The 128,662-nt window shown below is 48.7% G+C and overlaps 2 protein-coding genes and 2 long non-coding RNA genes across 7 annotated transcripts; 2 read left to right on the forward strand and 2 right to left on the reverse strand.

Annotated features, from left to right (window-relative positions):
* Positions 1-4,469: 4,469 nt before the first annotated feature.
* On the reverse strand, positions 4,470-33,240 carry LOC145505954 (uncharacterized). 2 transcript variants are annotated; one of them, XR_014053402.1, is made up of 9 exons: positions 33,035-33,192; positions 32,700-32,850; positions 24,783-24,887; positions 24,155-24,435; positions 18,010-18,290; positions 16,954-17,049; positions 16,082-16,197; positions 7,636-7,947; positions 4,470-4,711 (listed from the first exon to the last, which is right to left on the reverse strand). It is a non-coding gene; the product is annotated as an uncharacterized LOC145505954 (long non-coding RNA). The 2 variants fall into 2 exon arrangements; XR_014053403.1 differs by lacking the exons at positions 4,470-4,711; positions 24,155-24,435; positions 24,783-24,887; positions 32,700-32,850 and having other exon boundaries at positions 5,497-7,947; positions 33,035-33,240.
* A 113-nt stretch (positions 33,241-33,353) lies between these two features.
* On the forward strand, positions 33,354-65,772 carry SLC25A33 (solute carrier family 25 member 33). 2 transcript variants are annotated; one of them, XM_081489344.1, is made up of 7 exons: positions 33,354-33,613; positions 47,329-47,508; positions 53,510-53,587; positions 55,555-55,655; positions 60,146-60,212; positions 63,519-63,799; positions 65,272-65,772. In XM_081489344.1, exons 1-7 carry the CDS (start codon positions 33,558-33,560, stop codon positions 65,472-65,474), a joined length of 966 nt encoding a protein of 321 aa, XP_081345470.1. In that variant the 5' UTR covers positions 33,354-33,557; the 3' UTR covers positions 65,475-65,772. The 2 variants fall into 2 exon arrangements, with proteins under 2 accessions (XP_081345470.1, XP_081345471.1); XM_081489345.1 differs by having other exon boundaries at positions 65,275-65,772.
* A 4,720-nt stretch (positions 65,773-70,492) lies between these two features.
* On the forward strand, positions 70,493-94,161 carry TMEM201 (transmembrane protein 201). Of its 2 annotated transcripts, none has more exons than XM_081489342.1 (11): positions 70,493-70,718; positions 77,356-77,476; positions 77,817-78,011; positions 79,188-79,364; positions 80,591-80,943; positions 81,374-81,577; positions 87,002-87,240; positions 89,232-89,303; positions 89,894-90,193; positions 90,942-91,076; positions 92,200-94,161. In XM_081489342.1, the coding sequence occupies exons 1-11, from the start codon at positions 70,606-70,608 to the stop codon at positions 92,295-92,297; spliced, it is 2,007 nt and encodes a 668-aa protein (XP_081345468.1). In that variant the 5' UTR covers positions 70,493-70,605; the 3' UTR covers positions 92,298-94,161. The 2 variants fall into 2 exon arrangements, with proteins under 2 accessions (XP_081345468.1, XP_081345469.1); XM_081489343.1 differs by having other exon boundaries at positions 89,948-90,193.
* Positions 94,162-109,339: 15,178 nt separating this feature from the next.
* LOC145505955 (uncharacterized) lies at positions 109,340-121,742 on the reverse strand. The gene is made up of 4 exons (XR_014053404.1): positions 121,570-121,742; positions 120,059-120,208; positions 116,716-116,836; positions 109,340-111,587 (listed from the first exon to the last, which is right to left on the reverse strand). It is a non-coding gene; the product is annotated as an uncharacterized LOC145505955 (long non-coding RNA).
* Positions 121,743-128,662: the final 6,920 nt, after the last annotated feature.

Here is a 128,662-nt window from a genome sequence, read left to right on the forward strand (position 1 = left end):
CCAGAGACTCAAACAAACCAGCCTGATCCAGGAGGGCTGGCAGCAGCCAGAGCTTATAAATAACTGCGCCGTGGCCCCAGCCCCGGAGGAGCCATTGCGTACAGCCCGTCCCGCCCGGGCCTCAGCTGGCACCCATGGCATCTGCAAGCTGCTATTTGCCACTGGAGGAAGAGGGAACAGCAGGAGGCAGCTTGGGTGACTTTCATGGGTGCACTTGTTCTGGCCAACAGGTGGATGAGCTCCCAGCCGGCCAGCGTGGGAAAGGTCACGGGGCTAATGTTACTTGCCTTGAACACGTGTCCTGCAGCCTGGGATGCAAAGTTGTTTACTTTATTGTGAAATGTGTTTTAACAACCCACACTGCCTTCTTCTGGGGCCAAAGGATGAGAGATGAGGGGTGCCTGTGGGTAGCCTCCCAGGTGCCATCGTGCTTAGAAGCTGTGGCTCTGGGAAGGGACAAGGGGTCCCCACCCTTGAGGGTCAGAGGTCTCAGTGAGTGCACCTGCCCTGTGCACTGTCTGTGACCCTGACTCTTCTCACAGGCCCTCTCTCTGCCCTGACAAGCTGTCAACATCTTGCCATGACTCCCACTTGTTGTTGTTGTTGCTCGGTTGCCAAGTTGTGTCCAACTCTCTGTGACCCCATGGACTGCAGCATGCCAGGCTTCCCTGTCCTTCAGTATCTCCCCGAGTTTGCTCAAATTCATGTTCATTGAGTCCATGATACTAGCTAACCATCTTATCCTGTCCCACCCCTTTCTCCTTTTGCCTTCAATCTTTCCCAGCATCAAAGTCTTTTCAATGAGTCAGCTCTTCACATCAGGTGCCCAAAGTATGGGAGCTTCAGCATCAGTCCCTCCAATAAATACTCAGGGTTGATTTCCTTTAGGATTGACTGGTTGGGTCTCCTTGCAGTCTGAGGGACTCTCAAGAGTTTTCTCCAGCACAATTTAAAAACATCCATTCTTTGGCGCCCAGCCTTCTTTATGGTCCAACTCTCACATCTGTACACGACTACTGGAAAAATCTTAGCTTTGACTTTTCAGACCTTTGTTGGCAAAGTGATGTCTCTGCTTTTTAATATGCTCTCTAAGTTTTTCATAACTTTCCTTCTAGGGAGCAAGCGTCTTTTCATCTCACGGCTGCAGTCATCATCCACACTAGCACCAAAACGAAGCAACAGACCAACCTGCCTGTCACCACCCAGGCTGGACTCAGTGTGTCTCTGGATGAGGAGAGGATGCTGTTTGGGAGCACCCAGCCTAAGCTTCCCTCTCCAAATCAGGGTACATTAAGGGTCGGCAGGGATGGGAAGAACTGCTAAGAGGACCTTCTGGGCAGGGCAATAGGAGAACCCAGGACCACTTTTTGCCTTTTCATGCTATTCATGGAGTTCTTGAGGCAAGAATGTTGAAGTGTTTTGCCATTCCCTTCTCCAGAGGAACACGTTTTATCAGAAGTCTCCACCATGACCCATCCATCTTGGGTGGCCCTACGCGTCATAGCTCATGGTTTCACTGAGTTACACAAGGCTGTGCTCTATGTGATCCATTTGGTTAGTTTTCTGTGACTGTGGTTTTCATTCTTCTGCTCTCTGATAGATGAGGATAAGAAGATTGTGCAAGCTTCCTGACAGGAGAGACTGGCTGTGGGGAAAACTGGGTCTTGCTCTGGTGAGCAGGACCATGTTCAGTAAATCTTTAATCCAATAATCCAATTTTCTGCTGATAGATGGGGCTGTGCTCCCTCCCTGTAGTTTGGAGAAATGGACAGAGGATGAGATGGTTGGATGGCATCACTGACTCAATGGACGTGAGTCTGAGCAAGTTCCGGGAGATAGTGAAGCACAGGGAAGCCTGCTGTGCTACAGTCCATGGGGTCACAAAGAGTTGGACATGACTCAGTGACTGAACAACCACAAGAGGACCACATCAGAGGCCTGGCCACTGAGGTTTGGGTTTAACCCTTTAATCCCCCAGTGGCCCCTCAAGTCCCTGCAGTGCTTGCTGATGCACAGAATGGAAGATCTCAGAAACAAGCCAGACCAGAGGCTATATGAGTGAGACCACCAGTGCCTGAGTGTTAGGGAGCCAAGGACAAGAGCCCTGGGGGAGCTGACCACACAGCTGCTCCTGCCTGTCCACAGCATAGTCACAACCTCCTGTTTCACCTCCCTCCAGCGTGGCAAAATGGGAATACCAGGAATTAGATGGCATAAGTAGGTTAAGGCTCAGCCTACATAATCCCTGGCACATGGTCCATGCTGCTTTATTTTAATACATCTTACAGATGAAGTTCAGAGACTCGGGGATGTATTCATTTCCTCGGGCAGCCATAAGAAATTCCCACCAATTTGGTAACATAATACAACAGAAATGTATTCTCTCGAAGTTCCAGGGGCCAAAAGTCCAAAATCAAGGTGTTGGCAGGACCCAGCTCCCTCCAAAGGCTCTCAAGGAGAAGGCTTCCTGGCTTTTAACAGCTTCTGGCAGCTCCAGGCCTTCCTCACCTTGAGGTGCACCACCTGAATCTCTGCCTTTGTTTCTCACGGCCTTCCCCTCTGTGTGGCTACTCCTCTTCTGTCTTTTATGAGAGTATCAGTCATTAGATTTAGGGCCAATGACAGATAATCCAGGATGATCTCAAGTAGAGATTCTTAACTTAATTACATCTGCATAGGACTTCCTGGGTGGTCCGGTGGCTAAGACTCTGTGCTCCCAGTGCAGGGGGCCTAGGTTCAACCCCCGGTCAGGGAATTAGATCCCACCTACCACAACTAAGAGTTACCCTGCTGGAACTAAAGCTCCCATGTGTTGCAACTAAGACCTAGTGCAGTCAAATACATAAATAAATATCTAATTACATTTGCAAAGACCCTTTTTTCCAGATAAGATCATGTTCACAGGTTCTGGATAGATCCATGGGGGCAAGGGGTTGGGAACCATTCAACCCACCACAGAGTCTAAGACCAGGTGAATCAGTGGTGGAAAGGAAGGCAAACCAGCTCCTTCAACGCCTGCCCTCCGGTGGTGGACAGGGAGACCGATCAGCAGGAAATACAGAGTGTCCAGATTTTCTACTGACGACCATGCTGAGAGGTTTCAAGCAAGACCAACAGGTCAGCAGGTACAGCTGGAACTGGAGAGAGAGCAAATTCTACGTAATTGCTCTGACAATCCACCTGATCTCCGTCCCCCAGGACAGGTCACTCCCATTGAGAACAAATGCGTATGACTCTACATGTGACGGTCCCTCTCAGATTAGATTCTGGAACGAGTTTCTTTGGCTGCTTTGTTGCGGTGTGATCAAGCTCCAAGAGGTGGGGAAGGACAGGGAAGCCTGGCGTGTTACAGTCCATGGGATCGCAAAGACTCAGACATGACTGAGCGACTTACACCCACCTAGCCCTACTGCTGTAATCACGTCCACATTTGATCTGGCGTCAGAAAGGGGTCCCCCAACCCCACCCCCACCCTGGAGGCATGGGCCACAGTCCTACAGACAGGGCTCAAATTCTGTCACTTGCAGAACTGTCCCAGGTCCCAATCCCAACTCAATCCTTAGAGTGGAGGGAAAGGAGGGTCCAGAGCTGAAATGACCCTGACAGTGTTTTCTTTGTTCACGGCCTGCTCCATCTCTGGGAACTCACAGCCAAAGAGACTTCACAGGTGTGTGTGGCCAGCTCCTGCATAAAGCAGTTCTGGGCACCTTTGAATAAGCTTCCTTGGCTGGTCCTGGGTCGATCTGAAGCCCAACTTGGGGCTGTCATGAAAATAACCCTGTAATCCTGAGTCATCCTGAGAATTCACACAGTGAGTATGACTCATCTCAATAGATATCGCCTTAGTACAATCAGTGAGGGAATTGTTTTGTGTTGTTTTGTAACAGCTTTATGAAGCTGTACACACATACCATACAATCCACCTATCTAAAGTGTACAATTTGATGGTGTTTAGTATAGTCACAGTCTTGTGCAATCATCAACACAATCAATTTTAAAACATGTTGATCACCCCTTAGCCATAGCCTCCTAATTCTCCCTCCCCTCAGCCCCTCGCAACTGCCAGTCTTCTTTTCTTCCTGTCTATGGATTTGGCTGTTCTGGACCTTTCATATAAATGGAATCATAGTAACATAAGACGAGGCCTTTTGTCTCTGGTTTCTTTCCCATAGTGCAATGTTTTCAAGGTTCATCTGTGCCGTAGCCTGTATCAGCACTTCTTTCCTGTTTCTGCTAAATAATAGTCCATTGTGAGGACAGACCACATTTGGTTTATCCATCCATCAGTTGATGGACATTTGTATTTTTATGCTATTTAATTCTCAAGGATATGCTGCTATGAATATTCGTGTAAGCAAGTTTTCAAATTGCTTTCCTTTTGGAATCACCAGCCAGCAGATGTACAAATGTCCTTAAGGGAACCACATGTACTGTCTAGCTGGCCAAAAAGTTCATTCAAATTCAGGGCAAATGTGGAGTTTGTCTATTAAAGGGAGACAACAGGTGATGTCATAGTAGGAGGTACCCAAAGTGATTAGAGAGAAGGATTTTCAAAGATGATAAATGCTGGTGGGCAGGAGTTCATGGAGAAAGTCAAGTACAGTTAAAATGCATTTGCAGCAACAGAGATGGACCTAGAGATTATCATTCCAAGTGAAGTAAGTCACACAGAGAAAAACAAGTAACATATGACATCACTCATAGGTGGAATCTGAAAAAAAGGAAAACAAAACAGAAATAGAGTTACAGATGTAGAAAAAAACTTATGGTCACTAGGGGGAAGTGGGGGAATGGATAAATTGGGAGATTGGAACTGACATATACATACTACTTTGTACAAGATACAGAGAAGGGAATGTAACCCACTCCCATGTTCTTGCCTGGAGAATCTCACGGATGAAGGAGCCTGGCGGGCCCCAACTCATGGGGTCACAAGGAGTCAGACACGACTGAGTGACTCACACATACACATACATATATAAGACAGATAACTAATGAGAACCCACTGTAGAGCCCTGGGGATTCTACTCAACACTCTGTAATGATTTGTAGGGAAAAAAGAATCTAAAAAGGAGTATGTGTATATATATATATATACTCAGGTGGCTCAGTGGTAAAGAATCCTCCTGCCAATGCAGGAGATATGGGAGATGCAGGTTCAATCCCTGGGTCGGGAAGATCCCCCAGACAAAGTGACAACCCACTCCAGTATCCTTCCCTGGGAAATCCCATAGACAAAGGAGTCTGGAGGGCTACAGTCCATAGGGTTGCAGAGTCAGACGTGACTGAGTGACTGAGCGTGGCATGGCACATGTATTAATGTGTGTGTGTGTATAACTGATTCACTTTACTGCACACCTGAAACTAACACAACATTGTAAACCAACTATACTCCAAAAAGAATTTTTTAAAAAGAAAATGAGCTGTAAAGCCATGAAAAGACAAAAATAATAAATAAAATGCAGGAGATAGAAATGGAAAATTGATCAGTGGTTGCCAAGGGTTGGGAGGAGGGCACAGGAGAATTGGGGGGACGGAGTGAAATGGTTCTATATAACACTGTGATGATGGATGCAGGACATTGTCCACTGTCAAATCCTCAGAGCTTTATAGCACAGAGCAAACCTTAATGGAGACAAATTTTTTAAAAAATCATTTAGGAGATAGTGAGGAAATCCCAGGATAGAGTGCAGACAGTGAAAAAAGAATGTAACTGTATTAGAAAAGTCATATAACCTCCCTGAAGGAAATGGAGGAGAAAAGGTGCTGATCTAAAGTTTCTTAAGCAACTGTGGGAATGATTGGCAGCCATAAGACTTTGTTGTTGTTGTTCAGTCATTCAGTCGTGTCCAACTCTTTGTGACCCCATGGACTGCAGCACGCCAGGTTCCCCTGTCCTTCACTGTCTCCTGGAGTCTGCCCAAACTCATGTCCACTGAGTCGATGATGCCATCCAATTATCTCATTCTCTGTTACCCCTTTCTCCTCCTGCCAAAGTCTGTTGACAAAGGGAGCTGTATGTAGCGCTGTACTCTTGCTGATAAATTTGTTGCTCATGGTGAGCAAGCTAACACTCCTGAATCACATGGATAAATAAATATAAGTAAAGGGATGACGGGTGGTGGGAGCTGAGTTTCTCCCAGTTGCAGACGGAAGTTATAGATAAGCAAGGGAAAGGCTGGAATGAACTATGTGGTACTGGTTTAGAGTTGGAGATATCAGCAGCAACTAGTTTAGCTTATAAAAATATAGATGGGTAAATACAGAAATGCTGTTGTTGTTGTTGGTCAGTCACTAAGTCATGTCCAACTCTTTGTGACCCCATGGACAGCAGCATGCCAGTCTCTCCTGTCCTCCACTATTTCCCAGAGTTTGCTCAAATTCATGTCAGGGATGATATCTAACCATCTCATCCTCTGCCACCCCCTTCTCCTCTTGCCCTCAATCTTTCCCAGCATCAGGGTCTTTTCCAATGATTTGGCTCTTTGCATCAGGTGGTCAAAATATTGGAGCTTCAGCTTCAGCATCAGTCCTTCCAGTGAATATTCAGGATTGATTTCCTTTAGAATTGACTGATTTGACCTCCTTGAAGTCCAAGGGACTCTCAAGAATCTTCTCCGGCACCACAATTCGAAAGAATCAATTATTTGGTGCTGAGTCTTCTTTATTATCCAACTCTTACATCCATACATGACTACTGGAAAAACCTTAGCTTTGACTAGATGGACCTTTGTCGGCGAAGTGGTATCTCTGCTTTCTAATATGCTGTCTAGGTTTGTCACAGCTTTTCTTATAGGGAGCAAGCATCTTTTAATTTCATGGCTTCGGTCACCATCTGTACTAATTTTGGAGCCCAAGAAAATAAAATCTGTCACTGCTTTAACTTTTTCCCCTTCTAATTGCCATGAAGTGAAGGGACTGGATGTCATGACCTTAGTTTTTTGAATGTTGACTTTCAAGTCAGCTATTTCACTCTCCTCTTTCACTTTCATCAAGAAACTCTTTAGTTCTTCTTCACTCTCTGCCATCAGAGTGGTATCATCTGCATATCTGAGGTAGTTGATATTTCTCCTAGCATCCTAGTCGTATGTATTATACACAAATTATCTATATTTCCACATAAATTTCCAATTTTGTTCCTTCGGAGGGCACACGGCATCCAGACCTAGGTTCCTAAGCCTGTTCTCCTTGATAGTAGACACCAGGGCTCCTGGAAGAAGTGTATGATTCTAGCCTGGGGGAGGAGACTGGAGCATCTTGAAAGCAGGGAAGGAAGGAAGAAGTGCTTCCAAAACAAAGGGATGGGGCCACATCAAAGGACCATAGAATCTACTAAAATTGAATCAACCCAGAGTCAAAGGTAGGAACAATTTGAACAAAAAAGAAATAACATATTTGATAACAACTCAAAGGATAAAATAAATATCTGTGAGTCTGTATTGATACAAATAAATGATTGAATAAGCAAATAAAAGAGGGAGAGAGAAAGTTTCTGTATGGGAAAATTGTCAATAATTGATGTAAATATTGGCCCCTCAAGGAAGTGAAGCTTGCCTCCCCACCCACTATAGCCCCGACTTCTACCAGGGAGCACAGTATGGAATGGGGGACAAAGAAGAACTTTACAGACACCACCTCATCCAGATGATCAAAGGCAACATCCACGGTGGTGAGTATGTTGACATCAGGCAGCCTTGAAATGACGTGATGAGGATGACCCTTCATTTCTGTGGTCTTCCTCCCAAGAGCCCTTAAACACCAGTCTAGTCATGAAAAAAACAAACAAACCACCACACAAACCCAAAATGAGGGACCGTCTACCGACAACGGTACTTCCCCAAACCATCAAGATTCTCAAAGACAAGGAAAGTCTGAGAAACTGTCCCAGCCAAGAGTAGCCCAAGGAGGCATGACAACAGAATGTCACGTGACATCTTGCGTGGCACCCTGAAACAGAAGAAAGACATTAGGTAAAAACTAAGGTAATTTGAATAAAGTGTAAACTTTAGTTAATAATAGTGTACAACTGGGTGAGAGGGTTGTGTACGAGAAGTCTCTGTATACTTTTCTGTAAATCATCAATGATTCTAAACATAAACAGTGCAGGAGACTCAGGTTCAATCCCTGGGTTAGGAAGATCCCCTGGAGAAGGAAATGGTGACCCACTCCAGTATTCTTGCCTGGAGAATCCCATGGACAGAGGAGCTTGGCAGGCTACAGTCCATGGGGTCGCAAGAGTTGGACAGGACTTAGAAACTAAACCACCACCAAACATAAAACTTTATTTAAAAAAAAAAACCTAAAATGTATAAGGAGGGGCCACTGATGGAGCTGGAGCAGGGTGGGGAGCACTTGACCTATGGCAGGAAGACCCCTTTCCACCTCCCAGGAAGCAGGGGAAAAGGGATGGTGCTATGTGCAAGGGTCCCTGGCAGGAAGTCAAGGGAGTTCAAGGAGGCAGACAAGCTGGCAACATTTAAGGTCAGTGGGGGAGGGGGGTGGGGAGGGGGTGACGGGGCAGGGGTGGTTCCGAGCACAATAGAGATTTGCAAAGGCCACTGCTGAGTAAGGGCACAGTGGAGGGCGGAGAGCCTGAATGTGCCAGCATCATCTACTAAACTATGGAATGTGAGCATTTGGTTTCCCTACCCTTGGAAAAAAGAACCCAGCTATTTGTCACTCCCTCCCTTCCTCCTTAAGACATACCAACTGGGTTTTGAGGCTGGACCCTTAGAATTCTCTGCTCTGAGGCCAAATTCAGAGTCTTCTTAGACTCAGAAAAGAATTGAATTGCCTGAGGCTGGGGGCTGAAGGAGGGGCGGGCAGGGAAGGGGTAAACTGAGGGCTAGTCTGTATCCTTAGGGACCCCAGGGGAACAAGCACCTGGAAGATGTGGGGGCAGGTGGGAGTGGGGCTCCCAGCTTCATCTGGAAGTGGGCAGCTAGGACGAGGGCAGATCAGCACCGACCAATGAGGTGGGAAGTTCCAAGGGTCCTGCCCCCTAAGATCTCAATGGCCTCTGGAGACCCTCAGCATCTCTGCAGGTGGGAAGGCAGGCAGGAGGCCAAAGCTGCAGTAATACCTGAGAGTGAATTTCCCTTCCATGCTGCCTGACGGTTCCAGAGCAGTTACACTTTTTTGTGTATAATTAAATTATAAGTTATAATTTTTAATAAATTATTTTTTAAATAAAATAATTTATTTGCTGGTGTTAAGACTTAGTTGGGGCTGGCAGCATCTTTTTTTTTTTAATATTTATTTATTTTTAATTTTTGGCTGTCCTGGGTCTTCTTGCTGTGCAGACATTTCTCTAGTTTCGAAGAGTGGGGCTACTCTCTAGTTGTGATGTACTGGCTTCTCATTGCTGTGGCTTCTCTTGTTGCAGAGCACAGGCTCTACAGCACACAGGCTTTAATAGTTATGGCTCTCAGGCTCTAGAGCACGGGCTCAATAGTTGTGGTGCACGAGCTTAGTTGCTCTGAGGCGTGTGGGTTCTTTCCGGATCAGGGACGGAACCCATGTCTCCTGCACTGGCAGGCAGATTCTTTACCACTGAGCCACCAGGAAAGCCCTGGGAGAATCTTTCATTGCAGCACATGGACTCTAGTTATGGTGCCCAGGCTTATTTGTTCCCAGGCAAGTAGGATCTCATTTCCCTAACCAGGGATTTAATTTGTGTCCCCTGCAATGCAAGGTAGATTTTTAACCACGGGACTACCAGGGAAGTCCCCAGATACACTCTGATTTAAACAAAATCAAGAAAATTAAGTGACATGGCTTGAATCCCGTCTCCCCCAAAATTCATGTTGAAATTGTCAAACCCAAGTCCATGTGCTTGCTGCACAGTTCAATTCAGTCGCTCAGTCATGTCCAACTCTTTGCAACCCCATGGACTGCAGCAGGCCAGGCTTCCCTGTCCATCACCAACTCCCGAAGCTTGTTCAAACTCATGGCCATCAAGTCAGTGATGCCATCCAACCGTCTCATTCTCTGTCATTCCCTTCTCCTCCTGCCTTTAATCTTTCACAGCATCAAGGTCTTTTCCAATGAGTCAGTTCTTTGGGTCAGGGGTTCAAAGTATTGGAGTTTCAGTTTCAGCTGCAGCATCAGTGCTACACAGTGGGGCCAAACAAAACAAAACACCTGAGTTTCTGGAGCAAAGAAAGATTTATTTGCAGAGCACCAAGGAGAATGGGTAGCTCATGATTAAAAGACTCAAACTCTCTGACGGCAAGGGTTTTTAAGGACAGTGGTGGTGGTGGTGTTCAGTCGCTAAGTTACGTCTGACTTCTTGCAACCCCAAGGACTGCAGTGCATCAGGCTTCCCTGTCCTTCACTATCTCCCAGAGTTTGCTCAAACTCATGTTCATTGAGTTGGTGATACCATCCAAACATCTCACCCTCTGTCACGCCCTTCTCCTCCTGCCCTCAAACTTTCCCAGCATCAGGGTCTTTTCCAATGAGTTAGCTCTTCCCATCAAGTGGCCAAAGTACTGGAACTTCAGGTTCAGCATCAATCCTTCCAATGAATATTCAGGGTTGACTTCTTTTAGCATTGACCTCCTTGCAGTCCAAGGGAGCCTCCAGGGTCTTCTCCAGTACCACAATTCAAAGGCATCAATTCTTTGGTGCTCAACCTTCTTTATGGTCCAACTCTAACATCTGTACATGACCACTGGAAAATCCATAGTTTTGACTACATGGACCTTTGTCAGCAAAGTGATGTCTCTGCTCCTTAATACACTGTCTAGGTTTGTCATGGCTTTCCTTCCAAGAAGGAAACATCTTTTAATTTCGTGGCTGCAATCACCATCCACAGTGATTTTGGAGCCCAGGAACATAAAATCTGTCACTGTTTCCACTTTTTCCCCTTCTATTTGCCATGAAGTGATGGGACTGGATATCATGATCTTAGTTTTTTTAATGCATGACACTAAAGACAGTGTTAGGGGGTAGGATGGCTGATCATGGACCTTCTTCTGATTGGTTGGTGGTGTGACAATAGGGTGATGAATGGGAATCTCAGTCTTCAACCTTCTGGTTCCAACCAGTCTGGGGTCTGGTGCTTGTGGTCAGCACGTCATCACCATCCTCCACTAGGTGGGGCCTAAGTTTATGCAGAACAACTCAAAGAGTTGGATCAGATTGTTATCTCTGTCCCTTCAGGAGGAACTAGGAGTCCTGGGACTTTATTGTCCTAATCATTAACTGCTGGATCTGCTCTTTGGAACTCAGGAAAAGCCTAGGAGACTAAAGTCTTTTTTCTACAAACAAAAAACAAGAGACAGTGGAGGTACTGTTGTTCCCAGCGGGATGCCGGAGAGTCCTGCTTAGTTTCAATTCCCCACTTTTCTTAGATACTCCTCAATCATGAGGGGAACGGGGAACAGACAAGAAAGAGAATAAAGTTTTGGAAAGAGAGGTTAATCATAAACTCGGCAGGAAAACTCGGTTTTTTCAGTTTTGAGGTAGACTCGGTTTCAGAAGCCATAACTGCTAGGACCTCAGCATGTGACTGTATTTGCAGTCAGGGCCTTTAAAGATGTGACTAAGGTTGAGTGAGGTCATACAGATGGGCTCAAATCCTAAGAGAGAGATACACCAGGGAGGGAAGACAAGCTGAGGACATAGGGAGACAGTGGCCATCTGCAGGCCTAGGAGAGAAGCCTCGGGAGAAACCAAACCTTCAGCATCTTGATCTCAGGTTCTCTTGATGATAGTTCTCTGCAGAACTATGAGAAAATCCATTTCTGTGGTTGCAGCCACCCAGTCTGGTACTTTGTTCAGGCAGCCCAAGCAGACCGAGACATTAGGTAATCTGACATTTGAGAATAAGGAGTGGCATTGACACCCACCAAGATGGGAGGGGTGAATTCCTGAGAAGGGTGGGTGGGTTCCTGGGTGACTGGCCAGGGAGCAGTTTCCTGACGCCGAGAATCTCATCACCCTGGTACAACCCTCATTGTCCAGAAGTGTGTGGGCTTCTGGAGGCCATGACCACCATGTCCCCCTTCAGGGTTTGATGTTGGTACAGCCTGGTTCTGGGGTGAGTGGGTCCAACTCAGTCGTGTCCGACTCTGTGACCCTATGAACTGTAGCCCACCAAGCTCCTCTGTCCAAGGAACTTCCCAGGCAAGAATACTGGAGGAGGTTGCCATTTCCTACTCCAGGGGATCTTCCTGAACCAGGGATCGAACCCATGTCTCCTGCGTCTTCTGCATTAGCAGGTAGATTCTTTATCACTGAGCCAGCTGGGGAGTGGGGGGCGGGGGGAACTTGAATCTGGTAACAAGAGCTTTGAAACCTCCATGTGAGACCAAGTGATCTTGCTCATTCACAGCATCCATTCCTTCCTTCCTTCAGTGTAAGTAATGCTTAGTGTCAGGGGCATTGTACGGGGTGCAGCAGTATCATTAATTCCTTTATCTCCAATATCACAACCCAAGGCTCAGTGAACTTTCTGCACCAAACAGTAGCTATTTTTAGCTTTGCAGCCATCCCATCTATGTCTCTACTACACAGTTCTGCCTACATAGGGAAAGCAGCAGCCATGAGCACTACATAAATGAATGGGCAGCGCTGTGTCCCAACAAAACTTGAAGGACACAGAAATTCAAATTTCTGTAGTTTTCACCTGTCATGAAATATTATTATCCTGGTGATTCTTTCCCAATTCTTTAAAAATGTAAAAACCAGGACTTCCTGATGGTCCAATGGTTAAGATTCTGTGCTCGCTATGCAGGGGACATGGGTTCAATCCCTAGTCAGGCAACTAGGGATTCCCAGAGAATCCTAGGGAACTTGAGATCCAGCAAGCCACATGATGTGGCCAAGAAAAAAATACAACTTAAAAAGAAATCCAAAAAAGTAAAAATAAAACGTCCCTGGTGGTCCAGCAGTTAAGAATCTGCCTGCCAATGCAGGGGACATGGATTCAATCTCCGGTCTGGGAAGATTCCACATGCCAGGGAGCAACTAAGCCCATGCTCCACAACTACTGAAGCCTGGGCACCAAAAGTCAATGCTCAGCAACAAGAAAGGCCTCCACAGTGAGAAGCTCAAGCACTGCAACTAGAGAAAGTCCTCTCACAGCAACAAAGACTCAGCACAGCCAAACAAATTAAAAGTATAAAAAGAATTTTTAGCTTCTGGGCTATACAAAAACAGGCCTTAAGGTTGTAGTTTGATGATCCTTATTTTAATTTTTCAAAAAATTCATCAAGCCAAATATGTAATAAAATGACTCAGAGTCTAACAGATTCATCAGGGTTCCTCTATTTCAATCCCTTGTTGATGGATATGAGTCTTTTTTTTTTTTTTTAAGATTTATTTGATTACATGTTTCTTCATTTATTTTTGGCTGAGCTTCCTGGGTCTTTCTTGCTGCAAGAGGGCTTTCTCTAGTGGTAATCAGGGGTTACTCTTTGTTGCAGTGCCCAGGCTTCTCTTTGTAGTAGCTTCTCTTGCTGTGGAGCATGGGCTCCAGGCAGCCGGGTCTCAGCAGTAGTGGACACAGGCTTAGTTGCCAAGTGGCATGTGGGAATCTTCCTGGACCAAGGGTCAAACCCATGTCGCCTGCATTTGCAAGCAGATTCTTAACCACTGGACCAACAGGGAAGCCAGATGGATATGATTCTTGATGTCATATCTGAGCTACAAAATTCGAAGTTAAGATGGGTTCCTTCCAATATTCACAATAGCCAAGATATGCAAACAACCTAAATGCCCACTAACAGATAAATGGATAAAGAACATGTGGCATACAGACACAATGGAAAACTACTCAGCCATGAGAAAGAATGAAATAATGCCACTTGCAGCAACACAGATGGACCTAGCGATTATCATACTAAGGGAAGTAAATCAGAAAGAGAAAAACAAATACAATATGATACCACTTAAAAGTGGAATCTAAAATATGACACAAATGAACTTGCCTGAGAAACGGAAACAGATTCACAGACTTAGAGAACAGACTTGCTGTACTTTTGTTGTCAAGAGGGACGGAGAAGGGTGGGAGGAATGGATTGGGAGTTCGGGCTTAACAGATCTGAACTATTATATATAGGATGGATAAACAACAAGGTCTTGCTGTATAGCATAAGGAACTATATTCAATATCCTCTGATAAACCATAATGGGACAGAATATTTTAAAAAGATTGTACCACAGAAACTAACACAACAGTAACATCTCTGGTGGTCCAGTGGTTAAGAATCCACCTTCCAATGCAGGGGACTCGGGTTCGATCCCTGGTTGGGGAACTCAGGTTCCACATGCCGCAGGGCAACTAAGCCCACTTGCCACAACTAGACATTACAGAAGCCTGATCCCTACAATGAAGACCCAGCACAGCCAAAAACAGAAGCAAAACAAACCAAAAAAAGAAAAAACACAACATTGTAAATCAACTATGGTGGTTGGTGGTTTAGTCATAAAGTCGTGTCCAACTCTTTGCAACCCCACGGACTGTGGCCCTCCAGGCTCCTCTATCCATGGGATTTCCCAGCCAAGAATACCGGAGTGGGTTGCCATTTCCTTCTCCAGGGGATCTTCCTGACCCAGGGATCAAACTCGGGTCTCCGGCATTGAAGGCAGATTCTTTACCAACTGAGCCACCATGGAAGCCGAAAATCAACTACATGTCAATTTTTTTTTAAATGATGGCAGGATTTCTCTAGCGGTCCAATGGTTAGGGCTCTGCATTTCCACTGCAGGGGATGCAGGTTCGTTCCATGGTCAGGGATCTAGGAACCCTCACACTGCACAGCATGGCCAAAAAAGAAAGAAAAAAATAAGATGGGCTTATTTCTGCAGGATGGGTATCTCCACCTCCACCCTGGAAAGTTGATTCTGGAATGAAAATATTCACTTAAATTCACTTTCCCAGTTTACTCATCACTCAAGACTTGTGACTTGTGACCCAATCTGCTTCTAAAGTTCTGGGAATGGAAATCTGATCCGTGACTGCGAGGCTGCCTATAAGGACACAGATGGGAGCCAAGTCCCGGTGTGGTGTCCCTAACAAGCAGGAGTGAAGTGCCAACTCTGCTCCTCCATTGGAAGCCTGGCTCATCCCTGTGGTTGCTAAAGCAGTGCTGGCAACCCCAGGTTTATCCTAGAGCATCAGATGAGCTCCTCTATGCTCCCCCAAGGGCAAGCCCTAGCAGTGAGAGGGCAGAGTTAGAGGAAGGAAACATCCCCAACCTCACAGTTCAGCAAGTTCCCGGGACCACTGCCAGGACCAGCTGGTCTCCCAGGGATGCACAAACAGAGAAAGAAAGGAAGCAGCATCAAGCCGGCCGGTGCCTGCCCCAAACCAAGAAGCACGTTTAAAACCTCCCTCTATGGATAAACAGGGGCTTCCCAGATAGCACTAGAGGTAAAGAACCCACCTGCCAATGAACGAATCCACCTGCCAATGCAGGAGACACAAGAGATGCGGGTTCAATCTTTGGGTCGGGAAGATCTCATGGAGAAGGAAATGGCAACCCACTCCAGGATTCTTGCTTAGAGAATTCCATGGACAGAGGAGCCTGGTGGGCTACAGTCCATCAGGTCGCAGAGAGTCGGACACGACTGAGCGACTGAGCACATGGATAAACAAGATCCTTCAGTATAGCACAGAGAACTATATTCAATACCCAGTGATAAACCATAATAGAAGAGAATATGAAAAAAAAATGTCTGTGTATGTATTGAATATGTATGTCGTGGATATAACTGAATCACTTTGCCGTACAGCAGAAATCAACACAACATTGTAAATCAACTATACGTCAATAAAATAAAAAACAAAAACCTCACTCTACACTAAACGAGAGGTGAATCTCACCTCAATTTAAAACAAAAACAAAACCACTTTAAAAGGAGATCTGGTCTAAAATTCATAGACTTTTTTTTTTTAATCTTATGGCGGCACAGAACAGCAGATGGGATCTTAGTTCCCTGACCAGGGATCAAACCAGGGAAGTCCCATAAAATTCACAGACTGTTTTAAAGAAGTAAGTGTTATTATTTTCATGGGTACAGAGTTACTTACTGAAACTAAGTTGACCAACTTTTCCATAGCAAGACTCACCCTTGTAGAGGCGATGGATGAGAAGGAGGTCGGGGCAGGTCAGTAACTTTCACATCTCTGTTATCTACTCATTTTACTTGTACTTCCTGGGCTGGGCGCAGGATGAGCTGTAAACACTATAGCAGGAAAAACAACTGTAAACAAATGCTTCTCCCTGGGATATCCGGCTGAAATGCCCTAGGGGTGCAGAGGGAGGAATCCTGAGGGGGTGGGGAGGACAGCAGCAGGGCTCCCCCAGGAGAGGAGGTGACATTTAAGGTTACTTTACATCAGGGAAAGGGGAAAGAATCCCAGGGAGAGGGTATGGCATGTACAAAAGCATGGGGACATGAAAGTCCCATGTCACATGGAAGAAGAATCCGGTGATACTCCCAGGGTAGCTTGTGTTTTTTTTTTTCTGCCACACCTCAAAGCATGTGGAAGGGCTTCCTAGGTGGCTCAAGTGGTAAAGAACCCACCTGCCAAAGCAGGAGGCACAGGAGACGTGGCTTTGATCCCTGGGTCAGGAAGATCCCCTGGAGGGAGAAATGGCAACCCACTCCAGTATTCTTGCCTGGGAAATCCCGTGGAGTGGGCTACAGTCCATGGGGTCACAAAAGAGTTGGACACAACTGAGCACACACACGCACCGCATGTGTGATCTTAGTTCCCCCACCAGAAATTGAGCCTCATGTTCCCTGCAATGGGAGCATGGGGTCTTAACCACTGGACTGCCAGGGAAGCCCGGGTGGATTTGGGCTCACATTCAGCTGGGCACCTTAGGATGGGAATTCTGCAGACTCAGGGTTGAGGGTGTGAGGCCTCTGCCAGACCTTCCAACACTGCTCCCAGGACAACTGAATTTAATGGATTAAACACTGTCCAGGATTCACCTGCATCTCCTCAACCAGCCCCACGTCATGGTGGACACTTCCCAGCAGGCCCCTGTGGCTTCTGGAATCCTCTGTGAGGATGAGAACATTTTCGAGCTGTGGGGACACACATTCAGAGTGAACCAGGAGCTGGTCCCCTGAGAGTCACTTTGATGGACAGATGCCCAGCCCCCACCCCCCTCAGGGACATTCTGAGCTTCATCCCACTTAGTCTCCCTGGGGTCCCCTCAGGGTCTGGCCCCACATCCCCACCTGGGTAACAGCTCCTTAGTACCCCATTATCCTTCTTCTCCCTGCTCACCTCTCTGCCCCACCTGTGAACACCTCTCACACCAACTGGCCCAACCCAGGGCATTCTCACAGGCCCTACTTTGAGGAAAAGCAAAGGTAAACATGTATGGATGTGAGAGTTAGACTATAAAGAAAGCTGAGCACTGAAGAATTGATGCTTTTGAACTGTGGTGTTGGAGAAGACTCTTGAGAGTCCCTTGGACTTCAAGGAGATCCAACTAGTCCGCTCTAAAGGAAATCAGTCCTGAATATTCATTGGAAGGACTGATGCTAAAGCTGAAACTCCAATACTTTGGCTACCTGATGCGAAGAACTGACTCATTTGAAAAGACCCTGATGCTGGGAAGGATTGAAGGCAGGAGGAGAAGGGGATGACAGAGGATGAGATGGTTGGATGGCGTCATGGACTCAACGGACATGAGTTTGAGTAAACTCCAAGAGTTGGTGATGGACAGGGAGGCCTGGCATGCTGCAGTCCATGGGGTCACAAAGAGTCAGACATGACTGAGCGAATGAACTGAACTGAACTGAAAGGCAAACATAAATTTCCCCCTTAGTTCTTTTTTTTCTTTCTTTCTTTCTTTTTTTTCAGCTGTGCCAGGTCTTAGTTGTGGCATGTGGGATCTAGTTCCCTGACCGGGGATCGAATCCAAGACTACATGCATTGGGATCACGGAGTCTTAACCACCGGACCACCAGGGAAGTTCCTCCCTTTTGGTTCTTTCTGGATCACAAAGGTGGTATAAATTCAAACTCAAAACTCACATGAAGGCAGGCCTGTGGACACAAGTTTTCAAAGGAGCTCTTTTCCTCTTCCTCCTTGAGTTCAGATGAACAGATAAGCTTCGTCCCCTGATTTTACTGGCAGTTATGTTAAAATCCGGGCTTCCCAGGTGGCTCTAGTGGTAAAGAATCCGCCTGCCAATGCAGGAGATGTAAAAGGTGCAGGTTCGATCCCTGTGTTGGGAAGATCCCTTGGAGAAGGGCACGGCAACCCATTCCGTATTTTTGCCTGGAGAATCCCATGGACGGAGGAGCCTGGAGGTCTGCAATCCATAAGGTCACAAAGAGTTGGACATGACTGAATTGACTCAACACACACGCATATGTTAAAATCTACCTTCACAGAGGCTCTGGGCCCTAGAGGGTCCCCTGCACCCTTATTTCTTCAACCTCCTCATGTCAAACATTCTGACTATAAAGTTTGGCCAAGTATTGAAGGGTAGCCATGATTCCTTCTTGATAGACCCCTGGAGATTTCTCAACATTTTATGGAAAACAATATGGCAGTTCCTCAAAGAATTAAAAATAGAACTGTATGATCCATCAATTTTACTTCTGTGGAATGCCCCAGAGAACTGAAAGTTGTCTGCATCTTAAATAGGCATTTATTTATACACCCACATTCAGAACAGTTTCATTCACAAAAGCCAAAAGGTAGAAGCAACTCAAGTAACCATCAGTGCATAAACGGGTAAACAGAATATGGTACCTACAAACAAAGGACTATCATTTAGCTTTCAAAAGGAAGGACCAACAAAAACAGCCAACCCTGAGGACATGATGCTGAGTGAAATACACCAGTCGGAAAAAGACAAATGCTGCACCATTTCATGTATACAAAGTACATGTGCTGTGCTGTGTTCAGTTGCTCAGTTGTGTCTGACTCCTTGCGACCCCATGGACTGTAGCCCGCCAGGCTCCTCTGTCCATGGGGATTCTCCAGACAAGAATAATGGAGTGGGTTGCCATGCCCTCATCCAGGGGATCATCCCAATCCAGGGATCAAACCCATGTCTCCTGCATTGCAGGTGGATTCTTTACCATCACAGCCACCAAGGAAGTCCATGAATACTGGACTGGGTAGCTTCTCCCTTCTCCAGAGGATCTTCCCGACACAGAAATTGAAATGCAGTGTCCTATACTGCAAGTGGATTCTTTATCAGCTGAGCTACCAGGGAAGTCCATACAAAGTACTTAAGAATAGTCAACTTCATAGGCAAAAAGTAGAATAGTGGTTACCAGAGGCTCTGGGGGTGAATGGAGAGTTAGTGTTTAGTGGGGACAAAATTTCTGTTTTGGCAGGACTTCCCTGGTTGTCCAGCGGCTGGGATTTTGTGCCCCCAATACAGGGGACCCAGGTGCAATCCCCAGTTGGGGAACTGGATTCCACATGGGGCAATTAAGAGTTCCCATGCCACAGCTCAACATCCTGCATGCCGCAACTAAGATTCAGCACAGCCAAATAAATAAATAAATACATAAAATATTTTGAGGGCTTCCCTGGTGGTACTGGTGGTATGGGCTTCCCTGGTGGCTCAGCTGGTAAAGAATTCGCCTGCAGGGCAGGAGACCTGGGTTCTCCCTGGGTTGGGAAGATCCCCTGGAGAAGGGAAAGGCTACCCACTCCAGTATTCTGGCCTGGGGAATTCCATGGACTGTATAGTCCATGGGGGTCACAAAGAGTCAGACAAGACTTAGTGACTTTCACTTTCCCTGGTGGTCCAGTGGTTAGAATCCACCTGTCAATGCAGGGGACATGGATTCAATCCCTGGTCTTGGAAGTTCTCACATGCCATGAAGCAACTAAGCCTGTGAGCCACAGCTACTGAAGCCCAAGTGCCTAATAGCCTGTGCTCTGCAACAAGAGAAACTACTGCAATGAGAAGCCCACATACTGCAATGAAGAGTAGCCACCGTACCTCACCGCAGCTAGAGAAAGCCCGTGCACAGCAATGAAGATCCAGTGCAGTCAAAAATAAATAAATATTGTCTCGCATATAGGGTTATCATTACCATCTTTCAAATTCCAGATGCGTAGAACAGTCTTATGGACTCTGAGGGAGAAGGTGAGGGTGGCACGTTCTGAGAGAATAGCACTGAAACATGTATATTATCATATGTGAAACAGAACACCATTCCAGGTTCGATGCATGAGACAAATGTTCAGGGCTGGGGCAATGGGATGACCCAGAGGGATGGGATGTGGAGGGAGGTGGGAGGGGGGCCCAGGACAGGGAACACATGTAAACCCATGGCTGATTGATGTCAATGTAAGGCAAAAACCACTACAATATTGTAAAGTAATTAGCTCCCAACTAAAATAAATAAATTTATTAATAAATAAATAAATAGGGACTTCCCTGGTGGTCCAGTGGCTAAGACTCCTGGCTCCCAAAGCAGGGGGACCGGGTTCAATCCCTGGTCAGGGAACTAGATCCCACATGCTGCAACTAAAGGTCCCACATGTTGCAACTAAGACCCAGTGCAGTCAAATAAGTTCATATTTTAAAAGTCTAAATAAATAAATAAAGTAAAAATGTGAGATAGTAAAAGTATTTTTTAAAAAGACCATACAAAAATATAAATATTTTTTAAAAGGGTATATTAAAATCTTTTTAAATAAATGAATCAGAGAATAACTGATTTTGTGTTTTAAAGGTTCTCCTTTGTGTTTCATCTTGATGTGGAGGAGTTTTGCAGCAAGGGGTGCTTTTCAGGATCTCAAATCAGTTGTATTTCCAGAAACACAGGCTCTGGGACCAAAGTGTGAAGGGCCTGCAAGATCCCTCCGCATCCTCATCAGCATCCCCTTCACAGTCTTGTAAATGCTGTCAGGGAGCCTGCTTCTCCCTGAGTGTGTGGTTCAGCCATGTCTGCACTGCTACAGACTCATGGGGCTTGAATTAGTGAAGTTCTAGGATGTATTCAGAGTGTAGGCTGCTGCAAGACAATCCCCAGACTAGGGGTGTGGGTGGGGTAAAACCAGATCCTGAAGTCCATGTCTGTGCACACAGCCTGTCTGGCCTGGTGCTGACCTGGCATCTCCCCTCCCTTTCTGACAAGGCTCCAGCCACCCAGACCTCCTTCTTCCAGTTTCTCACAAATCCAAGCTCACTCCCACCTCAGGGCCTTTGCACCTGCTGTGTCGCTGGTGGGGACACTCTCCCCAGGCTCTTACACATCTAGCTCCTTTGCATCCTCCACATCTAGCCTAATATCACTTCTGCAGACAGGCGTTCCCTGACCATTCTCTCTGAAATGAATGTTAGATACTTAAAACAATTTACCATCACAGCACCCCACTTACATCCTTCATGGAGTGGGACATGAGGTAATAATAACTTCACAGACCATTCGTTCCTTTGTTTATTGACAGTCACCTCTGCTGGAATTTGAGCTCCATGATGGGCAGGGTCCACTTCTTTTTCTTTACTTGAGTTCCTAGTGCCCAGATCAGAAGGAATTCAGGTAGAAGTTGTGTAAAAAAAAAATCACAATGACTCCATTAAGCCCTGAACCGATCTTAGACCTAGAAAACAACCTGTGGGTGACAATGTCCTTCTTTTTATTTATTTATTTTTGGCTGCACTGGGTCTTCGTTGCTGTATGCGGGCTTTCTCTAGTGGTAGGGAGCGGTGACTACTCTTCGTTGCGGTGCTCGGGTTGCGGTGCTCAGGTTTCTCATTGCAGTGGCTTCTCTGGTTGCAAAGCACAGGCTCTAGGAACTGTGGGCTCAGTAATAGTGGCTCCCAGGCTCTAGTCACAGGCTCAGTAGTTGTAGCGCACAGGCTTAGTTGCTCTGCGGCATGTGGGATCTTCCCAGATCAGGGATTGAACCTGTATCTCCTGCATGGACAGACAGACTCTTCACCACTGAGCCACCTGTGAGAGACAGTATGTGGGGGGAAGATTCTGAACAACTTAGTGAAGTAAGCACTATAAGCATCTTTTTATAAAAGAGGAAAGTCAGGTAACTCAACCCACGTTATACAGCCCATTAAGTAGCATAACACATAGTGATGTGCTCAGCTGTTATTAACTTTGATGGTCATGGCCATGGCAGCCAAAGTCCTTCTGGTAAGAACCCAGTCTGTCTTCCTTCCCTACCCCTGCGTTCCTCCCCCTTCGCTGGTAACAGATTTACCAGTCAGCACGAAGAGGAATGATCAGTGGGAAGGTGGCTTACAGGTCAGGGAGAAAGAATGGGGATGCATTCTGCTGAAAGTCCCTAAACCAGTCCTGAGAGGGCTGGAACATGGACTCTGGAGCTCAACTACCCTGGTTCAAAGTCTCTGCGTCTCCGTCTCCTCCTCTGTAAAATGGGGACAAGAATAGCAGGATCTGGGGACAGTTGAATGAGTTCACACAGGTACAGGTGCTCTATAAAGGTTAGCTAGGGGACTTCCCTGGAGGTCCAGTGGTGAAGACTCTGTACTCCCAATGCAGGGGGCCTAGGTTCGACCCGTGGTCAGGGAACTAGATCCCACATGCCACAGCTGAGACTTTGCATGCCACAACTAAATATCCCACATGCCACAACTAAGACCTGGGATAGCCAAATAAATTTTTTAAATACATATTTAAAAAAAATAAAGGTTAGCTAGGATCCTGGGTCGCTTTTTTAGAACTGCCACCTCCCCTTGACCTGGGCCCAGGGCAGCAGCCCAGCTCAGCCCCTGCTTAGACTGTGAGACTGCCAGGCTTACAACCAGAGCCAGCTCCCTGGGAGGACTGCAAACATGGGATAATTTCCAGGAGCTAATGAATCCTTCAAACCCTGGAATTGCTGGCACATCACCCCTTCGGCCCTGTGAAGCATGCCTTGGTTCCACCTCCCTGGGCAAGTAGGCCCAGGAAGGACAAAAGCCCATTGAGAAGTGACCATCAGAGCCTGAAGGATAATCCAAGGATACACAGGCACCTGTGCCCCCCTGCACATCTGCAGGGACCTGCTGAGACTCCCAGCCCTGCTCCCATATCCCCCATCTACCAACACCCTGAGGTCCCACAGGAAGCCAGAGAGAGCAGTTTTCCCCTCGATTTTGTCAATTACAACTGAACTGAAACTGCCCCGAGATAAAGAGCTCTTCTCTCAGCTTCTCCAAGGGGAGTTCTCAACGCATTTCTCCCCGTTTGCTTACACGGGAGAAGGATTTCTCAAAACGGTGATGGGGGTCCCCACTGGGCTCTGACATTTGTGGTCATCAGTGTTGATGTTGAGATGAGTCAAGCTCTAGGTCATCTACATTGGGTTCACACTTTTTTTTGGCCATGTCACGCAGTTTGTGGGAGTTTAGTTCCCCGACTTAGTTCATTACCTATTAATCGTCAGGTCTCCAAGAGACTGAAGCCCCAGGCGTGCAGGACCCTCTAAAGTTTAGCCCCTAAAGATGTCCTCTGCTATGCTCAGCTCTGCAACAGAGTAGGGGGCAAATCAGTATTAGTTGCATGAACGAATGAATGAATAGTGTCTGCCTTGTCTCTCCTTCCTGCTCAGCCCAACTCTTCAGTGATTGGAAGTTGCTTTGTGTTTAGACACTGTTGCCTCTCCCTGGGATGGCTGCATCCATGTTGATGCTCCTGGCCCAGCATCCCTCAGAGGTCAGCACAGTCAGCCTCAGGTACCCGGTTGAGGAGAACAAGGGCCTCTTCCCAGTTCAGAGCCCCACCCTGTGGACAAGAACCCAGACCCCTCTTCTCAAAGTCTCTCACCTAACAGCCTTGGCAACTGCCAGCCGCCCCCACCAATCAATGTAGCTTAAATCCTTATGGGTTTATAGTCTTACTCGTGGTTCAGACGGTAAAGAGTCTGCCTGCAATGCAGGAGACCCAGGTTCAATCCCTGGGTCAGGAAGATCCCCTGGAGAAGGAAATGGCAACCCACTCCAGTATTCTTGCCTGGAAAGTCCCATGGACAGAGGGGCCTGGCAGGCTACAGTCCAGGAGTTTGCAGAGTCAGACATGACTGAAGCGACTTAGCATGCACTCATGCTTGTTCACTGGCAGCTTCTCTGACCAAAGGACAATTAGCTTATGTAATCCTCACCACAACCCTGAAAGGCAAGCACTATCTTTTTTTTTTTTTTTTGGCTGCACCACTTGCCATGTGGGATCTTAGTTTCCTTACCAGGAATCGAACCTGTGTCCTCTGAAGTGGAAGCACGGAGTCTTAACCACTGGACGGCCAGGGAATTCCCAGCAGGCACTATTATTGTCCATCTCTTCTTTATAGTCGGGAAACAGATGCTCAGAGAGGTTAAGTGACTTGCTCAAGGTTCTGGCATTTGAACCCACATGGCCTGACTCCAGGGTGAGTATGGTTATCTTCTGCCCCCTCTTGGTGATAAAACATTCCCATTCTACAGGCAGGGTAGCTTGCTTAATCTCTCCTAAGCTCAGTTTGCTCAGCTGTAAAATGGGTATAAGAAGAAAACATAGCTTGATGGGAGGATTAAATGAGATAGCACTGGACCTGACTGGCATTCCAAAGAATAGCAAGGAGAGATAAGAAAGCCTTCCTCAGTGATCAATGCAAAGAAATAGAGGAAAACAATAGAACGGGAAAGACTAGAGATCTCAAGAAAATTAGAGATACCAAGGGACAATTTCATGCAAAGATGGGCACAGTAAAGGACAGAAATGGTAAGGACCTAACAGAAGTAGAAGAGATTAAGAAGAGGTGGACAGAATACACAGAAGACCTATACAAAAAAGATCTTGATGACCCAGATAATCATGATTTTGTGATCACTCACCTTGAACCAGACATCCTGGAGTGCGAAGTCAAGCGGGCCTTAGGAAGCATCACTACGAACAAAGCTAGTGGAGATGACGGAATTCCAGTTGAGCTATTTCAAATCCTAAAAGATGATGCTGTGAAAGTGCTGCACGCAATATGCCATCAAATCTGGAAAACTCAGCAGTGGCCACAGGACTGGAAAAGGTCAGTTTTCATTCCAATCCCAAAGAAAGGCAATGCCAAACAATGTTCAAACTACCACACAATTGCACTCATCTCACATGCTAGCAAAGTAACACTCAAAATTCTCCAAGTCAGGCTTTAACAGTACATGAACTGAGAACTTCCAGATGTTCAAGCTGGATTTAGAAAAGACAGAGGAACCAGAGATCAAATTGCCAACATCTGTTGGATCATAGAAAAAGCAAGTGAATTCCAGAAAAACATCTACTTCTGCTTTATTGACTATGCCAAAGCCTTTGACTGTGTGGATCACAACCAATTGGAAAATTCTTAAAGAGATGGGAATACCAGACCACGTTATCTGCCTCCTGGGAAATCTGTATGCAGGTGAGGAAGCAACAGTCAGAACTGGATATGGAACAACAGATTGGTTCCAAATTGGAAAGGAGTATGTCAAGGCTGTATATTGTCACCCTGATTATTTAAATTATATGCAGAGTACATCATGTGAAATGCCAGGCTGGATGAAGCACAAACTGGAATCAAGATTGCCGGGAGAAATATCAATAATCTCAGATATGCTGATGACACCACCCTTATGGCAGAAAGAGAAGAGGAACTAAAGAGCCTCTTCATGAAAGTGAAAGAAGGGAGTGATAAAGCTGGCTTAAAACTCAACATTCAAAAAACTAAGATCATGGCATCCGGTCCCATCACTTCATGGCAAATAGATGGGAAACAATGGAATTTACTGGGCTCCAAAATCACTGCAGATGGTGACTGCAGCCATGAAATTAAAAGATGCTTGTTCCTTGGAAGAAAAGCTATGACCAACCTAGACAGCATATTAAAAAGCAGAGACATTACTTTGTCAACAAAGGTCCGTCTAGTCAAAGCTATGGTTTTTCCAGTAGCCATATATGGATGTGAGAGTTGGACTATAAAGGAAGCTGAGGGCTGAAGAATTGATGCTTTGAGCTATGGTGTTGGAGAAGACTCTTGAGAGTCCCTTGGACTGCAAGGAGATCAAACCGGTCAATCCAAAAGGAAATCAGTCCTGAATATTCATTGGAAGGACTGATGCTGAAGCTGAAACTCCAATACTTTGGCCCACCTGATGCAAAGAGCTGACTCATTTGAAAAGACCCTGATGCTGGGAAAGATTGAAGGCAGGAGGAGAACGGTATGACAGAGGATGAGATGGCTGGATGGCATCATCAACTCGATGGACATGAGTTTGAGCAAGCTCCGGGAATTGGTGATGGACAGGGAAGCCTGGCATGCTGCAGTTCATGGGGTCGCAAAGAATCACGACACGACTGAGCAACTGAACTGAACTGAACTGAACTGGTGTAAATGATCTTGCCATTGTCGCACTCAGGACTCTGTGACTGCAAGGCGAAGTCCTCAGCCTGGCCACTCGGGTGGAAGAATACCCACGTCCCAGCCTTGATGGGAAGATGAAGTGAAACACTACTCCACTATCCCTCAACCACCATTCTTAATTCCAAAATACCCTGAAAATCGGAGGCTAACTCCCTTGGCAGCAGAACCTGACCTGGATCTGGATCTGCCTCATTTGGTGGCAGATTCTGACCTTGCTGGAACATGAGGCTATTTACACAATGTTTTTTTTTTCTTTTTTTAGTAAACTTTATTAAAGTATAATTTAAAATAAAATGTACATATCTAAAGTGTATATTTTGATGAGATTTAATCAAAGCATGTACCAATATAATCACCATACATTCACAACAGAGAGCATTTCAGTCATCTCAGTTGTTTTAATATTTATTTATTTGACTGTGCCGGATCTTAGTTGTGGCATGTGGGATCCTTAGTTGGGGAACATGAGATCTAGTTCCCTGACCAGGAATCGAACCTGGGCCCCCTGTATTGGGAGCATGGAGTCTTAGCCACTGGATCTCTGGGGAAGTCCCTCCGCCATCTTAAAAAGTTCCATTTACACAGTGTTTTTTAATCCCACACAGTGTGGCTATTCAGAACTGTTATGTTCCTGCTGATGGACTGCTGCCCTGGGCCTGGAGTGTCATCTAGCATGCAGTGTATGGACTGTCTGATGTCTCTAAAATCATCAGAATAACTCAGACTTGTGAAACACACCCGAGGTTTTAGATAAGGAGTTGTGTTTATAGCATCCTCTGCACAAGGCTGGCATATAGCTGGTGATTAGCAAATAACCCTCCTCTCTTCTTCATGTCCTTAACCCCTCTTTCCAGCCCACTCTGCTCTTCTAAATCAGAAACAGGAGTTCTTGTGCATTTCAATGGATGCAAATAGATAGTGGTGCAAATTCTGGTAAAAACTACTGTGTTTTCAGTGCTGATCATGGGTAGAGCTCTAAGCCCATCATGTGTCCTACCTCTGACCATGCAACTGGGTGGTTAAGCACATCCTCTTTGTTCAGATTCCAGCTCTGTCAGTTACTAGCAAGGCATGCTGGTGACCGCTCTACCCCATGACACAGTAAATGGGGATACAAATCATAGCGCCAACCAAAAGGGTCCCAGAAAGACTCAGAACGATGTCTGGCACATAATAAGTGTTAGCAGAATTATTATTATTATCATTATTATTTTAATATTTATTTATCTGACCATGTCGTGCCTCAGTTTCTGCACTCGGCATCTTTGCTGCAGCACATAGGGTTCTCTAGTTGTGGCACAGGCTCAGTTGTTACAGTATGTGGGATCTTAGTTTCCAGACCAGAGATTGAACCTGAGTCTCCTGCGTTGGAAGGCAGATTTTCAACCACTGGACTACCAGGGAAACCCCCAGAATTATTGTGAACCCTCACTCTGAAGTATGTCCCTTAACTAGCCTTGTTAAATAGGTGGGGTGACATGGGGAGATTAAGTAACTTGGCAGTTGGGCAACACAGCTCTATGCTCTACTACCTCTCAGAATTCGGGACAAACGGAAGAGTGGGAGAGGGGGAGGAGTGAAGAAAAAGGGCATTATCCACCCCGGCAGTGCCTGCCCAGCCGGACAGACCGTCCAGTCAACTTCCAAGTTTTATTTCAAACAAATCAGGAACACAAGTCTGGGCCTCCCAGAACTGACCTTTTACTTAAGGTGCTTTCCTTCTAAGAAACCGTCAGGAAAACATGGGGGTAGGGACAAAGCTCACAAAACATTTGAAAAAACAGTTTCCAGCCTGGTGGACAATGAGGAAAGAGACTCACTGGCAGTGGTTTATTCTTGCCAGAGCCAGAACAACACAGCCTTTCATCAGCAAAGAAGGCTTGGCTTTGCAGAGCCTCATTAGGACTGTAACCGGAAACCCGACTCAGGCTGGGTGTAGTAAAGAGAAAGGAAAGGAGGGAGAGAGGCCTGCTGGGCGTGTGTCCTTTGCCCTTAATCTGATCACCTGCCCCTGTTTCCCTCCAGCCACCAGGCAGGCACAGGCCTTTCAGCATTTGTGGGGATTTGGGGCCTCCAGTGTTCTTGCCTGGAGAATCCCATGGAGAGAAAAATCTGGAAGGCTATAGTCCACGGGGTTGCACAGAGTCAGATACGACTGAAGCGACTTAGCATGCACGCACGGGGCCTATCCCAGCCTTAGGCTCTGCAAAACTGAAATGTTCCTTACAATTTCCTGCAAAGAAATGAAATCCCAGCCACAGCGACTGAGTCCGTGTGCTGCAACTACTGAAGCCCTTGCGCCTAGAGCCTGTGCTCTGCAACAAGAGAAGCCATGGCAATAAGAAGCCCTCGCACTGCATCTAGAGAAAAGCCTGCGCAACAACGAAGACCCAGCACCGCCATACATAAGTAAATAAATAAAAATGAAATCCCAGCCCCTGGAGGGTAGGGTGAATGGTGGAATGTTTTTCTAATGCTATCCCTTTTGCAGAAAAACAAGGATTAAAGAAGCAATTAGGGGTTTGACAGTCAGAGGAAGAAAACAAAAAGAAACTGGTTCATAAGTCAGCAGGAAGGTTCAGGCCCTTTAAAACCAAAACCTCAGGTTTGGTTACCAAAAACCCAAACAAGCCTCTCCTCCAGACCCCGCCAAGTCTGGAAGTAGTTCACATCTGAAATTCAGCAGTGTCTAAGTGGATCTCTCAGTGTAACCATCTGTTTGCCCTTTCTCATTTCTAAACTTGATATGATGGTCACATATGCATATATGTAGCCTGCCTTACTTTGTTTTTCTTTTTGATTAATATTATTCAGATATAATTTACATACAATAAAATGCACCCATTTTAAGTGTAATTGACTTTTTACAAGTGTATATACCCTGACCAGAATACGGAACATTTTCATCACCCCAAGAAGTTCCTCTGGCCTCTTTGTCATTAATCCCCTTCCCAGCCCCTGGTTCAGCCCTAGCCCCAGGCATGTACTGATCTGTTCTCTGTCACTAAAGGTTAATTTTGTTTTTTTCTACAATTTCTCATAAATATAGAATCTTGTGGCCTCCCCTGGTGGCTCAGAGGGTAAAGAATCTGCCTGCAATGCAGGAGACTCAGGTTTGATCCCTGGGTCGGGAAGATCTCCTGGAGAAGGGAATGGCTACCCACTCTGCTATTCTTGCCTGGAAAACTCCATGGACAGAGGAGCCTGGTGGGCTACAGTCCATGGGGTTGCAAAGAGTCAGACACGACTGAGAGACTAATGTTTTTACACTTTTCATAGAATCATGTACTCCTTTATGTCTGGTTCCTTTATTGTTGTTGGGGTTTTCTGATGCTATTGTAAGTAATTTTTTTAAAATTTCATATTCGGATTATTTGTAGCTAGCAAAAGAAGTATTTCTTTTTTGTGTATATTTATCTTGTCTCCTTTGATCTTGCTAAATTTACTGATTAGTTCTAGCCGTTGTTATATAGATCCTTTAGGATTTCCCAGTAAACTATTACATCATCTATGACTAAAGACAGTTATACGTCTTCCTTTTCCATCTTTATGGCTTTTCTTTCTTTTTCTTGTCTTACTGCACTGTGAACTCAGGTACCACTTTGAATAAATGGTAAGAGTAAGTATCTTTCCTTGTTGCCCATCTTAGGGAGACAGGCATGCAGATTTATGCCAAAAATTATAATGTCAGCTGTAGGTTTATTGTGACACCTTTCATTCCTTGCTCCAGTTTGCTAACAACTTTTTTCAGGAATGGGTATTCTGTGTTATCAAATGTCTTTTCTTTTTTCTAAATTTTTGGCCACACCCGGAGGCATGTGGGGCCTTAGTTCTCCAAGCAGTGATTGAACCCATACCCTCTGCATTGGAAAGCAGGGTCTTAATCACCAGACTGCCAGGGAAGTCCCTCAAGTGCTTTTTCTGAACAGAGTCAATGCTCAATAAAAATGTATTGAAAAAATGAACCAGATAGCTTCCTTTCCTTGACATGGGGATCAAACGATGTATGCATACATGCATTTCAACATTGCTCTCTGAAAATGTCCCAGTCTTCACTCCCACCAACACATACACCAGGGAATGAATGCTGGTGTGTTGTTGTTCAGTCATGTCCTACTCTTTGCAACCCCATGGACTGTAGCACCCCAGGCTCCCCTGTCCTTCACTATTCCCCGGAGTCCACTCAAATTCATGTCCACTGAGTCAGGGATGCTGTCTAACCATCTCATCCTCTGCTGCCCCCTTCTCCTTTTGCCTTCATCTATCCCAGCATCAAAGTCTTTTCCAATGAGTCAGCTCTTTGCATCAGGCCAAAGTATTAGAACTTCAGCTTCAGCATCAGTCCTTCCAATGAATATTCAGGGTTGATTTCCTTTAGGATTGAGTGGTTTGATCTTGCAGTCCAAGGGACTCTTAAGAGTCTTCTCCAGTACCACAATTGGAAAGAATCAACTCTTCAGTGCTCCCCCTTCTTTTTGATCCAACTCTCACATCTATACATGACTACTGGAAAAACCATAGCTTTGACTATATGTACCGTTGTCAGCAAAGTGAGGTCTCTGCTTTTTAATATGCTGTCTAGGCTGAGCAGTGAAGACCAGGAGAAAGAAGCACTCCATGGGGTGACTTCACAGAGGTGATTTCTGAGCTGATTTCAGAGAAGGTCCAGAAGGAGTCTGGCCAGTTGAGGAAGAGGACATCGTAAGCAAAAGCATGTTCCAAGTCAGGGAGGCATGAAAGGTTGTTGCATCATCCACTAACTAGCTGAGTGACCTTGGGCAAATCTACCCGGCTTATCCATAAAAGGGAAGGAAAACGAGGGCTGCCAAAGTATCCAATGAGATGAATACAGAAAGACCTTGGAAAAACTCTAACATGAAGGCAGCATTACTGTTAACAAGGGGATGGGGAAGCCTGCTTATGTGTTGCTAGTGGTCAAGAATCTGCCTCCAATGCAGGAGTCATAAGAGACGTGAATTTGATTCCTGGGCCGGGAAGATCCCCTGGAGAAGGGCATGGCAATCCATTCCAGTATTCTTGCCTGGAGCATTCCTTGGACAGAAGAGCCTGGTGGGCTACAGGCCATAGGATCACAAACAGTCAAACACGACTAAAGCAACTTGGCACACCCACACACTTATGTGTCCAGCACAGACTAGACTGACAGTGCTTAGGGAAAAAGGAGGAGGCAGGATGCTGCTGTAGGTGAGAAGCCTGGGTTCCAGCCTCAGACACCTGTGTGAGAAAGCAGCCAAGATGGAGGGTTGTGCTCCAAGAGTGCATATCCTTGGGTTTAGAATCTCACCAGGATGGGAACAGCTTCCTCCTGGTTAACATGACTGCATTACTCTCTCCTGTTTTCTACTCATGCCTCATAAACCATCTTCAGTTAAAACAAACACTGACTTTCTGAGCAACTGAATCAAGGGATTTGAGAGATCCAGGAAGCAGGAAGAAACAGCTTTCTTTTTTTCCTGGCTGCCTCATTTCCTTCTTCCCTTATTTCTCTCCATATATGGAGCACTGATGTGACTTTTCTGGCTCCTACGGGGAGTAATGGCTTTAATATACAGTAGTCACTGTATTTGTATTTTGGATGACTGCTCTTCAGACTTGTTTTTAAAAGAGTCCCAGCAATCAAATACCCAGCTCCTGTGTTTGCACACAATTCCCCTTCTGCCTAAGCTCTGTGTTTACACACAGGACAGCTAGCAGCCTGGTCTGGTTGAGCTATTGCTTTTAGCAGCCCTGGGAGATTGAAAACAAAGTGTTGGTATAGTCTGTACCTAGTGTCTCTGGAGGGGGATGAGAGTGGAGGGCAACCAACTAAAGGGATGAAAGGGTGGCTTGAGACAGGTGGAAGATTTTTGCTGCAAGAGACAGGAAGACTTGAAACCAACAGCCGCAGTGGAACGAACACAGAGAGGGGGATGACTCTGGGAGAATTCCAAGGACATAAGTGCCTGGTGGGCTGAGGAGAGAGAGAAAGAGAGAGAGGAGTCGAAAGTAATAGGAAAGTTATTGGTGTTGGTGGCTGTGCAGATGGTGGCATCATCTTCTTCCAGGAGAGGAAATACAAGAGGCAGACAGGCTTGGGGGAGGGTAAAATTGAAGTGACCAGTCGTATTCAGGACATTCATTCATTATTTTCTTGGGCATATACTTTGGTATCTGCCAAGGGGCACACCTTCTCAGGGAAAACCCTGAACGAAAGGAACAAACTCCCTGCAGTCCTGAAGCTTACACTCCAGGGGCGGAAGGACAATTTACACAAATAAAACAACAAAAAAACTGCAGAAGCCTATGTGAGGAAATTAGATAGAATCACGTGGTAGAATGTACAGCAACGGGGGCAAGGGAAGACCTGCGTGCTCGTGGAGACTTGGAGTTAAGTTGCCAGGTTAAGCTTGACGATGACCCAAGGACACACAAGTAGAGAAACAGCTCGGATACAGAAATTTGGAGCTCAGACGTCTGGGCTGGAGATGACCAGAAAAGAGACCAAACAGCTATTTCTAGAAAAATCAAAGAAACACAAAATGATACCACTGGGAGTTAAAGCTGTTTGGATCTTGTTTTTCCCCTACACTGGGTGATAAGCACAGAGCTTGAGTTGTCATACGTAATTTATATACTTTTTTACACACTTTAAGTATCACAAAGTAAACGACTATAAAAATGAATAAAGGCCAGGCGCACGGTCTCACTGCTGCTGCTGCTGCTTAGTCGCTTCAGTCGCGTCCGACAATCCCAGTTTCTAAGCCTCCCAGATCAGGGACCAGGCAGCTTTAGCCGGTTCTCACTCCAAGCGCATTGGCTCCCGCGGCTCCCACCCGTCTCGCCCTCCCGGGCTGAGCACTCGCTCCGCCCAGGTCCGCCCTCTGACCAATAGGCGCGCGGAATCCGGGCCCACACCCCCGTCGCGCACCGCCCCGAGCCCGCGCCGCCGAGTGACGTCACGACCCGGCCCCCGCACGTGACAGCCGCGCGCCTGGTTCCCGCTGGCTGCCGTGCTCGCGCTGCAGTGGCCGTTGAGGCGCCTTCAGCCACGCGGCCGAGGGCGCGAGCTGAGGGATCCGGTCGCGGGGTTGCGCGCGCATGGAGGCGGCACCGGAGGCCGCCTGAGGGCAGCCGGGAGAGCGGAGCGACTACCTCGCATCTCCGTCGAGCCGCCTCGAGCCCGCGGCACCCAGCGGCTGCGGGCCGCGGAGCCGGCGCGGCCATGGCGACGGGGACTCAGCAGAAGGAGAACACGTTGCTTCACCTCTTCGCCGGCGGGTGAGTTACCGGCTCGACCCCGCGCCCCCGCCCTTCTGCCGCGCCGCGCACCCTCGGTTCACCAGGGCCGGTTACCAGCCCTTCCCGGGCTGAAATGCGGGCTCTAAAGGAGGAAGTCCGGGCGATGGGGCAGCGGGGAGGCCCGAGGGGCGCGGGGCCTGTCCCCCTGCACACCACATCCCCCGACGGTGGTTTTACGCGGCGCCCACGCCCATCCCCATCCCCGCGGCGCCTTTTCCTTTTTCTTCTCTTAAACAATTAGTGGCTGGTCTGACGAGTGTCGCTCGGCGGTCCTGTCTGGCCATGCTGCACTTAGCGACCTCAGAGTTCTCCCCTAAGGCCTTTTCCCGAAGGCCCTAGGCGGGCTTGGAGATGCTCTGTGTGGCCCGGGAGTTCCTCAGGGTAGCGCAGGGACGAGTTCATAAGGTAGAGATGCCGGTATTGGGCATCAGCAGGGGCCTGGGAAGTGCTGGTGAACCGTGATGCTGGGTCAGCAACCGGTGGGAGGGCTGATGGGGGACCGCAGGATCAAGTGAGATCGGGAAGGTGTGTTGAAATGCTTCTCACCTGCTGGTTGGAGCGTCAGAAACAACGTAATTCTAAGATGTGCCCTGTTTTGAAAGCATCATTTGTCGGATCGTCATGGCATCTCATATGTTTCAGTGGCGGCAACGTATTTTTAGGGAGGTTAGGAAGGGAGCTGGTGTTTTTTGTTTTTCGGGAGATAGAAGTTAAAATGTTTTGTATTAGTGATTTGTTTTCTTTCAACACAGCCTTTGGGTCCTTTTGGAGTCTTCTAGATATTTGGAGTCTTGTTTAAGGACCTCACAGGCCTAGCACAGCCATTTTTAAGTGTAGGACAATTTTACATAAAGTAGCACTTATCCTATTGTTTTGATTTGAGTATTTTAGTTGCAATTTTGTGTTTTAGTTGCTACCCAGATATGTTCCTTATTACAAACAAGCATTGGTTAAGAATTTGTCTGCAAAAATACCCTTGATGAGAGTGTTCCTGAGTTTTTTGGTACTTTTTATTGTAGTTGTTTACCTAAATTTGATTGTTCTTCAGACATAGGCATGATTTCTCATTCATCTCTTTTCTGCCCTTCCCTCTCATTTTGCTTCATCTTTCCATTGAGATTTATTTTGAGAGTAACACAAGGTTTGGGGAGGGGGCCATGTTCCTAAATTAAGACAGAATATTGATTTGTCATTCTGGAGGATTTTTAACAAGTTGGCCATGTTATTAAAGTCATTTCTCAAGCTAACAGGGATTTTTTAAAAAATTATTTTATTCTCAGTGATTTTGATTTACTGTTTCTAGTGAGGTGCTTGTATTCCGAACCCAGAGAGTTTCTTGCTCTGGAGCAGCCTCTGTGAGGCTCTGCGTAATCGATTCCCCGGTCGAGTTGAATCTCCCAACTCGCCCTTCACAGTGCACTCTGGCTGCTAATTCTCCTACTGGAGCAACAGCCTCTTTCGTTGTGATGGAGGAAAACTGCATTAGCCCGCACAGCTCTGAACTGATTAAAACGGTGGAGTTTATTAGGGTGGCGCCTGGGGCCATTGTATTTAACAGGTTTCTATTCCTTCATTAGCATTTCAAGATTACTTGCTGATCTGTGAGAAAGAAAATAAGTGTTTGAAAAGGATGCTTTCAGAGTAGCTAATTGGATTTTGACTCATTCCCACTAGCCTAAAATACAGTGCTTCCAGTTCTTTTAGGGAAGAACATGAAAGGAGCTAAAATATCAAATGGGTGGGTGTATCATGCAGTTAAAATCAGGCAGTGCAGTGGTCCCACCCCGTCTATTGGAAGGCTGTGTTGCTTTGCTCAAAGTAACTAGCTTCCACTGTTAAGCTGCCCTCTTTCAAGAGAACTGCATTTACTGCTTTTAAAAAGAAGTCAGAGACCCTGCTTTTTAATGTAGACTCTGTCACATTTCTTCTATTTCTTGAATAGCTATTGGAAACTAACTTCAAACAAGTTTTAATGCTATCACTAATTGATGATACTTAGTTAATATTTTTACCAGGTCTAACAGACTTATAAATAGTTGAAAATTAATTTTAGAAAATAAAACTACACACCCAAAACAACTCATATAGTCTTTTAAATTTCCTACATTATTTTTAAAAGCAGTTTCATGGGTTCTTCGCAGAGGCAAAAATGCTCCTAAATTAACCTGTAATAGTCAGGTTTTTATTAATAGTCATCTTTTTAGTATAGCGTTGCCCTTTAAGAAAGAGGAGAACTGAAGGAGAAACCACCCACAAACCAACACCTAGAAATAAGCACTTCAGAATCAGGTCTGTGTGCATATATATATGCACCAAAGGTAATTTCATAGTTAATTTTAAAATAGGCTCCCCTTCTTTATGTGTTGCTTCCTCCTTAGAAATATGTTGAATTTTGATGGCAGCATGGTAATGAATTCTCTGAATAGACTTCTAATCAACCCTCACTGTTCCATGGTTGCAGTGAAGAATGTAAACATTACCAAGCCCAGTGGCAGGAGTTCAGTGAGGCTGTTACCGTCATTTATGACAGGGCTACCTAATTTATTCTGATTACATAATTTCTTTCTGACGTCTCATAGCTCATTTTTTTTGAAATTCATTTTATATTTGGCTCTGCTGGGCCTTCCTTGCTGCGAGTACTTTCTCTAGTTGCGGCAAGTGCTACCCACTGTATGGCCAGGGAAGTCCTCCTTGCTAATTTTTGCCATTATAAACTGGACATCTTTATGTGTACCTGTGTAGTCATCTGATTATTTCCGGAGGGTAAACTCTGATCATGGTACGTACAATTGCTGAGTCAAAACGCATAAGACTTTTGATAGCTACAAGCACCTTCTTAAGCTATCTCCTAGGGTGGGTACTTTGTGTGAGCAAACCTCATTCATTTATGTTGGTTTTTAGTGTCTCTGGCTACCCTGGTGGCTCAGACGCTAAAGAATCTGCAATTCAGGACACCTGAGTTCGATCACTGGGTCAGGAAGATCCCCTGGAGAAGGGAATGACAACCCACTCCAGTATTCTTGCCTGGAGAACCCCATGGACAGAGGAGCCTGATGGGCTAGAGTCCGTGGGGTTGCAGAGTCAGATCTGACTAAGCAACTAACACTTTCACTTTAGTCTTTAGGGATTCTACTGTTTTCTGCTTTCTTCTATCCTATCCCAAAATCTGGGTGGCATTGGCAAAACGAAAAACCTAAACCAATTTTATTGTTACTACCTAACAAAACCTATCATTCCTTTTCTGCTATTTAAACCCATCCCATTAAGAGAAACATGGAAATCCTCCAAAGTAGCCCTTCTATGTGTAGGCCTCATGACAAAGAAAAATCTATTAAACTTTCCCTATGGAATGACTTGGGTTTCCCAGATGGTGCTAGAGGTAAAGAACCTGCCTGCCAGTGCAGGGGACACAGGAGACTCGGGTTCAGTCCCTGGGTCGGGAAGATCCCCTGGAGGAGGGCGTGGCAACCTGCTCCAGTATTCTTGCCTGGAAAATCCCTTGCACAGAGAAGCCTGGAGTGCTGCAGTCCATAGGGTTGCAAAGAGTCAGACATGTCCGAGCGACTGAGCACACATACATGGAATGACTTGGCGGTTCTGGTTTTGAACAAGCAGCATTCAGGAGAGTACTCAGCACCTGAAATAGCTCTACTAAGCTGTCCTTAGATTAGAGTTTGATGGCCTGGATTATACGCTTTAGGTCTTATTTTTATGGCATGGTGTTTCCTCTTGTCATTAAATGTATTTACGGGACCTTTAAACTGTACTTTAATGGGGATATGTATGCCTATAAGGTTTTAAAAATAATATAATCTCAGATATGTTCACAATTCAGTCTTTCCTCTCATTGTGGACAGCTGTCACCTGGTGTACTCTGTACTGTCCCTGTCCCTGCAGGTTTCATCTGTATCAGCTAAGTGTTAGCTTTGAAGTATTAGGCATACTTGATACCTCAGTTGGTAAAGAATCCGCCTGTAATCCAGGAGACCCTAGTTCTATTCCTGCGTCGGGAAGATCTGCTGGAGAAGGGATAGGCTACCCACTCCAGTTTTCTTGGGCTTCCCTTGTGGCTCAGACAGTAAAGAATCCACCTGCAATGTGGGAAACCTGGGTTTGATCCCTGAGTTGGGAAGATCCCCTGGAGAAGGAAACAGCTACCCGCTCCAGTATTCCAGCCCGGAGAATTCCACGGACTGTAAAGTCCAGAGGGTCATAAAGAGTCAGACACAACTGAGCAACTTTCACTTTCATTAGGCATACGTTAATATATTTGCTGAGGAACCATATAGAGAAGATGCATGATTTATTTGCAGTGATTAAAGAAGCTTTGATGAGACTAATATAGTGTACCTATGTATGTTATATAAGGCTTATATAAGTATACTAAGGCTGTAAATTGGTTTTCTCCAGTGTATTTCATACATGCAACATTTTTTTTTAATGTATTATGTTTGGGTGAAAGATTCCTGTTAAAGTTTAAGCGTCATGTAAGTTTAAGCCTCACTGGTAGCAGCCGTGTCTGTTTTCTTCACTGATCCATCCCAAGTACAGTAACCCCCACGTGTTAGAAATAACATCATTGCTACTTGTTTAACGAGTAACTGGATGAGTAAAAGGTATTGTGCATCTAACCTGGAGGTGTGTAGCCTGTTAAATTGTCCCAAATAAAGAAAAGCAGTACTTTATTTGTAATTATAAACATGGCTCTGTAGTAAAATTTGCTGAAACTGCATTAGCATAAGGTAACATTTTGGATTTGTGTGTTTGTAAAAGATACTGATTCTCTTCAATTTCAGAAAGTACTGTAAAGTTGTTTTTTATGTCCTTATTTATTTATCTTTGTCTGCACTGGGTCTTTGTTGCTGTGCACAGACTTTTATCCAGTTGCACTGAGCAGGGAGTTTCTCTTGTTGTGGAGCATGGGCCCTAGAGCAAGGGAGCTCAGTAGTTCTCTAGAGCCAGGGGCTTAATAGTTGTAGCGCACGCACCGGCTCAGTTGCACCATCGTATGTGGAATCTAACTGGGCCAGAGATCGAACTCCTGTCCCCTGCGTTAGCAGGCGAGTTCTTATCCACTGTATCACCATGGAAGTCCACTGTAGAGTTTTTTGTTTGGGTGCTACTTCATTTTTTTTTCCTAAGTGAGGTGGAATATAGAAAATAGCATCTAAAGGATAGTTAGCTGCATCAAAAAAGAAGCATTTTGCTTTTACTGAGTGAACACAGAATTTGCATAATCAAAATCTTCTAAGCCTTGTGCTAAGTGTTCATATAAAACATTCCAGAGTATTATGTGTAAAGAGGTATTCCTTTTTTTTTCAGGTAGTGACTATAGAGATAGCAGATGAAAGGGAGAAATTATCAAAGGCTCTGAATTTAGGGATCACAGGGTGTCTGGCCATATTATTAGTCGATAGAATTCATATTGTAGTTAGGTATAAGCTGTGAGTCTGGAAACCAGTTTACTGTCAGTTGGATAGCAATGATAATAAAGCGTGTTTTGGTCTTGGCTTTAGTGTCTAAACTGAGTGAGTGTATGTATAGAAAGGGAGTCCCTGGTGGCTCAGACGGTAAAGCATCAGCCTACGATGCAGGAAACCCAGGTTCAGTCCCTACGTTGGGAAGATCCTCTGGAGAAGGAAATGGCAACCCACTCCAGTATTCTTGCCTGGAAAATCCCATGGATGGAGGAGCGTGGTAGGCTACAGCCCATGGGGTCGCAGAGAGTCACGACTGAGCAACTTCACATGTATAGAAAACAGCTTCTTGTTGAAAACATCTAGGTTTTAAAATTCTCTTTGTTACTTGAAACTCAGAAAGGTAAAAATCCATCTCTGATCACATAAGGACTGTAGAAAAAAATTTAGTGTATGTATTGTAGTAGTGGGATACCCTAATAGCTTAGTTGGTTAAGAATCCGCCTGCAATGCAGGAGACCCCAGTTCAATTCCAGGTTCGGAAAGATCTGCTGGAGAAGGGATAGGCTACCCACTCCAGTTTTCTTGGGCTTCCCTTGTGGCTCAGCTGGTAAAGAATCCACCTGCAATGCACGAGACCTGGGTTTGATCCTGGGTTGGGAAAATCCCCTGGAGAAGGGAAAGGCTACCCACTTCAGTATTCTGGCCTGAAGAATTCCATGGACTGTAAAGTCCAGGGGATCGCAAAGAGTCAGACGTGACTGAGCAACTTTCACTTCACTTTCACTATTGTAGTAGTAGTGGTCCAGCTTAGCTTTGTTCTGCTATAAAGTAGAGGGGAGGAGCCTAATCCACAGGCTTTAGAAAAATAACAAGCAAGGCCTACATGGGTAAAGATTAACAGTAAATACATCTTTATGTAATAAACAGGAGACTTCAGTTCTGAGCTGGAAGAATGAAAGAAGGTAGAGAAGAGGGGGAGGGGAAGGACAAGTAGTAAAAGAAGAAAAACGTGCGGAAAAATACAGGTCATAAGTTTTGTTTTGTTTTAGAAAATCAGGCAGATAGATTTGAGAGAGCCTCTTGTTGCTACTCTGAGACATGTATGATTTAACTGCTATTCATGGCCTTTCTGCTGCCCTGTTCAAGCCCTTAGGATGGTTTCACTGAATGGAATATCCCAGAGGTATTGGGTATTGGGTATGGAACAGTCCAATGGTCTCTGGCTTTGGCATCCGTGACTAGAGCAGGATTTTAGGAGCGAAATTAAATTAATATCCAGGGAATTTCCTCATAGCCATTAGAAACATAGTCCACTAGAAACACAAGTCCTCACTGTGTTTTAGAAGATTATTGATAATAGTTAATCCCTTTAAGTACTTTCTTGAGAAGCTTGGGTATAATTTTTTTTTTCAATTGACTAGACTCATTTGGGAGACTTTCAGTTATAAGTAGTAAATCAAATTCACTTCCAACTGCCTTGATTATTGGCATGTCCACCCAAATTCTAGAGCGGGCACAGGCTTCAGGGAGGGCTTACCTAAATAGCTCAACAGTGTCACGGTGGGACTCCTTGATGACTGCTCTGCTTTCCAGAAATATCTGCTTGATTCCAAGATTGGTCCCTGCATGAACACAGAATGGCTTCCAGCACCTCTCAACTTGTTCTCCTCCACTGAACAAGCCTTGATCTTGACTCTGACTGGACCAACTTGGATGTGCATCCAGCTCTAAAGCAGTATTGCTCCCCAGGGAATTATACCATGTATCTTGGGCTGAATCATGTGCCATCTCTGAACAGATGACTTGGCTTTATGTTGATTAAGTCAGTTAGGACTAAGCTAGAAATGGGTTTAATCCCATTCAAACTATTTGTTGTTCAGTGGCTAAGTTCGTGTCCGACTCTTTGTGACCCCGTGAGCCATCCATGGCGTTTTCCAGGCAAGAATACTGGAGTGGGTTGCCATTTCCTTCCCCAGGGGATCTTCCCTACCCAGGGATCAAACCCCTGTCTCCAGCTGCATCTCCTGCATTGCAGGTGGGTCCTTTACAGGTGAGCCACCAGGGAAGCCCGTCTAAACCATATGATTTAGGGAATTTGGGACAAAGAAAGCAGGAATGGATGCTGGGGATAGTACTCCGCATTGGTTATACCACCTTCAAATACACACACTGTCCATTTTACCAATCTGGAGCTGGGTTTCTCAAGCTCGGCCAAACAGTTGTTTAGAGGTCAGGCTTGTCCTGTGCATTGTAGAATGTTAGCAGTGTCCCTGGCCTCCAGCTCCTAGGTGCTAGTAACCCCTCCTCCAATTTCAGCAACCAAAAGTGTCTCCACGCATTGCAAGATGTCACTGGAGCCAGGGCAGCACCATCCTGGCTGAGACCACTGGTCTAGAAGAGTGGTCTTCAGACTGATCACACAAGCCTGTGATTAAAATGTTTGTGCATACCCCCATGTATATTTATATTAACCTATTAATTCTATACCTATTATAAAACATATACACGAAATAGAAGTTAAATGGTGGTGATTCTAAATATGATGAAATTTTATTTTTGACTGTAATACTTTCTTCCTGTATGCCGTGGATCTTTGTGCATGCCTTTTAGAGCATTCCCCCACTTTGGAGGTTAGTGGCCTAAAATACAGGTGTCCAATCAGAATTAGTCAGTTGCCCAGCTGTGTGGGGCCAGCACTGTGTCACCATGAAACTCCAGGTCTGGTGTGACTTTCCCTGCTGTCTGAGCATAGGCTACCTGGGGCCTCGGCTGAACCTACTCTGAGACTTAGAAGGAGGACAGCCATTGACCACTGCACCCAAGGCTGCATACGCAGAGCAGAAAGGTTATAGATTATAGTTGTCAGCATTGTAGCCTGTGGAGCGTTAAGAGAGGCTGTGCCCGTCACTGTTCCCATCCCTGTCACTAGCCCCTACTGCTCTGTGCTGTAGGTTGAGGGAGGTTGTGAGGCTGAGAGGTGGGTACCTTGTTCAGTGTTCAGAGGCTTCTTGCAGGGGGAAGGCTGCTGCCTTATCAGCCAGCACCAGCAGGATGAGAAGGGACCGGTGTGGCGTGCTTGGGGTGACTTCCTACCGAGTGTCAGTCTTGTTGCCTCGTGGTGGGCATGGAAGGACACTAGTGGGCCCCGTTGGCTTAATGTCAAGGAGTATGAGGACCAGAGGAAGGAAAGACACACTGAGTGCTGCCAGCAAGGTTCTCAGGCCAAAAGGAGATGGGGCAATGGACTGCTGGTGGTCTGAATACAGGGGTTCTCAGTGATGGGGCTTTTGGTGGAATTGAGCGGTGCCCCAAGGAGGCCTGCACACCATTTGCACTGACTCATGACATTTGATACATAACATGCAGCCAGGTGGACCCACAGCTAGACCTAGACCTGTGCCCACAGAGCCCTAAAAGGATGGGAATGGAGAAAAGGTGAAAGAGCAGAGCAAGCCCCCTCAGTCTAGCTGGCAGTGGCAGAGGCAAGTTGTGAATCAGATTTGAGATTGAAGTTCTAGGGGACTAAATTTGAAAAACTGAAAGGATAGGAGAGGCGGGATTCTGTAGAGAACAGCTGAAAAGAAGTACTGGCAAGGGCTGGGGAGGACTGGCAGACAGAGCTGAGATCTCCACCCTTTCTGACTGGAGATTCCTGAAAAGCTCGGTTAATATTAATACCTTCGGCGGAGTCGATGTCGATGGAGCTTCATCCCAGGTAATTGACCATGGTGAGGAGCTGGGCTAACTTGGAAGGTCTTGGCATTGAAGAATTGAGAATTGACAGGGCCTTTTTTTCTACAAAGAATATAATTTGTTGTACTCTTAAGTGCTTTAGACCCAACCTCATTAAATCTTTAGAGAATTTGGAAAGCCAATCTCAGACAAGTCAGTATTTTGATTCCTTTTGTCTACTGTCTCCTCAGACTGATGAATGTCCTGTGTGTTTGGTTCATAAAGAAAGAAAAGCAGTTGAACCAAAAGATTAACTTTTTTTTTTTTGACTGTGCTGGGTTTTCATCGCGGTGTGCAATAGTTGCAGAACTCGGGTTTTTAGTTGCTCTGAGGCATGTGGGATCTTAGTTCCCCAACCATGTCCCCTGCACTGCAAGGCAGATTCTTAACCGCTGGACCACCAGGAAAGTCCCAGAAAGATTAGCTTTTAAAATTCTGCTATGGAATGCCTTAAATTTCGGGAAGAATCTTCTTTTGGACAATTTAGTGTAATGTTAGAACCTTTTTCTTCTAATTAAATATCCTCTGGGTATTTTTCATCTAAGTGTTTTTTCCTGGTAGATGAGGAGGGACTTAGCTACTGAGCAGTTACTTCTTACTGCACTCACTTTAGAGTTTGCAGTACTGTCCCAGCACTCTGAACTTGTTTCCTGGGATGCCGTGGGGCGGCGTCACCCCTCTTGTAGAAGAGGCATGTGGAGAGCCTCCGTTTGCCCCTGAAGGAGGCCGGGGTCTTTTCACCAGCTGGCCCTCTGCCCTGGGCACATGGGTGTGTAACATACAGAACGGTGGCTGTGGAGCGAGTGTGGCTTGCCACCCCCACCCAGGAGGTGACCAGCTCACTGTCAGCGGGTGTTTGCTTAGCACTGCTGCAGGCCATCCTCTGACCACCGGTGGTGTCCGTGTAGACAACAATTGGTCGAGGTAAGAAGTACGGCTGACCTGGGGACAGGGCAAAGGTGGTTGACCTGTGTCTTATTGGAACTTGTTGACTTTCTGATGCAAGAATTGACCGCAAGCTGTGGGTTTTTGTCTTTTTTTTTCAGCGACATGGAATCATCACCTAGTTTTTATTGTAATAAAGAGCAGTTTATTTTATGTGAATTGATACAGATTTGGAAGGGTTTTTTTTTTCTTTTTAATACACTCCCTATTATATCCCATTTTCTCTAGATATGTTTTTGTGCTCGAAGCATGTTATATCAACCAACATTCAATTGGGCTCAGGATTTTTTCTTCATACTGAAAGACACATTAAAGTTATAAGTCCTAGTTGTCTTAATTGACAGTTTTCCATTTTAACTGTGAATTGCAAATAGTGTGAACTAGCCTAACAAACTGTATATAAATACGTGTCCTTCTGTAATACTCCCAGAGAGGATACCTTAGTGTAGAGGGAAGCACAGGCTTTGCAGACAAAGGGTCTGGATTTGGTTTTCAGTTGAGACACTTAGGTACTTGTGGCTTTGTGAAAGTGTATAAACCTCATCGAGACCCAGGTTCCCTGTCTGAGGTCAGGATGATACCACCCTGCAAAACTGGGAGCTTACATGATAGTTGTCCCACACACAGGTCAAGTCGTTCCTGCCATCCTCCCTTCCTGTTCTGGTTGAGATCCTCTACTGTTGCTGGTGTTTGATGGGTTTTGACCACAGTTCAGAAAACACTGTGTAAAGAGACAGCTCTGTTTGTTTTGTTACATTTGTTTTTTTGCCACAGCTTGTGAGATCTTAGTTCCCCAACTAGGGATTGAACCCAGGCACTTGGCAGTGAAAGCTCAGTTTAGGGTATTATTACCATCATGATTTCAAAGCAGGTTTACCTGCATAGCTCCAAATGGCTATTTTCCTCTCCTCCCTGCTCCCCTAGTCTATATGTCATTCTCTTTTTTCTGACATTCAGGCTCTCTGTGGTAAATTGAAGCTAAACAATCCTACCTTACCAGGATTGTTGGAGGGTTGAATTCTTGTCATTCAGCAGTGACAGCAGTGCAATTAAGTTGATAGCATCTGTCTGGCTCTTAGTTATCAGGATTTTACTTGCTATATGTAACTTTGGGCTCCTGGTTTTAAAATGCTGCCTGGGAACTTGACTTCACCCCTTACCTCAGGGCCTGTGCTAGGGTCTGAGGGGCTGGGTTTGCTTCCAGATTTTTGACACCTGCATTGAGTCAGGAAGCTCACTTACAGATTCTGTGTTTGCCAAGGCCTGTCCCTCCTCTTTCTTGTTGCCTTTCCCAATCATAGATGCCTCTGCTGTTTCATTTTTATTGAACCACCTGTTTGGCTGGTACTATGCTCTAACCAAGTGCAAGAACATACAGTACAAAGCTCCTGCCTTCCAGCCTATGATAAAAGGTAGACAGTAAGTGCTCTTTTCAAACATTTAGCTCCCTTACAGGGAAATTTAGTAATTCCTCTTCTGATGAACAAATATTGTTTGTGAACCTGCGAATCTTAACGCCAGGGATACAAAGATGAATACAATGCAGGTTCTGATCATCAGTGTTCTGATCTTCTCCAAAGAGAAGAACCTTTGAAACTGGTTGTGTAGGAGTGGCTTCAGGTGGTACTGAGACATTGTTATCTAGAACCAGCCCACCAGACATGCAGTTTCATGGATATTATTGTTTAAGAAAAGACAGAAATAGCTATTTTATTATTGCTGTTGTTCAGTTGCTAAGTCATGTCTGACTCTTTGCGACCCCATGGACTACAGCACGCCAGGCCTCCTTGTCCTTCACTGTCTCCCAGAGTTTGCTGAAACTCATGTCCATGGAGTCAGTGCTGCCATCCAACCATCTCATCCTCTATCATCCCCTGCTCCTCCTGCTCTCAATCTTTCCCAGCATCAGGATCTTTACCAGTGAGTCAGCTCTTCGCATCAGGTGGCCAAAGTATTGGAGCTTCAGCATCAGTCCTTCCAATGAATATTTAGGGTTGATTTCCTTTAGGGTTGACTAGTTGGATCTCCTTGCTGTTCAAGGGACTCTCAAGAGTCTTCTCAACACCACAGTTCAAAAGCATCAATTCTGCTCTCAGCCTTCTTAATGGTCCAACCCTCACATCTACACATGACAACTGGAAAAACCATAGCTTTGACTAGATGGACCTTTGTTGGTAAATAAGGTCTCTGCTTTTTAATATGCTGTCTAGGTTCGTCATAGCTTTCTTCCAAGGAGCAAGCATCTTTTAATTTCATGGCTGCAGTCATCTGCAGTGATTTTGGAGCCCAAGAAAATAAAGTCTCCCACTGTTTCCATTGTTTCCCCATCTATTTGCCATGAGGTGATGGGAGCGGATGCCATGATCTTAGTTTTTTGAATGTTGAGTTTTAAGCTAGCTTTTTCACTCTCCTCTTTCACTTTCATCAAGAGGCTGTTTAGTTCCTTTTCACTTTCTGCCGTTAGAGTGGTATCATCTGCATATCTGAGGTTGTTGATATTTCTCTAAACAGTCTTGATTCCAACTTGTGATTCACCCAGCCTGGCATTTCACATGATGTACTTTGCATATGGGTTAAATAAGCAGGGTGACAATACACAGACTTGACGTACTGTATATTAGGATAAATAGATGAAAATATTTAAATTTTAAGTTCAGGTAATATTTTTGTATGAACCAATTGTGAAGGATCGTTAAGGGAACTCTGATCCACAGAGCTAGTGCATCTAATGAAATTCCGGAGGATGAATTGATTAGTTCTGAGTGAAACACACAGGCTTCATTATTAAAAGGTAAGCTTTAGTTTGATTTTCAGTGGAGTCCAAATTAGTCAGATTTTAATAAAAATCTGATTTGTAGTGAACACTGATTTTCAAAATATAGCATTACCTGAATAACTTTTATTTCACCGTGAAAAGATACATTTTCTAGAATATTCATTGCAGCATGAGAGTGAAATTGGAAATGACTTGAACATCTAATGGTAGGAAGTAGGTTAAAATATTATACATTGATAGATAGGAATAGGATGCAACCATTGCAAATGATGGTGATGTAGGTGTATATATATTGACATGGAAAGACATTCATAGTATCTAGATAAGAAGAAAAAGATATGAGGTTAAAAAGCCAGTAATGAAAAGCCCTGAAGGATGTACTAACATGTTAACAGTGGTTATCTTTTTAGCTGCTGGGATTTCAACCAATTTTTTTTCTGTATTTATTTTTAATTGAAGGATGATTACTGTATGTGTTGGTTTCTGCCATACATCAACATGGATCAGCCATACGTATACATATGACTCCTTCCTTTTGAGCCTTTCCATCCCACCCCTCTCGGTTGTCACAGAGCCCTGGTTTGAGTTTCTTGAGTCATACAGCAAATTCCCACTGGCTATCTGTTTCACATATGTTAGTGTATTAATGTTTCCATGCTGCTCTCTCCATTTGTCCCACCTTGTTGGTATGCTCTAATTATGAAATGAACATAGGTACCTTTTTTTTTCTTTTTTTAATAGAGAAAAATTCCATCTCCCATTTCATGTACGCACAGCTCAGTATAGCTTTTCTGATCCTGTTGTGATTTCCTTTCTTACAGGTGTGGGGGCACGGTTGGTGCTATTTTCACTTGTCCACTGGAAGTCATTAAGACAAGGTTGCAGTCTTCAAGATTAGCTCTTCGGACAGTCTATTATCCTCAGGTTCATCTGGGGACCATCAGCGGAGCTGGGGTGGTGAGACAAACATCAGTGACGCCTGGACTCTTACAGGTTCTGAAGTAAGTTCACTCCTGGTTCTGGCCTCATGCCACCAGCACCCCCACCCCCCCACTGTCAGTGCAGAATGTTTATCTGGCCCATCAGATGGGATGTTTTGTTTGTAGAGGCTGTGATCAAATATAAGAACTAGGTATATCTATACCAATATCTTTAACTCTGACTTTGCTCTCTTGGCCTCGGGGCTCCCGGCATGCATGTGATAACCATCCAGGGACAGTTAAAGTAAACCTAACAAAGCAAACTCAAAACAATCCATGTTTAAATTGTTACATCAGAGTGTTGCTCTTGCCCCAAGTCTTTTAAGTGCTAGCGAGAAGTTCTGAGGCTTGTAGAATGAATTTTAAAATTGCACAAGAGAAGTGTTGTGAATATTTTAAGAGGAAGTGATATGGAAACAAAATGTTGTAATTTTTTACTTTTTATTTGAAAATAATTTTACATTTATAGAAAAACTGCAATATATGTTTATTAAGCTGATCTTTACAATTTTTGTTTCATACCTAGCCTACCCACCTAGTTTATTTGTTTTTACTGTATTAAAATATTTCATTTGCTTACCAAGTCGCCAAATGTTCTTAAGTTGAATTTGGTTGATCTGTCTCTATGCTTAAGGCAAAATCAGAAATTCAGAAGAGCACTTGGCAATGTCTGCATTTTAGCTCGGGGACCCTGTTCTTTAAAAGAGAACTTTAAAATGATGACTGACTTTGACGCCACGTGTTACTCAGAGCTCTAAAGCTGATCATTGGAAGAGCACGGGTTCAAGAGAGACCCAGCTGTGTACCAGTGTGGATGTTTAGTGGGGAAGCGTTAGAAAAAGAAAATGGAGATGCTCTGTCTTCATAACCACAACACTTTGAATTTGGGGCAGAGTTCAGTCACAGTTTAGATAAGGTAGAATGGGTTTGAACGTGCTTAACTTATTTTTAGATATGTTTTGTTTGTAAAGCCGACTTCTGGGTAATTCAGGCACCCACACCAAACACACATACCAGGGTACATCAGAGCTCAGGCCAAACTGGTCAGCAGCACCAGCTGCTGAGGGCAAGGTCCCAACTAGAGAAAGAGGTCGCTGATAGCCAAGACTCGAGGCAGATTTTTTTTTTTTTCACTTGAATGCTGAGAAGGATTGTGGAGACACAAGATGCAGAAGGTCAGGGGCAGGCCAGGAAAAGTGGGGCACTGAGATGGGAGGCGTGCTTTGCTGTCAGTAAGGAGAGAGACCGGCTCTGAAGACACCCCGTCCCCGTTCGCCTTTAGTAAGTCAAGTCACTAGCAGTGTCTCCAATGACCCCTTGCTTCTGAGGAACTTGAAGTGCTTTGCACATAGTGAAACAGCGGTAATTTGCCAACTTTGCTAACATCCAAGGTGAACTTCCTCTTACATACTTGCCAATCTCGCATGACTAGTAGATTTATTTATTTACTATAACTGGGAACGTCTTAACCGGAAGTCGAGGGTGTCACTGGGGCCAAGCCCCTAAGGTAAATGGGAATGTTTCTCTAGTTCAAGTGTGTTAGGACACGTCTTCTACTAAAATATAAACCAAAAAAAAAAAAAAACCTCTCCATCTTTTAAAACACATGAACAGCGCCCACACTGCATGCAAGACAACCCATCTTCCTAACTGGCCTGGCAGAAGACCTTGCACCCTGCTCCATCCTCAGGCTCTTCTCAGCAAAGCAGAGGAGATCCTTCTGCCCTTGCTCCAAGTAAAAGCTGAAGCTGCCCATGAGGCCTGCTGGACCCATCCCATTACTTCCTTGACTTTGCCTCCTTGAATTTCCCCCTCCTGAGCCGTTTTGGCCTCCTTACTGGCCCTTTAAAAGACCAGAATGTTGGAACATTCCACAGCAGGGCCTCTCTGCTGGACATTATCTGCATGGCTGCCTCTCAGCTGTCCCTTTTGCAGGAAGGCCTTGCAATGACCATGCTATTGAAAACTAGGCCCTTCCTTCACACTCTCTCCATCCTGCTCTATTTTTATCCATAGCATTTACCATCATACACTGTAATGTACTGATTTGTATTGTTTATTTTCTCTCCCTGCGGGCGCCCCCCCACCCACCCAGCACAGAAGTTCCCCAGAGGTAGGGGCTTAGATTTGTTTTGACGACTGAGGTGTCCCCAATCTCTGAGAATGCTGTCTGCCACATGGCAAGAATGCAGGACAAACAGAACGTGACACATCAGTAAGATGTTGAATATGAAGAGCTTGACACCCATTCCTCCGCTTGCCGTGTAAATAACCAGTATTAGCTGCTGGCATAATACCTACTTCCTGTACTTTGTAAACATGAGATTTATAGCTGAGTTTCCTGGTAACGAAGGCAAAAAGGGGGCTGTCACCCTACATAACTCATCTGGAGAAAGCACACATGCTCCTCGGGGTAGATGCATGTTGTTTCTTGTCACTAAGTTCTGAAAGCAGAATGTTACCCGGTACTTACATCAGATAGTGTGCCAGCGTAAGAAGCATTGTCTTTTCGGATAGTTTAATAGAAGATGACTGCTTTTTGCTTCCCTACCACCCTCCTCACCCACCTGGATTACTGGACTGTGCTTTCTGAGTCGTCCACTAATCACCTCTAGGCTAGAGCAGTGGTGAGGGGCTACTGAGCAGGCTTTGTTTCTAGGAAGTGGTGAACTGAGAGCAGGGATCCAGGCCTTTTCTCTGTGCCACAAAGCCCACCAAGGTCATCTGTTCACAATTAGAAGTCATTGGGTTTATCAGGTGGTTTCCCTGGTGGCTCAGACAATGAGGAATCTGCCTGCAGTGTAGAAGACCCAGGTTCGATCCCTGGGTTGGGAAGATCCCCTGGAGAAGGGAATGGCAACCCACTCCAGTGTTCTTTGCTGAAGAATCCCATGGACAGGGGGGCCTGGTGGCCTATAGTCAGATGGTTATTCATTTAAAACTAAACTGCTTATTTTTAGTCTTATTCTTCCAGGAAGTGCTACATTTAAAGACTTAACAGACAACAGAATTTGTTTACAGGAATTTTATTTTTCAAAATACAAATCAGTATTTGCATATGTCTCAGGTTAATCTATTAGAGAAAAGGTATTCTCCATTGGAGCACTGATTACCTTTATATTTTGAATATAGTTATTTGAAGACAAGATGTTAACACAATTAGGCTCTCTCTGTTAAATTTGCCAAAGGGTCATAATCCATTTATTTAAGTATCTGCCTTAAAAAGTCTTAAGACGTAATCTTTTAAAAAAATTTTTTTTCCAATCAAAACTGTTGTTCTTTAAACTATTTCAGGTACTTTGTTTTTTCAAGTACCTTTTTAATGTGAAAAGTAATATGTTAGTGAGGTAGTTTTTCTTTTAAAAGCTGATGGCTTCAGCTCAGAGCTTTGTCTTGGAACTTGATCTGTGGTATGCATAGTCTGATCTAAAAGAGGGAAGAGAACAAAACACTCCAGACAAGACCCTAGTTTCCTTCTGCATTTCTTTCCTAAATGAAAGCTTATAGGACTGTGGGAAACTTAGTCTGGGCCCTAAACATGCTTTATTTTGAAGCTGAGGAGTACCATTTATAGTAGACACTTGATTGTTCCAGAAAAGTTTTGTAAACATCCAGATAGGTTGGAAGTTTGAATTATGTAACAGATTTGACTTTTTGCCCACTGTTAACGTGCGTCACTATGGAGACAGCCTTTTTGCAGCTCTTAAAAGGCCTGAGTCACTTGAGGACACCAGTTCCCCACTGCATTATAGATGCGTGGCTCCCAGCTTCCTGGAGCCAGAGACGCCCTTAATTGTGTTTTAAGTGACTCCTAGGGCTGGCGGCACAGTGAACAGTCGTGGGGACCATAGATAGAGCCTAAACTTGAGAAATTCTATATGTATTGACCATTTGAAAGCTTTCACATTCTGTACTATAAGATATAGGTCACTTCAAGGTGTGGTTATTTGAGAGAAGTTTTTTTTCCAGAGAGCTTGGTGTGTGTTTTTTTTTTTTTTAAAGCTGAATCCTGTTTTGAGAAAGAGTTAACAGTAAAGAATTTAAAGTTGAAAACACCAAATTCTGATGTCTCTGTTAAGGACCAAGTGGCTTGGTTGTGGCCAGTGTGAAAATGCAGTAAAACATGTAGTTCCTTTAGAGTGTTAGGATGAGTTCAGTATTTTTGTAACCTATGACCTATAGCTTTTTCATTTTTAAAAGTTTTTTATTGTGAAATTATTTCCAACTTAAAAGTGACAGGAACAGGGCACATACCTTGCTTATACTCTACCTCAGGTCTCTTGTGTTGAACATTTTGCCACATTTGTTTGTTTTTGCTCTATATATGTACTTTTTTTTTTTTCTGAACCATCTGAAAAAAGGTTACACACATTATGTCCCTTTACCCTTCATTCTTGAGCATTTATTTCCTACAAAAAGAGTGTTCTCTTAAAACCAGAGTACAGTTTTCAAATTTAGGAAATTTAATATTGATATAACTAACCACAGTCTGTATTCCAGTTATATCATTAATCTTTTGTTAAGTGATTGGTTTAGCACAAGAGCAGAAACATGAAAACGTTTACTGCCAATATTTCTTTCACTTTTTAGAACTTCTTCAGTGAGTCTCTGGATTTCTTGGTTTAACTGCTTTATTAAGATGTAATTCAGAGTACTTCCCTGGCAGTCCAGTGTTTCCACTGCAGCAGACACCAGTTTGATCCCTGATTGGGAACTAGGATCCCACATTCCAAATGGTGTGGCCAAATAAAAAACTAAATTCAATTAAAAAATTTTTCAAAATGCACTTAAGATGTAATTCACATACCATACGATTGCCCAGTAAATGCATACAGTTCACCTGTTTTAATATGTTCACAGAGTTTTGTGCAACCTTGACGACAGTTTGATTTTAGAACATTTTCCTTCCCACTACAAGAATCCCCTCACTGTTTGCAGTCACTCCCCATCCCCAGACCCACAGCCCTAGACAACCAACCACTATTCTGTCGATAGGCTTCTCTCCTGATTATTTCATCTAAATGAAATCATACAACATATGGCCTTTTGTGTCTGCTTTTACTTAACCTAATGTTTTTTGAAGCTTCATCCTTGTGTGAGTCATCAGTACTTCCTTTTTATTATTGCTGTTGTTCAGTCGATCAGTCGTGTCCAACTCTTTGCAACCCCATGGACTGCAGCATGCCAGGGTTCCCTGCCCTTCGCTCTCTCCCAGAGTTTACTCAAACTCATGTCCATTGAGTCGATGATGCCACAACCATCTCATCCTCTATCACCCCCTTCTCCTCCTACCCTTAACCTTTCCCAGCATCAGGGTTTCCAATGAGTCAGCTCTTCGTATCAGGTGGCCAAAGTATTGGAGCTTCAGCATCAGTCCTTCCAATGAATATTCAGGGGTGATTTCCTTTAGGATTGACTGACTTCATCTCTTTGCTGTCCAAGGGACTCTCAAAAGTCTTCTCCTTTTTATTACCAAGTGATAGTCCATTGTGTGGCCAGGTTTCATTTGAAACACAATGCTTTGACCTTCCCCAGATGCCATGAAGAAAGAAATGTGCATTGTACTTGTAATGAGGTATGCCCTCTAGTTGTCTAGTGTGGTGAACAGAGCTCCTTCATGTGACCCTCAGCGTGACTGGAAAGTTAGTCTGGGCCTTGCAGACAAGAGTGCACCTTGGGGTCACTTACAAGGCTTGGACTTGATACCTGCTAGTAAGGAAAAGATCCTGTGATACCTGTCAGGTGCTCTTTTTGCCTTACAAGAATGCTCATATGTTGTGCAAACCTTGAACATTACTCCTGTGTGGACAAGAGAACTTTTGAAGCATTTTTTTTCACTGTAGTAATGAAGGCAGTATTCTTCAGTCTTCTGATTCTGTATTGTAATATAATCAGATAAGACCTCAGGGGTTTTGTAAACTTTTGTTCTTTATTCAAGGAGCTTATGTGAAGATTGACCCCTTACCATTTTGCGTAGCCCTTGCCTAAGGATTTTAAAGATACATCTTTTCTTATTATTCAGGTCAATCTTGGAGAAGGAGGGACCAAAGTCACTTTTTAGAGGCTTGGGTCCAAATTTGGTTGGAGTTGCACCATCAAGGTAAGCATTGAACCTTTCAGCTAGCCCACAACATACAGTATGTAATATACCAAGTCCTTTCTTAACCAGAGGGGCAGTACTGCTAGATGGCTAGTTTCTTTTTCTGTGTGAGAATCTTAACTTCGTCTGATGTATAGAAATAGTGTTAACTGTTGGTATGTCTTTCAATGTACGTGTGTTAGAAAGAGGTTCTTGGTTGTTGTATTCTTAAGTTGAAAATTATTCTGCTCCCATCACCTAGAACTTTCTCTGTTTGCTCCTCCTAAGTGTGGTGTGTGGTCAGCAGCAGTGGCATCACCGAAGAGCTGATTTAAATGACAGGATTTCAGACCCACATCAGAATTTGCATTTGGAAGCACTCATCTGAAGGAATTTTAAAAGCTTCTAGGTTTTACTTTATGTATTTTTTAAAATCCCCATTTTTCAAGGTTTAATTCCCTTTAAAGCTTATTTGAATACATCGAGCTGCACTGTCCCAATACAGTCACATGGGGCTACTTGAATTAATTAAAATTAAAAATTCAGTTCCTCGGTCTCACCAGCCACATTTCAGGTACTAAGCTTTCACATGTGGCTAGTGGCTCCTGCATAGGGGACCACAGGCGTAGAGCATTTCCAGCTCCGCAGGAAGTTCTGTTGGGCAGGACTGATGGAGAGGATACACACGTGTGAGTATGAAAGGGAATGAATGTTTCTGCGTGTGGAGGGGTGGGCCAGTGTATCTCTGAAAAGTAGGTAAGAAACTGCTTCTAGAAATTGCCTTCTGGAAAGGGGAGTTGGATGTGACTGGTAGGACACTTACATAAATCGACATATACGGTAGACTTTAAGGAGAATCTTTTTAACAAAAATGAGAATGTCATTTTATATGAAGTGAAGACTAAAAGCTTCTTGAATTCTTGCAGGTCAGTGCTCCAGTTTATACACAGATTTCCTGAGGATATCATAAATGTGCAGATTCTTATTAAACCCTTTTGTTCCTTTAGAATTCCATAGCTTATGTGTGTGTAATCTATTGAAAATACAGGAAGTACTAGCCTGTGAGATTATATGGGGCATGCATTATTAAGAGAACACAGCCATGCTGCATACATGTACTTGATGAAGAACACGGAGTCATTCTACTCGTGGACAGTGCTTAACCTGGTAACGCTTATCAGTCTGATGTAGAGTCCTGGCCACCACACCCATTTAGAACAGTTGGGACCTAGAAAAAAAAAAGAGAGTTTTATAACACAATCATGATAAGTAGTCAGCATCCTAGGTTGAAAAATACATTCTGTAATTGATCCATTGGTCAGCTAGAAAAAAAGAATGCCATTTTCCCTGGCATTGCTGGTGAAGAGTAGGGAAAACCACAAGCAGGCTCTGCTCCTCAGCCCCGATCTGAGAAGAGACAGACGAGGGGAAAGCAGACAGGCAGAGGAGACTGGAGAGCCAGAGGTGGGGTGGGAAGGGGTACCACCCCTCCAGTGGTCCCGTTCTGGGGTAGGGAGCACGTCCGTGGAGGGAGCCCTTTATGGAAACGTGTGCCAACCTACATGTTCCTATGTGGTCCCGAGTCATCAGGAAAAAAGTTCAAATTACATGTGACACACTCATTATGGTATAAGGCAGGACACATGTGATATACGTTGGAAATACATTAAAATTTTAGCAGTTACAATATATGTTGGTGCTTAAAAGGACTGGCATTTATCCAGAATGAAGAAGGTAAATGGACTTCATATGTATACTATCAAAACCTCACCTTCCTCAGTTATTTAGGGCACTTCCATCATCACAGATTCTGGAGGGACAAGCGGGAGCTTCCCAAAGGCGCCTGCAGCAGGTTTTGGTTTGAGCCCAGATGAAGTTAAGCTTGTGATTACCTATTAACCTCTTCCCCATATTCCTGAATTTGTCAGAGGTTGCATGGAGCCAGTGTCCCAAGATGTCCTGACCGTGTTCTCTCTTTGCTCTGACAGGGCTGTGTACTTCGCCTGCTACTCCAAGGCCAAAGAGAAGTTCAATGGCATCTTCGTGCCAAACAGCAACATCGTGCACGTTTTCTCAGCTGGTTCTGCAGGTGTGTTACACCAGTGAGTGCTCATGAGTGTCTCACCTCCCTAAAGTGTGCGTTGTGCCAGAAGGGCTCTTCCCAGGAGTTAAAAATTACCTCTCTGCTTCTTTTGCACTTGAACTCATTTTTCTGAGACTTGATGTTAGAATTGATAAAATCTGGGTATTTGAGAACAGCTTGTAACTGCTTCCATTTATTCTCCCTCAAGATTGACATGTTAAGATTGACATGTTCTCATGCGTGCTGTTGGTTAGTGTGATGTATCTTTTAAAGGAATATTAATGTGTTTTCATGTCTTTCTATTACATTATTTTCTAAACTTCGAGCTGCTTTTTCTGTGACTCTCCAGGTGTCTAGCACACCCTGTGTACAGTTGTCCTTAGCAGCTGGATTCTGTGATGAGGGCTCGGGGCTTGTAGTGGGGTTTCTTCAGCAGGGTTGGAGATAGATCAGGTGTCTTTTCTGTTCTTTTTTGAGAGAATCATTCCACCTACCATAGAAAATTCACAACAGGATTTTTCTCCCAGGAAATACTTGGCAGAAATATGTCAGTCGTAGATTGCTGCAAGGCCATGTCGCTTTTGATATAAATTTTATATCTCTTTAAATAGAAAGGCATTTTAGAGAATTAAACTGACATTTTATGAAAAATTTCCACCCTCTGCTGACCTCTAAATTGTATATATCCATTTTGTTCCTGTTCCTCCAAATAAAAGTACTAGGAATTCATCTGAATAGTTACAGATAATTTCTGGATCTCAAATGGAAAATGACATTAGCAAAGATGCTTCACAAGAAAGGTGTTTACAGGATATGGAGCTGGCAGGGAGGTCAAAGGTATGGAGTGTGGAGTTCAGAAGAGGTGGGGCCTCACTGCCTCAGCCAATAGTGAGTTAGCCATAAACTAAAAGCTGTGCACCGGTTTTGCAACTTTTGCCAAATTAACTTAGAGAAACCCTTGATAAATAAAATGGACCTGAAGGGAAATTTTTTTTTTTTTTAAATAATCTTCAATTTGCTGTTTCAAGGAGCTAATGTTGCTACAATTGGTTTTTCTCCTCCTTCTTGGTAGCATTCTTTTTTTTCCTTTTTTTGTAATGCAAGTGTAGTTGATTTACAAAGTTGTATTAGTTTCAGGTATACAGCAGAGTGATTCAGTTTTTTATGGTCTATTACAAGATACTGAATATCGTTCCCCATGCTACACAGTAGGTCCTTGTTGATTTACAGACTATCTGGGTGGATCTTCCCACATGGCACTAGTGGTTAAGAACCTGCTTGCCAGTACAGGTAGATGTAAGAGACACAGGTTCGATCTCTGGGTCAGGAAAATCCCCTGGAGAAGGGCATGGCAACCCACTCCAGTATTCTTGCCTGGAGAATCCCATGGACAGAGGAGCCTGGCAGGGTCCATAGGGTTGAAAAGAGTCAGACACAACTGAAGCATGTCTAGGGTCATATTATCTAATCAATCTATTTAGAATGTGGAGGGGATGACATATTCCAAAGGTCTCGCTGTGTGTCAGGTCAGTGATACACAATAATGCTTTTTTGGTTGGTGTAGAGTGATTAACAACATTAAGATGGAGAAGACTTAAAGATGGTTCCAATAGGCAGATCAGTCTTAAAACTTCGATTTCCTAAAATGATCAGTCAGGTATTGAAATGTCTGGTTTGGGTTCAGGTAAATGGAGATTTAGTTTCTTCTATTTTAAGTTAAATATAAAGTACTCTTTTGGATTAGATCATCATTTCTTTAAAACAAATTATATCTGGACCTGATGCTTTCAATTGAGTTTTAGAGTAGTTTCATATTTACTACCATAGAAATCACATTAACAGGAATACCAACAGCACCACCTAGAGTCTGGAAGGACTAGTAGTTGTCCTCAGTTGCTCAGTTGTGTTCTCCTCATTGTGACCCTTTGGACTCTCCAGGCTCCTCTGTTCATGGACAGTTCAGTTCAGTCGCTCTGTCGTGTCCGACTCTTTGTGACCCCATGAACCGTAGCACGCCAGGCCTCCCTTTCCATCACCAACTCCCGGAGTTTACCCAAACTCGTGTCCATTGAGTCGGTGGTGCCATCCAATCATCTCATCCTCTGTTGTCCCCTTCTCCTCCTGCCCTCAATCTTTCCCAGCATCAGGGTCTTTTCCAATGAGTCAGCTCTTCACGTGAGGTGGCCAAAGTATTGGAGTTTCAGCTTCAACATCAGTTCTTCCAATGAACACCCAGGACTGATCTCCTTTAGGATGGACTGGTTGGATCTGCTTGCAGTCCAAGGGACTCTCAAGAGTCTTCTCCAACACCACAGTTCAAAAGCATCAATTCTGCGGCACTCAGCTTCCTTTATAGTCCAACTCTCACATCCATACATGACTACTGGAAAAACCATAGCCTTGACTAGATGTACCTTTGTTGGTAAAGTAATGTCTCTGCTTTTAAATATGCTATCTAGGTTGGTCATAACCTTCTTTCCAAGGAGTAAGTGTCTTTTAATTTCACGATTGCAATCACCATCTGTAGTGATTTTGGAGCCCGAAAAAATAAAGTCAGCCACTGTTTCCACTGGTTCCCCATCTATTTCCCACGAAGTGATGGGACCAGATGCCATGATCTTAGTTTTCTGAATGTTGAGCTTTAAGCCAACTTTTTCACTCTCCTCTTTCACTTTCATCAAGAGGCTCTTTAGTTCTTCACTTTCTGCCACAAGGGTGGTGTCATCTGCATATCTGAGGTTATTGATATTTCTCCCGGCAATCTTGATTCCAGCTTATGCTTCTTCCAGCCCAGCGTTTCTCATGATGTACTCTGCATATAAGTTAAATAAGCAGGGGGGTGACAATATACAGCCTTGACGTACTCCTTTTCCTATTTGGAACCAGTCTGTTGTTCCATGTCCAGTTCTAACTTGCTTCCTCACCTGCATACAGATTCCTCAAGAGGCAGGTCAGATGGTCTGGTATTCCCATCTCTTTCAGAATTTTCCACAGTTTTTTGTGATCCACATAGTCAAAGGCTTTGGCATAGTCGGTAAAGCAGAAGTAGATGTTTTTCTGGAACTCTCTTGCTTTTCGATGATCCAGCAGATGTTGGCAATTTGATCTCTGGTTCCTCTGCATTTTTAAAACCAGCTTGAACATCTGGAAGTTCACAGTTCACGTATTGCTGAAGCCTGGCTTGGAGAATTTTGAGCATTACTTTACTAGCATGTGAGATGAGTGCAATTGTGCTGTAGTTTGAGCATTCTTTGGCATTGCCTTTCTTTGGGATTGGAATGAAAACTGACCTTTTTCAGTCCTGTGGCCACGGCTGAGTTTTCCAGATTTGCTGGCATATTGAGTGCAGCACTTGCACAGCGTCGTCTTTTAGGATTTGAAATAGCTCAACTGGAATTCCATGACCTCCACTAGCTTTGTTCGTAGTGATGCTTCCTAAGGCCCACTGGACTTCCCATTCCAGGATGTCTGGCTGTAGGTGAGTGATCACACCATAGTGATTATGTGGGTCTTGAAGATCTTTTTTGTACAGTTCTTCTGTGTATTCTTGTCACCTCTTCTTAATATCTTCTGCCTCTGTTAGGTCCATACCATTTCTGTCCTTTATTGAGCCCATCTTTGCATGAAATGTTCCCTTGGTATCTCTGATTTTCTTGAAGAGATCTCTAGTCTTTCCCATTCTGTTGTTTTCCTCTATTTCTTTGCATTGATCACTGAGGAAGGCTTTCTTATCTCTCCTTTCTGTTCTGTGGAACTCTGCATTCAAATGGGTATATCTTTCCTTTTCTCCTTTTGCTTTTCGCTTCTCTTCTTTTCACAGTTATTTGTAAGGCCTCCTCAGACAGCCGTTTTGCTTTTTTGCATTTCTTTTTCTTGGGGATAGTCTTGATCCCTGTCTCCTGACCAATGTCATGAACCTCCGTCCATAGTTCATCAGGCACTCTGTCTATCAGATCTAGTCCCTTAAATCTATTTCTCACTTCCTCTGTATAATCATAAGAGATTTGATTTAGGTCATACCTGAATGGTCTAGTGGTTTTCCCTACTTTCTTCAATTTAAGTCTGAATTTGGTAATAAGGAGTTCATGATCTGAGCCACAGTCAGCTCCCAGTCTTGTTTTTGCTGACTGTATAGAGCTTCTCCATATCTTTGGCTACAAAGAATATAATCAATCTGATTTCAATGTTGGCCATCTGGTGATGTCCATGTGTAGAGTCTTCTCTTGTGTTGTTGGAAGAGGATGTTTGCCCTGTCCATTGACAGGGCTCTAGAAAATTGAGATTTACTTTAGTTCAACATTACCGATAGATGTTACATTTTAGGGGACTACAACTTCCATCTGTTGTGTGGAAATGGAACTGCTTCTTACCATTTTTATTACTAAGCCATTGAAAGCCTGATTTCAAGGTTTATCATATGGAAAACATGGCTTTAATAAGTATTGGATCTGTTCAGTGATAACATTTTCTATTTGTTTTGGTTTTTTTTCTTCCAGCTTTTGTCACAAATTCCTTAATGAACCCTATATGGATGGTTAAAACCCGGATGCAGCTAGAACGAAAGTAAGTTTTTACTTGTTCCTTCCTTAATGTAAGACTTGAATTCTTAGGGTTTTTTTTTCTTCCGCCTGTTCCAGCTGTAGAGTGAGACCTGTAGCATCCTTAACCATCCCCATCTTTGTTTTATCTGCATATAAGCATATGTAGAAACTTCTCTTGTGTTGAGGTTTATACTGCCAAGCCTCAGGGGGGGAGACAAAGGCCAGCAGAAATAACACAAAAGGGGATGTACAAGGGGATGTCAGGAGTTCGCTCAGGTGAGGCCCCTGATTCCCGGGGTAGTCCTAGGTCTCTGCTCCTGGGAGACCCCGCCCCCAGGTGGAGTGCTGTGAACTGTCCTCCAAATGGCCTCTCTTGTGGGAGGGTGCTAGAACAGTAGCTCAGAAGGGGCATTTTAGTCTCCCGAGGTCCTCAAAGATCCTGGATTTCTCCCCCAAAACTGTAGCCAGGGATTCTTAACATTTCTCATGCTCTGGGTTCCTTTGGCAGTCTCTAGTGAAGCCTACAGGCACTTTTTAGAATGATTTTTTTTCTCTCTTTTTTGCACTGGGTCTTCGTTGCTACAAGTGGGCTTTCTCTAGTTGCAGTGAGCAGGGGTGCTTGGACTTCTCATTACAGTGGCTCCTCTTGTTGCGGAGCACGGGCTCGAGGCACGCAGACTCAGTAGTCGTGGCTCCCAGGCTTAGTGGCCCCTTAGTTGCACATGGAATCTTCCCAGACCAGGGATGGAACCCACGTCCCCTGCACTGGCAGGCAGATTCTTAACTCCTGTACCACCAGGAAAGTCCTAGAATGATATTTTTAAAAGCAATGAAAACCAATTATTGAAATACAATTATCAGTGTTTTTAAAAGTTATAATATATTGATATACTTCTTTAGTATATTAAATAACAAGATCAAGGAACATCCCAGTAACTACGGTAATTTCAAGTCAGTGATGATGATAAACAATGTTTTCTGATAGGATTCTAAATACCCTTTTGTCACTAGGTTGCCTAGAAATTTGTGTGGTGTGCTGGAAACTTCCAGCTAGTCCAGTCTAACCTTAAGCTACCTGTAAAGAAAGGAGGGGAGAGAGCAAGCAAGAGCGACACCTAGAAGTGGAGGTGGGCTCTGCCTTTGCTTGTTTTTCTCTCGAAGGACCTCGGTAGCCTCTGAATTGGGTCTTTGACATTCCCTGTCCATTCTACCTGAAGGAACCTTCTAAAATGTACCGGCTCTAAAGAGATTTCTTGCTCAGAAGCCTTCAATGAATGTCAGTTACTGTCAGGGTCAAATCCTAACTCCTCAGCTTAACCGTCAAGGTCCTTGGAAGTTTTCAAAAAATGTCACGTGGTCTCTTGCTTCCGTCCCCTTGAACCTGCCTTCCTCACCAGGAATAGAACCCTCAAGAACCTCTTGTCCTATGACCTCCTGACCAGTCCTCTCCTAAAACCTTTGGGCAGTCACTTCCAAGTGTGCACACAGTGTCCTCACATCACTTCTGTTTAGCAGGGGATAAACGCATGGGTCAGCTGAGAGCCTTCTTTATGTGCATTTTTAAAAATCTGCCTGGTAATGACCTGTGCTCAGGACATTTTAAAGCTGTTTGGGTGGGCTCTGTTGACGGAGCCCTCAACAGTGAGGATTTGTTGCATATTTTCCTGTGCACCGGTGGCAGCAGAAACAGCCAAGAATGAGACACGAGCCCTGCTTTCCCAAAGCTCACAGCTTCACAGAAAATAAAGAGAATTATAGGCTGGTGGGAGAAGGGGCCGACAGTGCTCCAGGACCCTGGGGGGCTCCCTGATGCAGTCTGCATGGGACGTGCAGGGAGGCAGCCAGGGAGGGGCTCTTGTGGCAGGGATGTCTCCCTATGCCCAGGAGCCCAGTGGGCACTGGCAGCGAAGGTGCCTCAGGCAGAGACTCAGGTGTGCAGCAGATCTGGAGACAGGGAAGCTTTGTTCATTCTGAGCAGCAGAAAGAAGGAGTGTGTTGTGCATGTGAATGTGCTGGGGAAGGAGAGAGGTGCAGAGAGATAAGGCTGGAGAACCCGCATCCTTAAAAGCCCTGGGGTGGAACGGGAGCTTGGACTTGGCTGTATTTGGAGACAGTATAGAGCTGTTGGAGCAGGGGTTCCAGGGCCCTGTTCTCAGGGATGTTTGGCAGCACCTGGATATTTGTCTCTCACAGCTTAGGTGGTATCTAGTGGATAGAGACCAGGAAGACTGCTAGATACTCTACAACACATAGGACAACCCTCAACAGAGAACTGTCAAGCCCCAGAAATCCCAGTAGTGCCAAGACTGAGAGACCCCGTATAAGAGGATGGTAAACAGGAGAGTAGGGTGCTTGCATTTGCATTACGAAGGTTATTCCAGGTAGGGGGTGGGAGTTGGGGGATGCAGTACACTGATCTGCTTCCCCACAGGATGGTGTCCGACGTGCGCCCAGTGTGAACACTATCCAGTCCTGGGATTCCATGTGTATCCAGGCAGTTTATGAAAACTTCCTGCCATGGGGCGGGAGCATCCAAGCTGAAGGCCTTTTAGTTATTGTATTGTTTCTTCTATGTTTATAATTTTACAAATGTGGGAATAATGGAGGGATTTCCCTAGTGGTCCAGCAGCTGAGATTCCGAGCTCCTGATGCAGGGGGTCTGGTTTCGATCTGTGATCCAGAACTAAGATCCCGCATGCCGCAACTAAAGATCCTGCTTGCTGCAACTAAGACCTGGCACAGCCAGATAAGTAAACCCAAAGAAGAAAGGATAGAGTCAAAATAACAGCATTTGGAGACTACAGTGGTAACAAAGAGCACTTAAACTTACCACCCTGTGAGATTATTGGCAGATTTTCCTTCAGTGTTTCCTTAAAGCATGTTTGTATCATAATTGTACTTTACATGGAATTTCATCCTGCTCTCCACTTTAAGCACTTCCCCATGTCTTACTGCCTTCCCAACTCTTTTAATCTAGTCTATGTATCATCTATCTGCATGTGTAGACACATGAATGGTTTTGATTCTATTGCAGTCATATTTTCCTCTTGGGTGAACACCTTCCATCTAGCTCTTCCCAAAGGTAGATCGAAGACTCGGAGCACGTGTCTGCGAGTTGGGACAGGTGCACGTGCCATCCTGTGGGCCTGTGGGGTGTTGTAGCTGATAGGCCTGGCCTCACAGTGGACAGGACTCAGCCAACCCCAGACCAAGGAGGACTATGGCGCCTCCTCGTGGACTTTTCTCTTTATCATCCTTGTGACTCGGGGCAGCAGGCAGGCTCCTTGGCATGTGTCGTAACGGCCTGTCATTGGTCTCCTTTGTGCAGAGTGCGAGGCTCCAAACAGATGAACACGCTCCAGTGTGCCCGCTATGTTTACCAGACGGAAGGCATCCGCGGCTTCTACAGGGGATTAACTGCCTCGTATGCTGGGATTTCGGAAACCATCATCTGTTTTGCTATTTATGAAAGTTTAAAGAAGTATCTGAAAGAAGCTCCATTAGCCTCTTCTACAAATGGGACTGAGAAAAATTCCACAAATTTTTTTGGACTTATGGCAGCTGCTGCTCTTTCTAAGGGATGCGCCTCCTGTGTCGCTTACCCCCACGGTAGGTCCTGCCTGGCCTTCCGGCGCTGTACAGCGGCCACTGGTGTGTGTCAGTACTTCCAGACCTCTGGGGTTCAAATGGAGATGCAGGTACCTGTGGGTAATGCAAGGTAGCTGTGTCCCAGTACAGCTGGCTTCAGCTCGTGCATGCAGGTCACGCGGTCGGTGGGAGCTCTGCTTTCCTTGGCTCCGCCTGATTGTGGCCAATGAGCTCTGTGTTGTGGCGCATCTGATGTTTTCAAAGAAACAAAAAATCTGGATTTTGTTTAAAATGCCTCAGTTTAAAAAAAAATGATATGGGAGCCAAGCTTTTTAAAAAAAAAAAATTCTCTCAGCTTCCACCTTGAATGGAGTGCTGAGGAAAGCTACTTTGGGTAAGTTTATTTTATAAGGAATTCATAATAGACCTCATATTCTACTGAACTACTTTTTTAAAAAACAAAACAGCTCAGTTTATTGTGCCATGAAAAACAGGTTTTGTTTTCCAACAGCCGCTGCACTCTCAGCTGTGGCATTGCACCCGGCCAACTTGTAACAGGTCATTGAGTGCCCGTCATGTGCTGGGGCGCCGAGCAGCCCCACGGGCTCTCGGGGAGGGGGTCTGCCACTTCCCAGGTCACATGCCCTGAAGTCCACTTGACGGGCAGTGCCAGGTGTCATGCCACGGGGGCCAGGGTGAGGCCAGGCCAGGTGGGCGAGGCTCTGAGAAAGAAGGAGGTGTTTTTTTAAGCTGGACAGAATGGAGAAGGATCCTAGTAGGAGGAGAAGGTTGGGGAGTACATGGGAAGAAAGCCTTGTTGGAGATACCACTCACTATGCTTAATATAAACTAGGCCTCCAGGGAAGTGGCCTCCAGGAGAAGGCAATGGCACCCCACTCCAGTACTCTTGCCTGGAAAATCCCATGGACAGAGGAGCCTAGTAGGCTACAGTCCATGGGGTCGCTAAGAGTCGGAGACGACTGAGCGACTTCACTTTCACTTTACCCTTTTATGCACTGGAGAAGGAAATGGCAACCCACTCCAGTATTCTTGCCTGGAGAATCCCAGGGACGGCGGAGCCTGGTGGGCTGCCGTCTGTGGGGTCGCACAGAGTCGGACACGACTGAAGCGACTTAGCAGCAGCAGCCAGGGAAGTGACAGCATTCACTTAAGAGTAGAAAACAATAAACTGTCTTAAAATTGTCTCATTCAAATGAAACTTTTATTTTTCTAATCCTTTAGAAGTTATTTGGCACTCTTTCCCTTAGAAGTATACATAAGTGTGGGGACAATTGACCAATTCCTAGAGTTAGAAGATGTTCTGAAAAGAACTCTTCATTGTCTGCGTGGCTGCCCCATCTAAACAGAGCTGAGATGGCAAAGAGCCATAGTTGCACCTTAACGTGTATAAAGCTGTGTGCTTTGTCTTCTCTCCATATACCATTCGGAAGGACAGTTCGTCCATAGCCTGAAATGCGTGTTTCTTTCTGCAGAAGTCATCAGGACGCGGCTCCGGGAGGAGGGCACGAAGTACAAGTCTTTCGTCCAGACTGCTCGGCTGGTCTTCCGGGAAGAAGGTTACCTGGCCTTTTATAGAGGACTCTTTGCCCAGCTCATCCGGCAGATACCAAACACTGCCATTGTGTTGTCTACCTACGAGTTAATTGTGTACCTCTTAGAAGACCATGCTCAGTAACAGGCCAGAAAACTGTGCTCTAGAAGAATAAAACTGAGAAACTAGAGAATTTTTTTTTTCCATTGACATGTAGAACGTTTGAGACCGAAACAGGAAAGCCATAGAATATCTGGCTTGCATCACCTGTTGGACATTTCCTTTTGGATTCGTGCTTTCTGGAAGGTTTAAATTCATTAACGTTAACAGTTAATTATAACTACTTTTGGTTGGTGTTTGTGTTTGTTTGTTTTTTTAACTTAAGAGAATACAGGATTAAGCAGCCAGTAAATTAAATCATGGTATTTAATTTAAGTATAAATTTGGTTTGTGTCCTCTTTTATGTCCACCTTATGGTAAACTGTACCTAATGACTTCAGTTAAGCATAAGCTTAGAAATGCAGAGAAAAACTAAAAGTACAGTTGTTTTCTAATATGTTAGATCCTGCACTGATGGAAAGATAAGTGTCACAGCTTGGTGGCACCGGGCAGACCAGGACAGACCTCTCAGCTGGTCTCCTTTCTTCATTTCTAGATCTCCTACAGATTGATCATCTGAGCTCTCCAGCTGCCAAGTTTAAAAAAAATAAATACAACTTCCTGACACTAAGTATTTTAAACTATAAACCTTTTCCCAGGTAGCTTAGTGGTAAAGAATCCACCTGCCAATGCAGGAGACACAGAAGACTCAGGTCTGATCCCTGTGTCGGGAAGATACCCTGGAGGAGGAAATGGCAACCCACTCCAGTCTTCTTGACTGGGAGAACCCCATGGACGGAGGAGCACGGAGGGCTTCAGTCCATAGGGTCACACAGAGTCGGACATGACAGCAACTGAGCATACATAAACCTTTCCCAGAAGTTACCCTCTATCCCCAGTTTGAACCAAAGGCAAGAGTTTATATTATTTTGGCCACACCGCATAACATGTGGGATCTTAGTTGCTGACCAGAGAACAAACCCATTACCCTTGCATTGGAAGCTCAGAGTCTTAACCAATGGACCGCCAGGGAAGTGCCAAAGGTAAGAGTTTTAAAGAACAGTTTACCAACTTCCTTGCCCCTGGATGTATTTCCTCAGGTTCAGCCTATTCAAGCCCAGGCACTTTGTGAGAGCATTAGGGGCCTCCCAAGTTGGCGGTGAGTGTGGAACGTGGCTAGCGAGCAGCAGACCTGCCCTCTGGGGTCTTCAGCCCTGTTTTGGGGGCTCCATTACTGGAGAAGAGGGGCAGGGTGCAGGATCGACCACCTGCTCCTCCAAGAGAGGAGGCACTGGTAATGCTGAAATACCCTAGTACAAGGTTAAAAGTCCTGGAAATAAATCACTAGTTTTAAACCACCCCCCGCTCCGCCCCCATTTATAAAGGAACTTTAATAAACAACAAAAAGATAGTAAGACAGAAGGCAGGTAAGATCTATGTACAATCTTCCCATTAGCCCTTTCACTGCAGTCTGTATGTATTATACATTAAGGTTATTTTTCAACCTGAATATTTAGATAATTGATTCTAATCATGGATACCTTGTAGCTTCAGATTCAGTGGTAGATGTTCTGGTAGGGATGAGAGGAGGATATTTTCAAATTGAAATACAGTTGAGTTAACTTTTGTTCACTTTTGGTCATAAAGGAGGTTGGTTGGTGTTTCTGAGCCCTCTAGTATAATTTGCTCCAACTGTCAACACTAAATGGAAATCAAAATAAATGACTAGTCAAGCTCTGTAGTGCTTGACAGCAAAGAGATTTCTATTCCAGAAGCTCATTTTAACTGAGCAACATCTTCCTATTTTAATATTCATATGAAAATCTGAGGGGGCTTCCCCGGTGGCTCAGCAGTAAAGAATCCACCTGCAATGCAGAAACCGCAGGAGATGCAGGTTCAATCCTTGGGTCGGGGAGACCCCTTGGAGGAGGAAATGGCAGCCCACTCCAATATTCTTGCCTGGAGAATCCCACAGACAGAGGAGCCTGGCAGGCTACAGTCCGCAGGGTTGCAGAAGAGTTGGACATGACTGAAGCAGCTTGAATGAAACCCTTTGCATGCATTAAAGTCTGAATATTTCCTCAAGAGTTTAATAGGTTAAAAGTTAGGTTTCAGACTTCCCTGGTGGTCCAGTGGTTAAGAATCCACCTGCCAATGCAGGAGATGTGGGTTTGATCCCTAGTCCGGGAGGATTCCACATGCCTTAGGAGAACTAAGCGCGTGTGCCACACCTAACTGAGCCTGTGCTCTGGAGCCCGTGTTCTGCAACAAGAGAAGCCCTAACACCTTAACCACAGAGCACCGCCCACTCACTGCAACTAGAGAAAGCCCGTGCAGCAACAAAGACCTAGCTAGCACAGCCCAAAATAATTTTTTTTAGAAAAAAGTTAGGTTGCTTAATATCCACTAGGTGGGTATGAGAATTTTTGCAAGTAATTCTCACATATACATTCTTGAAGTGGTAAATTTGATGTTGAGCTGACATCCTTTAGTTCTCTGCTTGTTTCTGCACCAAGGCATTGAAATGAAAGAAATGTTGAGTACCAAGAGTACAAGCAGGGAGAGAACAAGCAGGAAAAAAGCAATGCTTTCTCTATAAAGGGGTTATTGGATTTTAAAGTGGGAAATATCACTGTTTGAGCTGCTAATGGAGAAATCCCATGGTTGATTGCTCTCTTCTCCACAAGCTTAATCATTGAGATTTCACCATTTTTCAGTAGTCCTGTGTGTAAGGCTTACCCATCGCTTACCTGTTCATGTGCCAAGCAGTATGTGAGGTGCTACTGATTTTCTCATTTAATTCTGACAACCTTGTGAGGCATGTAGTTTCATCGGCATTTTACAGATGTGAGAGGCACTGCGGCTTGCCTCACTTGCTGAGGTAAGTAGTAAACTGACCACTCGTGGTTTGTGCTGCTTGTTGAGTAGATGCCTGTCGGGTGGAAGGGGCCGCAGAGCCTGTGCGATGATCTGGCTCTGAGGCCAAGGTCCAGCAAATAGTTCCATTCCATTCACTTAAGGATTATGATGTTCGATATGAGCTTGTACTAGTCACGCCCAGTGCAGAACAGTGGGGTGCATTTTCTGTCCACATACATCACAGAGCCTTTCCTTTGAGGGGAATGTCATGCCGGCAGTCTTCCTTGCAAAGAGAATGGTGCTTAAATGCAACGTCTCACATTTTGAAGGGAAATTTCACTGATATTCATTTATGGTGAAAGCAAAAATGTGGGAAAGACTTCCAAGACAGTGGAGCATCCACCAGACTCATCACTGCCCTGCCTCTTTGCAGTTCTTGGTGAAGGCTCAGATCTAGGATGTAGGACAGATTGACCAGCAACAGGAGTCAAAGGTAACTGCTGCTAAATCACCCAGTACAGTCCAGGACAGTAAGGACTCTAATGTTAACCTCAAAACATTAATAGTTGTGGCAACACTGAGATATTGCATAATTAAATACAAATATTCCTTTTTTTTTTTTTAGTTATAGAAGTAATTTAGCGCAAACCAATACTAAAACACTTGCATGAAGTGAATCTTCTTTACCACCCCCTGACCAGGTAACTGCAGTTCAGTATTAACGATCATCTGTTTCTATAAACATATAGAATCAGACATGGAGCAATGGACTGGTTGCAAATTGGGAAAGGAGTACATCAAGGCTGTATACTGTCACCCTGCTTATTTAACCTATATACAGAGTACTTCATGTGAAATGCCGGGCAGGATGAAGCACAAGCTGGAATCAAGATTGCCAGGAGAAATATCAATAATCTCAGATATGCAGATGACACCACCCTTATGGCAGAAAGTGAAGAGGAACTAAAGAACCTCTTGATGAAGGCAAAAGAGGAGAGGGGAAAAGCTGGCTTAAAACTCAAAACATTCAAAAAACTAAGATCATTGCATCACTTCATGGCAAATAGATGGGGAAAGAATGGAAACCGTGAGAGATTTTTATTTTCTTGGTCTCCAAAATCACTGCAGATGGAGACTGCAGCCATGAAATTAAAAGACGCTTGCTCCTTGGAAGAAAAGCTATGACAAACCTAGACAGCATATTAAAAAGCAGAGATACTACTTTGCTAACAAAGGTCTGTATAGTCAAAGCTATGGTTTTTCCAGTAGTCAGGTATGGATGTGAGAGTTGGACCATCAAGAAGGCTGAGCACTGAAGAACTGATGCTGTTGAACTGTGGTGTTGGTGAAGACTCTTGAGAGTCCCTTGGACTGCAAAAAGATCAAACCAGTCCATCCTAAAGGAAATCAGTCCTGAATATTCATTGGAAGGACCTGATGTAAAGAACAGACTCATTGGAAAAGACCCTGATGCTAGGAAAGATTGAAGGCAGGAGAAGGGGACGACAGAGGATGAGATGATTGGATGGCACCACCTACTCGATGGACATGATTTTGAGCAAACTCCAGGAGATGGTGATGGACAGGGAAGCCTGGTGTGCTGCAGTCCACGGGATCGCAAAGAGTCGGATATGACTGAGCAACTGAACAACAACACATGATAGTTTATTCAAACGTATATTATTAAAGTTAATGTGCATATTGCTTTTTTTAAAGTGTTTCATCCCTCTAGGCCAACACCTATAGCTCTGACATTCTAATAGTTGGATTACGTTCCGAAGCATGGCTGTCCCATCATCCAATTACCCTCAGGAGCGGGGGTCATGGTTCTCTACAAACTAATTTATTGACCATTGGAGTGGCTTCAGTGGAAGCAGCTTAAGAAGCTCCAACTTGCCGCAAAACAGCATCGCGTGCACGGGCCGACTTTGGCGAGGCATTGGGAAAACAGGACAAGCAGGGGAAAGACACTAGCTTGAGATGCTGAAGTTGGCGGACTTTTGCGGAAGGCGCCAGTGAGAGAGGCGGGAGCAGAAGAGGGCTGGACCAGGCTCCGCGTCACCTCCCACCTCCGGCCACGGGAGGGCGCGCTCGGGCCAGCACCGCGACTTCCGCCGGCGCCCCGCCCACCGGGCTCGCCCCGCGCTCCGATTGGCTGCGCGGCGGGAGCGCGCCGAGTCAGGGGGCGGGCCCGCGCCGGCTACAAAGCGACGAAGGTCACGGCGGGAGGAGGTGCGCGCTGTCGCTCCGAGTCTTACCCGCGGCCCTCGGCCCTGCCGCCGCCGCCTGCCACCGCCCACCGCTCGCGCCGGGAACCATGGAGGGAGTGAGCGCGCTGCTGGCCAGCTGCCCCACGGCCGGCCTGGCCGGCGGCCTGGGGGTCACGGCGTGCGCCGCCGCCGGCGTGCTGCTCTACCGGATCGCTCGGAGGTGAGTGTGCGCGGCCCACGCGGCTAGCGAGTATCGCGCCCCCGCCCTCCGCCCGCGGCCGCCCCCACCCGCGCCGGCTGCCGGGCCGCCCGGCGCCTTCTTGTCCTTCAGGCGCGAGGCCGCGGCGTGGCGGTGGGGCCCGGCCCGCGAGCCCCCGCGCCGAGACCCGTCGTGCACGCCCCGCCCCCGGAAAGAAAACTGGGCTGGGGCTCCTGTCGGGAAGCGGCGGAGAAGCGGGTTGGGGGAGCCCAGGAATGTGGAGCGCGTGGGGGATACGAACTTCCTCCCCCGCGGAGACCGGTGCAGACCGAGCCGCAGAATCTGCAGGGCCCCCAAACCCTGCGGGAGAGTCGAGCGGGGGTCGGGCCGCGCTCTCTTCCGCCCGGAGCCCTGATCCCTGGTCCTCAGGAGCACGTTGGGGTAGGTTGAGTACTAGCCGGCGGTTCCTGGGGCGGCATACGCTGTCTCAGGCGTTGTTGTAATCTCACATAAGCCCATTTCAGTCACAACTGTGCCCTGTCGAGAGAAGCGGAGGGACAAAAGAGCTGCAAAAATTGTTATCAATTAGACGAGTCAGGATGTGAGCTGAAGCATGCCGACCGTGGAGCCTGCGTCCCTAATCCCTGGACTCTGCAGCCTCCAAGGGCAGGAAAGCCTGACATACTTTAGGGGTATTTAAATACTGCGCTGGGCTCCTGCTGGCTGGGTTCAGTGGCGGCCCCCTGCCCTGGCCCAGGTTCAGAGACCTTGCTGACCCCTATGCAGAGCTGGCCTGTCATGGGCTTCCCTGGTCAGGGATAAAAGCTTACCGGCCCTCTTACTTCAGGAGGACCTCAGGGGCAGCTCCACTGTCTCCCCACTTGATCCACCTTCGCAGGGGACAGGAAAAAAGGTGGGGTTGTGAGAACATTCTGGAGACGGGGTGGGTGGGTTTGTAGCTTTAGCAGATGTTGGAAGCTCAGCTCTTAGGTGGGAGATGCGAAGGAACTTGCCCACGGCCAGTCAACAGCAGGCGGGGGAGCTGGGACTTGAACCTGGAGGGCTTGTCTGTTCTTCCTTAGCCACCTCCGTGTCCCGCTTCTTACCCAAGGGGAAAAGACGTGAGAGCGACTGAGTCACAGTCTTCCCGGGGGAGGAAGGGGTGGGAGGGACATCAGCTGTGTCTGCAGGATGAGCCAGAATGGCAGGCTGTGGAGGGGGCGGCCTCGCGGGACCCCTGACAGCCCACATCTCAACGTGTCCTGGCGTCTGCCCAGTTTTGGGAAGCTGGAGGGGCTCGCAGGACCAGCTGGTTCACACCAGTCATTTTATACACAAAGGTACTGAGGTGCAGAGGTGCCCACCACTTGCTCAGATTCCCAGAGCAATGTTGACAGCAGAGGTGTGTCCAAAGCCCGGTTTGCCTCCCAGGAAATGGAATGAAGAGTGCCAGCCCAGAGATGACAGCCTGGGCTGGGCACTGCCACCAGGCTGTTGGCCCCCACCCATATTGTGTGGCTGGATTTGCACTGGATATGCCCACTGTGCCTCCATCTTGTGCTGCAGCTGTTCCTGGGGGTGGCCTTTCTCCCCTCTTGGGCTGCCAGCCACAGCCTTCCCTCTCCCGGAGGCAAGAGCCTGAGACCTGGGTGCAGTGTCCTGCGAGCTGCTCTGAGGGGAGCCACAAGGGTACCAGTGGTACACCTGAGTCGTGGTGTAGCACTGGGACCCATCGGCCGAGAGGACAACCCTTTCCCGGGAGGCTCTGAGATTGTCCTTGAGTGCTGGCTTTTGTCTGGGGTCATAAATTGGCCACTGTCACAATTCAGAAGCAAGACCAGCCCCTAGGCTGAGCCCTTCTCCCTCCGGGAGGAGATCGGTGACAGTGAGGAACGGCTTTGGCCACAGTGTGGGTTTTAAATGACCCTGGAGAGGGCGTGTGAGGAGAGTTGTTTTTGGAAATGGACTTGGCTGGGGGGTTGTTTGCAGGCTCAGCAGAGAAGGACAGGGACAGAGGACTAGCCATGGAGCAGGGGCAAGAGCCTGCTTCTCTGAAGGGTTGTGGGCCCCAGAGCCTCAGGCAGGGCCAGCCTGGCTTCCTGCCCATGGAGTCCTCTTGACCGGACTGCCTGTGACCTGGGGGGCAGTGCATGCTGCTGGTGGCCCCATTCAGCAGATGAGGAAATGGAGGCCGGGGAGATCGGGCTTCCTGCCCAGCGACACCACGACCCTTCAGCTCCTAACCAAGCCTTGTGCCCTGGGTCCTCACTGAGCACCTTGGCTGCCGCTCTGCACCCAAGAGGCCAAGTGGAAGCCCAGATTATACTTCCCTGGGCTTGCTCACCTTGGACCCGGGCAGTCTTGGTGGCTTCCTGTGCCCAATTCACCCAGACTCCCGCCCCCGGATTCTGCTGCTGGGCATCGTGTCAGTCTTCTGCCGGCACAGCCTGCTTACAGCCGCTGGAGCTCCCAGGCATGGTTATTGGATTGTCCACTGTCTGGTGTTTGGAGACGAGAGCGTGCAGCCTCCTGGGTAAAGGAGTGGAGCTTCGGCCACGCGTCCTGGGTCCCTGGCTCCTGCACACCTCTCACCACGCTATTCTGCAACCAGGCAGTCTGGCTCCCTGCAGTCACACTGGGTGGTCCCTGCCCCCTTGCCTGGCAGTTCCAGCCGTTTGAAGGCCATCTGCACGTTGGCCCTGCTGGCCGGCAGGCCCGTCCTTGAGGGTGACGGCTGACGCTCTGCCCGTTGGCCCTCTGCTGTGGCATCTGTCGCAGCTGCCCTATGCAGTCGTTCTGTCCTTGTGTCCGGGTCAGGAGTGGGGAGCCTCGTGCATCTCAGCCCCCTTGCGAGCCCAGCCTGTGCCCCTCCAGCCGGGCCATGCTGAGGAGCCAAGGCCGTCCACCGAGAGCAGACCCGGGCCTTCTGTCTGGTGTTGGCTGGACCGCTGTGGACCAAAGTGTGCTTTCCCTGGAGGCTGGAGTGGGCGGCCCGGAGGCCCGTTGGTGCTGGTGCCTCTGCCCTGCAGGAGGCCCTTGGATTCTCGCAGGTGGATTGCACAATACTCAGGGCACAGAGTAGCAAGCAAGGCAGTGCATGGGGTCCCGCAGGGATCCCTCACCTGGGAGGTTGTCCTCTTGGCACCCTGCGGGAGGCTGACCTCTCCAGCCCTGAGGAAACCAGCCTGACTGTCAGAGACCATCTTCCAGACCTGCTGGACCAGCACACACATCACAGGCTGTGTGCCCAGTCCCCCTCAGGGGACTTTGCAAAGCCTGGTGTGGTTGAGACTGCTCGACACATCGGCTTCCCCGAGACTCTGAGCCCCTGACCCCCGCCCCCAACCCTTAAGAAGGACTGAGTCCACGCAGTGTCTCCTCTGTGTCACACGGTGCTGGGCTCACAGCTGATGCCCACCCCCTGGCAGGGGCCAGGGCCAAGGGGCGTGGAGCTGCAGCCCTCAGAGTGGTGGGCTGGAACTGACCCCCTGCTCCCACCTGACCTGTTAGGACGTGGTGGGATGTCAGGGCACGAGCGTTGCTATGACTAAACGTGCACGTTTGGGGCTCATGAGGCGATACCATCATTAGGGCCTGTGTTATCTTTTTCCTGTTGTGTGTTTGGGGCTGTGGAGGTATGGTTCCAGAGCACACGGCTGCCCCCTGGTTCCTCTCATGGGGCCTGTCCTGCCCTTGGCTGCTTCAGGCCTCCCCTGACCCCAGCAGAGCCCAGGAGCTCAGCACGCAGGCAGCAGGAGCTGGGCAAGCACCTTCCAGAGCCTCCATGCCAACCACCCATCCTCTGGGGCCTGGTCTTCTACTGGAGGCGGCCTGGCCTCAACCCATCTAAGTCGCTCCTGCCTGTGTCATGGGGATACTCTCTCCTGGCCCCTCCCATCTTGTCCACCACAAGGGGTTTGACCAGAGCTTCGCTGGGGACGGAGGCTGTTGGCTCAGGGGAGAAGTGGGTCAAGGGGTTAGGAGGGCCACAGGGCGGGGGCATTAGCCTGAGCAGGAGCAGGATGGGGCTGAGCTGGCTCCCACGTCAGGCCCGGTAGAGGCGGGTGCAGGCCCACAGGCCAGGGCCGCCCAGCCGCTGTGGGGACTATGAGCTGCAAGGTTGGCCGTCAAGTGCAGCCTGCGAGGGTGAGTCACATGCGCCCACGTGTCTGGCATGTGAAGCTCTGGGCAGGCGGGAGCATCGCTGGTCCTTGGAGAGCTGGCATCCACACCTGGCATCACTGGTCCGTCTGCCACTCACAGGCCTGAGAGTGCTTTCAGGGCGCTCCCCAGAGGAGCCATGGGGGATGACACCCCACTAGGTGGAACCCATCTGGCCAGGGTGGCCGGCAGCTGCTCTGTCTGTGATAGAAGACCCTCACCCCCACAACCCAGGACAGGGATTACCAAGCCAGAGCTGCTGGCTCAGCGTGTGCGTGCTAAGTCGCTTCAGTCGTGTCTGACTCTTTGTGACCCTAGGGACTGTAGCTCACCAGGTTCCTCTGTCCATGGGATTCTCCAGGCAAGAATACTGGAGTGGGTTGCCATGCTCTCCTCCAGGGGATCTTCCCGACCCAGGGATGGAACCCCGACTCTTATATCTCCTGCGTTGGCAGGCGGGTTCTTAACCACTAGCGCCACCTGGGCTGGCCCAGGGCTAATCCCCCCTCCCCTCCCGGCCGCCCCTTTCCAGTCCCGGCTCACTTCCCAGCAATGAAGCTGGAGATTGAGGGTGAAAATGATGACTTTCTGGGTGGGAGGGGCTTCGTGCTTGGCCCCGAGGCCTGAAACCTCAGTTCCTGATCGCCCACCACGGGTGCCCAGCACTGGTTGTCTTTATTCGCTTCCTGTCTTTCTCTATTCGTGGGCTGCCAGCTCTTCCGCTGGCATCTCTCCAGTGGCGGGCATGGTGCGGTGGGCACCTGGGGTGGAGGGGGCAGAGGGGCCCATCGTGAGGACAGCAGGACCTGGGGGAGCAGGGGAGAGAGGTGTTTGGGCCTGCCTCATCACCCCTTTGGACACACCTTCCCTCGGTGCACTGTTGCAAAGAAGCCTGTAAAGCAGTTACAGATTAACAGAGAGAAAGCCAAACGCTTAATTGCCCAGTGCGGCTTCTCCGCAGAGAGGGTTCCCACACTGCTAGGCACCTCCTTCCACCGCTCTTGGCCTGAAGGCCAGTGAGGCTGTCAGAATGCCTCTACTGACCACCTGCTCAGCCCAGCACTTCCCTCAGGTCTCTCACTTGATCCCTCAGCAGCCTTTTTGAAGCAGGGATCGTTGCTATCCCCATTGGCCAGATTGAAAAATGACTTTTCCTGAAGGCCACACTGTGACCACGGGGCCACGCTGCCCAGCACTGCTGTTTCTGAGCCTCGCCCTCCAGCTCGATGATGCTGGGGCAAGCCAGGGTGCCCCTGTGGACCCTGGGACCCTTCCCTGCAGGGTCTGGTTCCATGCCCTCTGTCTGGGCTTGCTCCTCTCCTCCCGTGGCCTCTGCATATAAACTGCTGTTTATTGGGCAGTTAGCCGGGCTCTGGAAGCACTTCCCACACTTGTCCCCAGATGGCAGGTAATAAGACTGAGGCTCAGAGAACTCTTGTGACCTGCCCATGGTTCATGGACAGGTAAGACCAGGAGGCAGCTCAGTGTCAGAAGCAGGAGCTCTCTTCCCAGGGGGTCAGGCCCCCCAACAACCCCAGAGTCAGGGGAGCAACAGAGTCAACGCCCGGCATTACAAAGCACCTTTACGTGTCTTGTGTCTTTGGGCCCTGGTAACACACGAATGCTGAGGCTGGGAGAAGAGGGGTTGGCAGAGCCGGGACTCTGGCTCCCAGAAGCTTGGGGCTGTGCCATCCTCTGGACAGCAGGGGTGTCCACGTGTGGTATGACTGCCCATCCCAGCAGAGGCCCAGGCGGCAATCCCACAGCTGCAGGTGGACTCTGGGGGCAAGCAAGGGGACAGGAGTGGCAAGGCCAGAACCCCAGGCTCAAGCTGCCGCCACCTGTTGTTGTAGATTTCTGAGACTGAAGGGGTTTGCCTGGCAATTGCCATGTCCTTACCTCCCTCACCCCCACCCCCTAACACACACCCGCCGAACAGCCAGGGAGATGGATGGAGGGGACTTGAGCACAGATTCCTCAGTGTCTGGGCCGGGATTATCCTGCACACCCACCTGTCACCACACGTGTGGCCAGCCTGTCCTGTCCCCATGCCAGGGAGGGCTGGCCCCAGGCTGAGCAGCTGTCTGCAGTCCCCACCCTTGGTCTCCTGGGCCCTGGCTCTCCTGGGGCTTCTGTGAGCACCGAGGCCCCTTCCATCTGGAAATTCTCCAGGGAGAACCGTTTCCGCAGCCTGGGAATGGGCCCAGGTCTGCGGGCCTTGCAGGGAGGGAGGGAGGGCAGTCCTAGAGCCAGGTCCCTGTCAGCCCGTAGCCTGGCTGGCCCTGGGTTCCTGGTGCATCTCCAGCTGTCCCCAGGGTCAAGGAGGCTTGGCCTGCTTGGCTGAGGATAAGCCCAGGTCCCGTGGATGGGTTCATGGTATCCCCCGCTCCTTCCTCCACCTGCCTGCACCTCCAGCTCCGGGGTCCCTGCCCTGCTTGCCGCCCACCCTCCCTGGTCTCCCGTCCTTCCGCAGACTCCACTCTTTCCTTATCCACAGGATGAAGCCAACACACACCGTCGTCAACTGTTGGTTCTGCAACCAGGACACAGTGGTGCCCTACGGGAACCGCAACTGCTGGGACTGCCCCCACTGCGAGCAGTACAACGGCTTCCAGGAGGTGCGCCCCCCGCCTGCCCCTGCCACCTACCAGTGCCTCCTCTGAGGACCAGCGCACAGGCTTAGGGAGCCAGGGTGACTTGGGCAGACTCACGGCACTGACATGGGCGGGTTTATGTTCAGACCCCGATCTTTTCGGCCTCTGCATCTCACCTGAGTTGGGGTTCCCCGTGAAGTTCCTTTGGAAGAAGAGCTTCTGTGGTGCATGTAAAGAGAGGGAGTGTTAGCGATCCATCTTGGGGGAGGATCTGCATGTGGAGCCTCCCTCCGGCCTGCGCGCGGGGGCGGGAGGCTCCTGCCGGTGGGGAGGGCTCCCCCTGACTCAGGTCTTCCTCCCTCAGAATGGTGACTACAACAAGCCGATCCCCGCACAGTACCTGGAGCACCTCAACCACGTGGTGAGCGGCTCGCCTGGCCCCCGCCCCCCCACCCAGCCCCCGCAGTGGGTGAGCAGCCAGGTGCTGCTGTGCCGGCGGTGCAGCCACCACCAGACCACCAAGATCAAGCAGCTGGCCGCCTTCTCGCCGCGCGACGAGGTGAGTGGGGGGTTGGGGGCACTTCTGGAGGTGATAGAGCTGCTGAGGGGAGTCCTCTGGAGGGGCGCCCCCTCCTCACCTGGAACCCCGTGCTGGCCCGCATTCTGGGTGTGTGATCTCATCCATCTCAGCCACGCGCTTCTCACACTTCCTGTCTTGTGGCCACTGCTGTGGGGGCCCCAGGCCTGGGAGCACCTGCCAGTCAAGAGGAATTTGTCCCTGGGCAAGGGGAGGCAGTGTTCTTGGGCTCCAGCTCAGGGCCCTGTTGGATCCATCCTGTCTGTGTCCCTTTGAGTCCGTCTTGCCCACCACCTGGCGGGCAGTTTGCTCTGGGGTGGATGAGGCTCCTGACTCGTGGGGGGCAAGGGGAGGCGGGAGCTGCCCAGAGGCTGGATGTCAGGCCTTTGCCTCCTGGGTCCACGTGGGGGCCAGCAGCCTTGTCATCTAGCCCATCTCTCCTCACCCAATCTAGGGATCTGTGACCTCAAGAGAAAATGTTTGCTGAAGCCCAGAGACCCTGACTTTCCCCAAGGCCCAGCCTGGGAGGGAGGTGGGAAGGGAGGAAAACAGAGGTGAGCTGGGGCTGGGCGAGGAAAGCTGGGAAGGCTGCCAAGAGGAGGGCAGGCACGTGTGACGGGGCAGCCAGGGCAGGTTTCTGGTACCTTCACTCCTAGCAAGAGACCAAACCAGGACCCTCCTGCCCCTGCAGACTGAAATGTCTGGCTCCTCTGCAAACAGGGAGGGGTGTGCTGCATCTCTTGGGGAAGGAAGGGTGGGCCTCGCGTTTCCTGGGCTGTTCCTGAAGTGCAGAGGCCCTTCAGTTCCTGCCGAGGCCCTGACCTGGCCAGGGGCTTTCTCCTGTTTCCTGGACCGCTGGGCTTCAGTGGGGAGGCAGGCCCACCTCCGGATGGCCCATCTGTTCAAGCCCAGGTGGTGTCCGGAGTCCGGGAGCAGGGTCTGAGCAGGGCCACATGCCAGGCTCTGGCCTCGAGGTGTGTCCTTGGCAGCCACAGAACTGGCTAGAGGGTCCCCTGGGAACCCTGCTGTGTCCCAGGCTGTGGACAGCCCCTCTTCCCAGGCCACTGGTCATGTCAAGCCCCCGAGGAAGCAGGTGCAGAACAGGGATGACTTGCACACGGTAACCTCCGAGACCCTGAGCCTGTGCCCTCTCCGCAGGGCAGGTACGACGAGGAGATCGAGGTGTATCGGCACCACCTGGAGCAGATGTACAAGCTGTGCCGGCCATGCCAGGCGGCCGTGGAGCACTACATCAAGCACCAGAACCGCCAGCTGCGTGCCCTGCTGCTCAGCCACCAGTTCAAGCGCCGGGAGGCCGACCAGACCTACACGCAGGTGCAAGGGGCATCCCAGCCCCCGAGTCTGTGCAGGAGACCCCTTCCCAGAGGGATGGGCCAGTGACTGGGGGCAGCTCTTCAGAGCCAGGCCCTTCCCCTGGGGCAGCCACCTTCCCGTGGGGCCGCCTCCCAACCTGTGACCCAACCCGGAGTGGAGCGGTGGGGGTGGGGGCGGTTCCCGAGGAGAACATGTATCATTTGCATGCGTGGCTGGGCTTTCTGGCCTACAGAGCCCTGCAAAGCCTGGGCACCTCCCAGCACCTCTCGGGATTCCTCCAGCGCCGTCGTAGTGGGTGTTCTCTGAGGTGCCCTGGAAACCAGGCTCAGGGAGGTTGAGTCGCTTGCGGAGGGCCTAGTGTGCGGCATCCCCAGGGTTTGAACCTTGGACCGGCTGGCTAAAACCATCATTAGTTTTTGTCACTGTGTTCAGATGCTGGAGTGTCTTGGCATTAAAAAAATGTGATATAGGAGCAGGTGGATTTAGAAGTAAAAACCATCCTCCCCAAAGAAATTCTCCCCCTACTCCGCATCCCCAGAGGTGCCTAGCTGGTGGTGGCTGTCTGGCCAACCAGCTGGTATGAGATTTCCGGTCTGCAGCCAGGCCCCTGACCACCGGCCCACACACCCGTTTTCACAGAGAGCTGCACTGACCCTTGCTTTCCTCCTCTCCGCTGTCTTTCAGACTGAACAACTTAACTGTTTTTTCTTTTTCTTTAACTTTCTATTTTATGTTAGAGTATAGCCAATTAACAACATCGTGATAGTTTCAGAGAGACAGCAATGCGCCTAAGTTAACAAAGTTAGTAACAGGTATTTTCTAACTTTGACCAGAGTTGTGTGTATATTCATTACAATTCTAGTTAAAACCACATAGTAGGAGTTTCTTGTGATACCTTGAAAATGACTGGAAAATGTGTTTGAAAGAAGAGGTCACCATCAGATCAGAAGGATTACTGTAGAGAACGTGGCAGCACAGTCTCCCCCCCACCCACAGTAGCTCGCAGTGGAGTGAAGGCCCAGAAATGAGACAGATTAAGGGGACCCAGGGGTGAACCAGAAACGAAGACGAGTGCGTGAGAATTTAGGGCACCTCTGATCACCAGGAGCTGTTGGTTCTTCCACAAGTGCTGGGGGCCCCTGGCCAGACCCCCGTGCACAGAGTGGACACCCGGAGGGCTGTCGGTGGCTCTGGCCCTCTCGCTGACCTGCCTCTCCCTCCCTTAGAGCTTCTGCGCGTCTGCGGTGAAAGCCCCAGCCCAGGTCATCATGCTCCGGGCCCTCGCCTTCCTGGCTTGTGCCTTCCTGCTGACCACTGCGCTCTATGGCACCAGCAACCCCTTTGCCCCGGGAGCCCCGCTGCCCCTGGCCCGGCTACCTGGTAGCAATGGGTCTGCCCCACCAGACAACGGAACAGCCACCGGGGCCGAGGGCTGGCAGCAGCTGCTGGGCCTGCTTCCTGAGCACGCGGCGGAGAAGCTGCGCGAGGCCTGGGCCTTCGGGCAGAGCCACCAGATGGGCGTCGTGGCCCTGGGCCTGCTCACCTGCCTGCTGGCCATGCTGCTGGCCGGCCGCATCAGGTGTGTGAGGGACAGGGACACGTGGGAGGAAGCTCAGCGGAGTCAGGGGCCCTGGGGCCACACTGTGTCCTCTCCCCACCCCAGGCTCCTCACCTCAGTCGGGCAGTGGTGACCTAGCTCACAGGGTCTTGTGCTTTCCTGTGCAAGCACAGACCCTGTACCAAACAGCATCCCCTTCCTCTCACCACAGCTCTCAAGGAGGTTTCCTTGCCCCATTGTATAGACTAGAACATCGAGGCTCAGAGAAACACTTGACTCAGAGCCATAGGGCGAGGAAGTGTTGGAAGCGGCATTCAGAGCCCCGCGCTCTGCTCGGGCCCTCGATCCCCTCCTCTGAGCAGGGCCGGGGTGAATGGAGAAGGCAGGAGGTCGGCGGGGGGGGGAGGGTCTCACCCCCCTCACTGGACCCTCACTCCCACTCTCCCCACAGGCTCCGGAGGATTGACGCCTTTTCCACCGGCCTGTGGACCCTGCTGCTGGGGCTGCACCTGGCCGAGCAGTACCTGCAGGCCGCCTCGCCCAGCTGGCTGGACACGCTCAAGTTCAGCACCACGTCCCTGTGCTGCCTGGTGGGCTTCACAGCAGCCGTGGCCACGAAGAAGGCAACGGGCCCGCGGAGGTTCCGGCCCCGAAGGTCAGAGAAGCAGCAGTGACTGCGGGGGGAGGACAGACAGACCAACAGGCCCCGGGCTTTGCCCGCAGCCCGGACAGGGCACCTCTGTCTTGCTTCTTTCTTACCTGCCTCACTCCCGCCCCACTCCACACCCCCCACCTTAGGGTCCTGGCCCAGCCCCTCCACTTCCCCTAAGGAGTCAGGTCCCCTCCATTCCTTTCTGGCTCCACCAGGCCACCCCCGACCCAGCGCCCCCAAATGCTCTCTAGCTGGTCACCACTGCCGCCACCTTTCTGGCCAAAGACCCCACCGCCATTGCTCTGAGACTGGAACAGGGCAGCACCCATACTGCCTGCCTCTGCCCCGTGGCTTCCGCTGGCAGCTCAGGCACCACCACACTGGCCATGGCCCCTTTCCTGGCTCTGACACCACTGGAAGAGGGGTACGGGCCTGCTCTCTGCTTCTTCTCTCACCTTGCCCCGTCTCTGAGCCCCTAACATGGGCTGGCAACGGTGGCTGCAGGCTGGGCCCTTGCCGCATGGCCTGACCACTCAGGCTGCTTGGCGTAGGCAGGTGCTGCTGAGTCAGGGCCAAGCAGAGCCCCCTACCTCGTCCCACCCTCATTTCTCTGGTTTGTCCTTTTGGTCTTACCTGTTGTCCAGGCAGCCCCCCAGGAGCTCATGAAACGAGAAGGCAGGGCTGCCCCGCTGGGTTCCCTGGTCTGAGAGCCCGTTATCCCTCAGCCTCCTTCCCCAGGGATGGAGAGTGCAGTTCTTAGACCCAGACTGGGCTTGACCATGAGTTTGTGGGGTGAGGCCCACGTGGAGGTGGAGGGTAGAAAATCGTGCTTCTCCCGTGGTCAGTAGGTTTCTCTTAACAGCCAGGCCGTGGTAGGAGATTGCCCAGGAGGGTGGGGGGAGGGATCTATATGCTGTTTACTTTCCTATCTTTTGGGCACCGCTGTGAACCAGACAGCGTAACTGGGGCACACACACTCTGCCCACTCTCCTGGGAAGCCCCTGGCTCTGCCCTGGAAAGGCAGGACCCCAACCCTTAAGGCCAAGCCCTCCACTCGCTCCCTGCAGGGCTGGGGTTCAGGCTTCCCAGGCCGAGGTGGCTCTGACTGGCAGGTAGTGGGGCCCTGCCCGCCTCCCTCCATGCCAGGATGTCCCCAGTTTCCTCCCAAAACCCCACCTCCATTATGATGCCCAGAAAAAGTTCCAACTGCCCGAAGTTAGCACCAGGTAAGGGGCCCAAGGGACACGCAGGCCCATGACACCAGGTCCTTGTCCCTTATCCCTCTTTGGCTTGTCCACTCTCCTCCTGGCCTCTGGAGCCCCTTGGGGAGGCTCCTGGTTCCCACCTCCACGTGGGGCAGCCGCAGAGTCCACGGGGCCTCAGCCTCACCCTCCCTGGGCCAGGCCCCGCCACCCCCGCCTGTGCACCATCTGTACAATGAGAGCCGGACCCCTCCAGGGCCCTGGGGTGCTGGCGTGGGTGTGGACATGCTCTGGAGGCCGTTCTCAGCCTGGGGGCTGCCTCCCAGGGCCGTGGCAGGGGGTAGAGCAAGGCTGCGCACCTCTGCAGGGCCTTGTGTCCTACTGTCATCACGGTGAGCGCAAACCCCACTCCAGGCATGGACCCGGGGAACTACATGAGCCAGTCACATGTGTGAGGGTGACAGGAAAGGGCCGCCACCTCACTGAGCCTACGGGGTGGGTGAAGAGTGCCAGCTCAGGCCCGAGCCCCGCTATCCTTCCATTCCCGGGGTCCTGAGAAGCCACCCCACCCACCCGCCTGTGTATCGGGTGGTGCTGCACCCTGATACATGTGCGGAGAGCTGGGTGGGTCAGGAGCTGGGCCCAGCTTGCTCTGGGTGGAGGGTGAGGTGGAAGAGCACCGACAAGGTGGAGGAGTAGGGTGGCCGGCCTGTCCCTCGCCCCCGTGAGCCAGCCTCCCGGAGAGGGGTGGCAGGAGCCGGGCAGGGAACCAGTGTCTGTTGGCTGTGTGTCCCCTGGTCTCTGGAATCCCTTGTTCTCAAGGAAACTGGCAGCACGGTGCTAATTACTGCTTTTCTTGGCATTGAGTAGAAGCAGGACATCTGTGTGTACGCGTGTATTTAAGTTAAATTATTTATAATAACCGTAACCAGCTCTCACGCTGGCCGGGAGCCTGCTGAGCAGACTTCTCTCCTGCCCTCTAGCGGGCGGGGACGGAAAGACACCCTCATGTCGTGAGATGGACCTCATCGAAGGAAAGCTTCCTGGCATTTTTAGAGTTTGTGTGATTTTTTAAAACCACTCATCTGTCCCTTCAAATACCATTATGTGGAGCATATTTCAGCACCTTCCCACATTACTGGTGACAGCTGAGGAAGTGCAGGCACCACTGGGACCGTGGCTTATTCCCTGGGAGTGTGTTGGTCCCCTCTCCCCTCCCCTGGGGACCACCACCAGCAGAATGGGGGGTGGGGGCGTGGGACCGTCTTCTCCCCCCACCCCAGGCCAAGTAGGCTTCCCCATAATGCTTGCCCAGGAGCTCCTGGGAGAGGCCGGTGTCCCCTCTGCCTGCGACTGTCACCAAGTGTCCCGTCCTTTCTGTTGTGTAGACGTGGATGACTGCCTTGTGACCCTGTAATTGCTGTAACCACAACTCCCGGCCTTAGATGTAGTGTTTTTGATGCTGTATTTTCAATAAATGCCTCCGGGGCCCTGCTTTGACCGGTGGGCGTCAGGCACCACGTCTTTTCTGTTTTTTCTTTCTCGTTTCTTCAGAGGCTTGTTTGCCTGGGGCGGGGGCTTTGAGGGATGGGATTGCCCACCAGAGTCAAGTTTGGGAGCTGGCGACACGGGCACCGAGCAGCTCAGGGCCCACCGTCCTCGGCTGGCATGTTTATTTCCTTGTCTCCATAAGCTGCTCCTTAAAGGTCGTCCCCTCTCTCCTCCTGCTCCTGGCCTGGGCCAGGATGGGGTTGGAGAACAAAAGGCCCCCTCAGTGTCAGACGGGGTGCAGTGCAGCCAGCTGCCCGCCCTTTCCCCAGAGCCCTTCCATCACGGCGGGCACACAGACTTGGGTTCCGGGGCCGGACGCTTCTCTGAGATGCAGTTCGAGGGCGCAAGTGGTCTGTGGGGGGGGGGTGTTGTTAAGAGGAAGCGTCGGTCTGTGTGCAGCACTCGAGAGCCTGGCGGAGGTGAGGCTCCTTTGACAGAGGCTCCCAGGGACTGTCTTCTGTGGAGCCAGGACAAAGGCTCACGCCTGACACTTCACACGATCTGATAGTTGAGTGATGCCACCACATGTCCCAACAAGAGGGTCAGACTGAAGAACCATCCCCTCGTCCCCCCACCCCCAACCCCCCCAGCGCCACCTTGTTTACTCGCATCAGAGATTGGGAAAGCACCTGTGCCAGGTGGGCAGCGCCGGGTGTGAGCAGGATCTGGGAGGAAAGAGCTGGCCAGACCCAGCCGGCTACCTCTAAGACCCATGGCCCGACTGGGCTTTAGCTTGCCAATTACTTGGGGTGTACTTGGGCCACCGCCTGGCCTGGCCCAGCCCATGGGCTGCCCAGTGGGGTAGCACAGGAAGCCCAGTGCAGGCAGACATGCTGCTGCCCCCTGGAAAGGCCCAGGCGTGTGTGTGTGTGTGTGTGTGTGTGTGTGTGTGTGTGTGTGTGTGTGTGTGTGTGTGTGTGTGTGTGTGTGTGTGTGTGTGTGTGTGTGTGTGTGTGTGTGTGTGTGTGTGTGTGTGTGTGTGTGTGTGTGTGTGTGTGTGTGTGTGTGTGTGTGTGTGTGTGTGTGTGTGTGTGTGTGTGTGTGTGTGTGTGTGTGTGTGTGTGTGTGTGTGTGTGTGTGTGTGTGTGTGTGTGGTCACCCTCCACCCGCCCCCGCTCCCCACTGTGGCCCACACACCCTGCCCTCAGGCTGCTGCTGCACACAACAGCCAGGGGTCCTGGGGCAGGTGCGGGGAACAGGGCTTCGTGCGTGACTGGAGCAAGTTAGCCAAGGGTCCCAGCGCACTCACACTGCCCCTTGGCGCCGAGCGTCCCCCCCACCTCTGACCACTCCCCAAGGTTGTCGCTGTCCTGCTGCATGGTATCACAATTCTAAAATGACACCACCAACCTGTGTCTTGTATTTAGAGTCAGAACCTTCCCCAGGCATTTTGGAGGAAAGGAGGTACGGGTCACCCTAGGCAGAACAGGTCCATGGGTGGAATGTAAGCATGTCCAGCCAGGGGCCAGCCAGCCAGCCAGATGCCCAGAGTCCTCTATAGATTTGCTTGATGGGTTCCTCGGCCTTGATTTCCCCATGTCCCCCAAACACTGGGCCCACCTTTGGTTCCGAAGTCCAGGTAGCCTCCTGGCGCTTAGAAAGGCAGTAAAAAGGTCACGTGATTCTCCAGGTGGGCATCAGCTGACCCACCCTCATAGATGTTATTTAAAATGAGGGGAAGGGGTGAAAACCAGGGAGATCAGTAGACTACAGCTTGGCCAGTGGTACCCCAGGTGTGCAGCTGGGGTGGGCGCCTTAGCCAGCCCCCGGCTCTGCTGCAGGGCCTGAGCCAACCTGTCCGTCCGTCGGCACATTGTCCATGGGCTCAGTTGTCCCTTGGGACCGAGGTAAGGCTGGACCTCTGCAGCTCCGTCCAGACGGCGGACTAATCCCTTATTAACTGCCTCTGCCCCCTCCCCCTCTGTAATCAGTTGCCTTAATCAGAAGCATGGTTGACATTCTGGCTTGGGGCCACTGGGTCCTGTGGTGTGATCTGTACCGTGCTCAAGTTAAAGAGACACTGTCACCTTCCATCTGCGGACAGCCTCGCGATCGCTCACAGCTCTTTCTAAGTTGGAGTCTGGCTGGCGTCCTGCCAGAGCCTCTTCCTGGAGATCCCCAAGCCTGGCTGCCTCCCGCTGTGCTCTGCCAGGGGGGTTTTAGCGGAGTGTCCAGTGTCTGAGACTAGAGAGCAGCAGCGGTGGGGACTCCCGGGGTCAGGCCCGGGGGAGCAGGGGCTCCCCGAGCTCACCCACTGTGAGGAGGCTCTGGGCACCAAGCAGGAAGTGGCCCAGTTGAGCGCCCGGCGCTGGACTGGGCATTTCTGCTTCGAGGTGAAGGGTTGGCATGAGGTTGGCGAGGGCGACAGTGTCACTTTAACACCGAGACTCGTAGTAGACCTAGTTTGCTGTGAGGCTGAGGGGGATCAGAGGGGGCATGCAGGGAGGGGTGGGTCACGCCAGCACCTCCCAGCCACCCGCTCCTAATGGCGTGAATGTGGTCGGACCGCTTTTCTGCTGCAACTAACACACGCCTCCTCTGGGACCCCGACTCGGGCCCCACCTTGCACCGTGGGGGAAGGGAGGGGGCCCACCGAGGTGGAGGCCCTGCTCCAGAGCCCCCCGGGGCTGACCTGCTCCTCTCTCCCACGCCCTCACCCCGGGCTCTCTCGTAGGTGCTTCCCAGGAGACTCCGCCGGCCTCTTCCCCGCCAGCCCCAGCCTAGCCATCCCTTGCCCAAGCCTGAGCATCACGGGCCCCTCGCCATCTTTGTTCGTCCCCGCCCCACCCGGTTTCCTGCCGATCACCAACCAGCAGCTGTTCCGGTCCCCCCGCCGGGCCTCCCCCTCCTCGCTGCCCGGCCGCCTCAGCCGAGCCCTCTCACTGGGAACCATCCCCTCTCTGACGCGAGCAGGTAAGTGGCGCTAAAAGGCATTGGCAGGCAGTGCGAGGCTCGGGGCACCTAGCTGTAGAGTTGGCGGAACTGGGGTCAGACCCAGGTGTGTCTACTCAGTAACTGCCTGCGCCAAGGGGCTTAACCATTCTGAGCCTCAGTTTCCCACAAAAAACAAATGAAGCCAACCGTGGAACCCACCCTGTGTGAGGGTTAAACCAGGTGATGGATTTAAAGTGCTTAGGTGTCACAGTTCTTACTATTATTATTATTGCTATTTTGGGATCCTGTGTGTGCGTATGTATGTGTGTGCTCTGTCATGTCTGACTCTTTTGTGACCCCGTAGACCATAACCCGCCAGACTCCTCTGTCCATGGAGTTTTTCAGGCAGGAATACTGGACTGGGTTGCCACTTCCTCCTCCTGGGGATCTTCCCCATCCTGGAATAGAACCCAGGGTCTTCTGTGTCTCCTGCAATTTTCAGGCAAATTCTTTACCACTGAGCCACCTGGGAAGCCCCTGAGACCCTGGGGGCTGGAAAATTTGCCCCCCAGCCTTTGTGGTCCAGAGGCCAGGGATTTGGTTCAAGCCTGTCGTGTTCATGGAGCCCTGGTGGGACCGGCATCTGGTCCCCACCACGGGAAGCTTTGACTCATCCCTCCCCTTCCCCAACAGGATCTTTCCAGGGGCCCTGCCGGGTCTTCTTCAATGACCCTCCTCACTTGGGGAGGCTGCCTGGTGCCCACAGGGTTTGCTTTATCTTCTGGGGGATGACCTGAGGGGCAGGGCGGTGCGGCAGGATCCGGCCTCCAGGAACGCGGGCAGCATCTTGGTTATGCTGGGGTTTCTGACATGCAGTGTCTCCCTGAAGCCCCTCAGCAGTTCCCCCGTGCGGGGGCTCCCCCCACCCAGTCTGACATCCCCTGGGCCTATTCTCCCCATAACTTGCTCAGCAGCTGTGGCCGCCAAGACCTGGGGTTTGAGCCCAGGCGTCTTCTCGCCTTCGCAGTCCAGCGTCCTCCTAGGTAGCAAGTGGGTCGCACTGCAGGAGGGATGGCTCGCTGGACACAACGTGAGCCAAGCGGTGGGTAGTGCTTGAGGCCTGACGGGGGTCAGACTGAGCGCTGAGTAGTACCAAGATCTGGACTCCAGGTATTTCCGTGTCAACCAGCGTGAGCCATGTTGCTGGGAGAAGGGCCTCGTCTGATAATGGTTATTCAGCAGAGTCCCCTGAGCAGGTGAGTCGCAGCTCAGGCCCTGCTCAGACCTGGGGCTGATGGACCGGGCCCTAGGGGCCCTCTGTGAACAGCCCCTGGAGCTGGGGCAGAGGGGAGCGGAATAGACAGAAACGCCCTGGACTCAGGAACCTGGGGATCCAGCAGCTGGGCCCATCCATAGAAGGGTGTTCTCTGCGGAGCCTCCAGTGTCGGGGCAGGGACCCAAGCTCTGGAGCCTCTGCCGGACAGCAATGGTATGGCCCCTGCCTCCTGTGTCCACAGGCAGTCTCCTTGTTGCCCTGGGAGGCCTGAGGTGAGGGCTCAGGAGGCCCCCTGCCCCAAGGGCCAAGGGTGGTTCTATGGGGCACCAGTTGGTCTCAGAATGACATGTGAGGGCTGGGACCCAGTCGCCATCGCTGGGGCCAGCCCTTGGCTCAGGTGTCAGGAGGCCCTTGCAGTCCAGGATCTGTCTTCCCCAGCTCTACCTGCCTCTGCAGCTCCTGCTGCAGGCCTCGCCCCCGCTCCCTGCAGCTCATGCCCGGCGGGAAGGCCCCTCCCCTGCACCTCCTCGGCTAACCTGTCAGCGGGACTCAAGATGGCTGGAGAAAAGGGCACAGGGCGGGCACCAGGCCTGGCCTCCCGTGTGGCCTGCATGGGTTCCAGTTTCCTTATCTGTGAAGCAGGGACCTGCCCTTGAGGACGCAGGATGTGGGGTGACGCAGAGCAGCCATGCCTCAGGGAGGGGTTGGAGACAGGCCATCTCCCCAGGGACCTGTGTTGCCTTTCTGTCTCCAGACTCAGGGTACCTGTTCAGCGGGAGCCGCCCTCCATCTCAGGTGTCCCGACCCGGGGAGGTCTCAGTTTCAGGTAAGAAGGACCGAGCGCCAAGGGGAGTGATGGGAACCCGGCTCAGGCAGGCAGCATGTGAGCCGGGGTTTCCAGAGCGTGCGCAGGGCGGGACGGCAGACAGGCCGTTCAAATCCTAGCCCCAGCCTCACAGCCGTACAGCCCTGGGCAAAGTGCCTGACACCGCTGTGCCTCATTTTTTTTCTTCTGTGAAATGGGCACCAGAGTTTCTAGGACTAGCTATGGTGCCGTCGTCCTTATAATGGTGACAGATGGAGGTGGCACTTGGACATGAGCAGGGCCCAGGTTAGCTGACCCCAGGTCTCCAGGGTTTCTTTCTCCCCAGGCCTTGTTCTCAGCTGAAGGAGGTAGCAGAGCCTTTGGACAGAAATTGGAGAGGGGCAGAGAGGGCATCGCTGAGGCTCCGCAATCCTCTTCCCCTCCTTGGGTGCCTCCTCCCACAGTTCCCAGCAGGGCCCCCTGTGCCCAGCAGTCTAGGCCCAGCCTTGCCTTTCTCCCTCGGTCAGTAGAGGAGAAAGCAACAGATCAGAATAGGCGCTCCTGTAAGCAGAGCGAGCCCTCACAATGTTGTCATCTCTGCCTTCCTCCAGATTACTTCTCTCTGCTGTCAGGCAGCTGCCCCTCCTCCCCTGTCCCTTCCCCAGCGCCCTCAGTGGCCAGCTCGGTGGCCTCCAGCGCCGGTTCCCTGCGCTACCGCCGGCCCCTCATCAGCCCGGCCCGGCTCAACCTGAAGGGGCAGAAGCTGCTACTATTCCCGTCGCCCCCTGGGGACACCCCCCACACCCCCAGCAGCTCCAACGAACACTCGCCCCACAACGGCAGCCTCTACACCATCGAGTCGCCCCCAGCCCCACAGAAGCAGCCGGCGCGGGACACAAAGCACACAGCAGGTACGGCCCTCTGACCTCGCCCCAGAGGTGGGAGAGCCCCGAGGGCCATGGGAGGCCTCCGGTCAGTGTGCAGCGGTGGGGACACCATCAAGAGGTCGCTCGGAGCCTGTCCTGGCTCTTACCTGACTGCTGCCGCTCTCCCAAGTCCAGACACCCCCCAGCCTGGCTTCTGGTGACCTTGAACCCTCCAGGACCTCGCCCCTAGTTGGCTGCTCTTATTTCCTTCTTTTGCAGTTGACTTGGAGGGTCCTCTGTTCTGTGCATCAGGCTGCAGATTTGTTTTGTTCAAATGCTGTTTTTCTACAAAGCGTTCTAGAACGTTTTAAGTTAGGCCTCAACCTTTAACATCTAGACGTTTCCCATGAACCTGTGGATTTCCTGTGTCTCTCATGACATCAGAAGATCTGGCTACACCAGGTCAGACAGGTAGAAGGGCAGGCTGAGGTCCTTTGCCCCAGCCTCTGCCCCTCCACAGCCCTGCTTGTGGCGTCGTTTTCCACACCTAGTGGCATTTGAGTTTGCGGCTTCTGACCCAAAGCCAGCTCCCTTCCCGGCAGCTACGCAGACAGGACCTGAGTGAGGAGCTGGCCGCCCACTGTCCAGGGCAGGCCAAGCGAGTTGGGACCAGCAAGGCTGGCTGGCCAGCGGCCACATTCATGGACTGTCCTGGGATTGGAGGTGGAGCTGCCCACGTCTGTCCCTGGGGGTGAGCCCCGAGCTCCCACTGAAACGCCCCTTCTCCCTGCAGACACGAAGGCAGTGCCGGAAGGGGGCAGCAGCTGCAGCAGCCGCTCCATCAAGAAAGAGGACGACTCATCCCAGTCCTCCTGTGTGGTGGACACCACCACCCGAGGGTGCGCCGAGGAGCCCACCAGCTGGCGAGGTCTGTGCCCCATGTGATGTGCGGAAAGAAGGCAGGGCCTTGGGTCTGCAGCCACTGTCCCCTCCTGTCAGTCAGAGAACAGCCCCTCAAGGGCCTTCAGGTGGCAGAGGGTGGTTTGATGCCCCCCGCACCTGCTGGGCCCCCCGTGGCTCAGCAGACAGCATCTACGTGCCCAGGTTACAAAGGGTCTGCGCCTGCGCTATCACAGGGGCCTCTGGCCTCAGGTGGCTGCTTAAGTCTAACAGTTACAGTGTAATCAGAATAAGAATCTGGTTTCCCAGCTGTACCAGCCACATAGCAGGTGTCCCGAGGCCACATGTGGCCCGCGGCTGCTCAGGTGGACAGCAGGTACAGAACACTGTCACCATTCCAGAAAGTTCCCCAGGAGGGTATTGGCCTGGGCACACCGGCGGCCAGTGCAGAGGCTACAGGCCGTGCTAGGCAGCGATTTGCCTAGGTTCAAATCCAGGTTTCTCAGCTTGCAGGCTGGGGGTGGGCTCTGAGACTGAATTGGGGTTCTGGGTAAAGCCCAGTGGTCAGGTCCTGGCACACCTCCAGGGCATGTGGAAGCCATGTGTATTGAGCAAGGATTTTCCTGAAACAATCATTTTGAGCTGACTGGAAATGGGGGCCGCCCCCAGATCAGGTGGGGTCTGGGACATGACCCAGCAGCATCAATTTGGGGTGGGGAGCCCCAGCCAGCAGCTTATTACCTTGAGGCCCGGTCTGGGGCCTCCTCCTGTCCTGGCTGTAAAGCTGGTGTCCCCCTGGCAAGGTACAGGTGTTACTGCCCTAGCCAGTTACCTGCCTGGTGGTGCAGGGTCAGGAAGGGAGACACCTTCAAGAAGTCAGGACTTGGGAATTCCCTGGCAGTCCAGTGGTTAGGACTCTGCGTTCTCATAGCCGAGGGCCAGGTTCGTGGTCGGAGACGATCCCACAAGCCGCAGGGTGCCAAAAAAAAAAAAGAGTCAGGATTTAGAATGACAGCAGGTTCCTGGGGTCTTTTCAGATAGGAAGGCTTCTGGGGGTCGGGGCCTCAGCCCAGGGGAGCCCACCCCCCCAGGGGCGGGGCCTCAACACCACAGCGCTCAGCTCACTGGTCTGTCGGTTTTTCTCTTGGAAGGTCGTTTTGGCCCTTCTGTGATCCGGGGCCTCCTGGCTGTGAGCTTGACTGCCAACGCACTCTTCACCTCGGCCTACCTGTACCAGAGCCTGCGCTGACCCGTGGTCCGCAGCCTCCCAGCACCCGGAGAACCTCGGAGGGTGCGCCCAGGTGCATGCCGCTTCCACCACTGCCGGCCTTGGCCCCCCAGAGGGCCCGCCGCCTCCGCCCTCTTCTCCAGGGCCCTTGACCTCGCCTCTGGAGGGAGTCCTTCTCCACACTTAACAGACTGCAGGGCTGGGCGTGGTCTCGGGGCTACCCTCCTCCTCGCCCTCCTCCTTGGCTGGTATCAGTTGTGCATTTGGTGCTGGCACTCTGATCCCCAAGCCAGAGATCCCGGAGGGGCTGCGTGACCCTGGGGTCCTCTCCCTACCGTCCAGCTCTGCCTGGCAGAAATGCCACTACTACTGTGAGGGGAGCAGGAGCTGGGCTGCTCCCTGACCCCCCGCCCCTGGGCTGTGATCACCTCTTTGTACTGTACTCCCTGACCCGGTCAAGTGGAAGGTAAAGCCCCTGTGGACACCCCCATGAGGACCGGCGCCATCTGCCCTGCACCATGCTGTGGGCTAGGCCTGCCCTCTGGCTCTCCCGGGTGGGCAGTGAGTTTCCTGCCCAGGGCTCCTCAGAGTTCCTGGGTCTCTGGGGCCCAGCTGGACTAGTCTAAGCACCCCCACAAGCTCCCTTCTCCCTGCTCTGCCCCCATTTTATTACCTCTGGTGACCTTCGCAGGCAGCAGCGCAGCCACCCTGAGAACACTACCCAGGGCCGCCCGGTCTCCAGGCCCCTCCCTCTTGCACTGCCCTCAGGGGCTTTGCTGGGCCCCTCTGCCCACAGGTCTCTGAGGACCCTGGACCCCTGCCCCCATCCTGCCGTGAATTCGGCTCCTCTAGGCGTCCTGCGGTAGCAGTGGGTTCAGTGTGACCTCTGTCTGCAGGCCACTGTGGCCGGCCTGCTTCCTACCCCGAATCCCTCGGTCCTGCCACTGCCCTTCTGACTGATACTGCGGGTTTGTCCCCCACGCAGCCACCTGCTCTTGGGCTGGAGTCCCATCCTGCCCCCAAAAGTCGGGCACAGGGACCCTCACAGTGCCGTGAGGAATGAGAAGACTGCCTGTGGGAGTCAGGATCCCTACGCCACGGCCCCAGGCTCTGAACGCAGGTGTGGGGCGGCATGCATGCGTGCACACTCCTGCGTGTGCACGGCACATTTGTGCCACTCGGTGAACTCTTAAGTCTCCTTAGGGGGAGTGTCGTGAGGGCAGGGGAAGGGTCTTCACTCTGTCATTCAGGGATAAAGTTTAATTTTATTTTTCTACACATTTTTGCCAGGTCAGGTGTTCCGCTCCTAAGCAGGATGCCCCCGATTCTCCCTGCCAGGGAGGTTTAGTTTTTTTAAGCTTCGGGTGCTTTTTTAGTAATTTTTTTTTTTTTTTTTTTTTACCATGTGGGGAAGGAGATTGCTCTGACTTCCCCCACTCCTGAGAGCTACTGTTTCCTGCCCTGCCCCCCACCCCGGAACACGGGGAATTGGGGGGCCAGGGGCCACGCCAGGTCCCTGACTCCAACTGCCAGAGATGGTTCCAACTTGGAAGTGATGCCTCTCGGCCCCCATCTGTACAGTGGGCACGTGTGTCGAGTCTTTTTAATTTTACTTTTTGCCTAACCAAGCCAAACTCCATTCCCGAATGCCCTTCTTCTTTGGCTCTGAGGAAGCCCCAGCTGAGTGTCCAGCCCCCTTCTTTCACCCCGGCCAGCCAGGCCCCTCCTGCCCAGGGCCTGTGGTCCCAGTGCCCCCCCAGGGGCAGGGGAGAGGCTGAGCCAGGAGGGGGCTGACTTATGTTTTCTTTCAAATACAAACACAACCTTATTTTTCTTTACAAAAGCAGAAAAGGAAACCAAAAAAGATACCAACCTTTGAACTACACCTCAGTCTGTCTTGTCTTCATTTGCTTTGCTCAGGTGCCAGACAGGGTTGTGTGTATGTGTTGGGGGAGGGTGGGTGGAGGCATATTCACTCAATACAGAGCCCAGGGTAAGCGGCCCAAGGCTCCTGGTGTTGAGTGGTGGGTACCAGTGGGTGTATTCGCAGAAGGGCTGAGGGATTTGAACAGGACATCAGCAGAGACCTACTTTGTCAACAAAGGTCCATCTAGTCAAAGCTATGGTCTTTTCAGTAGTCATGTATGAATATTGAGAGTTGGACCATAAAGAAGGCTGAACACCAAAGAATTGATGCTTTCTAACTGTGGTTTGAAAGAGAAGACTTTTGAGACTCCCTTAGACTGCAAGATCAAACCAGTCAATCCTAAAGGAAATCAACCCTGAACATTCGTTGGAAGGACTGAAGCTGAAGCTCCAATACTTTGGCAATCTGATATGAAGAGCTGACTCTCTGGAAAAGACCCTGATGCTGGGAAAGATTGAGGGCAGATGTCTGGGGGAGGAGAAGGGGTAGACAGAGGATGAGATGGCTGGATGGTATCATTGACAATGGACATGAGTTTGAGCAAACTCGGAGAGATGGTAAAGGGCAGGGAAGCATGGCGTACTGCAGTCCATGTGGTTGCAAAGAGTCAGACACGACTGAGCGACTGAACAACAATCAGCTGCCTGGGTGGGTCTGGGCAGGAGGGTGAACTGGAGCAGAGATAGGAGGCCCTGGGTAAACAGCGAGAGCAGGGGCTCAGCTGGCTCTTCTCCCCTCCCAGCCAGCGCCCCCTGACCTGGCCCTGGATCATCCACGTGACTGAGACCTTGTTTTCCCCCGAGCCCACTTGGAATGGCCCAGCCATCCTCCCAGCAAGTGGATTTGGCACCAGCCTCCGCAGGTTCACCGGTGGACCCAAGCCCACATGCCGGCCTCAGTGGGCCCTGACGTAGCACTGGGAGATGCCCCAGTGAGCTGGGAGCCTGGGTGGGAACCCCAAGGGCTGGCCTCCTGAGTGTCCCAGCACAGGTTCTGAGCCCAGGCTGCCCAGTGACCAGAGTCTGCATTTCTGTGGGCTTCAATTTGACTTCATGAAGCAGGCCTACCTTCCAGGGCTGATCTGGTGGTGACTGAAGCACCACACTATGTCAAAGAACTCACTCAGGCCCAGCACCTGAAGGGAGGGTGGTCAGTGGTCCTTGTCTGCCTGAAGCTGGTGGGGAAGGCTGTCTGACCGGCCCTGAGGGCAGATGGGAAGGGAAGGGGCAGGGCTGCTCACCGACCACACACAGGTCACAGCCGACCGTGTGTGGCAGCAGGGCCAAGCTGCCCCAAGTGTGTGTGCCTGTGTGCAATGTCACTTCAGTCGTGCCTGACTCTGCGACCCTAAGGACTGTAGCCTCCAGACTCCTCTGTCCGTAGGATTCTCCAGGCAAGAATACTGCAGTGGGTTGCCATGCCTTCCTCCACGCGATCTCCTGCATTGGCAGGCAGGTTCTTTACCACTAGCACCATCTGGGAAGCCCTGAAGATGGAGCCACAAACACATCTGAGTTCACTGGTCTCAGAGGTCTTGTGATGTCCTCTGAGGCTGTGACCTCAGGAGGCCAAAGAGCCCAGTTCTTAGCAGCCCTCTCCTCCAAGGAGCCTGTGAGTGCATGCCCAGGAAGAACCCAAGGCTCCCTCAAAAGTCACACCCACCCCCTCTGCTCAGAGCTCCCCCCCAGCCCTGCGCTGGGACAAGGAGACCCAGCTTAGGGAGCTGTCGGGAGACACCCCCTGGTTTCTGAGAGGGATTTAGATATGTCTGTTATCACCTTACTAAAGTCATCTGTTGTCTCCTTATGAAAGGGAAATAAGTTTATTGCAGAAAATGTACAAATACAAGTGAGAAAAAAGAAAATGACCCATTATCTCACAATTAAAATATTGGTGTCTGCACTTTTTTTTCTACATACATATCTTCATATTTTATTTTATGAAAATGACATCTTTCTGCCCACTGCATTTTGTCACTTTATTTCTCACTTTATATCATCACGGGCCTATTTCCGTATCAAGTGTGCTTTCTCATCCCTCTTAAAGGGTGCCTTTCTGGAGAGCACAAGCAGGTAATCTGATCTTCCCTTACTGCCAAGCATCTAGAAGGCTTGGCAGTTCCTGCTTTTTATCATCAGGATAGGGGTAAGCATCTTGTGGGAAGCTGCGTCTTCTGTACCTAAAGACTGTTCTTAGAATAGGTTTTGGGGGGTTTGTTCTATCACAGGTTTATCAGGAACCCAAAGCATTTTATATGCATCACCTGGTTGCATTCTAGAAAGGAAAAGAAGGTGATCTAGGGTTTGGTTTTTTGTCTTGGGGTTTTTTTTCCCTTCGAAAATTCTCAATCCGACTTTAACTTTGGATATCTGCACCTGGTTCCCAGACAGCTTACGTGGGGGGATAGAAAGATGGTCAGAGGATCCAAGTTCCCTGGTCATATTGGGAAAGAGATGGTCCCCACCCCAATTCGGCCTCCAGGGAGCAACTTGGGGGTGGGTGGGGGTGGAAAGGGAGGTGAGCAGGTGCTCAGCACCAAGTCCAGCAGAGAAGATCAGTTTTCATAGTCTGGGCTGCATGTGAGGTTGTATGTCAGAAAAAAGGTGTGCTGATTAAAGAGAAAAATCACCAACAGCATACCAGCCATCTTACCTATTAGCTGTGTGACACTCGGACCAGTCCATGCAACATAAGCAGAAGGACCTAGTGACCTCCTGTCCCCACTGAGGGGCAATCAGAAACAGAAGCCCCCCGTTAGAGGATGCTTGGGGGGTCTGGAGTGGCTCCACCACTGCAAAATGCTTTTTTTTGGTGGAGGAGGGGGGCTGCACTGGGTCTTCATTGCTGCGAGCAGGGGCTATCCTCTAGTTTCAATGTGGGGGCTTCTCATTGTAGTGGTTTCTCTTGCAGAACACAGGTTTTAGAGCGCAGGCTCAGTAGATGGGGCTTGAGGGCTTAGTTGCCTGGAGCCATGGGGAATCTTCCTGTACCAGGGATCGAACCCATGTCCCCTGCATTGGCAGGCGGATTCTTAACCACTGGACCACCAGGGAAGTCCTGCAAAAATGTTTTTTGTGGTAGCAGCTCCGAGGGCATTTTGTTACCGATGGTAAAAGTGGGGGAAGCTGCTCTCAGCCCCCAAAGCATCTGGCAGGTGAGAGTGAGTAGGCTGGATAACAGTGAAGAAGGGGAGAGAGCCAGGATTCCTGTAGCGTCTTCTTCATCCATAACTAGATTTTCAAAATAAGCATTGTGGTGCCCCTAGAGTGTGCCAGGCTGTGCCAGGCACTGGGGCTACAGTGGTGGGCAGAACAGAGGTGCCCCTGCTTCCTGGGGGCCACGTAGAACAGGAGGGAGGGCTTAGGTAAGCACCCAGTGAGTACACAATGACACACCTGCAAGGGCTTCAAAGTCATGGGTCATAGTCCCTTGAGGTTAGAGACGAAACTTTAAGGCAAGATGAGACAGGTCACTGTATGTAGGAGTAAGTGCTTATGCAAAGGCCCCAGGGTGGCCTAAGGAATTGGAAGGTAACTGTGACAAAAACCCAGGGATGGAGGGTGTGAGTAGCTCCAGCTGAGCCCAGGAGAGCAGAAGCCACTCACAAAGAATGTCACTTGTCACCCATAAAGGGCACATTAGGAATTTTAGACTTCATCCTAAGAGCAAAGAGAAAGCCAGTGTCGAGTGCAAGCAAGGGAGGGACAGGAGCAAACAAGCATTTTTAAAAGGTGACTTATCGGGACTTCCCTGATGGTCCAGTGGTTAAGAATCTGCCTGCCAAAGCAGCGGACATGGGTTCGACCCCGCAGTCGGTGAAGACTCCACATGCCAAGGGGCAGTTTAGCCCATGAGCCACAACTACTGAAGTCCTGGCTCCCTAGAGACGGTGCTCCACAACAAGAGAAGCCACCACCATGAAAAGCCCTCGCGCCTCAACTACAGAGTAGCCCCCTGCTCTTCACAACTAGAGGGGAAAAAAGCCGATGCAGCAACAAAGACCCAGCACAGCCAAAAATAAATAAGTAAATAAAATAATAAAAGTTCAATTTTTGGAGAACCAAGATCTGAGCCCAAAATTTATGAGCATAACAGCATTTCTGTGTTTGGTCTTTTCCTTTACTTAACTGAATTATTTGCTAGATAGCTTTGAATAACATCACCAACTCAACAGACATGAACTTGGGCAAACTTGCAGAGACAGTGAGGGACAGGGAGGCCCGGCTTGCTGCAGTTTATCAGGTTGCAAAGAGTCGGACACGACTTAGTGACTGAACAACAAGAGCAACAAGCTTGAATCGAGTGTGGCAATTAATAACTTAATACATATGTAGGGGCTTCCTGACTGCTTGTGGCACCTAAGCCAGAGTCAGGCAGCATATGTGTCAGGGTGCAAAGCTGGGGCCGCTCAGTGCCTTCTATAGAAAGAATTTCTTTAAACAACGTGAACTCTTCCATTTTAATACCAGTGGACCTTTCCAAGTTCATCCATCTAAATCACATGTGTCAGCATAAATCTATGTGGCATAGCCCTCGCTTGCCCACCAAATTGCCAGAACATTCCCTAAGAATTGCCAGAAGCCACCAGGGGATGTGTGATTGCCCCCTTTCAACTTGCTTAGACATGAGGCTGGAAGAATAATGGGGTTAAGGGAAAGCTCGTGGTTTTCTGGGGTTGACTTGATGACCAGATCTATTCCAGGGCAGCCATCCATCACCGGTTAGGGCCTTTTATAAACTTGAGGCCTGCCTGCAGCTGCTGAGAGGTTTGCTGAGCTGGGATTGTGTCTGGAGATTTGATTTTCTGTTTGCAGAGACATCAACAGCTTATCATGAACTTGCAGCTTCCAAATTCTCTGCAGTAGAGCCCAAGGAACATGGATCTCTATTTTGACCTTAAAAATAGCAAAGTGGGCAGGAGAGTTGGGTTCAATATTTCATTTTTATTTGGCCCCTTCACTCCAATCTGCCAAATTACCAACTGCATTAGCTGATGACTTTATAGAAGGGCTGGTATAAATGGCCCCAAGTGACCCCTGACACAGCCAAGCAGTATAGGAAGAGGCCACATCAGCAGGTCTCTTTTTCTGTTTCCATGCTGAGCAAGCAGTAACCAGCCTGAAGTTGCTTCTCAACACATTTTGTTGACCTTGTATATTTCCCCCACAAAATCACTAGAACACATGGAATTGCTATGGATTTCCAAAATATTAATCTATGTAAAAATAAAATATAGAGTTTTTTCTAGTAGTAATATTAGTTTATTCATTGTGAAGATTGTATCAGATGCTAGCAATAGTCAACGCGAGATGTAGGGTAAATAGGAATTCTCTGTGCCTTCTTTTCTGTAAATCTAAAATTGTTTCAAAGTAAAATGTTTATTCAAAAAAATTTATTTCCAGAACTTGGGGGATCCTTGGTCATTACAACAACACTGCTTAATGGGACAGTTGCTTTAATTATTTTTCTTAAGCATTTTCCTCCTAATAAATATCCCTAATCTTCTACTTGATCTCTAACTCATTATTAGAAACACACCAGGGACTTACCTGGTGGCTCTGTGGATAAAAATCCGCCTGCCATTGCAGGCGACATGAGTTCAGTCCCTGGTCTGGGAAAATTCCACATGCCTCAAAGCAACTAAGCCCAAGTGCCACAATTCCTGAGCCCAAATGCTGCAATTACTGAAGTCTGTGAGCCTAGAGCCTGTGCTCAGCAACAAGAGAAGCCATCACAATGAGAAGCCCACCCACCACAACAAAGACTCAGCACAGCCAAAAATCAATAAATACAGTAATTAAATAAAGAAATAAACCATAAAGAAACACACCAGCTAAATTTTTGTAGTGTCTTTTTAAAGCTATTAACATTGTACATAATGGCAACTTAAAAGCTTTCAACTTGCAACTAACTCAGACTTAGTTCAAACTGGACCAGAACCTCTTGTTGCAAACAACATGAGAGACCACAGGACACATTTTACAGATGAGGAAACTGAGGCACTGCCTCTCCCCATGATAATACACAACATCAGCAGGAATCTTATGCATGCTCTGGATTCCAGATCCTGAACTTGCCAACTTTTAACATTAGTGGTTTTCAAACTTTCGTGTGCACAGGACTCCTTACAAGTCTGAACCTTCGAGCTGAGGAAGAACCCAGGTATCTGCATTTCTAACAAGCTCCAGAGACGGTGCTCACAGTCTGTTGCCAGATGAAGGGACCCCGAGGGTGTTTCCAGGAGGCAGCACCTGCTCCCCACCACCTCCAATCTTCCTTCTGATCCCAGGCTGGCATTTGAGATTCACTTCCTGAAGCAGGGCCCACCAAGATCACCCAGGCAACGCCCACACACTGGTTGGAACTCCTTGCCTCACTAACACACAGCTTTAAAATTCTAAGCTTGAATCACCGATTCTCAGCCTTGGCAGGATACTGGAATCACCTGTTGTTGTTTAGTCACAAAGTTGTGTCCAACTCTTTTCAGACCCCATGGACTGTAGCCTGCCAGGCTCCTCTGTCCATGGGATTTCCCGGACAAGAATACTAGAGTGGGTTGCCATTTCCTCCTCCAGGGGATCTTCTCATCCCAGGAATTGAACCTGCATCTCCTGCATTGGCAGGCAGATTCTTTACCACTGAGCCACCTGGGAAGCCTGGGGAACTTTATAAAGTGCTGATGCTGATTCCCACCCCCATAGATTCTGATGAGCTAAATGAGCTAGGGAAGGGGGGAAATATGGAGGCAGATAAACACAAGAGATTAAAGCACTTTTGGGGTGACTTCCCTGGTGGCCCAGTGGTTGAAAATCTGCTTTGTAGTGCAAAGGACTTGGGTTCGATCCCTGGTCAGGGAACTAAGACCCCACACGCTGCAGAGCAAGGAAGCCCGAACACTGCAACTGGAGAATCTGTGTGCTGCCAACGAAAGATCCTGTGTGCCACAACTAAGACCTGATAGAGACAAATGAATAATTTTTTTTTAATCTGATTCCTTCACCTGTTAGATTCTCAGAGGCTGACCTCCATTTCTCAATCCCTGTTTGCTCTCCTGCAGTTGCTGCAGGACCCAAAACAGAAAACGAACTAAATGTCTATCCACAATGGAATGGATAAAAAATTACAGTAAAAGTGGACTTTTACACATGTAGACACTGACGCAGCTATGAAATGAACAGATTTTTTTCTATGTGCAACAAAATGGATGAAATCATGGGCTTCCCTGGGGACTCAGTAATAAAGAGTCCACCTGCCCGTGCAGGAGACAGGGGTTCAAGCCTTGATCCTGGAAGATCCCACAAGCCTCAGAGCAACTAAACCCCTGTGCCACAACTATTGAGCCTGCGCTCTAGAGCCGAGAAACTGCGACTACTGAAGCTCCCATGCTTTAGAGCCTGTGCTCCACAACAAGGAAAGCCCCCACAATGAGAAGCCTCCACTCACCGCAACTAGAGAAAAGCCCACACAGCAACAAAGACCCAGCACGACCAAAAACTAACTAAATAAATAAAATGATTTTTTTTAAAAAAATGGATGAACTCATAACACAGCATTGAAAACATAACTGAACACATAAATATATAAAAATTTCAAAATCAGGGACTCCTCTGATAGTCCCATGGTTAAGACTCCACCCTGCCAATGCAGGCGGCTCAGGTTCAGTCACTAGTCCAGGAAACTAAGATCCCACATGCCGGAAGGAGCATCCAAAACATTGAATAAATAAAAAGATACATTAAAAAATAATTTAAAACAGAGCTTCCCTGGCGGTCCAGTGGTTGAGAGTCCTCCTTACAATGCAGGGTACTCGGGTTCAATCCTGATCCAGGAAGACCCCACGGGCCTCCGAGCAACAAAGCCCGTGCACCACCACTACTGAACCTGAGCTTTAGAGCCTGGGAACTGCAACTACTGGAGCCCTCACGCCTAGAACCTGTGCTCTGCAACAGGAGAAGCCACCGCAATGAGAAGCCCGCACACCACAACAGGAGGGTAGCCCCTGCTCACTGCAACTAAATAAAGCCCACACGCAGCAACAAAGACCCGCCACAGCCAAAAAAAAAATTGTTTTTAAAAATAAATACATTTGCTAAAACAAAAGTTTAAAATCAGACAACAATACTACAAGGTTAGAATCACAATAGTGGTTGTAAAATCAAGGAGGACCCCATGAGGCCTTCCTGGAAATAGATTCCAATGTTCCCCTCCCACCTCTTATTTGTACCAAAGTTTTAACCTCTTAGGTCTTCTCTGAATTTCAAAGAGCAAATATAATCAGAGAAGTGAGAAAATGCAGAAACAAAGGAAAACCGTCAAGCAAGACAAAATACTAATAGTTTAACCATAAAACAAAGTCAAGGACCTTTATTTCCTCCTCAAGGACTGCCGATAACATACTGAGCCATATCTTTGAGCTGTTTTGCAGATGCTAAAACCTCCACCTGGTGGAAGAAGTTAACTGCTTGCTGACTACCAGTACCTAGACCCCAGACCAGCTGGAGCCAGAAGATTGATGATGCTGACTCCTGAAATATCATCCAGTTGCCTCACCTCCCAACCAATCAGAAGACTGTCCACAAGCTGATCAGGCACCCTGAGACCTTCTCCCTCACCTTGCCTTTAAAAATTCTTCCCTGGGGGCTTCCCTGGTGATCCAGTGGTTAAGAATCCACCTTGCAATGTGGGGGACACAGGTTCAATCCCGGGTCAGGGACTGAGGATCTCACACGTGGCAAAGCAGCTAAGCCCACGTGCCACAAACTACTGAGCCCATGAACCACGACTAGGGTGCCACAACAAAGATCCTGTGTGCTGCAGCTAAGACCCGATGCAGCCAAAAAAAATAAATAAATATTTTAAAAAAACCAAACCTTTCCCTAAAGCCACTGGGGGGTTCAGGTCTTCTGAGCACCAGCTGCCCGTTCTCCGTGCTTGGCCCCACCTTGGACACCTGCACTAAACATTGTCCTTTCCTTCCCCACAGCCCAGTGTAGGTAGATTGGCTTCCTATGCATGGTCGGGTGAGCACAGCCAAGTCTGATCTGTATCAGTTACTCTTTGGAGGGATGGAAAGTGCCTAGAAGGGAGCCTGGAGAGGTGGTATTCTAGGCACTTATCATGTTCTTTTTCCTGAGCTGGATGCAGCTGGTGTGGCTTGTGAAAACTCATCAAGCTGTACACTTAGGATTTGTGTGCTTTCCTGTCTGGATGATATTATGCACTGAACTTTGCTCCCCTAAAATTCATATGTTGAGCTCTAACCCTCAATGTGACTGTATTTGGAAACAGACTCTTTAAGGAGGTCATTAAGATTAAATGAGTTCATCAATCAAAAAAAATGGGCCAAAGAACTAAACAGACATTTCTCCTAACAAGACATACAGATGGCTAACAAACACATAAAAAAGATGTTAAACATCACTCATTATCAGAGAAATGCAAACCAAAACCACAATGAGGTACCATCTCACACGGGTCAGAATGACTGCCATCAAAAAGTCTACAAATGCTGGAGAGGGTGTGGAGAAAAGGGAACCCTCTTACACTGTTGGTGGGAATGCAAACTAGTACAGCCACTATGGAGTATGGAGATTCCTTAAAAAACTGGGAATAGAACTGCCATACGACCCAGCAATCTCACTGCTGGGCACACACCCCAAGGAAACCAGAATTGAAAGAGACATGTGTACCCCAATGTTCACCGCAGCACTGTTTACAATAGCTAGGACATGGAAACAACCTAGATATCCATCAGCAGACAGATGGATAAGAAATTTGTGGTACATGTACACAATGGAATATTACTCAGCTATAAAAAAGAATGCATTTGAGTCAGTTCTAAGGAGGTGGATGAAACTGGAGCCTATTATACAGCGTGAAGTAACTCAGAAAGAAAAACACCAATACTGTATATTAATGAATACATATATGGAATTTAAAAGATGGTAATGATGACTCTATAAGCAAGACAGCAAAAGAGACACAGATGTAAAGAACAGACTTCTGGACTCTGTGGGAGAAGGCAAGGGTGGGATGATTTGAGAGAATAACACTGAAGCATGTATATTACCATATGTGAAATAGATCCCCAGTCCAAGTTCGATGCATGAAGCAGTGCACTTAAAGCTGGTGCACTGGGACAACCCACAGGGATGGGATGGAGAGGGAGGTGGGAGGGGAGTCCAGATGGGGGGACACATGTACACCCGTGACCAGTTCATGTCAATGTATGGCAAAAACCACCACAATATTGTAAAGTAATTAGCCTCCAGTTAAAATAAATAAATTAAAACTTTTTAAAAAAAGATTAAATGAGGTCATAAAAGTGGAGTCCTGAGCCCAACAGAACTGGGATCCTTTTAAGAGGAGAGAGAGGGGACTTCCCTGGTGGTCCAGTGGCTAAGACTCCACCCTCCCGATGCAAGGGGGCCTAGGTTCGATCCCTGGTCAGGGGGCAGAGCTGGATTCATGGGTGTGAGACCCAGACAGTGGCACAGACCCCCCCCCCATCCAGAAAGGCTCTGTGATCCACTTGGTTTACTATCATCATCTTGAAATTCCTCATCTTTTTTGAACAAAGAGCCCCATATGTTTATTTTGCACTGGGCCCTGCGATTATGTAGCCCCTCCTGCTAGGAAGGAACTCATATCCAAGGAATTCATACCCAACTGTCAGCCCTGATCCCTGATAACCTCTGTGGAATAGGACTGGAGGGCGTGAAAACACCAGGATTTCTTGTATCCTTATGTACACTGTATGTATTTACAAGCATTTACTCTTTTGTAACTTATACATGTATATCCAGGACACAATCTAGCCGCCCAGTGGAAAGAACGTGTGCTTGGAGTGGGCAGAACTGGGTGAAATTCTGCCTCTACCAGTCAGTTACTGGCTTGCTCATCTTCGGTAAATTACTCTCCTGGGACTCAATTTTCTCCTGGAAAAAAACAAGGAGCTTGTTTTCTATCTCTTGGGGCTGGTGTAAGACTGAATCTGTAGTATAAAGGTGCTTGTTACATAGTTACTGGGCTGGGGATACAGGGGGCAGGGGAGCACAGAAGCTGACAACATGGCCTGATTTAAATCTCAACTCAAGGAATTCTCTGGCAGTCCAGTGGTTAGGACTTGGTGCTTTCACTGCCAGGGCCTGTGTTCAATCCCTGGTCAGGGAATTAAGATCCTGCAGGACATGCAACATGGCCAAAAAACAAACAAAAAAAGTATATAAATCTCAAACTCAACCAATTCCCAAGTAAAGTTGGATCCTTTCTGTGCCTCAGTTTTGTAATCTATCAAATGGGAGCAATATAGACTCTCAATCCATTATTGTCAATCCTGAAGCCCCCAAAGCTCTGAAAACAGAATGTGTTTGAATTTGGCACAGACTCACTTGGCTAAATCTCTGACCACTGAGGTGAGGCTACAATCTTTATTACCCATCCACTCCCTGTTCCCTCACACTTTGCATGCAAGCCATACACTTTGCTGCAGAATGATTCATGAGTTTCATAATGGAGGGCTCTCTGGACACTCCTGTGGCTGCAATATGGTGGATCTGGATCTTCCCAAAGCTCTGGTGAGGCTTAGATGTCTTGCAGTCGGTATGACGCCAATCAGTGCTCGGTCCATGGGACTGACCTGTGAGGATGTTGCTACTTAGTGTCACCAGATAAATTTGGGCTTAAATCTCCTTTCTGCCCCTCATCATCTGGGTGAGCTTGGGCAATGTGCACAAGGTCTCTGGGTCTCCTAAAGTGTGGGCGTTGATGCCACATCATGGCATTTTACTGGGCTTGTGAAGAGCCCAGGGGGGAGGGAAGAGCAGTTGCTCGATCATGGTGGTCACATTTGCTCACTTGTTAATTGGGTCCTGAGTGCACTGGAAGGCCAGACTGCAGAGAGGGCACCTGGGGCCTCTGCCTTAAGCGGGGCCCACACCAGGGAGAGGCTTGGGGAGAGACCAGCTCATCTAATTCCAGGAGTACATGGAGGGAAGAGGTGGGGAGGGGCTCCCCGCTCCTACCCTGCACTGAGAAAACCCCACACGCCTCAAGCTGGTCACAGCTGTACTGGGGACCCCTGTAATCCAGAGGCAGGGCTTCATTGCCTTCACTGATCCTGCCTGTGCAACTAGGGGCTTGCCTCTGGCTCTGGGAGGCAGGGGGCTTCTTCTTGGCTTCCCGATGCCTGGGACCCAAAGGAGACCAATGCTGCCAACACTTAGTGCTAGCTTCCCTGGGTTCTTAACAACATCCAGCCAAGTCCCTGGGGGCCCCGCCCCCTTCAGCCCTGCCTCCCCCTCCCTCCCTCATCCCTGGCTCCCTGGCTCACCACCCCCCCTCCAACCCAGTACCACCCTTAGACCCAGACAAGAGAGTACAGGAACTGCAGGCCCCATACCTCAGGGTCCCCCACACTTTGGATCCCCTTCCTTAAAGAGCATCTTCCTTGATGCCCGGGACCAACAGAGACCAGAATTGTCATTTAGCTGGGGCACTAAACCACCTAGATGCTTCAAGAAGTTCAGGTCCTCATACCTTTGCAGCCAGCCCAGGAGGGAGCCTGGTAAAAAGGGTGCCTCCCACTGGCCAGCAGGGCATTACTTCGGGGAATCACATGAGATTGGGCTGTACAGACAGTGATGCCACGCTGATTCTACATTCTCCAGGACTGTTTATACAGACAAACATGAAAGTGTTAGCTGTTCAGTCATGTCTGACTCTTTGTGACCCCATGGACTGCAGCCCGCCAGGCTCCTCTGTCCATGGCATTCTCCAGGCAAGAATACAGGAGTGGGTAGCCATTCCCTTTTCCAGGGGATCTTCCCTACCCAGGGATCAAACCCAGGTCTCCCGCATTGCAGGCAGATTCTTTATGGTCTGAGACACCACAGAAGCCCCGCAAACGCCCTCCGAGGTCCCTGCACATGGCAGCGCAGCCTGCTCCAATGCAGTGATCTTTCTGCAGCTCCTGGAATATTTCAGGCCCCTCCCACTTCCAAGCCTTGGCACCCGCAGACATTTGACACTTCCTGTCTGGACGACCTTCCCCACACTCTTCCCAAGGGTCTCTGCTTAGATTTCACCTCCTCAGAGGAGCCTTCCCTGACCACCCCCATTTTTCCCACCCATTTTTATTTCCTTTGTAAGACTGTGTGTGAGGGACAGGAGATGGATGAACTCAGACTCTTGGGCGGTTCCTGTTCTGGTGGCTCATGGGGCCCCATCTGGCTTGGTCAGGAAACCTCACCCACCCCGGCCCACTCCAGTTCAGCCTGAGCATTGCCTGGGCTTTATCTGCCAGTACCCAAACTGGTGAGGTCTCCAAAGTCTCTGGGTCTCCCTCCCTCTCTCTGCCCAAGTAACTCACTCCTGCAGCTTTTCCTTCCAGTGCCGCTTCCTCCAAGAAGACCCCAAGCCTTCCCATAGCCCCTGGCCCTTTCCTCCGGCGGCCTAGACTGTCCACGACTCACCTGAGAGGCTGGAGCAGGTGGGCTTCCTCTCAGCCATCCCCCACCCACTCCTACCCCGCTGCCTGCAGGGTGAGGCTCGACTCTCAGGAGGCTCCTCTTTCAATAGATGTCAGTTGAAGGAATAAATGAGTGAAAATGTGCATATTTGTTTAGCAAAATTGGGATGATGTTGGGGCATGCTGGTTTTGTTTCTTTAAGGTAGCTTTTTTTTTTTTAAAAAAAGCCTCATATCTCGAGCATTTTTCCTTTTCCTTAAATATTCTTCTACACGATTCTGATGATGGCACACTTTTTCATCTTTGGTACCATAAGTTTTTCTAAGCAACCCCCTGCTGTTGAGAATCAGGTTTCTAATATTAAAGTGAGCGGCGCTGGGCTCCCTGGATGGAAGATGAGTTAGAATGAGTCCTATGTGAGCAATGCTCAGAACATATCTCCCATACATTAAAAGTTTTCCTGCTCCAGTGACCTCGGGAGAAGGTGAGGAGAAGAAGGGGATGGGAAGCAGCTGCTAGTCCTGAGGCCAGAATCCCTTTGGGTTGTGAGGATTCTGAGTTCAGAGAAGGGAATTTGGACAGGGAGGAAGGATCATGCCAAACTTGGCAGGAAAGACCTAACATCCCCCTCTGATGTGGGTTGTTCCCCCGCTCCTTGCTTCCTGGGTCTCAGGACCCAAGGACCTTTTTACTCTTAACAAGGGGCCCCTGGAAGGTTGGGGAAGGGCCCCTTGTGGGAAGGCAAAAGCAGCACCAGCATCACCCACTACAACCCACCCTGTTGTTGCTGTTCAGTTGCCAAGTTGTGTCAGACACTTTGTAACCCCATGGACTGCAGCACGCCAGGCCTCCCTGTCCCTCACCATCTCCCGGAGTTTGCCCAAGTTCATGTCCATTGAGTAGGTGATGCCATCCAACCATCTCATCCTCTGTCACCCTCTTCTCCTTCTGTCTGCAGTCTTTCCCAGCATCAGGGTCTTTTCCAATGAGTTGGCTCTTCACATCAAGTGGCCAAAGTCTTGAAGCTTTAGCTTCAGCATCAGTCTTTCCAATGAATATTCAGTGTTGACTTCCTTTAGGATTGACTGGTTGGATCTCCTTGCTGTCCAAGGGACTCTCAAGAGTCTTCTCAAGCACCACAGTATGAAAGCATCAGTTCTTTGGCTCTCAGCCTTCTTTATGGTTCAACTCTCACGTCCGTACATGACAACCCACCCTGGACCTCCCTTAAGAGGCCCTGAGCCACGGTCCTCCTGTCTCTTTCCACCACATGCCAAGTTTCTGGGTGTCTAAGCCATATGATCAAAGAGGCCTGTTGCTTAGTTTAATAACCTGCTTGAAAAGGGATCTGGAAATTCTTTTTCTTTTTTTGGCTGTGCTGGATCTTCGTTGCCACAAGCAGGCTTACTTGCCCCACAGCATGTGGCATCTTAGTTCCTCCGCTAGGGATCAAACCCACGTCCCCTTAATTGGAAGGTGGATTCTTAATCACTAGACCACCAGGGAAATCTTCATCTGGAAAATTTTAATTCCCCTTTGCTCGTTATATACCAATCCTCCAATACTTTCGTGTCGGAGCCAGCCGACGAGTCAACGTAGGCACGGCCGCGGGATTCTTCGGCTAAGAAAAGAAACAGACACAGAGACACAGAGAGACACAGACACAGCGGGGCGTTGAGAGGATCACTGCAACCTGCAATGCCAGTGACACCTGTTTATTCTTACATACAGAATTATATACCCTTATACCAAGAAATTCTTATACAATACTATTATTAAAAATTACCTAAGTAACATGCATTAGAAATCACCTAAAAAACATAAATCTATTAACCAAACTCCCATGATTTTCCCATGATTGTGTTTCTCAGGACTTAGGTCATAAAAGCCATTTGTCCTGTGTCAGATGCGCTCCAGAAAGCTGCAAGGAGTTTCCCTAGTAAACAATAAGAGGTGGCGGGACAGAGAACTATGTCTGGACTCGACCCTTGAGTTAACAAAGGCGGCCCCAGCTCTCAAAGCAGAGCCTGCGTGCCAGGTTGCCCTGGAATTAACCCCTGAGTTAACAAGGCAGTTCTTCAAGGCACATCCTGCTCGCAGGTTGCCCCCCGCAGCTCCCCCCTATTTATTTACTAAAGCACTGTTTTTGTGCTTTAAATGAGCAGTATGAATAGCTGCTTTGATGTCAAGCAGCTCTGAAGTTAAATGCTTGATGCAGCATGGAATGAGACACATCAACAGCAGTAAAACGGCCAATACAACCATAAGACCGAGAATATAATGCCAAAATGTACTCAGAGTAGGAAAATGGGAAAATAGCCCTTCTAGAAATCCATTAACAGCGGAGCCAATATCCGTGTTTGGAGAGAGCGAATCTTCAATGTTTAGAATTTCTTGATGTAACTTTACCAAATCTATAGAAAGGTTATCGTGACTCCATATTCCAGCAAGATGAGCTTTAATATGTTGCCACGATGTATCTGATTCATTATACTCTTTTTGAGTGACACATATCCAATAATAATTAGCATGACATCTCAACTTACTCCTAAACCTCAGCTCTTGCATTTGTTCTCCTAAGTATAATACAGAATCATACAGAGCATTTAAACGATCTTCTAAACGTTTATCAATATCTTCTTGTACTCCTAAAGCATTGGATGCATTTTTGGCAAGCCCATCTACAAAGGCAGCAGTATGAATAGACTGACTAAGAGCAATAGAAGCAGAAATAGTGGATGCTATTAACGTTATCAGAGAAATTATCCCTAGTATAACTAAACCTATTCCTCTCCGAGGCCTGGAGAGTGCATTATTCAGGCGTTTCCACAATTCTACTCCTGTATCTTCATACCAGGATTCTGACACATTTACAGGGATAACAACAAAAGGAGGTTGCTTTACAATAAGCAAGCCTGACTTGTCATCAATTCCTCGAATACAATTTGACAATGTACAGTTTAAACAGGTAATATTATACATACCAAATTGTTTAAGAATAACAACAGACCCCGTTATTATCATGTAAGGTAAAGGTACACAAGCACGAGGATATCTGTAAGGTTCATTCAGATGGTTTGCGCCTGTATACGACAACCTCACTGTCTTGCTTGTAGCGGCAGCAAGCTTCCACAGGTCTGTCTGGAAGATCTTATCACCGCCGAGATTCCAAATGGGAGGATGAAGCTCTTGATAGCCAAACCCTTGTGCAGTCATCAAATCAGGACCCCAGTCCCAAAGCCTTTGTGTCTCATTATAGATGGTATACGTGGTAGCAGTTTCGTTTTTACATGATGTCCAAGGCACATAGATCTGCTGTTCCCTTAGTCTAAGTCCACAAAAGGGAATGTCCTTAGGCCCTATTCCATTCCGCTGTTGGGTCTGTCCAGCCTTTTCTGTTATTGATGGGAAACGTAGTATCCATGTATTCTGAGCAGCAATCTTGGTTCTGAAGAAGGTTTCTGTAATTAAAGGACAGCTAGAAGCATTATAGTTTTTATACATACATATAGGAAGTTTTGCAGAAAACCCTGTATAATTTAGAGAAGCATTTTGTGGAATAATATGTTTATCTGAAGATCCTCCCAATGTAACAGTGTCATTAACATATACAGGAATAAATGCCATCTCCCAGGTGACTGGCTGTAACAAAAGAGGGTCAGGGACATAGGCCCAATATACCTTTCCCTGAACACCAGAAAGATTTTGCAAAAGCAATAATAATTGAATCCACACTCTAAAAGGAGAGATGTGTTGATCAGACCCTTGTTGGGCCAGCCGCAAAAGGGCTTGTACTTGCTGTGATGATGGAAGAGATGAATCATCGCTGTCCGTCATTCGCCTCATCTAAGCTGTCAAGGACTGCCTCCGACGCGCGTACCAGCCTTTCCGGGAGCCAGCGCGGCGCTTCGGCATTCTGCGGGAACACACAAACATGGCCTCTCCCCCATATTAATACAGGATCAGGACCATTCCAAGATCCGTTCATAGGATCCTTCCATCGTACGAGTGGGTGCCTCCGTGGTGGATCCTGCATCCAGAAGCGCTGGGCGGCAGTATTGCCTTTATTATCAAAGGTCAAAAAATTCAAAACATATAAAGCATGGCTCAATAGAGAAGGAATACTGCCCTGCACCCAATTCCCCCTTTTTAGTTTTTTCAGTTGATGTTTAAGGGTTAAGTGAGCTCGTTCAACAATTCTTTGTCTTTGAGGATTATAAGGGATGCCAGTTTTATGCAGTATAGAAAAAGTGTCACAAAAGGAACGAAATTTACGTCCAATGTAGCCAGGACCATTATCAGTTTTTAACACACGGGGTATTTCCATGGCAGCAAAACAGCGGAGGCAATGTTGAATACAATTTTTACTAGCCTCTCCAGAAAGTGCTGTAGCCATAAGGAAGCCAGAATAGGTATCAACAGTAACATGAAGATACTTTAGCCTTTCAAACTCAGCCACATGAGTAACGTCTATTTGCCAGAGATCATTAGGACGGAGGCCATGAGGGTTGACACCAAAAGAGGGAACAACAAAGAACTGAGGGCATGTTGAACAGCTTTTAACAATTTGTCGTGCCGTTTTTCTGGGAATCTGAAACTGCAAGCGTAAAGAATGACTATTTTGATGATGTATGGCATGAGAAGCTTTGGCAGCTAAGGCTGCATTTTGAAAATAAATGCTTTTTGTCAGGGCATCTGCTATCTTATTACCCTGAGCAAGGGGTCCAGGCAGAGCCGAATGAGCTCGTATATAGCCAAAGAAACAAGGGTTGACACGAGTTTGTATAGCCTTTTGGATACGAAAAAACAAATCAAATATTGAAGTTTTAATTGAGCCAATCAGCGGAACTGTTTTTATGACAGACATGGCTCTGACTATATAATGACTATCTGAGTATAAATTAAAGGCAGAAGAAACCGTATGAAGAGCTCTCAGCACCGCATACAATTCAACTTTTTGTGCTGATTTATAAGTAGTTTGAGTAAAATATGTTTGTTGACCGACAACAAGACTAGTTATTCCATTAGAAGAGCCATCGGTAAAAATAGTTACAGCATTAGGAATAGGATGCTCTTTTATAATAGTAGGGAAAACAAATGGATGTTGTAAAGCAAATTGCAATAACTTATCAGCTGGGTAATGCTGAATTAGTTGTCCCGGGAAGTCAGCTAAGGCAAGCACCTAGTCATCAGAGAACTGGAAAAGCCAGTTTTGCTGTTTAGATGAAAAAGGAACACATATAAAGGAAGGATCTTTGCCCAAATACATAATAGAGTCTTTTTGACCTCTAGCAATTACCCTAGCAACCTGAACATGGTAGGAATCAAGGGCCCGCACAGGAGAAGCTGCCAAATAAATCCATTTTAATGGCTTATCTTGATATAGGACTCCTGTGGGTGAATGTTGAGTAGCAAGTATATATAATCTCCATGGCCGGGTGTAATCACAATACGCTGTGTATTGTTCAGCAAGTGCCCTTTCCACAGTTTGCAGAGCCAACTCTCTTTGTGGTGTTAGTTGCCGAGGAGACGTAGGTGATGAATCTCTTTTTAAAATATCAAACAATGGTTTCAAACTTACAGTAGGGAGGCGTAAGTAAGGGCGTATCCAATTAATGTCTCCCAGCAACTTTTGAAAATCATTTAAAGTACGTAACCCATCTCTTTGTAACTGAAAATGAGGGACAGAGAATTTTTCTTTTTTCAAACGGAAGTCCAAATAGGAGTATGGAGGAAAAGTTTGAATTTTTTCAGTAGCTATAATTAAACCTCTAGACTTTAATGCAATCTCTACTTTAGAAAAGGCTTTTAATAAATAGGCATAATCAGTATGAGCCAAAAGAATATCATCCATATAATGAAGCATGTAAATATCTGAAAACCTTTTATGCACATCGGTTAGGGCTGCATCTACAAACTTTTGGCATAACGTAGGACTATTAGCCATTTCTTGAGGCAACACCTTTCATTGATACCTCTGCATGGGTCGTGAAAAGTTAACAGAAGGAACACTAAATGCAAAACGATAACAATCTTGAGGTGCAAGGGGAATGGTATAAAAGCAGTCTTTTAAGTCAATAATAATTATATGGGCTCCCCTAGGAATTGTCGTTGGAGAAGGCAACCCGGGTTGCAAAGCACCCATGATCTGCATGGCTTTGTTAACCTGACGAAGGTCTTGCAATAAGCGCCATTTTCCAGATTTTTTTTTGATAACAAAAATGGGTGAATTCCAAGGTGAATTAGAAGGTTCTATATGGCCCAAAGCCAACTGTTCCTGTACCAGTTGTTGTGCAGCCAGCATTTTTTCTATAGTTAGGGGCCACTGATCTACCCACACAGGTTCCTCAGTTTTCCAAACAATAGGATCAGCATGAGTAACAGGACAATCAGTAGTCCCCACTAAAAATATCCTAGCCCTGCTCCTGGTGCGAGCTTTTGAGGCTGAATTGGCGCAATTCTTCCCTGACCATGCTTACCCAGGCCCTGGTGAGGCAAAAGACCCTGATCAAACATTTGTGAACTTATTGCAGTGCTTGGACTGTAAAGAAAGACTCCCATTTTTGACATAACATCCCTTCCCCAAAGATTAACTGGCAATCTAGGCAGTATGTAAGGACGCATCTCGCCCTGATGACCATCTTGATCTTGCCAATGCAGTAGCTCTGCACTCTGTTTAGGATTACTGGACTGCCCAATTCCTTGCAAAGTGGAAATAGCTATATGTTTAGGCCATCCGCTGGGCCAATGATGCTCAGCAATAACAGATACATCAGCTCCAGTATCCAAAATCCCTTTAAAATTTTTCCCATTAATTTTTAGCTCTAATTCAGGCCTGGATTCTTTAATAGCTTGGATCCAATAGGCATCTGAAGACCCAAAGGCAGCAGTGCCACGTGTCTTTTGAATCTCGCGCCCTGTGACTTTAAGAGGGAGGAGAACAAGTTGTGCAATTCTTTGTCCTGAATGAATAGTACTAATAGTACGAGGTGATTCTGCCATAATTTTAATTTCTCCATGATAATCTGAATCTATAACACCTGGAGCGACACTAAGGCCCTTTAAAGTGGTACTATTTCTCCCTAACAGTAAGCTTACTGTCCCTTCAGGTAATGGCCCAAACACTCTAGTAGCAATAGTCTGAATTCTCATTTCAGGGGTTAGTACTGTGTAGGAGGAGGCACACAAGTCCAATCCGGCGCTGCCCGAGGTGGCTCTAAACAGGTCTGAGACCCGCTTTCGACTGGAGAAGTCTGCTGAATTGCCCCATAACATTGTTTCGGGGCCAGGGGCTGGCCCCTCACCCAGTTTCTCTGCAAGGGGGGTAATGGATTGCCCTGTGAATCTGTTTTTGACCTACAGTCTTTTATCCAATGTCTTCCTTTTTTACATCTAGGGCACACATTCGGGGCTATACCTCCTGTCCCCCTGTTAGTCCTCTGAGGACAGGCTGCAGCTCGATGTCCTACTTGGCCGCAGGCATAACAAACAGCATTGGACGAATTTTTCATCATCTCCTTTTTGTGCTGCTGCTGAAATAATACCTCTTTTATGTTTTTCTCTTGCAAAGCAGCTGCAATAGCAATCCCCTGCATATAAGATGGACCAATATCAGCACAAATACGAATATAATCAGACAAAGCCCCCTTCTTTCTATATGGCCGCAAGGCAGCCTGACAGGCAGAGTTAGCATTTTCATAAGCCAATTGCTTAGTTAAAATCATACCTGCTTGATCATCAGACATTATTTTTCCCACAGCTTCCAAAAGCCGGGCAACAAAATCTTGATAGGGCTCGTCAGGCCCCTGCCGTATCTTGGCAAGATCTTCTGATCTATTAGAGGGACATGGCAATTTTCTCCAAGCCTGTAGTGCGGCGTTGGAAATTTGAGGATATGCTCCTGGCTGATAATTCAGCTGTGCATTGGTAGCCTGAAATGCACCTTCCCCTACCAACATTTCATAAGTTGTGGGAATTTTTTGTCTTTGATTGATTTCAGCTATATAGTGACATTGTTCTGCAAATTCTGATTTCCACAATAAATAATCACCGCCCGAAAGACATGCACGAGCGATTTGTTTCCAGTCATTAGGAGGCAGATTTAAGGCTCCTAAATTCTCAATCATAGCCTGTGTAAAAGGTGCAGTAGCCCCATATTGTGCACAGGCGACTTTAAGTTCTTTTAACTGTTTAAAGGGAAGAGGATCATAATATCGCTGACCAGCATTTTCCAGTACTGGAAATAGGACTGGGAAACCAGAAACATTTTCTCCATCTTTATATGCCTGGTGAATAGCCTGCTGTAACGGGGAAAAAACCTGAACTTGCACAGTGGCCTGAGCGGGAGGAGGATCTAACCCAGCAATAATAGAAGCAGCATAAGCAGGTGGTGCAGCAGGTACCACAATTTTTTGAGGAGGTGGTTCTTTTAAAGTAAGACGCTCCATGGGAGCACAACAGGACTGTTGCACTATTTTATTAGCAGCAGGAGGTGACTCCTCAGCTAACAGATCCCAATCATCCTGGTGATATTCAGCTGCTTGTTCATCTAAATCTTCCTCATCAGAGGGAGACAGCCCATCCTCCGTTTTTGCAAGATGGGACAAAGTAACCAATCTGTCTTGACCCTCTGGAGTAGCATAAATTGGCTCTTTATCAACCATTTGATTAATTTTAGAACCCTCTTCATGACTAAAATCAAGGCAATCACGGATTAAAGTCCACAATGAGAAAGTTTCTACTGGAACTTTGGAAGGGCCATAAAGTGAATAATGTGTTTGAATCTGCTTACCAATCTTTTTCCAAATCTCTAAACTCATAGTTCCTTCTTCAGGGAACCATGGACAGACTTCTTCAATAAACTGCAAGAATGTGCGTAATTTAGGCTTAGATACTTTGACCCCTCGGTCTCTTAACATTACATATAACATATGAACAAACACTTGACGACTATGATCTTGCCCCATTTTTTACTCTCAACTATAAACCTACTTGCCCCCGTATTTTTCTTTTTCTTTTTCTTTTACAGGATTTTTTTTACTTACGCCGGCCTTTTATCTTCGGGCAGGGGCCGAGAATCTCCTAAACGTCGATGCCCCACGTTGGGCGCCACTTTGTCGGAGCCAGCCGACGAGTCAACGTAGGCACGGACGCGGGATTCCTCGGCTAAGAAAAGAAACAGACACAGAGACACAGAGAGACACAGACACAGCGGGGCGTTGAGAGGATCACTGCAACCTGCAATGCCAGTGACACCTGTTTATTCTTACATACAGAATTATATACCCTTATACCAGGAAATTCTTATACAATACTATTATTAAAAATTACCTAAGTAACATGCATCAGAAATCACCTAAAAAACATAAATCTATTAACCAAACTCCCATGATTTTCCCATGATTGTGTTTCTCAGGACTTAGGTCATAAAAGCCATTTGTCCTGTGTCAGATGCGCTCCAGAAAGCTGCAAGGAGTTTCCCTAGTAAACAATAAGAGGTGGCGGGACAGAGAACTATGTCTGGACTCGACCCTTGAGTTAACAAAGGCGGCCCCAGCTCTCAAAGCAGAGCCTGCGTGCCAGGTTGCCCTGGAATTAACCCCTGAGTTAACAAGGCAGTTCTTCAAGGCACGTCCTGCTCGCAGGTTGCCCCCCGCACTTTCGCACCTGATACGAAGAGCCAACTCATTGGGAAAGACCCTGATACTGGGAAAGATTGAGGGCAAGAGGAGGAGGGGGTGACAAAGGATGAGGTGGTTGGACGGCATCATTGACTCAATGGACGTGAGTTTGAGCAAACTCCAGGAGATGGTGAAGCCTGGTGTGCTGCAGTCCATGGGATCACAAAGAGTCAGACACAACTGAGGGACTGAACAACAACAACAACAACACACCAGTCTTACCAGAACCCTGTACCAGAACCTCTTGTACCATCCAGCTGCATGGACCTGGCAGCTTCTGGACCAAGTCAGGCCCCAGGGGTATGAATTCCAGCTCAGCCCTGTCCCCTCTCCCCCACCTTTCCTGGGTGCTGTGGAAATCATAGTAGAGGCTGTCAGGAGGACCACTGTGAGAGCTGGGTAAGTTAACTGGGTAAAGATTGCTTACAACAATGCCTGATGCTTGCTAAGCACTGGTTGTGATCACTCCCACTCAGGACCCTGGAACTTTCCAGAACTTTGTCTTTGCCTAGTTAATGCCTATAGAGCAACGAACTCTTTTGGAAATAGGATCTGGCTGGGACAAGAGGGCAGATGGATTAGAGGAGAAAAACAGAAGTTAGACGTTTCGAGTAAAGTGTTCAAGGAGATACAGTGAGAGAAACCGGCTCAAACCAACTTCAGCAGAGAGACCTGGGCCAGGGCGAGGCAGGAGCTTCACTCTGCTCCCCTCCCTAACCCCAGAGCTGGGGAACTCCACGGTGAGGCAGGGAGCGAGGCCAGGCAGGGGCTGGGGAGAGAAGACAGAGGTGCAGACTCACTGGGACCAAAGCCCAAAGTATCTGGAGAACACACAGCCACACCTCTCCCGGGGCTCCTCTTTTTTTTTTTTTGCTTTTTATTTTATTTTATTTTTTCTTTGTGCTTGAAATTTTATCCCTTCCCTTTAATTTTTTTAATTTATTTATTTTAATTGGAGGCTAATTACTTTACAATATTGTAGCGGTTTTTGCCATACACTGACATGAATCAGCCATGGGTGTTCACAGGATCCCGGATGGACTTTCACACCCTCGCTCCTCATTTCCATTCTCAGCACCTCTTCCGCTCTTCTCTCTCTCAGCTGATGAACTTGCTTCCTAATTAACAGGAAAAAACCCCCCAAAAACCAGAAGTCCCTATATTCCCACATTCTATCTACCAGTTTTATGGACAGCTGTCCTCTGCCTCCTTCCTGCCTGCCTGTCACTGGGGACTGTCCACTCTCCCATCCAGCCCGGCTCCTCCCACTTCTGCTTCGTTACTGTCTTCCTTCCTTTTGGATCATTCCCGCCATCTGCTTCCCTCCAGGCTGTTTTTCTTCCCATCTTAGGTATCCTTAGGGTGTATGGCACTCACCGCACTACTCTTTCAGGTTTTTGGAGAGTTTGAAATTTTTCAAAATATCAGGTTGAGAGGTGGCTTTCTCTCCCTCCTCCCCTTCTATTCCTTCCTTCCTTTCGTTATGAATTCTGTCCAAAAGGCACCGGGAGGGGGGAGACAGGCCACGCAGCAGCTGCCCTGGGTGACCAGGTGTGGATGTTGGAGTCCCAGCCAGGTGAGGAGGGATCCACACAGGAGGGTGGCCTGGTGGGAGGTATCAGAGCCTGAGGGTGAGGCAAGGGGGAAGGGGAGAGGGGGCGGGTCCTTGCATGGGGCCAGTAGCCCAGATAGTGAGGAAGGCAGCTTGTGGGGAGAGGGCATCAGCTTCCTGATGTGGGGTGTGGAGACCAAGCAGGTTGAGGAGGGCACCTGGGGGGTCTGGTGGTGGTGGCCCCCTACCTGCTTTCTTCTGCACAGCACCTACTGCCTGTGACGTATTATGAATGTGCCTGTTTGTTTCTTGCTTCTTCTTGTATCATCTGCCTCCCATCCCCTCCAAACCGCCCCCCCCCCACTTTAGAATGTCCTCAAGGTCAGGGACATTGGCCACCCTGCATTCTCCAGGCCATGTTTGGTGGCATTTGACAACGTGTGTTAATGAATGAGTGAAACCTGTAGCCCCCATCCCTGGACAGTCACATGGATGGTGAGGTTTGGTGGCACCTGAATGAGGCACAAAAGAAGGAGAAGCAGACAGTGAGGCAGGTTTTGGCTTAGGCTACTGGGGGGGTGGTCGGGGAGAGGGGGCAACTTTCACTGAAGCAGAAAGGAAATGCAGGATGAGGGCAGGTTGGTGGGAAGTCAGGTTGGGGGCAGATTCCTTGGAGGGGACTGCCACAGGCCCAGGTGGAGAGGCCACCAGGCTGCTGGGGACCCAGCCAGGAGCCTGGGAGCAAAGTCAGGGAACAAATTGCAGCCAGCACCCCCAGGCCCAGGAGCTGAGCTTCTGGGAGAAGGGGGTGGGAGGAGGGAAGAGCTGAGTTTCCAGTGCCAAGCTAAGCAGAGAAAGCACCTCTGGAATAACCTGCATACAGGAATTAAGAAAAGAAAAGGAAATTTGTTGCAATATACAAAGTATTTTCAGCAAAATGAGCTTCTCGACACAGTATCTACCCCAAACCACCAGCGGCCCAAACACAGCAACACAAGCGTTCCTCATTCCCCATCCCTGGAGGAAGCTAGGCAGAAAAGAGAGTGAATGCCCAGTCCTGGAATCCACTAGCTTGGCCGACTTCCATCGGGCCGCGGGGAGCGCGGGGAGCGCAGGGAGCGCAGTGAAGCACGGCTGGGACAGTGGTGCCTTTACCTCGTATTACCACCAGGTGGCGCCCGTGATCTCCTGGAGTTCAAACGAGAGGCCGCGTGGGAGAAGGTGGCCCCGCGGCCGGAAGGCTCCGCCCCCGGCTCCGCTTCAACATCTTTGTAGAGGTGCAGCCTCGCATCCCATCGAGCCCTTCTGCGGGGGTGGGAGAGGCACTAGGTGTGTGCGTGCGTGTGCAATGTGTGTACATCCAAAGCTTGTGTGTATGTGTGCAGTGTATGTGTCTGCAGTGTATGTGTCTGCAGTGTATGTGTCTGCAGTGTATGTACATCCAAAGCTGGGGTGTGTGTATGTGTGTGTGTGTGTGTGCTGGTGTGTGTGAGTGCATGCGTGTCTGTATATCCAAATCTGGCCCTAAACCAGGGGAGATGGGCAAGCCCTCTGCATGGTCTGAGAGCACAGCTTCCAAGAGACCTAGGTTCGAATCTCTCATCAGCCCCTTCGTGCTGCCCGCGGCTGCCCATCTCTCTGCCTCAGTTTTCTCACTTGTTAAATGGAAGCATAATGCTCACTTAGGGGGTTGTTGTGAGGATTAAAGGAGATGATGGTAATACACGTCTTTTGAGCTCTCCCTAAGGGCCGGCGTTGTTCTAAGCATTTTCCTCTACCAGCAGGTCCTCACAGCACACTCTTAGACGGGAGGGGCTGGGGACCAGAGGCCAGACTCCACAGAGGAAAGGAGAGGGGGATGCTGCTGGAGGATGCTGTTACCCGCAGGGGTCAGGGAGAGGAGGGCCGCCTTGATGCTGAGGCAGGAGCCCCTCTCACCTGCAGCCCACGGGGAGAGCACTGGGCCCTGTGGTCTCGCAGCCCAGACGTTTCTGGGAAGGGCGCCCTATCTCGGGCAGGTGGCCTGGTGGCGGTGGCGGCACACAAAGGCCGCAGCACGACACCATGGTTTCCACCTCAGGGGACCGCAGGGCAGCAGCCCCTTGCACAGGGAAGGGACAGCTCTGTGGAATGTTGGGGAGAGGGGGTGCCCACCGGCAGCTGGAGGTAGAGGGGGTGACCAGAAAGCAGGTGTGTGTGGCAAGTGGGGCTGAAGCCCCTGGGTCAAGATCTGGGGGTGGACCTGGGCAGGGAGAGGCTTGGGGTGGGAACTCCGTGGGGAGGTTCCCCAGAAGCCCCAGGTTGCCGTCCAGGGTCTGTCCTGGGATGGGGCAGACAGAGTGAGGCAGGCTTCATGATCCCTGGGTGGGGGAGAGCTAGGGTCCAAGTGAGAGCATGGGCTCAGATGGGGAGTGGCCTTTGGGGGGTAAACCTTTCCACCCCATCACCTTGCTGCACTCAGGGCACCTCAAGTCCTGCTTATTTTCCCTGGGGCCCCATTCGGATGTTGCTTCTCAGACGTGTATACATATAGAGAGAATTGGGGCTCCCTGAGTTTCAGGCCTGGGAGGGAAAGTGGCTTCTGAACTCAAATGAAGTTCTGAGTCCTTCGGACAGTCGGCCAGCTGAGGTCGTAAACACCTGAGTTTGTGTTTGGGGAGACTCACTCTGAGGCCGTCATTCCAGTGCCTTCACCCACTCCCAGGCTCTCTTCTCTTCTCCTGCTCCTTCCATCTCACACATTCCAGGAACCAGGCCTGCAGCTGCCGGCCCTGCTCCCTGTCTTCCCACCAGCTCAGATGTGCTCAGTTGCAGGAGCCAGAAACAGCCCTCCCCCGCCACACACACACCCTCCCCTCCCCCACTGAGCGCTCACAGGCCCAGAACAAAAACACACCACAAATAGAAATCAAAGCCTGAGAAAGAATCGAGGAGCCATGACCCAGCCGTGGGAAAGGCTGTGTGGCCTCGGTCAAGTCACTTAACCTCTCTGGGTTTATTTCCTCATCTGTAAGATGGGGTAAAGGTACCAACGTGAGGAGTTGTCCTGAGTAGGTGAGAAAAAAATGTGAAATGCAGGATGCAGGTGTGATGTTTGATCTAGGAATGAAGCCTCTCACGGACAAAGTGTCCTTACCGGATTCTCCCCTCACCTCCACCTCTACCGACACTCGGGCTGGGGCTGCCCCCTCGCTACTTTCCTGTAAGGCCGCGGGTGGCAGGGGGCTGCCACAGTCTCCGCTGGGGTAGAGCTTCTGCAGCCGAGCTCTCCGGCTCCACTTCCTGTTTTTCTCCCCAACGAATTTTGCACCATTGCTCTTTCATCAGGCCGAGCTGGGGGTTGGTGGGGTGAAGGCGGAGGCCTGCTGGGAAGGCGAACTGGGGAAGCGCCCTGTGCCCTGCCTCCCAGCTGCGAGCTCTGGACTCCGTGGGCTCCCACTCAGAGTAAACGAGGGTGCTAGGGGCGGGGAGGCTGGTTGGGGGGGAGGCTAGGAGGCCGCCTGATAAAAGGAGGAGGGGGTAATATGTTCTCACTCTCAATCAGGAAGCAGCGTTCGTTCCTGTGCTTGGGGCAGGACTGAGAGATGGACTGATCCAGGCTGCAGCCACACCTCTGCTGATATGAGGGGCGGAGGGCCACTCTGAAAGGTGGCCCAGCCTCCCTGCCTCCCTGCCTCTCTGATGCTCTCTGAGCATCCGGTTTCAGTGTCACTGGGTTTGAGGATCCTGCTGGAAGGAAATGAAAGTGTTGTTCCCACACTGGTGGAGACCAGGAGGACCTCTGTCCTTGCTCTCTCTTGCCTGCAGGCCCCTGACCGTTCTCCTGGGCAAAGCCTGACTTGTTCAGCCATGACTGTGTCATTCATTCATTCAGCATTTCTACAGACTCACTTGTTACCCTCTGGGTGCCTGACATGGAGTTCACAGCCAGGGAATCAGGCCACATCCGTGCAGAGTCCCTGCTCCCAGGGAGCAGCCGAGCATGCAGGCGGTCACCCAAGTCTGCAGTGGGAATGGCATAGCCTGGAATAAAGAGTGGGGGTTCCCTCTGGGCAAGGGAGCCAGGCAGGTAACACCTGTGCTGAGTAGTCTAGCAAATAAAGTGGTGGGGAGGGACAGAAAGCGGAGTGGGGAAGGGCACTCCAGGCAGAAGGAAAAGCATGAGCAAGGGCTCAGAGTCAGAGAGCAAGCCCGGGGTGTCCTGGAGCTTCAAGTCACAGTTCAGGGTGCCACGTGGAAGATGGCCCACAACCCTGGGAGGTCAGCTGGGTTGACTCCTTTGATTATCTGATGACTTCCTTGCTCTTGATTGAAGACAAGGGTGATGGTTGGATAGCATCACCGACTCACTGACCATGAATCTGAGTAAACCCCGGGAGACAGTGAAAGACAGGGATGCCCAGTGTGCTGCAGTCCATGGGGTCACAAAGAGTCGGACATGATTTAGCAACTGAACAACAATCTTGTTCTTGAACCTCAGCCTCAGTACAGGTCACTATCCCACCACACGAATGTTTCCGAGAATCAGAAATCAGCCCTGTTAGCTGAAGGAAGAACAAGGACTCCGTGGCAAGGATATAGTGTGTACACATGCAACCCAGAGACACAGCCCAGCTGTGGGGTCCCAGAACCAGACACCCCTGGACACTCTCTCGGCACTGTTGGCCGGTCCCCACAGACCCACCTGCAGTGCTGAATGAATCAGATGAATGGATGACACAGTCATGGCTGGACAAGTCAGGCTTTGCCCAGGAGAATGGTCAGGGGCCTGCGGACAAGAGAGAGAAAGGACAGAGGTCCTGCTGGTTTCCCCCACTGTGGGATCCTGGATCCCTTGCCCCAAATAGAACTGTTTCCAGGTCCCAAGCCCATCTTCCCAGGAAGGAGTTGACTGTTCACTTTTGAATCAGGGCTTCCCTTCTGGCCCAGAGGACTATGGCTAGTGGTCAGGCTCCTGTGCCAACTTGCCTGTCCCCATGACCACATGAGAGAGGGTGACCAGAAAAGGGGAACAGACGGGCCATCTGTCCTGCCCTGCCCCTGCTCCCTTTGCTGTTCTCCGGTGGCTTTCACAAGGCATCTCCGTTCCAGTTACTCTTGCTTAACCTGACACCACAACCTGACCCCACAGATGCCTCTCCCCTTGTGAAGCAACCCAAATCTTTCAAACCACTGTGCCCTAGGCTTCATACCCAGCTGATCCCCACCCCCTCTGTTTTCTTCTTTCGTTCTTTTTAATCTTTTGGCTGAGCCACACAGCATGTGGACTCTTAGTTTCCCCACCAGGGATCGAACCCGTGTCCCCTGCACTGGAAGCACAGAGTCTTAACCCCTGGACCACCGGGGAAGTCCCCCATCCCCTTTATTCCTCTTGAATCTCCTCTGTGGTGGCTCCTCAGGATCCCCCTCAATTGATAGACTAAATGATCAATTTAACCTACCCCACCGTACTTGATCTAAAGAAGGCTGATTGCTGAAGAACTGATGCTTCCTAACTGTGGTGCTGGAGAAGATTCTTGAGAGTCCCTTGGACAGCAAGAAGATCAAATCAGTCCATTCTAAAGGAAATCCACCCTGAATATTCATTGGAAGGACTGATGCTGAAGCTGAAGCTCCAACACTTTGGCCACCTGATGCAAACAGCTGACTCATTGGAAAAGATCCTGATGCTGGGAAAGACTGAAGGCAGAAGGAGAAGGGGGCAACAGAGGACGAGATGGTTGGATGGCATCACTGATTCAGTGGACACGAACTTGGGCAAACTCCGGGAGATGGTGAGGCTCAGAGAGGCCTGGCGTGCTACAGTCCATGGGGTCACAAAGAGTCGGACATGACTTGGTTACTGAACAACAACTGTACTTGATCTACAGATCAAAAACAGGCAGCACCATACAGGGCACACAAAACAACCTTCTAGATGGGCAGAGTGAATGAAGCTTTAGGAATAAGCTATCATGTGGGGTTTGCTCGGATGGTTACCTTCCTTGGCCCCCTTGTTGGCAAAGGTGGCTGCCCCAGGTCCTGTCCACTGGGAGGAGATCCCTTGTCTAGAGTTTTTCAGGCCTGACCTTGTGAGGTTCTTGGGAAGACTTTTTCTTTTCTTTCATTCTTTTTTTAATTTTTGCCACACAATGCAGCACGTGGAATCTTAGTTCCCTGACCAAGGATTGAACACTCAACTCCAGCATTGGAAACACAGAGTCTTAACCACTGGACCACCAGGGAAGGGTTTTTCTAGGAGAGGAGGCACGGACATCCCAGTGGTTCAGTGGTTAAGATTCTGTGCTTCCACTGCAGGGGGCATGGGTTCAATCCCTGGTTGGGCAACTAAGATCCTGCATGCTGCACAGAAAAGAAAAAGAAGAAGAAAAAAAGAAAATGAGAAAAGGATGCAGTTGCCCCACCAGGCGGCTTCTTGTTGGTACCAGCACTTGAGTCTAGGAATTGCCCAGAGTTTAAGACATCACAAGCCCCAACTTCCAGGCTTCAGGGTTTCCTGGAGTTTCAACCCTCATGCAACCTGAGTTGGTAGCCTGTCAGTTTTATTTTGGGTCATGTCACTTACCAACATCCAATTCCATGAAATCCTGTCCAGTTCGATACTTGGCCTTAAGCTAGACCGTGCCCCAGGGCTGGGGTTTCTCAGCGGCAAGCACAGTGGCCAGTTTCTTCTTTCAACCTAAAGATGAGAAGGGGAATCATCATCTGAGTTAGGATGGAAAGAAGATTTTTTTCTCTAAATATTCTTGCTGGCTTCCCTGGGGGCTCAGTGATAAAGAATCCACCTGCCAATGCAGGAGAAACGGTTTCAAGCCCTCATATGGGAAGATCCCACATGCCGCAAAGCAACTAAGCCCCTGCACCACAACTATGGAGCCTGTGCTCCAGAGCCCACGTGCCACAACTACTGAAGCCTGAGCGCCTAGACCCTGTGCTCCACAACAAGAGAAGCCACCACAACGAGAAGCCCTCGCACTGCAGCTGGAGAGCAGCTCCCACTCACTGCAACTAGAGAAAAGCCTGAGCAGCAATGAAGACCCAGCACAGCCAAAAATAAATAAGTAAATAAAATTTGAAAAAATAAATAAATATTCTTGGAATGTTACTCCTGCCTGCCCTCAGGTCACTTGGCAATGGGAGGCTTCAGAGGGACCAGACACTGAGGACTCTTCACTCCTAGGCCTTTCCCAGTTATCCCCATTCCAACTGCTAAGCTTGACGACTTTCTGTTCTGTTAACACACATGTGTGCCAACATGCGTGATAGAAACAGGTGAGGCAGACACCGAGGCATAGCATGGGCATAATTAGTGGACCCTGGATAGTCACCTGCTATAGGGAAAAAAGAATCTCCCTTAACAGAGCTCAATATTTGCCCCACTTTTTTCCTGATCTTTAGCAGAAGGGAACAGAACTGAACTCACCTTGTAGCACCTTCTAAAAATAGCTAGAAGTAACATGCAGACTGATAGCCTGGATATTTTACTACCAAGTTTCCTAAAGTTTCAGCCTTGATGAGCACAAGTCCTGGGCCTCATGAGACCATTGAAAATAATTGAACTGATCTGTTGCCTGGAAAATCCCATGGACAAAGGAGTCTGGTAGGCTGCAGTCTATGGGGTCGCTAAGAGTCTGACATGACTGAGCGACTTCACTTTCACTTCTCACTTTCATGCATTGGAGAAGGAACTGGAAACCTGCTCCAGTGTTCTTGCCTGGAGAGTCCCAGGGATGGGGGAGCCTGGCGGGCTGCCGTCTATGGGGTCACACAGAGTCAGACACGACTGAAGCAACTTAGCAGCAGCAGCAGCATTTACTACATAGCAAGACCTGCTGGTGTCCTCTCCCAGGACAGGGATTCCTCACTGCCCTTCATTCTGCTTCAAGTCACATAGTTTCAATATTCAATATCCTGTGGCAAACCATAATGGAGAAGAATATGAAAAAGAATGTGTATGTACAACTGAGTTACCTTGCTGTACAGAAGAAATTAACACCACAATGTAAATCAACTATGCTTCTGTAACATTTTTGGAAGAGATACCTAGTTTCTTTGAAAAGCTATTTCTTTCAACACCCTCCTTCTGATACCAATGTCTGTTTTAACTGGGATTTATTAATGTTTGGTTGTTTCAAATAACAGAACCCAACTCAAGAGAGTTTGTACTAGGTGAACTATTGTCCTTCCAAAATTCATGCCCACTGTAACCTCGAAATATGACCTTAACTGGAAATAGGTTTTTGCAGATCTAATGAATCAAGATGAGGTTGTGCTGAATGAGGGTGACTTTATAAGAAGAGGGAAATTCAGACAAAGACACAGAGGCGTAGGGAGAATGCCCTTTGGAAATGGGCAGAGATTCAGTTGATAAACATTAGAGAGAGGCATGGAGGAGATTCCCCCTCAGAACCTCTGGAGGGAATCCACCCTACCAACACCTCAGTTTCAAACTTCTAGCCTCCAGAACTGTGAAGGAATAGATTTCTGTTGTTTTGAACCATTCAGATTGCGGTGATTTGTCACAGCAACTCTAGGAAGTGGGTCCAGATTTTAAGCAAAGGCAGGCTTAAGGATGTAGGGGGTTTTCAGAAGAACCCAAGGACAAGGACACAGTGGGACCTCAAAAAGATGAGAGCTGAAAAGTTGCCCAAATCTTCACTCTCGTTTGTGATCCTCACTTCCTCTCCATGCACCTGCTTTAGGGGTCATCTCTCAATCTCTCTTGCTCAGCAGCCTCTCTGATTTCTTTAGTATTCTTTTTTTTACACCTTTTTCTGGCTATGCTGCCTAGCGCATGGGATCTTAGTTCCCCAACCAGGGATTGAACTTGAGTCCCTTGAATTGGAAGTGTGGAGTCTTCTAAAAATATATTTATTTTATATTGGCTGTGTCAGATTGTGCCATCGGGGCTTCTCTCTAGTTGTGGCATGGGGCTCAGTAGTTGAGCAGTGCTCAGGCTTAGTTGCCCTGCAGCATGTGGAATCTTAGTTCCCCAAACAGGGATCGAACCCAGGTGCCCTGCATTGGAAGGTGGAGTCTTAACCACTGGGCCTCCAGGGAAGTCCCCTCTTTAGTCCTTTTGATGGGCATAAGAAGTCCTACAGCTCCCCAGCTTACATGTCACAGCACCCAAGCTCCAGGGACCTAAGAAACATTATTCTCCTGATTCTAACTCCATATTCCCAGGGAGATCACTGCTTGGCAAACGTGGCACCAGGTGACCACTCTTGGCCCCATCAACCCAGGCAGGCTCAAAGACAAGCACATCTGACCAAGATGGCGGTGTAGCCACAGGCATGCACCAGGGGGAGAGTGTCTAGAGAAAGGAGTTGAACACAGTACCCCACCCCACCCCCAAGAGCGCTGTGCTCTCACTAACTGATGCCTTTCTCTTTTGGAATTCCCATTGGCTGAGGACCTGCTATCCACTGACAGACCTCCCAGATGCCACCTGCATTCCCAAAGAGGTCCTTCTCCTGGGTTCTCATCCCTGTACAGGGTCACTCTGTTTTTGATTTGCAGATGCTTGACCGTCTTGACCAAGACACTTGACACTTGACACTTGGCTGCAGTACACTGTGACTGGAGCCCAGGCAGGATGGAAAGATGGCTCGTGTAATGCACTGATGTAAAGAGGGGTTAGAGAGATTGGCTCTAACTTGGGGAGTGGAAATAAAGTTTTACATTTTTTGCATTTTTATTACACATTTGGCAAAGTGTGACTAAAAAATGAAATGGAAAGAAAAACATCTGTTACCT

This window comes from Giraffa tippelskirchi, chromosome 5, assembly GCF_054371585.1.
Source record: "Giraffa tippelskirchi isolate mGirTip1 chromosome 5, T2T-mGirTip1v1.2.pri, whole genome shotgun sequence".
Taxonomy (NCBI): Eukaryota; Metazoa; Chordata; class Mammalia; order Artiodactyla; family Giraffidae; genus Giraffa; species Giraffa tippelskirchi.

Coding starts and splice junctions, on each gene's coding strand:
- SLC25A33 (XM_081489344.1), top strand. CDS start 33,558: ATGGCGACGGGGACTCAGCAGAAGGAGAACACGTTGCTTCACCTCTTC. Junction 47,509..53,509: donor GGACTCTTACAGGTTCTGAA/GTAAGTTCACTC, acceptor CTTATTATTCAG/GTCAATCTTGGAGAAGGAGG. Junction 53,588..55,554: donor GTTGGAGTTGCACCATCAAG/GTAAGCATTGAA, acceptor TTGCTCTGACAG/GGCTGTGTACTTCGCCTGCT.
- TMEM201 (XM_081489342.1), top strand. CDS start 70,606: ATGGAGGGAGTGAGCGCGCTGCTGGCCAGCTGCCCCACGGCCGGCCTG. Junction 81,578..87,001: donor CGGAGGTTCCGGCCCCGAAG/GTCAGAGAAGCA, acceptor GCTCTCTCGTAG/GTGCTTCCCAGGAGACTCCG. Junction 89,304..89,893: donor CGGGGAGGTCTCAGTTTCAG/GTAAGAAGGACC, acceptor GCCTTCCTCCAG/ATTACTTCTCTCTGCTGTCA.